This window comes from Oncorhynchus mykiss, chromosome 11 (assembly GCF_057628025.1).
Source record: "Oncorhynchus mykiss isolate SJ-2025 chromosome 11, ASM5762802v1, whole genome shotgun sequence".
Classification (NCBI taxonomy): domain Eukaryota; kingdom Metazoa; phylum Chordata; class Actinopteri; order Salmoniformes; family Salmonidae; genus Oncorhynchus; species Oncorhynchus mykiss.
Genome location: NC_143032.1, coordinates 41,230,018 through 41,365,517, shown reverse-complemented (window position 1 = coordinate 41,365,517; position 135,500 = coordinate 41,230,018). Strand labels below are relative to the sequence as shown.

Genomic DNA, 135,500 nt, shown 5'->3' with positions numbered 1-135,500 from the left:
TATCTCACATTATGACCTAGGTGAATAATAGTGAAAACTCTTTGTCCATCTGACATAACTCTTTGATGTCAAATGTCACATTATATTATGTTTCATGTCATGTCTGGAGGGGTATGAATGCCCAGCTGTACAGGTCACGGGATTCAAATGAGTATAACCCAGGGGAAGGCTCTGTGCTGGTACAAATTATGTTTAATAATACTATATGTGACTCATAACCTGGATTCTGGCTCTTTATATAGCAACATTTTAATATCTGTTTTTTTTACATTGGATAAAAGTATAGACTCAGAGCTACAAAATGGTATATCATACACTGCATTTGAGGAAACAAATGAATTATGTTTTGAAAGTTGATAAACTCATGTAAACTCATTTTTGAGAAAACCGTCTTTCAATGTTTTGGTACTACTATTAGAGAGCCCTTCTTTGTCTACACCCATTCAGCATTGTTCACACCCTCTTAACAGGCTGACCACACCGCTCGCATCACGTGCGTGAGCGTTGCAAAATATATTTAGAAATCTATGTTATTCAATTATTGCGCCAACGAGCGTATGCGTTGCCAAGGGCTAAAATAGAAGTCATACCTATTTCTGACGTAGATCGCGCTGCAAGTCCTGCCTCTCCCATCTCCTCATTGGTTTATAGAAGCAGGTACCCACATGCCATCTTCTCATTGGTTATACCCACATGGGTGATTGTAAGACGAACTGTTGCCGGTTGTCGTGGTAAAATTATGAAAGTTTAGATGCCAATCACTGTATAAGTTAAATGATGAAAAGGCCTGGAAGGAGGAGGGATGACTAGAAACGATTCGGTTGACCATTTTTATGTGTGGACTAATTGTTGGAGTAGAGGTCCTTGTGCATTTCAGGTAAAAAACAACCTAATGTTTATATCCCAGGACAAATTAACAAGCAACAGCAAGCTAGCTAAATAGGTCAAATTAGCTAGCAAGTGCAAGCTAACTAGTTAAATTGCCATAAATGTTTAATGCTTTTCAACCTGTCCCCAAATTAATGTAATTGGTTCAGAGTATGTTGTGATATTTTAACCTGCGTGTTGTGATCGCGTTTGGTGTGGGGGGACAAAAGATATATATGCAAGATGGCACACGAGCGCAGCTGGTTTGGGTTCCGTGTTAGCCCCACCCATCTCTTTAAGGGTTGATCCGTGCGTTCTGTACTAACTAACTTCTGTTGTCACGTTCTGACCTTAGTTCCTTTGTTTTGTCTTTTGTTTTAGTATGGTCAGGGCGTGAGTTGGGTGGGTTGACTATGTTAGTTTTTCTATGATTTTCTATTTCTGTGTTTGGCCTGTTATGGTTCTCAATCAGAGGCAGCTGTCAATCGTTGTCCCTGATTGAGAACCATTTTTAGGTAGCCTGTTTTCGATTGTGTTTTGTGGGTGGTTATTTTCAGTATTTGTGTGTCTGCACCAGACAGAACTGTTTCGGTTATTTCTTTGTTATTCAGTGTTCAGTTTTTTCATTAAATAAATCATGACCACTTACCACGCTGCACCTTGGTCCTCACCTTCTTCCCAAGACAGCCGTTACAGAACCACCCACCAAGAAAGGACCAAGCAGCGTGGTGACGAGAGGCAGGGATACCTGGAGAACTGGACTTGAGAGGAGATATTAGACAGCAAGGGACCCTGGGCACAGGCTGGGGAATATCGCCGCCCCAAGGCAGAGCCGGAGGAAGCTAAAGCTGCAGCGCGGTTGGAATTTATTGGGGGGGAGGCACACGGGAGTGTGGCTAAGTCAGGTAGGAGACCTGAGCCAACTCCCCGTGCTTACCGTGGAGAGAGAGGGACCGGGCAGGCACCGTGTTATTTGTTTGTTATTCAGTGTTCAGTTTTTTCATTAAATAAATCATGAACACTTACCACGCTGCACCTTGGTCCTCACCTTCTTTCCAAGACAGCCGTTACAGAACCACCCACCAAGAAAGGACCAAGCAGCGTGGTGACAAGAGGCAGGGATACCTGGAGAACTGGACTTGAGAGGAGATATTAGACAGCAAGGGATCCTGGGCACAGGCTGGGGAATATCGCCGCCCCAAGGCAGAGCTGGAGGAAGCTAAAGCTGCAGCGCGGTTGGAATTTATTGGGGGGGAGGCACACGGGAGTGTGGCTAAGTCAGGTAGGAGACCTGAGCCAACTCCCCGTGCTTACCGTGGAGAGAGAGGGACCGGGCAGGCACCGTGTTATTTGTTTGTTATTCAGTGTTCAGTTTTTTCATTAAATAAATCATGAACACTTACCACGCTGCACCTTGGTCCTCACCTTCTTTCCAAGACAGCCGTTACATCTGTACTAACTAACTCCCAGACATCTAGAGAGAACAGCTCACTGAATATTATTCGCCCTAGCAGAGCTGATTAAGCTGTTATGTTATCCAGAGCGTTGGTGACTGCAACTGTGCTGTCAGATTGTCCATTTGTCCATCGTCCATAAATGCAGAGTGTTTCGCATTCAGAGCGCACACTGGACACTCTGGCCAATAAATAGGGTTGTTCCGAAAGCTCTGACCTCACAACGACAGTCAAGCACCCAAGCTAACTGGCTAACATTGGCTAGCTACTTCCAGACACATAATGAGAGAACACCCCACTCTAAACCATTTTACTCCCCCTAGCAGAGCTGGTTAGGCAGTTTTTATGTTATCCATAGCGTTGGTGACTGTAACTGTGCTCATGGCAACAATTTAATTACACTTTGTTACTGACATTTACTGACCCCAGACATATACAACAGGTGTTGAGCATTTACAAATGAATCAGTTATTATGTGACCTGGCACACGAAGACGAGAGCCTTTTGCTAAGAAATGTAGCTAGATAGCTAGCTAGGTAAACAATGAATCCCAACGCATTAGCTAGCTAGCTAATGTTAGAGCCGCGTCAATTCGAATCTGGTATCAGGCTAAATATGACAATGAGTCACAGATTGTATACTATTTATTTTTTATTAGCTAAGCAATAAGTGGTAAATGCAATTTTCGTATATACGGGCTCTCTGTCCCACCTCGCAGGGCAAACAGAGAACTGACTTGTTCTTGACAAAGATATTATAAATATACCCTGACAGAAATAGTTCCTGCTTCCGAGCCGGCCTGTCAGAGTAGAGACTGGGCATGGTTTAAACTCACCCAGCCTATCGTTGATTGTTGGCGCAGAGGCTGGTCCCAGCCCCCTAAACGCTTCAGTTGATAGATGTAACTGTTGCTGTGAAGAATATCTATGCGTTCATGCTCGATAACGTTATCTCGCACCTGGCTCCTGTTATCTAACAAAAGACCGTTTGTTCTCGCAACACTACATTCTGAATGTGCCCCTCCAACTCATTGCACAGTTCCTGTCTTCATGTTATTCTGTATTTGTCCATCATGAGAAAGGACCATGGCCCTGAAACTATTAACATTGTTTCAAGTCAGCTATGTTGCAAAACACATACATACATCCACACAAGCCAACAGCAGATAATATTCAATCACATATATGGTAACGGGCTATAGTGCATAACACAGAATCCTCATACTAACAGTGCACTAACTTGAAATGAAAATACTTTGAGTGGAGTCTTTTAAGACATTTAGCTAGCTAGTTAAACAATGGACCATAATCACAACTCACGACGTTTCTACCCTGCATGAATCTGCATGTAGCTAACCAACCAGGTTCTATGGCTATAACTAGTCAAGCAAATGTGTCTGAGATACGAAGAATAAGATCATACACATAATGTTAGCTAGCAACCCAGCCTGCTAGGGTTGCCAACTGTCCCGTATTAGCTGGGATGTCCTTTATATTTAGAGTTGCCAACTGTCTCCTATTAGCCGGGATGTTCCTTATATTGGGCTAAATTGTCCCGTATATTCATCCAATCACAGTATAGCGTAAGTCATTTCTGTTGTTGTTCGGTCGGTTTGGCATAACAAGGAAATATTGATAAACCTGCAAAAAAAAAAAAGACTGCAGCTACACCAAATAATGGAAAGCAAAAAAAGACGTGGGTTAAGGCTGTCAGTGGTGACTCGAGGAAAGCTTTCTGTACTTTATGCAGTCGGGAATTCTCAATTGGCCATGGAGGGAAGAATGACCTAACTCAGCATGCATCCACAGACATAAACAAGAAGGCCACGCTAGCTAAAGCTGCTAGCAATATCGGTGCATTCTTCGTGACGTCTACTGCGGAAAATGACAAAATCTCAGCAAGTGAAGCCTCGTATGTGTACCATACAGTTAAACATGGACTCAACTACAACGGCACCGACTGTCTTGTTAAGCTCAAATGTGCTTTATTTCATGACTCAAATGTTGTGAAGAAGATGCACTTGGGAAGAACAAAAGCTGAGATGATTGCAAGGAATGTTTTAGGATCAAATACTGTGCGGGATATTTTGGATGATCTGTCCCCGACCAAAGGTGAGTATTTCTCAGTTGCCAGTGATGCCTCAAACGAGGGAAATCGAAAAATTTTTCCAGTGTGCGTGAGATAATTCTCAAATCAAATCAAATTTTATTTGTCACATACACATGGTTAGCAGATGTTAATGCGAGTGTAGCGAAATGCTTGTGCTTCTAGTTCCGACAATGCAGTAATAACCAACAAGTAATCTAACCTAACAATTCCACAACAACTACCTTATACACACAAGTGTAAAGGGATGAAGAATATGTCCATAAAAATATATGAATGAGTGATGGTACAGAACGGCATAGGCAAGATGCAGTAGATGGTATAGAGTACAGTGTATACATATCAGATGAGTAATGTAGGGTATGTAAACATAAAAGTGGCATTGTTTAAAGTGGCTAGTGACACATGTATTACATACAGATGGCAAGATGCAGTAGATGGTACAGGGTACTGTCACGTCCTGACCTTAGTTCCTTTTTTATGTCTCTATTTTAGTTTGGTCGAGTTGGGGCGGGCATTCTATGTTTTGTTCTGTGTTAGATTTCTATGTGTTTGGCCTGGTATGGTTCCCAATCAGAGGCAGCTGTCAATCGTTGTCTCTGATTGAGAACCATACTTAGGCAGCCTGTTTTCCCACTATGGGTTGTGGGTAGTTGTTTTCTGTGTCTTCACCATACAGAACCGTTTCGACTTTCGTTGTTTCACGTTTGTTATTTTGTGTTCAGTTTAAATAAATTTAACATGGACACGTACCACGCTGCATATTGGTCTGATCCTTCCTATTCCTGTTCCTCAGATGAAGAGGATTGTAACAAGTACAGTATATACATATGAGATAATATAATGTTTACATACCCTACATTACTTAAGTGGCATTGTTTAAAGTGGCTAGTGATACATTTTTACATACATTTTTCCATTATTAAAGTGGCTAGAGATTAGTCAGTATGTTGGCAGCAGCCACTCAATGTTAGTGGTGGCTGTTTAAAAGTCTGATGACCTTGAGATAGAAGCTGTTTTTCAGTCTCTTGGTCCCTGCTTTGATGCACCTGTACTGACCTCGCCTTCTGGATGATAGCGGGGTGAACAGGCAGTGGCACGGGTGGTTGTTGTCCTTGATGATCTTTATGGCCTTCCTGTGACATCGGGTGGTGTAGGTGTCCTGGAGGGCAGGTAGTTTGCCCCCGGTGATACGTTGTGCAGACCTCACTACTCTCTAGAGAGCCTTGCAGTTGTGGGCGGAGCAGTTGCTGTACCAGGCGGTGATACAGCCCGACAGGATGCTCTCGATTGTGCATCTGTAAAAGTTTGAGTGCTTTTGGTGACAAGCCGAATTTCTTCAGCCTCCTGAGGTTGAAGAGGCGCTGCTGCGCCTTCTTCACCACGCTGTCTGTGTGGGTTGACCAATTCAGTTTGTCCGTGATGTGTACGCTGAGGAACTTAACTTACTACCCTCTTGTAATGCTCCGGGTGTCGTGGGTGTGGAGTCAAACGCAGGAGACAGAGAGTGCATTGATGTGCTTCTTTAATAGCACCAACGCACCACAGGGTGCTCACAATAGTAACGGCCCCAAACACAGGGAATGAAAATGTACAACTGAAAATGCACGACCAGGCACTAACACGTACCTCTACAACAGAGCCGAAGGTTTACAATGAATAATCCCGCACAACAACCAGGCGGGCCGGCTGTCTAATAAAGACAAACTAATCATTCATAAACAGGTGCTACCAATAAACATACAAGGAGGGGGAGGAAAGACAATCAGTGGCAGCTAATAGGCCGCTGACGACGACCGCCGAGCGCCACCCGCCCGGGAAGGGAAACCACCCTCGGTCGGACTCGTGACACCTCTCCACTACTGTCCCGTCGATGTGGCTAGGGTGGTGCTCCCTCTGCTGTTTCCTGAAGTCCACGATCATCTCCTTTGTTTTGTTGACGTTGAGTGTGAGGTTATTTTTCTGACACCACACTCCGGGGGCCCTCACCTCCTCCCTGTAGGCCGTCTCGTCGTTGTTGGTAATCAAGCCTACCACTGTAGTGTTGTCTGCAAACTTGATGATTGAGTTGGAGGCGTGCATGGCCACGCAGTCGTGGGGGAATAGGGAGTACAGGAGAGGGCTCAGAACGCACCCTTGTGGGCCACCAGTGTTGAGGATTAGCAGGGTGGAGAGGATCAGCGGGGTGGAGATGGGTACTGGACTTCCTGCCCGTCAGGAAGTCCAGTACCCAGTTGCACAGGGCGTGGTCGAGACCCAGGGTCTCGAGCTTGATGATGAGTTTGGAGGGTACTATGGTGTTAAATGCTGAGCTGTAATCGATGAACAGCATTCTCACGTAGGTATTCCTCTTGTCCAAATGGGTTAGGGCAGTGTGCAGTGTGGTTGCGTTTGCGTCATCTGTGGACCTATTGGGGCAGTAAGCAAATTGGAGTCGGTCTAGGGTGTCAGGTAGGGTGGAGGTGGTATGCTCCTTGACTAGTCTCTCAAAGCACTTCATGATGACGGAAGTGAGTGCTACGGGGCGGTAGTCGTTTAGCTCAGTTACCTTAGCTTTCTTGGGAACAGGAACAATGGTGTCCCTCTTGAAGCATGTGGGAACAGCAGACTGGGGTAAGGATTCATTTAATATGTCATTAAAAACACCAGCCAGCTGGTCTGCGCATGCTCTGAGGACGCGGCTAGGGATGCCGCCTGGGCCTGCAGTGAAGGAGAGTCCACAGGTTTTGGTAGCGGGCCGTGTCAGTGGCACTGTATTTTCCTCAAAGCGAGCAAAGAAGATGTTTAGTCTGTCTGGGAGCAAGACATCCTGCTCGGGGAACTAGTTTTATTTTTGTAATCCGTGATTGACTGTAGACCATGCCATATACCCCTTATGTCTGAGCCGTTGAATTGTGACTCTACTTTGTCTCTATATTGACGCTTAGCTTGTTTGATTGCCTTGCGGAGGGAATAGCTACACTGTTTGTATTCGGTCATGTTTCCGGTCACCTTGCTCTGGTTAAAAGCAGTGGTTCACGCTTTCAGTTTCGTGCGAATGCTGCCATCAATCCACGGTTTCTGGTTTGGGAATGTCTTAATAGTTGCTGTGGGTACGACATCGCTGATGCACTTGCTAATAAACTCACTCACCGAATCAGCGTATTCGTCAATGTTGTTGTTTGACGCAGTGCGGAACATATTCCAATCCACATGATCGAAGCAATCTTGAAGCGTGGAATCAGATTGGTCGGACCAGCGTTGAACAGACCTGGGTGCGGGAGCTTCCTGTTTTAGTCTCTGTTTATAGGCTGGGAGCAACAAAATGGAGTCGTGGTCAGCTTTTCCAAAAGGAGTGCTGGGGAGGGTCTTATATGCATTGCGGAAGGTAGAATAACAATCATCCAGGGTTTTACCAGCCCTGGTAGCACAATCAATATGCTGATAGAATTTAGGGAGTCTTGTTTTCAGATTAGCCTTGTTAAAATCCCCAGCTACAATGAATGCAGCCTCAGGATATGTGGTTCCCATTTACATAGAGGCAAATAAAGTTTGTTCAGGGCCGTCGACGTGTCTGCTTGGGGAGGAATATATGCGGCTGTGATTATAATCAAAGAGAATTCTCTTGGTAGATAATGCGGTCGACATTTGATTGTGAGGAATTCTAATTCAGGTGAACAGAAGGACTTGAGTTCCTGTATGTTATGATCACACCACGTCTCGTTAATCATAAGGCATTCCCTCCGCCCCTCTTCTTACCAGAAAGATAATTGTTTCGATACGTGAAGAAACCAGCTGGCTGTACTGACTCCGATAGCGTGTCTCGAGTGATGGAGTACAGTGCAAGTTACTTGCCTTTTATGAAGACAATGATGAAACTGCAAATGGCATACATCAAGCTCTGATGAACTGTCTGGAAAAGCATGAACTGGATATTAGACACATCACAACCTATGCAGCAGATAATGCCAATGTCAACTTGGGAAAACACCTCTCCGTTTACCAGTTATTGAGCAGTGCCAACAATCACATTCTGAAAGCTAATTGTCCAGCTCACATAGCTCATAATGCCTGCAAGCACACCTGCTGTCAGTGGATATTGAGACATTTGTTTTAAAGAACTTCAGCCACTTCTCAGTATCTGCTTCCCGTAGAGAGGAACTGCGTGCATTTTTTTGGCTTTGTTGACATTGAATGGAGTGAAACTCTGCGACATGTTTGCACACGATGTCTCTCTCTCTCGTCGATCGTCTCCTGCAAAGCTGGCCAGCTCTTACTTTGTACTTCAGGTCCCTTGGGGAGACTTGTCCTGTGGCACTGAAGATATTTTTGAGTATGAAGAAAAAACGGATGCTGCTGAGATTTATCTGTGCTTTTTCCACAATGTGGGGTGTGTTTTTGACCAACTGGTAAAAAAGCTGGAGGAAACAACGCTCTGCATCAGAAGGTTACGAAGAAGTCCAGCGGAAACAGGACAGATTTTTTGGATACCAGACCAAGCAGCTGATGGACAAACACTTGTCAGCACAAAGGCCCAAGCAGCAACAGGACTTTGTGAAGTTCTATGACACTGTCATTACATACGTTGACATTACAAGTGTTTTGATTTCTCACCAGAAAATGTATTGGTGAAACTGAAACCGATCAGCCTCTATGAGGAGCTCTCCTTCACTGACTGGGAGCAGGTGGTCATTATGGAACAACTCTATGAAGAGTTTTGTGCTACCCGGGAGGAAATACAGAAAGCCAGACAGGATACCACAAAATCTACCAGTGAGAAGTGGGAGGCAGTTTTCCAAAACCTAGGGAAAGCCAACTTGATCAACATGTTCAGGATTGTCTCATTTGTCCTCAGTGTGCCAGGCTCAAATACCTTTTGTGTAGAGGATTTTCTCTCTGATGACCATTAAATGGTCAGACTCAAGAAACAGATGCAGCACAGAGGCTCTGTGACAGAGCTGATCAAAAATGAACTTCAAATATATGTGAACTGTGACTTCTCTCTGGCTAAGCAAAAGGACAAAGGACTGCTTGAATCAGTCAGAAGCAGCAAAAAATATCAATGGAAAAAGTAGACTTGGTGAGTGACTCATGCCCCTCTTCCTCTTTTGCATTTGAAATGTTTTTAGTTTTTTTTTGGAGTAAAGGTCCAAATTGTAATTTATTTGATCATTTATTTAGTTTTTTTCACATAAGTTTACATAATGATACAGTTTTAGTAAAGCTGTAGACTAAATGTGGTATAAAAATGTTTTGCCTTTCCAGTTGACTAAGAATATGATATACACTGTCTATTCATTCACACAACACGATACCCGCACCGAGTACTGGCACGCCACGTTTTGTCCTTTATTTGGTAGTGAGAAAGTTGGCAAATATACAGCCAGCTAACATTAGCTAGCTACCCAGCCAGCTAACGTTAGCTAGCTAACAGTACACTTGAAATTAAACCACTTTGTCAAAATTAGAAACGTGTAATATCTGAAAATGTAGCTAGCTAGACTATCTTACCAGTATACATCATGGTTGGACGTATCTCCTGCCCGATACCATGCATGGTTGCCCTTAGTTTGACGATGTAATCCAGACTGGTGTTTTCTCCATCTCTGTAGCTATCATACTCGAATTCCACTGGTTTCAAAACTCGGTCCTCCAGAAAGTGGAGAGCATACACATAACGTTAGCTAGCGAGCCAGCCAGCTAACGTTAGCTAGCTAACAGTACACTTTAATTTGACATTATGTTTACGCAGTTTTACTACAAAAGCCGTGTTTGACACAATTACCTAGACATACTGACCAGTTCCAATAGACAGACGCATGCTGTATGGCAGAGAAATCCAAACTCATCTCTCGGCATGTCCAGCCCACTCATTATCTCAGCCAATCATGGCTAGCGAGAAGGTTGTTCTTTTTTTCTGTGGCTAAACCAACTAGGCTCATGAATTTAACAATTGTATTCATATTTACAGATGGCATACAAGTCTGATATTAAGGCACATGAAAGTTCACATGTTCGAGAAAGGTGTTTCTGCCCCCAATTTTTTTAAATGTTCAAACAGCTCTCCTGTGAAGTCGTGACTTGCGACATACGCCTAGTTTCCTGAATCTGGTCACATATGGTAATTTTCGATTAAGAAAAATTGTGTGACTTGCTTCAGCTCATTGAAAGTACTTTTGTGTCAGTGTCTTCACTGTTGACCTTGAGACTGGTGTTTTGCTGGTACTATTTAATGAAGCTGCCAGTTGAGGACTTGTGAGGCATCTGTTTCTCAAACTAGACCCTCTAATGTACTTGTCCTCTTGCTCAGTTGTGCACCAGGGCCTCAATCTCCTCTTTCTATTATGGTTAGAGACAGTTTGCGCTGATCTGTGAAGGGAATAGTACACAGCATTGTACAAGACAATGTCTACACTGTATTTCTAATCAATTTGATGTTATTTTAATGGACATTCAAAAACATTCAAAAACAAGGACATTTCTAAGTGACCCCAAACTTTTGAATGGTACTGTATGTTTTTTTATACCAAAAGGGGCTCTAAAATTCAAAATCCAATAGCTAAATGATCCATAGTATGACCATAGTATGACCCACAGGGGCTAGCTAGTTTTTTAGCACAAACAGGTGTAACTTTTGATTGGTAGAAGATAATTCTGTTCTGATTGCAGATTTGAATAGCGGAGAAGTAGACCAAGATGTCATATCCTCTAACTTGTTGGGAAAGTGATCTAAGTAGCTGATTTATGTCAAAAGTTGGATTGTTGCATTCGTAGTGAATAGAATGTTGGAAGTCACAATGTTAGTTTTAGAAATTCTATGGAAGTAGATGAAGTTTAATAAAAGTTGTACTATTTAAAGGAACGTAGTTAGTCAAAGCTACATTTAGTAAAATAATGGGTCTGATTACTTTGATATACAACTACACTGAGTGAGCAAAACACTAAGGACTCCTTCCTAATATTGAGTTGCACACATACACAATCCATGTCTCAGTTGTCTCAAGGCTTAAAACTCCTTATTTAACCTGTCTCCCCCCTTCATCTACACTGATGAAATTTGATTTAACAAGTGACATCAACAAGGGATCATAGCTTTTTATATGGACACCAAGGAAATAGCAGGTGTCCTTAATGTTTTGTACACTCAGTGTACAGTATATCAACCGTATTACTTTGGATTATTTGGACAAAAAAAAAAACATTAGACAAAGGGATCTTCTGTCAGAAGATGGGAATAAAAGGCAGGATCATGTGGACAACACTCTTGGGAAAGCAAAGCAACTTAATAATTTATACTGTGGGTTTCACAATTTACTTTCAGTGTAAATTAAGTTGGATTTTAGTTGAATAATTATGCAACGTTTTAGGCTATTATTTGGGAAGAGAAATATGAAATATGAAATATGATGGCTCCAAATCCATAATCCCACCATCTCCTGGTCAGCGAGGATTACTGCCTGGGGACCAGTATGTCGGAGGACCTGCTTTCCCGCACCCCGTCGGTGGAGGGCCCTGTGAGTGTCTGCCAGCGCATCAATCGGTCCTCCTGTATAGTTGACCCAGTGTTTTGGGACATAGATGTGGACATCCGCCAGGCTCTGGAGAGGGAACCCGCTCCTGCTACCTGCCCTCCGGAGTGCATTTACTTCCTCACGGGGGTGAGAGATTGGTTGCATACCTGGGCACACACATCCCTCATTGCCGGACACCCAGTTATCACCCGCACCACTCAATCCCTTTCTGAGAAAATGGTGGCCCAATTCGGCGCAGGATATTGCACACTGTCAAATCATGTTCAGTATGTACTCAATCTAAATCACCCCGGCATGCTCCAGCCGGTGAACTCCTTCCCCTTCCCGTGCCTCAGCGTCCCTGGTCTCATCTATCCATTTTGTCACTGATCTCCCCTCTGATGGTTTCACCACAAGTTTGGTGGTTATTGACAGATTCTCAAAATCATGCTATTTCATCCCTCTCTCTTTGTCTCCCTACCATTCTCCAGGACTCTGAGGCACTGTCATGTCTACTCCCCCTCTCCTGCACCGGCCTACTAACACCAGTCCTGGCAACCCATTATTACGCACACCTGTCAACCCTCATTATGCACACCTGCACACCAACTCATGAGGCAATCCTGGACTCCATCACTACCCTGATAACTCCCTAGCATCACTTCAGGCAGTATTGGTTATGTTTCTTTGTCAGACGGTTTTCTTTTGTGCTATGTCATTTTACTTTTATTAAACTCACTAACTACACCTGCTTCCTGACACTACATTTTTACTCCTGAACTTATTTAGGACTGCCATAACAAATGGGTTGAATACTTATTGACTCAAGACATTTCATCTTTACATTTTTAATTTGTAAATAAAATCAAATACATAATTCAAAGGGGTTTTGCGTGACAAAACAAATATCAGTATTAATTCATTCAGGCTGTAACACAAAGTGTGGAAAATTCAGTGTTGGGAAGGGCCCACAATTCTACACATTTTGCCATGGGTTGGAGAGGAATGATGGTTTTAAAGCATTTCCTGGACTTCTACACATTTTGTAGTCATGTTAAGATCTGTGTGTGAATGGCAAAAAAAATCAATGGGGGCCCGTGGAGGTCAGGGCCCCTGGATCCATGCCCTGCATGCCCCGTCAGTATTCGGCAGTGGTGTAAAGCAATGAAGTAAAAATACTTTAAAGTACTACTTACGTCTTTACTATTTATATGTTTGACTTCACTACATTAAGAAAATATTGTACTTTTTACTCCATACATCTTCCTTGACACTCAAGTACTCGTAACATTTTGAATGCTGGGCACAACAGGAAAATTGTCCAATTCACGCACTTGTCAACAGAACATACTGTACTTACTGCCTCTGATCTGGAGAACTCACTAAACACACATGCTTCATTTATAAATTATGTCTGAATGTTGGAATTTTCCTCTGGCTATCCATATATTAAAAAAAGAAAATGGTGCTCTCTGGTTTGCTTAAGATAAGGAATTTGAAACATTTTATACTTTAGTAATTACATGTACTTTTGATACTCAAGTATATTTTAAAACAAATACTTTTAGACTTTTATTCATGTAGAATGTTATTGGGTGACTTTTACCTTAATAGAAAATGATTCAAAAGTATCTTTACTTTTACTCAAGTATGATATTTATGTACTTTTTTCTACCGCTGGTATTCAGCCATGATTACTACAAGTTTAGATAGCTGGCTAGACTAACTACCAATCTAGACATTTTTAGCTGACATGGAGTGAGTGACTGACATAAGAGAAACTGATGATGTACAATCACATTTGGAAATTGCACCTGGTGTATTACACTAATCTTAATCTCAATAATAAATTGAAGCCAGTACTGAGTGCCCAGAAAATAAAAAAAATGTATTTATTTTTTATTTTAGGGAGTGGGTTTGGGAGCCCGTTAGCGGCCCAGGGTCACTAAGCCGCTTATCCCTGGTCATGGGTGGCTGGAGGGAGATCCAGAGCCTTGGAGCAAACCTGGAGAGCATATGAAGTCCCACAGTTGACAGTGCATGTCAGAGCCAAAACCAAGCCATGAGGTTGAAAGAATTGTCCGTAGAGCTCCGAAAGAGGATTTTGTTGAGGCACAGATTTGGGGAAGGGTACCCAAACATTTCTGCCGCATTGAAGGTCCCCAATAACACAGTGCCCTCCATCATTCTTCAATGGAACAGTATGTAACCACCAAGACTCTTTCTAGAGCTGGCCGCCTGGCCAAACTTGGGAGAAGGGCCTTGGTCAGGGAGGTGACCAAGAATCTGATGGGTTCCTCTGCGGAGATGGGAGAACCTTCCAGAAGGACAACCATCTCTGTAGCACTCCACCAATCAGGCCTGGAAGGCAGATGGAAGGCACTCCTCAGTAAAAAGCACATGACAGCCAGCTTGGAGTTTGCCAAAAGGCACCTAAAGACTCTCAGACCATGAGAAACAAGATTATCTGGTCTGATGAAACCAAGATCGAACTCTGGCCTGAATGCTAAGCGTCACATCTGGAGCAAACATGGCACCAATTCCTACGATGAAGCATGGCAGTGGCAGCATCATACTGTGGGGATGTTTTTCAGCGGCAGGGACTGGGAGACTAGTCAGGGTTGAGGAAAAGATGAAAGGAACAAATTAGAGATCCTTTTAATTAATTAAAAAAAAATGTATGACCCTTTTTCTCCCAAATTGTATGGTATCCAATTGATAGTTAGTCTTGTCTCATCGCTGCAACTCCCTTACGGACTCGGGAGAGGCGAAGGTCAAGAGCTGTGCGTCCTCCAAAACTTCTTGACAAAGTGCCAGCTTAACCAAGAAGCCAACCTCACTAATGTGTCGGAGGAAACACAGTGCACCTGGCGACCGTGTCAGCGTGCTCTGCGCCCGGCCCACCACAGAAGTTGCTAGAGTACGATGGGACAAGGACACCCCTGGCGGCCAAACTCTCCCCTAACCCGGACGATGCTGGGCCAATTGTATGCCGCACCATGGGTCTCCCGGTCGATTCCGGCTGCGACAGAGCCTGGACTCGAACCTAGAATCTCTAATGGCACAGCTAGCACAGAAACTCCCTAGATATAGGTGTGCCATGGTTGTAGCGTTATACCCAAGAAGACTCGAGGCTGTAATCTGTGCGAAAGGTGCCTCAATCAAGTACTGAGTAAATGTCTGAATAGTTATGTAAATGTTTTATCCGGGAATTTTTGTATATAAATTTGCAAAGAATCTTAACCTGTTTTTGCTTTGTCATTATGGGTATTGTGTGTACATTGAAGAGGAAACAATACAATGTAATCAATTTTAGAAAAGGCTGTAACCTAACAAAATGTGGAAAAAGTGAAGGGGACTGAATAATTTCCGAATGCCCTGTATCAAATCTTTTGAAAAGCAATTTAAGGTCAGTCTGAACATCATCATTGGATTGGAGTTAGATAGTTTAAAACAGCGAAAAAGGAGATGGCCTTTTTTTGTCATTGAAATGCGTTGGTACCCATAGCAACAGCTTTGTTTTGGGCTGCTCAATGACATGAACGAGTTGTGACATGAAAGAGTTGTTAGCTGACTTTTTGTCACACACTGAACTTAGACAAACAGCTGTAAATGTTGATTGGTAGCAGATAACTCTGCTCTGATTCCCAGATTAAATAGCAAATAGGTAGACCAATCCGCAGTTTGAATGACATGTCTAGCTTAAACCATGTAAACCATGTAAGAGGAGTAGCATTGTAAAGAATAATAATAACCACTAGATGGTAACTCCTTCAAGACTGTTGGAAAAGCATTCCTCATGAAGCTGGTTGAGAGAATGAAAAAAGTGTGCAAAGCTTTCATTAAGGCAAAGTGTGGCTACTTTGAAGAATCTCAAATATAAAACATATTTAGATTTTTTTAAACACTTATTTGGTTACTACATGTTTCCATATGTGTTATCACATAGTTTTGATGTCTTCACTATTATTCAACAATGTAGAAAATCCCTTGAATGAGAGATGTGCCCAAACTTTTGACTGGTACTGTACGTGTCAGCAACCACAGCTAATGAGGTCTCTGAAACTCTTAACAAGGAGTTGCAGTCAGGTTTGGAATGGGTGGCCAGTAATAATCTGGTCATTAACATCTCTAAAACTAAGAGCATAGTTTTAGGTACAAATCATTCCATAAATTATATACCACAGCTGAATCTGGTAATGAATCGTGTGACTGTTGAACAATTTGACGAGACTAAATTACTTGGTGTTACCTTATATTGTAAACTGTCCATAATAAAGAGAGGTCTGTCCATAATAAAGAGATTCTCTGTTTTTTGACATCACACTCCAAAAAATCTTGATTATTGTCCAGTCCTGTGGTCAAGTGCTGCAAAGAAAGATCTAGTTAAGCTGCAGCTGGCCCAGAACAGAACGAAACGTCTTGCTCTTCGTTGTAATCAGAGGGCTAATATACATACTATGCATGCCAGTTTCTCTTTGCAAAGAGTTGAGGAGAGACTGACTGCATCACTTCTTCTTTTTATAAGAAACATTATTGTGTTGAAAATTCCAAATTGTTTGCATAGTCAACTTACACACAGCTCTGACACACACACACTTACCCCACCAGACATGCCACCAGGGGTCTTTTCACAGTCCCCAAATCCAGAACAAATTCAAGAAAGCATACAGTCACAGCCATTATTGCATGAAACACCCTTCCATCTCATATTGCTCAAATGAAAAGCAAACCTAGTTTCAAAGCAACACCTCACGGTAGATATTGTTGGTATATTTTGATATGTAAGCTATCTGTGCTGTTTTTAAATGTATGCAGTTCTGTCCTAGAGCTGTTATTTTCTATTAATATTTTGTATTATGTCCTGTTTCATGTTTTGTGTTGACCCCAGGATGAATAGCAACTGCTTTCGCAACAGCTAATGGGGATCCTAAGAAAATTCCCCAAAAATACCAAATACCAATAGGAAAAGAAGAGCAGTTTTTACATGGTTAAAGGAAAAGGATTACCACATTTATTGTTTACAGGAAACTCATGTGATATATTCTGATGAACTGGCCTGGGAGAAAGAGTGGGATGGTAAAATCTATTTCTGTCAGGAGCTAAGGAATTCAAAAAGTGTTATGACCCTATTCAAAAACAATCTAGATCTTGAGGTGAAATCCGTTAAAATAGATCCTCAAGGAAGATGGATTGCATTGAATATACTACTAAGACTCCTTTAGGTATCAAAAAATATATATATAAAAAATTATCAGATAAAATATTGATCTTGGCCTATACTACTATAGCCCAGAGAAACGCATTGAATAACACATTCATAAATGGCAAGAAAAGACAGCAAAAAAAACGAAGTTTGGAAGTGTTTGTCCTATATCTAGGAGCTATAACAAAGCTCAATAACCATTTTTTTTTTATTTTTTTATTTTTGGGGGGGTAGGCACAAACCTACCTTCATACAGTTCTTACATTCGTTTTTTTAAACCAATACCGGTTACCTTCAGACCAGTCCCATGACACTTGTGGGGGTCATAGAGCAAAACGAATAACACCATATTAGTTCAGTAGCCCAAACGGTTTGGAAGCTACAAACAGAAGTTGGCACATTGACGGTACCATTTTTAGACAAGTCCCCTGACACTTGTGGAGATTGTAGAGCAAAACCGAGGCCACCATCGTGTTCGAGAGAGTCTCCCCTTTCCATAGATAACTCCATGAGAGACATAACTATACCATTCCAATGTACAATGTAATTTAAGAACAAGATACCCTTTTCAAACATCTTTCCCATAAATACAGGTATTTTATCAACCAGCACATTTGAGTTCTGCTATAATATTTGTTATATCTTTTCAGGGGGATGAAATTGAAATTGTAGCCAGCTCTGCAATGTCTGTTTGAAAAAGAGAGATACTTTGAAAAAAGTATCATTTTCTATTTTTAAACAATGGATGAGCTTTTCTTAGTAATATACTTGAGAACCATTTAGGGTTCAAGTCCAACTTTTGAATAGGTGAAGCTTTTAGAGCAGTTTAGTGCTTTTATATTTAATAATCTCAACACACCCAATTCATATTCAATATATAGATAGACAGGCACACTTTATTTTGTCTGGTTCAGCATCCCAGATAAAGCAAAATAGTTTTTGTTCATATGATTTGAAAAATAAATCATCAGGAGTAGGCAGCGCCAAAAGTAAGTGAGTAAACTGAGATATGACTAAGGAGTTAATTACGGCTATTTTCCATAAATAGACATGTATTTACCTCTCCATAATTGCAGGATCTTGTCTATTTAAAAAAAAAGTTTTCTATTGAAATTCATTGTGGAGAGCTTATTTATATCCTTGTGATATGAATACCAAGTGGAATACAATGGGTCCCTTCACCGTCAGCCCATTTTATAGGTAAACTGCAGGGTAATGTTAAAGTTGTATTTTTAAAGATCCAATGCGTAATATTGTACACTTATGGGGCGGTGCACAATTGGTCCAGCGTTGTCTAGATTTGGGGTTGGTTTGGCCAGCAGGGATGATCTTGTCCCATCTTGCTCTAGCGACTCCTGTGGCGGGCCGGGTGCAATGCACGCAGACACGATCGCTAGGTGTATGGTATTTCCTCCGACACGCTGGTACGTCTGGCTTCCGGGTTAAGCGGGCATTGTGTCAAGAAGCAGTGCGGCGTGGCTGGGTTGTGTTTTGGAGGATGCACGGCTCTTGATCTTTGCTTCTCCCGAGTCCGTACGGGAGTTACAGCGATGGGACAAGACTGTAACTATCAATTGGATACCATGAAAAAGGGGAAGACATTTTTTTAAATAAATATATTGGTAATTATATTTATATATATTTAAATAAAAATATTGGTATTGCTCAAAGAATAAAAAAGGTCCTACCGAACATTATTCATCACGATCAGATGGGATTTCTTAAAAGGAAGACAACATTATAAACTAGAAATAATGGAAAACTATGAGAATGCTTGGAAACCAGGTGAAAGTCACGTACAACAATCCTTTATGTAAAATAATAAATAATGGTTACTTCGATGAGAACTTTGAATTGTCAAGAGGTGTAAAACACGGTTGCACTCTGTCACCATACCTATTTATTATGGCCATTGAGCTGTTTAAGGGACTAAAAATGTATGGATTAGAGACAAGTTGGCGAACTGTGAAGTCGATGTGATTGGTGTACATATCTCTGAAAAATTGAGTGATCTTGCAACTATTAACTTTGATAGAACATTTTGCAAAATAGATAGGATCTTGAAACCGTGGAGAGGGAAACACCTTTCCATTTACGGGAAGATTACTCTGATTGAATCTCTAGTGATATCACAGTTTACATATTTATTCATGGCTCTACCGACTCCAGGATAATCACTTTTCTAATCAAGTAAGAAAAAATATGTAACTTTTTTTGGAATAATAAACCATATAAAGTTTAACAAGCATATTTATATAACGAACATGCATTTAGAGGGGTAAAACTGCTAAATATTAAGGCATTAAACCTCTCTCTTAAAGCCTCTATTGTACCGAAATTGTTTCTAAATCCAAACAGGTCCATCCAAACTGGTTCATCCTATGTAACTCTGTGTTGTTGTATGTGTCGATCTGCTTTGCTTTATCTTGGTACGGTCGCAGTTGCAAATGAGAACTTGTTCTCAACTAGCCTACCTGGTTAAATAAAGGTGAAATAAAAATAAATAAATATAACTGTTTAAGAGTGGGCTCTTTGCCTTTTTGCAGATTAAAGCCTTACATTTTCGATGGGTTGACAATGGATCCCTGTTTAAAGTCATACAGAGTTGGCTACAATTTTTATTTAATCTTCCAGAAAAGGCAGATCTAATATTAAAACAAATAGTATGGCTAAACTCCAATGTACTGATAAAGAAAAAAACGATTGTTTTAAAAAAAATGAACAAGAAGGGTATCATATTTATGAAGGACATTGTAAACAAGGATGGTAAAATTATGTCACACAAGCAACTAAGAACAGTGTATGGAGGTGTAGGCACAAAACAAAATTATAACCAACTCATCGCGGCACTGCAACAAAATTGGAAGAGACAGTAACTTAAAGGAGAAATGAAAGAATTAATTAGAAATCATAAATGACTTAAAATGTTTAGTATGAATCGAAAAATGTATCAGTTTCACTTAAAGTCAAAAGGTTTGACAGCCATGCCTTCAATCTGTTTGTTTCTATTTTAGCTGTTATGTAAAATACTTATTACAAAAAGTATGGTCAATATATGTGCAGCCTTGTGCAGAGTCAATCGAGCACCTTTTCTGGTACTGTCCATCGGTGGCTCGCTTGAATGGTTGTTATGTCATAATATCAGGGTTCAGATGCATCTGCAAAAACTGCATTGTTACGGGATCTGAAAAGCAACGATCAGTCAATGGGAAATGTCATTATACTATTGGGTAAAGTGTTTATTTTTAGGGAAATATCTGTAGAAATGTTACAAATAGGGAGGCTCAGGATCCTCCTAATACATCACAGTAAAATGGAGGGATGTATTGCAAAAGGAAATAGCAAAATGGCATTATACGGGGAAAGATGGATTCATCTGTGGACCTCGGAGGGGTTCAAATCAGAATAAGAGGTGGATTGGCCACTGTGGGTGAAAATCCAGCATATTGTTGTGGGGAGGCATTTGTAAATATGAGATGTCCTTACCAATCAAACGTCCCGCAGTTGAAGGGAAGCAAAATACGTTTTCCATTCACTCCTCTCCAATTCATGTTTTTTGCTAGCGAGTTGGAAATTGAGCACCTCATTACAAGCCACATGGCATCTTTCACATCACATCCCCAATGATGCTCAAGTGGTTAATCTAAAGAAAAAACACATTTAAATAATGTATCAATTGACATCAATAAACTTATGCCACAAGTGACTGACGCTTTTCCCCAGGTGAGGGAAGCATATTCTGTCCTGAGGAACTCAATTTAACCTTGCGCAATACCCTAGATGCAATTGCACCCCTAAAAACTAAAAACATTTCTCATAAGAAATTAGCTCCCTGGTATACAGAAAATACCCAAGCTCTGAAGAAAGCTTCCAGAAAATTGGAATGGAAATGGCGCCACACCAAACTGGAAGTCTTCTGAAAAAAATCTGTTTTTCGCTATGTCATTGTGGGGTATTGTGTGTAGATTGATGAATAAAATGTTTAAGGCTTTAACATAACAAAATGTGGCAAAAGGGAAGTGGTCTGAATACTTTCCGAATGCACTGTACATTTGCGAAATTAGCATAAAATAACTCACCAACAGTAACTATTGAACCGTTCAAGTTAGAGACACCAAACGAACATTCACATGTTCAGGCTAACCTACCTTTTTTTAATCCACTATAACAGTATAAATGTGCATACATTTGCATAAAATAACCCACCAACAATAACTCTTGAACCGTTCAAGCTATAGTCATCAAACCAACATTCACATGTTTGGGCTATCCTAACTTCAAATTCTTAAAAACGTTTATTAACAATAACTATATAAATGTGCACACATTTGCATAAAATGACTCACCAACAGTAACTCTTGAACCATTCAAGCCAGAGACACTAAACCAAAGAGCTGAATCAAGTCACAGCATTATTATTCATGGAGTGTTACCATCTAGTAGTTATTGTTATTATTCTTTACAACGCTTTTAAACTGATAAAAATATTATTTTTGTTTTCCATCCACTTTTATGGTATTCTCTCAACACTCTAAAGGCCCCACCCATTGTGACACATCCACTTCCAACATTCTACTCTATTCACTGAAAACAATGCTTCTTTTGAGACAAACAACTTACACAAAAAGCTAGAGCATATGAAATATTCCACTACTTCTCTGTTATTCAAATCTGAAATTAGATAAAAAATATCACATACCAATCAAACAATACAGCAGCTTTACTAACCGCGTCAATTACATCAATTGCAAAAATGAAGAGTGTATGTCATCTTGGTCTATTTCGCTGCTATTTAAATCTGGAATCAGAGTACAATGATCTGTTTTAGTAACAGCATTAACAATTTCCCCCAAAAATGTTCTCGCAAACAACTGACATTTTTACCACTCTCCCAACAAAAAAATAAATAAAGGGTGGGACATCTTGGTCTACTTCTCTCCTAATCACATCTCAAATCAAATCAAATCCAATCAAACTTTATTTTCTACTTGCGCTGAATACAACAAGTGTAGACCTCACCATGAAATGCTTACTTACAAGCACTTAACCAACAGCGCAGATCAAGTTAAGAAAATATTTACCAAATAAGCTAAAGTAAAAAATAATAAAAAGTAACACAATAAAATAACAATAACGAGGCTATATACAGGGGCTACCAGTACCGAGTCTATGTGCGGGGGGTACAGGTTAGTCAAGGTAATTTGTACATGTAGGTAGGGGTGAAGTGACTACGCATAGCTAATACACAGCGAGTAGCAGCATTGTACAAAACAAATGGCGGGGCGGGGGTGTCAATGTAAATAGGCCGGTGGCCATTTTATTAATTATTCAGCAGTCTCATGGCTTAGGGGTAGAAGCTGTTAAGGAGCCTTTTGGTCCTAGACTTGGCACTCCGGTACTGCTTGCTGTGCAGTAGCAGAGAAAACAGTCAATGACTTGGGTGACTGGAGCCTCTGACAATTTTTGGGGCTTTCCTCTGACACCGCCTAGTACAGGCGAGGGAAAAGGTGTTGTCATGATTCTTCAAAATTGTCTTGGAGTGTTTGGACCATGATAGTTCATTGGTGATGTGGACACGGCTCTTCGATACTGCACGGTACTGTGGTAGGATAGCCTGAACATGTGAATGTTCGTTTGGTGTCTCTAACTTGAACGGTTCAATAGTTACTGTTGGTGAGTTATTTTATGCTAATTTCGCAAATGTACAGTGCATTCGGAAAGTATTCAGACCACTTCTCTTTTGCCACATTTTGTTATGTTAAAGCCTTAAACATTTTATTCATCAATCTACACACAATACCCCAAAATGACATAGCGAAAAACAGATTTAAAAAAAAAAAATTAAGTTAATAAAAATGTCAGTTTATAAAAAGTTAAAGGAAATGTAATTGACGTGGTTAGTAAAACAGCTGTATCATTTGATTGGTGTGAGATATTTTTTGTTCTGATTTCATATGCTCGAATGTTTTGTCTAACTTGTTGGGAAAGTGGTAAAAGTAGCTGATTTGTGTCAAAGTTGAATTTTTGCATTCACAGTGAATGGAATGTTGAAAGTCATGATACCACAATGAAAGCTTTAGAATGTTGAAGAAATCCCATAGAGTGGATGAAGTTTAATACATCTAGTTTAATAGTTTAAAAAGTATAAATCGTATCAAAAAGTTATGTGTTAGCACATTATTCCCAACCAGTCTGCACATTTTTTTTAAATGATGGCGTTTCAAGCTTACATGGTGGAAGAAGAGTAGCGTAGTAAATAATAGCTATAAGTGAGAAATAAATGGTATAATATTAATGTGGCTTCTTTCACAAGCCACACTAATAAGTATGTTGAATATTTTAAGTTGGGACTCTTGCTTCACAAGCCCTATTAACTACAATACTGAAATAAGTGGTTAAATATTTAAAGTTTGGCTGCTTTCACAATCCACATCAATAATAGCTAAAGTATATACGGTGCATTCTGAAAGTATTCAGACCCCTTGACTTTTTCCTCATTTTGTTACATTACAGAATAATTTAAAAATAATAATAATAATAATTCCACACACAATACCCCATAATGATAAAGCAAAAACTGTTTTTTTTTTATCAAAATAAAAAAACTGAAATATCACATTTATATAAGTATTCAGACCCTTTACTCAGTACTTTGTTGAAGCACCTTTGGCAGTGATTACAGACTCAAGTCTTCTTGGGTATCACGCTACAAGCTTAGCGCACCTGTACTTGGGGAGTTTCTCCCCTTCTTCTCTGCAGATCCTCTCAGCTTTCTCAGGCTGGATGGGAAGCGTTGCTGCTCAGCTATTTTCAGAACTCTCCAGAAATGTTAGATAGGGCTCTTGTATAGCTTTTAATCTTTTTAATGAATTTATCTTATTAACACTTTGTTCTAGCTAGCTATTTGTGTAGGTAGCTATCAAGTAAACCCAATGCTGGGCCACTCAAGTACATTCAGAGACATGTCCCGAAACCATTCCTGCGTTGTCTTTGCTGTGTGCTTAGGGTCGATGTCCTGTTAGAAGGTGAACCTTCGCCCCAGTCTTAGGTCCTGAGCGATCTGGAGCAGGTTCATCTTTCCCTCGATCCTGACAAGTCACCCAGTCCCTGCCACTGAAAAACATCCCCACAGTATGATGCTGCCACCACCATGATTCACCATAGGGATGGTGCAAGGTTTCCTCAAGACTTGACGCTTGGCATTTGAGGCCAAAGTGTCCTTTAGGTAACATTTGGCAAATTTCAAGTGGGCTGTCATGTGCCTTTTACTGAGGAGTTGCTTCTGTCTGGCCACTCTACCATAAATGCCTGAGTGTTGGAGTGCTGCAAAGATGGTTGTCCTTCCTAGAGCTGGCCGCCTGGCCAAACTGAGCAATAGAGGGAGAAGGGCCTTGGTCAGGGAGGTGACCAAGAACCTGATGATCACTCTGACAGCGCACCAGAGTTCCTCTGTGGAGATGGGATGTTTCCCAGGTTCTTGGTCACCTCCCTGACCAAGGCCCTTCTCCCTCTATTGCTCAGTTTGGCCAGGCGGCCAGCTCTAGGAAGAGTCTTGGTGATTCCAAACTTCTTCCATTTAAGAATGAGTGAAGCCACTGTGCTGCATAAATGTTTTGGTACTCTTACCCAGATCTGTACCTCGACACATTCCCATCTCAGAGTTCTACGGATTATATAGACAGGTGTGTGGATTTACCACAGGTGGACTCAAATCAAGTTGTATAAACATCTCAAGGATGATCAATGGAAACAGGATGCACCTGAGCTCAATTTAAAGTCTCATAACAAAGATTCTAAATACTTATGTAAATAAGGCATGTGCAACATTTTTTTTGTTAAAACATGTTTTCACTTTGTCATTATTGGGTATTGTGTGTAGATTGATGAAGAAAATGTTTTATTTAGTCAATTTTAGAATAAGGCTGTAATGTAACAAAACGTGGAAAAAATCAAGGGGTATGAATACTTTCCAAAGGCACTGTATACAGTATGTGGCTGATACGATGGGCTACTCCTGTCCTTGACATCAGAGGGCAGCACTGTCCTACAGTGTCATTCTCTGATCAGGCACGTTGAATGTAACTTGCTTTATCATAATATTTCAACGTTGAATGCATTTGCACATAAATTATATACTTTGCTGAATGGGTGTTTTTTGGTGATGTAAAGTTGTGCGATTGCATTATAACCATAACATGTGTCACTGGGCGGCAGGGCGGCAGGGTAGCCTAGTGGTTGGAGTGTTGGACTAGTAACCAAAAGGTTGCAAGTTCAAATCCCCGAGCTGACAAGGTACAAATCTGTCGTTCTGCCCCTGGACAGGCAGTTAACACACTGTTCCTAGGCCGTCATTGAAAATAAGAATTTGTTCTTAACTGACTTGCCTAGTTAAATAAAGGTCAAATTTAAAAAAAAACTGAGACAGATTAGTGTGGTTGACATCCAGGGTAGTGAGATTAAGGAAGTATCTGCGTATTTACATCCTGCTTAGTTCACTTCCTGGCACACTTACAAAACGCGTGTATGTGTGAGTGTGCGCAAATGCTTGTGCCTGTGTGTGTGATACTAACACTTTACTGTTTTTATACTTGTTCATTCACTCTTACTACCACTGATTTAGGAAATAGTGGATATTTGGAAGGTTTTACATGCTATGATCATGATATGTGGTGTTTTTACCGACTTATACTGCACTGATTGTAAGTCTAAGTCACTCTGGATACATATATTTTTTTTGGGGGGGGGGGGGGGCAGCAGGTAGCCTAGTGGTTAGAGGGTTGCTGGATCGAATCCCCCCTGACAAGGTAAAAATCTGTCGTTTATGCCCCTGAAGAAGGCAGTTAACCCATTGTTCTCTGGTAGACTGTCATTGTAAATATGAATTTGATATCAAATCAAATTGTTTTACTCACATGCACCAAATACAACACCTTACACCTTACAGTGAAGTGCTTACTTACGAGTCCCTAACCAACAATGCAGTTTAAAAAAAAGACAGATAAGAATAAGAGATAAAAGTAACAAGTAATTAAAGAGTAGCAGTAAAATAACATTATCGAGAAATTATACAGGTGGGGTACTGACACAGAGTCAATGTGCGTGGCACTGGTTAGTTGAGGTAGTATGTACATGTAGGTAGAGTTATTAAAGTGACTATGCATAGATGACAACAGAGAGTAGCAGTGGTGTAAAGAGGGGGTGAGAGGAAGGGGGCAATGCAAATAGTCTGGGTAGCCATTTAACTAGATGTTCAGGAGTCATATGGCTTGGAGGTAGAAGCTGTTTAGAATCCTCTTGGACCTAGACTTGGTGCTCCGGTACCACTTTCCATGTGCTAGCAGAGATAACAGGCTACTAGACTGGCTGGAGTCTTTGACAGTTTTCAGGGCCTTCCTCTGACACCACCTGGTATAGAGGTCCTGGATGGCAGGAAGGAAGGAAGTGTGGACCCAGTGATGTACTGGGCCGTTCGCACTACCCTCTGTAGTGCCTTGCGGTCGGAGGCCGAGCAGTTGCCATACCAGGCAGTGATGCGACCAGTGATCTCGATGGTGCAGCTGTAGAACTTTTTGAGGATCTGAGGACCCATACCAAATCTTTTCAGTCTCCTGAGAGGGAATAGGTTTTGTCGTGCCCTCTTTAAGACTGTCTTGGTGTGCTTGGAACATGTTGCTTTGTTGGTGATGTGGACACCAAGGAACTTGAAGCTCTCAACCTGCTCCACTGCAGCCCCGTCGATGAGAATGGGGGCGTGCTCGGTCCTCTTTTTCCTGTAGTCCACAATCATCTCTTTTGTCTTGATCACGTTGAGGGAGAGGTTGTTGTCCTGGCACCACACGGCCAGGTCTCTGACCTCCTCCCTATAGGCTGTCTCGTCATTGTCGGTGACCTGACCTACCACTGTTGTGTCATTGGCAAATTTAATGATGGTGTTGGAGTCGTGCCTGGCCATGCAGTCATGAGTGAACAGGGAGTACAGGAGGGGACTGAGCATGCACCACTGAGGGGCCCCTGTGTTGAGGATCAGCGTGGCGGATGTGTTGTACCCTTACCACCTGGGGGCGGCCCGTCAGGAAGTCCAGGATCCAGTTGCAGAAGGAAGTGTTTAGTCCCAGGGTCCTTAGCTTATTGATGAACTTTGAGGGCACTATGTTTAACGCTGAGCTGTCGTCAATGAATAGCATTCTCTTCTCTTCCAGGTGGGAAAGGGCAGTGTGGAATGCAATAGAGATTGTGTCATCTGTGGATCTGTTGGGGCGGTATGCAAATTGGAATGGGTCTAGAGTTTCTGGGATGATGGTGTTGATGTGAGCCATGACCAGACTTTCGAAGCACTTCATGGCTACAGACATGAGTGCTACGGGTCAGTAGTCATTTTGGCAGGTTACCTTAGTGTTCTTGGGCACAGGGATAGTCCCTGCTTGGTATTACAGACTCGGACAGGGAGAGGTTGAAAATGTCAGTGAAGACACTTACCACTTGGTCAGCGCATGCCCGCAGTACACGTCCTGGTAATCTGTCTGGCCCTGCGGCCTTCTGAATGTTGAGCTGTTTAAAGGTCTTACTCACATCGGCTGCGGAGAGCATGATCACACAGTCTTCCGGAACATCTGGTGCTCTCATGCAGGATTCAGTGTTATTTACCTCGTTGCGAGCATAGAAGTAGTTTAGCTCATCTGGTAGGCTTGTGTCACTGGGTAGTTCTTGGCTGTGCTTCCCTTTGTAGTCTGTAATGGTTTGCAAGCCCAGCAACATCTGACGAGTGTCAGAGCCGGTGTAGTATGATTCGATCTTAGTCCTGTATTGACGCTTTGCTTGTTTGATGGTTTGTTGGAGGGCATAGCGGGATTTCTTATACGCTTCCGGGTTAGAGACCCGCTCCTTGAAAGCGGCAGCTCTAGCCTTTAGCTCAGTGCGGATGTTGCCTGTAATCCATGACTTTTGGTTGGGGTATGTACATGCAGTCACGTAGGGGGGAAGACGTCATCGATGCACTTATTTATGAAGCCAATGACTGATGTGGTGTACTCCTCAATGCCATCGGAGGAATCACAGAACATATTCCAGTCTGTGCTAGCAAAACAGTCCTGTAGCTTAGCATCTGCTTCATCTGACCACTTTTTTATTGATCTAGTCACTGGTGCTTCCTGCTTTCACTTTTGCTTGTAAGAAAGAATCAGGAGGATAAAATGATGGTCAGATTTGCCAAATGGAGGGTGAGGGAGAGCTTTGTATGCATCTTTGTGTTGTCCGGACGTTGTCCGGAGTTCTTTTTCCTTTGGTTGCAGATTTAACATACTGATAGAAATTTGGTTAAACGGATTTAAGTTTCCCTGCATTATTAAAGTCCTGCTTGGAGTGCTGCCTCTGGGTGAGCATTTTCTTGTTTGCTTATGGCGGAATACAGCTCGTTCAATTCTGTCTTAGTGCCAGCCTCTGACTGTGGTGGTATGTAAAACTGCTACGAAGAATACAGATGAAAACTCTCTCAGTATGTAGTGTGGTCCACAGCTTATCGTGAGATACTCTACCTCAGGCGAGCAATAGCTCGAGACTTCCTTAGATTTCATGCACCAGCTGTTGTTTACAAAAATACATAGTCCGCCGCCCGTTGTCTTACCAGAAGCCGCTGTTCTATCCTGCCGGTATATCGTATAACCAGCCAGCTGGTTATAACCAGCCAGTATGTTGATATTGTCGTCGTTCAGCCACAACTCTGTGAAGCATAGGATGTTACCGTTTTTAATGTCCTGTTTGTAGTTTAATCTTCCTCGTAATCCGTCAATTTTATTCTCCAAAGTTTGCAAGTTTGCTAGCAGAATGGAGGGAAGTGGGGTTTTATTCGATTGCCTATGAATTCTCGGAAGGCCCGCCCTTCGGCCCCTTTCTCCGCCTCCTTTTCAGGCAGATCACGGGGATCGAGGCCTGTTCCCGAAGAAGCGATATATCCTTCGCGTCGGGCTCGTCAGAGTCGTGAAAGGAAAAAAATGATTCTACCACTCCATGGTGAGTAATCGCAGTCCTGATGTCTAGAAGTTATTTTCCGTCATAAATTATTTTCGGCAACATTATCTACTAAAATAAGTAAATAAATATTTGACAAACAACGCAAATAAACAAACAAAAAAACACATTCGGCTGGGGGCATGTAAAACGTCTGCCTTCTTCTCCGGCGCCATATTTACTAAACCCCTAAAATAAAGCAGCTTAATTGAATTTTAAACCCCAAATCTATTTAGCTTGCAGAAAAAACCTGTCATTAATCACAAACTTTGTGACTTGTCTAGTTAAATAAAGGTATGAATATATATATATATATATATATATATATATATGTATATATATATATATGTATATGTATATATATATATATATATATGTGTATATATATGTATATGTATATATGTATATATATGTATATATATATCTACATATATACATATACATATATACATACATATGTACATATACATATACATATACAGTGCCTTGCGGAAGTATTCGGCCCCCTTGAACTTTGCGACCTTTTGCCACATTTCAGGCTTCAAACATAAAGATATAAAACTGTATTTTTTTGTGAAGAATCAACAACAAGTGGGACACAATCATGAAGTGGAACGACATTTATTGGATATTTCAAACTTTTTTAACAAATCAAAAACTGAAAAATTGGGCGTGCAAAATTATTCAGCCCCTTTACTTTCAGTGCAGCAAACTCTCTCCAGAAGTTCAGTGAGGATCTCTGAATGATCCAATGTTGACCTAAATGACTAATGATGATAAATACAATCCACCTGTGTGTAATCAAGTCTCCGTATAAATGCACCTGCACTGTGATAGTCTCAGAGGTCCGTCAAAAGCGCAGAGAGCATCATGAAGAACAAGGAACACACCAGGCAGGTCCGAGATACTGTTGTGAAGAATTTTAAAGCCGGATTTGGATACAAAAAGATATCCCAAGCTTTAAACATCCCAAGGAGCACTGTGCAAGCGATAATATTGAAATGGAAGGAGTATCAGACCACTGCAAATCTACCAAGACCTGGCCGTCCCTCTAAACTTTCAGCTCATACAAGGAGAAGACTGATCAGAGATGCAGCCAAGAGGCCCATGATCACTCTGGATGAACTGCAGAGATCTACAGCTCAGGTGGGAGACTCTGTCCTTAGGACAACAATAAGTCGTATATTGCACAAATCTGGCCTTTATGGAAGAGTGGCAAGAAGAAAGCCATTTCTTAAAGATATCCATAAAAAGTGTCGTTTAAAATTTTCCACAAGCCACCTGGGAGACACACCAAACATGTGGAAGAAGGTGCTCTGGTCAGATGAAACCAACATTGAACTTTTTGGCAACTATGCAAAACGTTATGTTTGGCGTAAAAGCAACACAGCTCATCACCCTGAACACACCATCCCCACTGTCAAACATGGTGGTGGCAGCATCATGGTTTGGGCCTGCTTTTCTTCAGCAGGGACAGGGAAGATGGTTCAAATTGATGGGAAGATGGATGGAGCCAAATACAGGACCATTCTGGAAGAAAACCTGATGGAGTCTGCAAAAGACCTGAGACTGGGACGGAGATTTGTCTTCCAACAAGACAATGATCCAAAACATAAAGCAAAATCTACAATGGAATGGTTCAAAAATAAACATATCCAGGTGTTAGAATGGCCAAGTCAAAGTCCAGACCTGAATCCAATCGAGAATCTGTGGAAAGAACTGAAAACTGCTGTTCACAAATGCTCTCCATCCAACCTCACTGAGCTCGAGCTGTTTTGCAAGGAGGAATGGGAAAAAATGTCAGTCTCTCGATGTGCAAAACTGATAGAGACATACCCCAAGCGACTTACAGCTGTAATCGCAGCAAAAGGTGGCGCTACAAAGTATTAACTTAAGGGGGCTGAATAATTTTGCACGCCCAATTTTTCAGTTTTTGATTTGTTAAAAAAGTTTGAAATATCCAATAAATGTCGTTCCACTTCATGATTGTGTCCCACTTGTTGTTGATTCTTCACAAAAAAATACAGTTTTATATCTTTATGTTTGAAGCCTGAAATGTGGCAAAAGGTCGCAAAGTTCAAGGGGGCCGAATACTTTCGCAAGGCACTGTATATATATATACATAAACATATATACATACATACACATATATACATATACATATACATATATATATACACATATATATATATATATATATTTATACATATACATATACATGTATACACACACATATATATATATATATATATATATATATATATATATATATATATATATATATATATATATATATATATATATATATATATATATATATATATACATATACATATACAGTGGTTGACACTGTCCTCACCATACCATTACTTACCACTGAAGATTAGGCATCAGAGCCTTACCCCCAGACTTGTTTCCCATGCCTGATTACATGTATGATGAAGACGATGCTAATCAAGAGCATCAGAATGACAATGTTGAGCTGATGGCAAACCTGGTCTGTAGGCCATGCCCACAGCAAAGATTTTGTAAGTGGTGTTCTAAGGAGCTTCATGAGGGTTATTTTCACCATGCTGAACCTTACCAGCTTGGACAGTGTCAACGTGATGATTGTCCTCTTTGTACAGACAAAGCGCGTGCTCCTTGTAACTGTTTAAATTATTTGTAACTGTTTAAATGATTCCCTTAAGAATGTTTTATAATTCACTGTATCACAATTCCAGTGGGTCAGTAGTTGACATACACTAAACTGACTGTGCCTGTAAACAGCATGGAAAATTCCAGAAAATTATGTCATGGCTTTAGAAGATTCTGATAGGATAATTGGCATAATTTGAGGTAATTGTTGGTGTACCTGTGAATGTATTTCAAGGCCTACCTTCAAACTCATTGGCTCTTTGCTTGGCATCTTGGAAAAATCTAAGAAATCAGCCAAGACCTCAGACATTTTTTTACGGGGCAGCATCATGTTGTGGGGGAGCTTTGCTGCAGGAGGGACTGGTGCACTTCACAAAATAGATGGCATCATGAGGTAGGAAAATTATGTGGATATATTGAAGCAACATCTCAAGACATCAGTTAAAGTGTTAAAGCTTGCTCGCAAATGGCTCTTCCAAATGGACAATGACCCCAAGCATGCTTCCAAAGTTGTGGCAAAATGGCTTAAGGACAACAAAGTCAAGGTATTGGAGTGGCCATCACAAAGCCCTGACCTCAATCCTATAGAACATTTGTGGGCAGAACTGAAAAAGCGTGTGCGAGCAAGGAGGCCTACAAACCTGACAGTTACACCAGCTCTGTCAGGAGGAATGGGCCAAAATTCACCCAACTTATTGTGGGAAGGTTGTGGAAGACTACCCAAAACATTTGACCCAAGTTAAACAATTTAAAGGCAATGCTACCAAATACTAATTGAGTGTATGTAAACTTCTGACCCACTGGGAATCTGATGAAATAAATAAAAGCTGAAATAAATCATTCTCTCTACTATTATTCTGACATTTCACATTCTTAAAATAAAGTGGTGATCCTAACTGACCTAAGACAGGGCATTTTTATTAGGATTAAATGTCAGGAATTGTGAAAAACTGTGTTTAAATGTATTTTGCTAAGGTGTATTTAAACTTCCGACTTCAACTGTACATACTGTATTCTATTCTATACCATCTACGGCGTCTTGACTATGCCGCACAGCCATCGCTCATCCATATATTTATATGTGCATACTCTTATTCATCCCTTTACATTTGTCTGTATACGGTAGTTGTTGTAAATGTGTTAGATTACTTGTTAGATATTACTACATTGTCGGAACTAGAAGCACAAGCATTTCGCTACACTCGCATCTGCTAACCATGTGTACGTGACTGATAAAATACAATTAGATTTCATTTCATTTAGAAGCGCAGTGACTAGAAAAAAAACCCTAGAAAGGCAGGAACCTAGGAAGAAACCTAGCGAGGAAACAGGCTCTGAGGTGTGGCCAGTCTTCTTCTGTGCCGGGTTGCGATTATGACAGTACATGGCCAAGATGTTCAAACGCTCATAGATAACCAGCAGGGTCAAATAATAATAATGATAATCACAGTCGTTGTAGAGGGCGCAACAGGTCAGCACCTCAGGAGTAAATGTCAGTTGGCTTTTCATAGCTGAGCATTCAGAGTTAGAGACAGCAGGTGCGGTAGAGAGAGAGAGAGAAGAAAAAAGCAGGTCCGGGACAAGGTAGCACGTCCGGTGAACAGGTCAGGGTTCCATAGCCGCAGGCAGAACAGTTGAAACTGGAGCAGCAGCACGACCAGGTGGACTAGGGACAGCAAGGAGTCATCAGGCCTATATCAGGCCTATCAGATAGCCCTATTTGGTAAAAGACCAAGTCCATGTTATGGCGAGAAGAGCTCAAATAAGCATTGAGAAATGACAGTCCAACATTACTGTAGGATATGAAGGTCAGTCAATCCGGAACATTTCAAGAACTTTGAAAGTTTCAGTTGCAAAAAGTGCAGTTGCAAAAATCATGATGAAACTGGCTCTCATGAGAACTGCGACAGGAAGGAAGACCCAGAGTTACCTCTGTGGCAGTGGTTAATTTCATTAGAATTAGTTGCACCTCAGATTGCAGCCCAAATAAATGCTTCACAAAGTTCAAGTAACAGACTCGTCTCAACATCAACTGTTCAGAGTAGACTGCGTGAATCAGACCTTCATGGTTGAATTGCTGAAAAGAAACCACTACGAAACCAATAAGAAGAAGAGACTTCCTTGGGAAAAGGAACATAAGCAATGGGCATTAGACCGGTGTCCTTTAGCCTGATGAGTCCAAATTTTAGATTTTTGGTTCCAACCACGGTGTCTTTGTGAGACACAGAGCAGGTGAACAGATGATCTCCGCATGTGTGATTCTCACCGTGAAGCATGGAAGAGGAGGTGTGATGATGTGGGAGTGCTTTGCTGGTGACACTGTCTTTGATTTATTTAGAATTCAAGGTTAAATTAACCAGCATGGCTACCACAGCATTCTGCAACAATACGCCATCCCATCTGGTTTGCGCTTAGTGGGACTATAATTTGTTTTTCAACAGAACAATGACACAAAACACACCTCCAGGCTGTGTAATGGCTATTTGACAAAGGGTACTGATGGAGTGCTGCATTACATGACCTGGCCTCCACAATCACCCGACCTCAACCCAGTTGAGATAGTTGGAGAAGAGTTTGACTACAGAGTGAAGGAAAAGCAGAAAACAAGTGCTCAGCATATGTGGAAACTCCTTCAAGACTGTTGTAAAAGTATTCCTCATGAAGCTGGTTGAGAGAATGCCAAGTGTGTGCAAAGCTGTCATTAAGGAAATGGGATGCTATTTTAAAGAATGCCTGCCCGGTGTTATGCTGTGGAGCACACGGTGTCTCCAGTGCGGGTGCATAGCCCGGTGCGGTACATACCAGCTCCTCGCATCGGCCGGGCTAGAGTGGGCATCGAGCCAAGTGCCATGAAGCCGGCTCTACGCATCTGGTCTCCAGTGCGTCTCCTTGGGCCGGCGTACATGGCACCAGCCTTACGCATGGTGTCCCCGGTTCGCCTGGACAACCCAGTGCGGGCTATTCCACCTCGCCGCACTGGCAGGGCGACCGGGAGCATTCAACCAGGTAAGGTTGGGCAGGCTCGGTGCTCAAGAGCTCCAGTGCGCCTGCACGGTCCCTTCTATCCAGTGCCACCTACAGGCACCAGCCCTCCGGTGGCAGCCCCCCGCACCAGGCTTCCTGTGCGTGTCCAGAGCCCAGTACGCCATGTTCCTCCTCCACGTACTCGCCCTGAGGTGCGTGTCCTCGGCCCAGTACCACCAGCGCCGGCACCACGCACCAGGCCTACAGTGCGCCTCGCCTGTCCAGCGCTGCCAGAGCCTTCCTCCCCTCCAGCGCAGCTAGAGTCTCCCGTCTGTCCAGAGCCGCCAGAGTCTCCCATCTGTCCAGAGCCGCCAGAGTCTCCCGTCTGTCCAGAGCCGCCAGAGTCTCCCGTCTGTCCAGAGCCGCCAGAGTCTCCCGTCTGTCCAGAGCCACCAGAGTCTCCCGTCTGTCCAGAGCCACCAGAGTCTCCCGTCTGTCATGAGCTGCCAGAGTCTCCCGTCTATCATGAGCCGCCAGAGTCTCCCGTCTGTCATGAGCCGCCAGAGTCTCGTCTGTCATGAGCCGCCAGACCCGCCAGTCAGCCAGGATCTTCCAGAACCGCCAGTTAGCCAGGATCCTCCAGAGCCGCCAGTCAGCCAGGATCCGCCAGAGCCGCCATTTAGCCAGGATCTGCTAGAGCCGTCAACCTGCCTGAGCTACTGCTTAGTCCTGAGCTACCCCTCGGTCCTGAGCTTCCTCAGTTATGAGGCACCCCTCAGTCCAGGTGGGCCCTTTGTTAGGGTTACTTGGCCAAGGTCGGCGGCGAGGTACGCCACTCAAAGGACGCTAAGAAAGCGGACTAAGACTATGTTGGAGTGGGGTCCAGGTCCCGCGCCAGAGCCGCCACCGTGGATAGACGCCCACCCAGACCCTCCCCTATGGGTTTAGGTGTGCGGCCGGGAGTCCGCACCTTTGGGGGGGGGGGGGGGGGGGTACTGTCACGCCCTGGCCTTAGTTATCTGTGTTTTCTTTATTATTTTGGTTAGGCCAGGGTGTGACATGGGTGATTTATTGTGTTTTGTCTTGTCTAGGGGTTTTCTTAGATGAATGGGGTTGTGTTCAGTTTAGTTGTCCAGGTAAGTCTATGGTTGCCTAGAGTGGTTCTCAATCAGAGGCAGGTGTTTATCGTTGTCTCTGATTGGGAACCATATTTAGGCAGCCATGTTCTTTGGGTATTTTGTGGGTGATTGTTTCCTGTCTTTGTGTTTTATGCACCAGTTAGGACTGTTTCAGTTTTGACGTTTATTGTTTTGTATCCTGTTCATGTTTGAGTTACCTCATTAAATTTAACATGAACTCTAACCACGCTGCGTTTTGTGTCTCGCCTCTCGCCGTGACAGTTGCTGGATCAAATCCCTGAGCTTACAAGGCAAAGATCTGTCATTCTGCCCCTGAACAAGGCAGTTCCCTGGTAGGCTGTAATTGTAAATAATAATTTGTTCTTTACTGACTTGCCTACTTAAATAAAGGTATTGTCACCCCATGACTATAGAGAGCCCTTGTTTCTCTATGGTGTAGTAGGTCAGGGCCTGACTAGTGGGCATTCTAGCTTATAATTTCTATGTTGTGTTAAAGTTTATATTTTCTATGTTAGTGTTTTGTATGATTCCCAATTAGAGGCAGCTGGTAATCGTTGTCTCTAATTGGGGATCATATGTGAGTAGATATTTTTCCCACCTGTGTTTGTGGGATATTATTTTGTGTTTGTGCACCACGTAGTCACGTTCCGTTGTCCGTTTATTTGATTTATTGTTTTGGCTTAAGTTTCACTTTTGAAATAAATATGTGGAACTCAATATCCGCTGCGCCTTGGTCCCATTCTTACGACAACTGAGACAGGTATAATAATCAATTTCTATGTTTGTGCTTTTCAATTAATCAATTTCTGTGTACATGCAAGTGGCTGATTGAACGCGCTTGGAAGGAAAACTCACTATCAGTATCTGCAATTTGGCAGTATGTCCAGAACCTTGTTTTGAGAACAGAAAGGGATATCTCAGTTTTAAGGTCTCAGTTTAGAGAGAAGCCTTGTGAGGTATTGGTCAGTCATATGCATGAACCAAACATTAATGTTGAATTAATTATGAATGATGAAAAAGCTAAATCATGCAACTAACTTGTCTGAGTAAGTAGTATATAAGAGTACTAACTGGACTGCCCCGGCAGAGCTCCTGACTGACGTATACTATGGTGCATCAAGTGTGTTGGAACCTCTCCAGTTAACTGACTATAGAAAATGATTGATTTAAGTTTCACTTCGAGTGTCCCATGTGTATAATTTCCACGATAATTTAACATCAATGAACAGGATGATTGACTCCTGTCAATCTTTCCAGTGGGGATATGCGAGGAAAACCGGTGGCACATTTTATGAAGATGAGGGAAATTTCCGTCTGACCAAAAGACAACGAGGCCCCACCCAGACCAGACCCTTGCTGTGAGGTGCCCAGGAGGAGACACATCTTCTGCGAACAATTGAGGGAAATGGCGACTGAATTTCAGAAAGTCAATTTAAATGAATCTGTAAAAAATAATTAAATAATAATGAAACCAATAAAAAATGACCCATGGTTTTATGAGAAAGCTGTTCAATATTCTTAGAGGGGGTACTGGTACCGGGTCTATGTGCGGGGATACAGGTTAGTCAAGGTAATTTGTACGTGTAGGTAGGGGTGAAGTGACTATGCATTGATAATACACAGCGAGTAGCAGCATTGTACAAAACAAATGGAGGTAGGTGTCAGTGTACATAGTCTGGTGGCAATTTTATTAATTATTCAGCAGTCTCATGGCTTGGATGTAGAAGCTGTCAAGGAGCCTTTTGGTCCTAGACTTGGCGCTCCGGTACTGCTTGCTGTGCGGTAGCAGAGAGAATGGTCTATGACTTGGGTGACTGGAGTCTTTGACAATTTTTTGGGCTTTCCTCTGACATCGCCTAGTATATAGGTCCTGGATGGCAGAAAGCGTGGACCCAGTGATGTACTGGACCGTACGCACTACCCTCTGTAGAGCCTTACGGTCAGATGCTGAGCAGTTGCCATACCAGGCAGTGATGCAACCGGTCAGGATGCTCTCGATGGTGCAGCTGTAGAACTTTTTGAGGATCTGTGGACCCATACCAAATCTTTTCAGTCTCCTGAGGGGGATGACTAGGTGTGTTTGGACCATGATAGTTCGTTGGTGATGTGGACACCAAGTACTTGAAACTCTTGACCTGCTCCACTACATCCCGGTTGATGTTAAAGGCAGGCCGAACTCCTGTAGTCCATGATCAGCTTATTTGCCTTGCTCACATTGAGCGAGAGGTTGTTGTCCTGGCACCACACTGCCAGGTCTCTGACCTCCTCCCTATAGGCTGTCTCATCTTTGTCGGTGATCAGGCCTACCACTGTTGTGTCGTCAGCAAACTTAATGATGGTGTTGGAGTCGTATTTGACCAAGCAGTTGTGGATGGACAGGGAATAGAGGAGAGGACTAAGTACACACCCCTGAGGGAACCCAGTGTTGAGGACGTGTTGTTGCCTACTCCTACCACCTGGGGGCGGCCTGTAAGGTAGTCCAGGATCCAGTTGCAGGGGGAGGTGTTTTGTCCCAGGGTCCTTAGCTTGGTGATGAGCTTGGTGAGCACTATGGTGTTGAACACTGAGCTGTAGTCAATGAACCGCATTCATACATAGGTGTTCCTTTTGTCCAGGTGGGAAAGGAAAGTGTGCGAATGAGATTGTGTCATCTGTGGATCTGTTGGGGCAGTATGCGAATTGGAGTGGGTCTAGGATATTCAGGAGGATGCTGTTGATGTGAGCCATGACCAGCCTTTCAAAGTACTTCATGGCTACAGAGTGTGAGTGCTACGGGGCAGGAATGATTTTGGCAGGTTACCTTCACTTCCTTGGGCACAGGGACTATGGTGGTCTGCTTGAAACATGTAGGTTTTACAGACTCAGTTGAAAATGTCAGTGAAGACACTTGCCAGTTGGTCAGTGCATGCTTTGAGTACACGTCCTTGTAATCCGTTTGACCCAGCGGCATTGTGAATGTTGAGCTGTTTAAAGGTCTTGCTCACTTCGGCTATCGAGAGCGTTATCGCACAGTCGTCCAGAACAGCTGGTGCTCTCGTGCATGCGTCAGTGTTGCTTGCCTCGAAGCGAGCATAAAATGTTTTTAGCTTGTCTGGTAGGCTCGCGTCACTGGGCAGCTCGTGTCTGGGTTTTCCTTTGTAGTCCGTAATACACACTGCCACATCCAACGAGTGTCAGCTGGTGTAATAGGATTCAATCTTAATCCTGTATTGACACTTTGCTTGTTTGATGGGGGCATAGCAGGATTTCTTATAAGCGTCCCGATTAGTGTACCGATCCTTGAAAGCTGCAGCTCTAGCATTTAGCCCAATGCAGATGCTGCCTGTAATCCATGGCTTCTGGTTGGGATATGTATGTACAGTCGCTGTGGGGACAATGTTATTGATGCACTTATTGATGAAGCCAGTGACTGATGCCATCAGGAGAATCCAGGAACATATTCCAGTCTATGCTAGCTAAACAGTCCTGTGGCTTAGCATCTGATTCATCTGACCACTTTTTTATTGACCTAGTTACTGATACTTCCTGCTTTGGTTTTTGTTTGTAAGCCGAAATAAGGAGGATAGAATTATGGTCAGATTTTTCAAGTGGAGGGCGATTGGGAGCTTTGTACGCGTCTCTGTGTGCGGAGTAAAGGTGGTAAAGGTGATTGCCATGTCTCATTTTCAATTTATAGAAAATTATACTTTTTTCAAAGTATCTCTCTTTTTCAAACAGACATTACAGAGCTGGCTACAATTTCAATTTCATCCCCCTGAAAGATAGAACAAATATTATGGCAGAACTCAAATGTGCTGGTTGATAAAATTCCTGTATTTATGGGAAAGATGTTTGCAAAGGGTATTTTGTTCTTAAATTACATTGTAAATTGGAATGGTAGAGTTATGTCTCTCATGGAGTTATCTATGGAAAGGGGAAACTCTCTCAAACACGATGGTGGCCTCCGTTTTGCTCTACAATCTCCACAAGTGTCAGGGGACTTGTCTAAAATTGGTACCGTCAATGTGCCAACTTCTGTTTGCAGCTTCCAAACTGTTTGGCCTACTGAACTAATATGGTGTTCTTTGTTTTGCTCTATGACCCCCACAAGTGTCATGGGACTGGTCTGAAGGTAACCAGTATTGGTTTAAAAAAACAAATGTAAGAACTGTATGAAGGTAGTTGTGTGCATACCCCCCAAAATAAAATAAAAAGGAAAAAATGGTTATTGAGCTTTGTTATAGCTCCTAGATATAGGACAAACACTTCCAAACTTTGTTTTTTGCTGTCTTTTCTTGACATTTATGAATGTGTTATTCAATGTGTTTCTCTGGGCTATAGTAGTATAGGCCAAGTTCAATATTTTATCTAATAATTTCGTATATATATTTTTTTGATACCTAAAGGAGTCTTAGTAGTATATTCAATGCAATCCATCTTCCTTGAGGATCTATTTTAACGGATTTCACCTCAAGATCTAGATTGTTTTTGAATAGGGTCATAACACTTTTTGAATTCCTTAGCTCCTGATAGAAATAGATTTTACCATCCCACTCTTTTTCCAAGGCCAGTTCATCAGAATATATCACATGAGTTTCCTGTAAACAATAAATGTGGTAATCCTTTTCCTTTAACCATGTAAAAACTGCTCTTCTTTTCCTATTGGTATTTGGTATTTTTGGGGAATTTTATTAGGAACCCCATTAGCTGTTGCGAAAGCAGTTGCTATTCATCCTGGGGTCAACACAAAACATGAAACAGGACATAATACAAAATATTAATAGAAAATAACAGCTCTAGGACAGAACTGCATACATTTAAAAACAGCACAGATAGCTTACATATCAAAATATACCAACAATATCTACCGTGAGGTGTTGCTTTGAAACTAGGTTTGCTGTTCATTTGAGCAATATGAGATGGAAGGGTGTTCCATGCAATAATGGCTCTCTACTGTACACTTTCTTGAATATGTTCTGGATTTGGAGACTGTGAAAAGACGCCTGGTGGCATGTCTGGTGGGGTAAGTGTGTGTGTGTCAGAGGTGTGTGTAAATTGACTATTCAACCAATTTGGAATTTTCAACACAATCTTTCTTGTAAAAAGAAGTGATGCAGTCAGTCTCTCCTCAACTCTTACCCAAGAGAGACTGGCATGCATAGTATTTATATTAGCCCTCTGATTACAATGACGAGCAAGTCGTGTCGCTCTGTTCTGGGCCAGCTGCAGCTTAATAAATCCTCTTGAAACTAAGGGGCACTATTTTTATTTTTGGAAAAACAACGTTCCCAAAGTAAACCGCCTATTTCTCAGGACCAGATGCTAGAATATGCATATAATTGACAGCTTAGGATAGAAAACACTCTAAAGTTTCCAAAACTGTCAAAATATTGTCTGTGAGTATAACAGAACTGATATTGCAGGTGAAACCCTGAGGAAAATCCAATCAGGAAGTGCCTCTTATTTTGAAATCGTTGTGTTCCTATGCACCCCTATTGGCCATTGAAAGGGAAATCAACCAGATTCCCTTTTCTACGTATTCCCTAAGGTGTCTACAGCATTTTGTCGTAGTTTCACGCCTTTATGTTGAAGAATGAGCGTAAACGACTACATTGCGTAAGTGGCCAGCGGAGGGCTCTCAGAGTGATTCTTGCGTAAAAGACAGAGGTAGTAATTTTTCCTCTCGCTCCTACTGAAAAGCCAATTGTCCCGGTTGATATATTACCAAATAGATATTTGAAAAACACCTTGAGGATTGATTATAAAAAAACTTTGCCATGTTTCTGTCGATATTATGGATATCATTTGGAATGTTTTTCGGCTTTGTCGTGACCGCTATTTCCGGTGGATTTCTCAACATAACGTGACCAACAAACGGAGGTATTTTGGGTATAAAAATAATCTTTATGGAACAAAAGGAACATTTGCTGTCTAACTGGGAGTCTCGTGAGTGAAAACATCCGAAGATCATCAAAGGTAAACTATTATTTTGATTGCTTTTCTGATTTTCGTGACCAAGCTTCCTGCTGCTAGCTGGACATAATGCTATGCTAGGCTATCGATAAACTTACACAAATGCTTGTCTTGCTTTGGCTGTAAAGCATAATTTACAAATTTCAAAATTCAGCTGAGGTATAGAATTTATGGAATGATTTCGACCAAAAACAATGCTCTTAGTTTTAGAGATGTTCAGGACCAGATTATTTCTGGCCACCCATTCCAAACCTGACTGCAACTCCTTGTTAGGAGTTTCAGAGACCTCATTAGCTGTGGTTGCTGACATGTACAGTACCAGTCAACAGTTTGGGCACATCTCTCATTCAAGGGTTTTTCTTTGTTTTTACTATTTTCTACATTGTAGAATAATAGTGAAGACATCAAAACAATGAAATAACACATTTGGAATCATGTAGTAACCGTAAGTGTTAAACAAATCCAAATATATTTATATTTGAGATTCTTCAAAGTACCTACGCTAATGAAAGCTTTCCACATTTTTGGCATTCAACAGTCTTGAAGGTGTTACCATCTAGAAGTTATTATTATTCTTTACAACTCTACTCCTCTTACACTGTTTTAAGCTAGACATGTCATTCAAACTTTAACAAGTGTGGATTGGACTGGAAGATTGTGATTGCATACAGCTGTTTGATACCATTTTTTTTAACTATGAAACTTCAATAGTTTTTTTGTCCTACACCCACTTTCATGGGCTTTCCTCAACAAGGCCCCATTGTGACATATTCACTTCCAACTTTCTATTCTATTCACTGACAAACATCAGCATTGAAATCTTCCTCTACTTCTCTGCTTAGAGGGAATGACATCTTGGTCTACTTTCTCTGCAATTCATAACTGGAATCAGGACAGAATGATCTTCTACCAATCATAAGTATTTTATTTCACCTTTTATTTAACCTCTCTAGCGTCCCACCTGGCCAACATCCGGTGAAATTGCAGAGTGCCAAATTAAAAAACAGAAATACTCATAAAAATTCACATTTCCTTCAGTAATACAATGGCTCCAAGGCGGTCACAACAGGCAGACGAAAAATCCAAAAAGTATCAGTAAGTTTCGTATAAACATATCAAACGATGTTTATAATCAATCCTCAGGTTGTTTTTAGTCATAATAAATCAATAATATTTCAACCGGACAATAGCTGTCAATATAAAAGAAAAACAAGAAAGTCACACTCTCGGTCGTGAGCAGAAAACAGGTCTGGGGACTTTCCACTATCCACTCACTCAGAGTGGTCTTACTCTCTCATTTTTCAGAATACAAGCCTGAAACCATTTCTAAATACTATTGACATCTAGTGGAAGTGTAATCTGAGTCCTAAATCATTGGATACTGTAAAGGCAGTCAATGGGAAAACTGCAAACATAAAAAAATCCCACTTCCTGGATGGATTTTTCTCAGCTTTTCACTCACAGGGCCCTCCACCGACGTGGAATCACAGGGTGCAGGAAAACAGGTCCTCTGACATCCTGGTCCCCAGGCAGTAATTCTCGCTGATCAGGAGATGGTGGGATAATGGAGTTGGAGCTACGGGAGGCCAAGGATGATTTAGTGCAGAAGTGATGAGGAAGGGAAGGCTTTCCTGGTGCTTGTGTCCCACAGTGAGGGGAGCTGTGACATGCGTAATAACGCCGGATCCCATTGGTGGCATATCCAACACTTGGACCGGAAATGGAGAAGAGAATGGGTATGGGGTGAAGTGCAGAGAGGAGGCAAGGGTCTGATCAATAAAATTCCCCGCGGCACTAGAGCTGTAGAAACAATAGTTGAAGGACAGCCAGCTAGTGAAATCGATACTAAAAAAAGGTTTGTCAGAAAGTGATGATGGATTACTCATGCCTAACCCAGAAGATGGATGATCACGGGGCCATCCCTCTGCTCTTGTGGATTCGGAGTTGGGACATATTGGACACCGTTGAAGCTGGTTCCCTTCCTGGCCACAATAGGGACAGAGCCCCAACTGCCTCTGACAGCATCGCTCAGTCGTGGGGAGGTGTGTGGCCCCTACCTCCATGGGTAGGGGCCCCTACCTCCGACTCAATGGCCAATGGAGGAGGGAGAGAGGTGATGGGTGTCAACACTCACGAAGAAGGTAATGCAGACAGATGGCCATCACGATGAGCGTGTCCAAAGTTAGATTGTCATCTCAGCACGTCAACTCTGTCTAGATTTCTTTGGGATTTCTTTCTTTCTTCTGAGTAGGATGCAGAGTCCGGCTCATTCCATCCACTGGATGCTGCCACTGTCCGAAAGGTGAGCACGTACTCCACCATGGTCATCCTGCCGTAGTTGGAGTAGGCTCTCACACCCCTCTCTGCCATCCGGTGGATGGTCGAAGACCCCATGAAACAAAGCCATGAACCCTTATAGGAACTCAGCTCCTCCTCTCCTCTCAGATGGCTGTAGCCCACTCCAACGCTGTACGGTCAGCAGGAAAATAACCATGGCAACCTTGGACATCTCAGTGGTGGGGAATCAAATCTGATTAATAAAATAGAGGGATCATTGGCGTAGGAAGTCACAACATTTGGATGGAGACCCGTCATATTTGTCCAGGAGAGACAAATGACCTGGGCGGACTGTTGGATGGGCTGTCTCAACTTGTGGTGGAGAACCCTCCGCTTGTTGGAGGTGACGCCCCTCGGGGAATGTCGAGACATTGAAGAACACGGAAGACCTCATCCACAGCCGTCCCCAGTTGTGCCAGCTGGTCGTGGTGTTGGCAAAGTAGGTGTCCCTGGTCGCTGACCATCTGGGAGATGTCCTGATTAACTGCTGCTTCCATTTGTTGGGGAAGATTTCTGTAACACAATGCAGTTAGGAAGTTTAATAATGATGAACATAGCACAAAACAAGATAATCATCTGACAAGGAAACATAACCAACACTGCCTGAAGTGTGATGCTAGGGAGTGCTAGATAAAGGGGGAGTAATAAGGGTAGTGATGGAGTTCAGGTGTGCACCATGGTGGGGAGCAGGTGTGCGCATTGAGGGATTCCAGGTGTGCGTAATGATGGGTTGCCAGGACTGGTAGTTAGTAGACCTGTGACGTCGAGCGCCGGAGAGGGGGAGTGGGAGTAGAAGTAACGTGCTTAACAAGTCACATAATAAATTGCATGGACTCACTCTGTGTGCAATAATAGTGTTTAACATATTTTTTTTACTTCTTCGGGATCTGTTTCCCTTCAATGGGACTGTTGAGATGTTGCGATGAAATGCTGTTGAAGGAATATGGCTACAGATTCATCTGCCTCACCTAAAGCCCATTCTATGGGAAGCTGCTATAGACCACCAAGTGCTAACAGTCAGTATCTGGATAATATGTGTGAAATACTTGATAATGTATGTGATATCAACAGAGAAGTATATTTTCTGGCTGATTTAAATATTGACTGGCTATTATCAAGCTGCCCACTCAGGAAAAAATGTCAAACTGTAACCAGTGCCTGCAACTTGGATCAGGTTGTCAGTTAACCTACGAGGTTAATTACAAACAGCCCAGGAATTAAATCATGAACATTTATTGATCACATCTTTACTAACTCTGCAGAAATGTGCTTTAAAGCAGTATCCAAATCCATAGGATGTAGTGATCACAATATAACAACCATATCTACAAAAACCAAAGTTCCAAAGGCTGGGCCTAATATAGTGTATAAGAGGTCGTAACAGAAGTTTTGTTGTGATTCATATGTTGATGATGTAAAGAATATTTGCTGGTCTGTGGTGTGTAATGAGGAGCAACCAGATGCTGCAATTGGCGCATTCATGAAACTAATTATTCCAGTTACTAAGACTGGAATAAGTATTATTCCAGTTACAATCCCCTTGGATTGTTGAGGAAATGAAAATGATATGGTTGAGAGGGATGGAGCAAAAGGTATGGCAATTAAGTCTGGCAATTAACTGATTGGCAAACGTACTGCAAATTAAGAAATCATGTGACTAAACTAAAGAAAAAGAAACTACACTACGAAACAAAGATACATTTTATAAAGAATGATAGTAAAAAGCTTTGGGGCACCTTAAGTGTGACATTTTGGGGAAAAAAGCCAATTCGGCTCCCTCATTCATTGAATCAGATGGCTAATTCATCACAAAGCCCACTGAAATTGCTAACTATTATGACTTTTTCATTGCTTATCTTGCCAAACTTAGGAATGACATGCCAGCAACAAATGCTGACACTACACAACCTAGTATATCGAACCAAATTATGAAAGACAAGAATTGTACTTTTGAATTCCGTAAAGTTAGTGTGGAAGAGGTGAAAAAATTATTGTCTATCAACAATGACAAGCCACCAGGGTCTGACAATGTGGATGGAAAATGACTGAGGATAATAGCAGACGATATTCCCACTCCTATTTGCCACATCTTCAATTTAAGCCTACTAGAGAGCTTGTGCCCTCAGGCCTGGAGGGAAGCTAAAGTCATGCCGCTACCCAAGAATAGTAAATTCCCATTTACTGGCTCAATTAGCCGACCAATCAGCCTGTTTCCAACCCTTAGTGAACTTGTGGAAAAAATTGTGTTTGACCAGATACAATGCAATTTCACAGTTAACAAATTGACAACAGAATGTCAGCATGCTTATAGGGAAGGACACTTAACAAGCACATCACCTACACAAATGACTGACCGCCTGAGAGAAATTGATGATAAAATGATTGTGGGCGCTGTGGGGGCTTATTTAGACTTCAGTGCAGCTTTTGACAATATCGATCATAGTCCGCTGCTGGAAAAACGTATGTGTTATCGCTGTACACCCCCTGCTAAAATGTGGATAAAGAGTTACTCGTCTAACAGAACACAGAGGGTGTCCCTTATTGGAAGCCTCTCAAATATAATCCAGTAAGAATCAGGAATTCCCCAGGGCAGCTGTTTAGGCCCTTGCTTTTTGCCATTTTTACAAGTGACATGCCACTGACTTTGAGTAAAGCCAGAGTGTCTATGTATGCGGATGACTCAACACTATACACGGCAGCTACTACAGTGACTGAAAGGACTGCAACACACTCAACAAAGAGCTGCAGTTAGTTTCAGAGTGTGTGGCAAGGAATAAGTTAGCCCTAAATATTTCTGAAACTAAAAGCATTGTATTTGCAACAAAACACTCACTAAACCCTAAACATCAACTAAATCTTGTAATAAATAATGTTGAAAACGAGCAAGTTGAGATGACTAAACTGCCTGGAGTAACCCTAGATTGTAAACTGTCATGGTCAAAACATATTAATGCAGTTGTAGCTAAAATGGGGAGAAGTCTGTGTATAATAAAGGGATGCTCTGCCTTCTTAGCCACACTATCAACAACGCAGGTCCTACAGGCTTTGTTGCACCTTGATGACTGTTCAGTTGCGTGGTCAGGTGCCACAAAAAAAGGACTTTTGGAAAATTGTCATTGGATTAGAACAGGGCAGCACGTCTGGCCCTTGGAAGTACACAGAGAGCTAATATTAATAACATGCATGTCAATCTCTCCTGGCTGAAATTGGAGGAGAGATTGACTTCATCCCTACTTTAATTTACAGTGAAGTCAGAAGTTTACATACACCTTAGCCAAATAAAATGTTTCACAATTCCTGACATTTAATCCTAGTAAAATTCCCTGTCTTAGGTCAGTTAGGATCACCACTTTATTTTAAGAATGTGAAATGTCAGAATAATAGTAGAGTGATTTGTTTCAGCTTTTATTTCATACATCACATTCCCAGTCGGTCAGAAGTTTACAAACTCAAGTAGTAATTTGTAGCATTGCCTATAAATTGTTTAACTTGAGTCAAACGTTTCAGGTTGCCTTCCACAAGCGTCCAACAATAAGTTGGGTGAATTTTGGCCCATTCCTCCTGGCAGAGCTGGTGTAACTGAGTCAGGTTTGTAGACCTCGTTGCTCGCACATGCTTTTTCAGTTCTTCCCACAAATGTTCTATAGGATTATGGTCAGGGCTTTGTGATGGCCACTCCTTTGCTGTTGTTCTGGGATTGATTTGCACTTTCGCACCAAAGTACATTAATCTCTAGGAGACAGAACACATCTCTTTACTGAGCTGTATGATGGCTGCGTGGTCACATGGTGGTTATACTTGTGTACTATTGTTTGTACAGATAAACGTAGACCTCCTTGCTCGCGCACGCTTTTTCAGTTCTGCCCACAAATGTTCTATAGGATTGAGGTCGGGGCTTTAAGATTGCCACTCCAATACCTTGACTTTGTTGTGCTTAAGCCATTTTGCCACAACTTTGGAAGTATGCTTGGGGTCATTGTCCATTTGGAAGAGCCATTTGCGAGCAAGCTTTAACATCCTGCCTGATGTGTTGAGATGTTGCTTCAATATATCCACATAATTTTACTTCCTCATGTAGCCATCTATTTTGTGAAGTGCACCAGTACCTCCTGCAGCAAAGCACCCCCACAACATGATGCCGCCACCCCCGTGCTTCACGGTTGGGATGGTGTCCTTCGGCTTGCAAGCTTCCGCCTTTTTCCTCCAAACATAATGGTCATTATGGCCAAACAGTTCTATTTTTGTTTCATCAGACCAGAGGACATTTCTCCAAAAAGTATGATCTTTGTCCCCATGTGCAGTTTCAAACCGTAGGCTGGCTTTTTTATAGCGGGTTTGGAGCAGTTTTGGAGCTTGCTGAGCGGCCTTACAGGTTATGTCGATATAGGACTCGTTTTACTGTGGATATAGATACTGTTGTACCCGTTTCCTCCAGCATCTTCACAAGGTCCTTTGCTGTTGTTCTGGGATAGATTTGCACTTTCGCACCAAAGTACATTAATCTCTAGGAGACAGAACACATCTCCTTCCTGTGCGGTATGACGTCTGCGTGGTCACATGGTGGTTATACTTGCGTACTATTGTTTGTACAGATGAACGTGGTGCCTTCAGGCGTTTGGAAATTGCTCCCAAGGATGAACCAGACTTGTGGAGGTCTACAGTTGTTTTTCTGGGGTCTTGGCTGATTTATTTTGATTTTCCCATGATATCAAGCAAAGAGGCAATGAGTTTGAAGGTAGGCCTTGAAATACATCCACAGGTACACCTCCAATTGACTCAAATTATGTCAATTAGCCTATCAGAAGCTTATAAAGCCCTGACATCATTTTCTGGAACTTTCCAAGCTGTTTAAAGGCACAGTCAACTTAGTGCATATATATTCTGACCCACTGGAATTGTGATACAGTGAATTATAAGTGAAATAATCTGTCTGTTAACAATTGTTTGAAAAATGACTTGTGTCATGCACAAAGTAGATGTCTTAACTGACTTGCCAAAACTATATTTTGTTTCTCCTCTTAAAGAGGAGCCTCTTAAAGAAGTAGTTACAGGTCTGTGAGAGCCAGAAATCTTGCTTGTTTGTAGGTGACCAAATACTTATTTTCCACCATAATTAGCAAATACTGTGCATTCATTAAAAATCCTACAATGTGATTTTCTGGATTTTTTTCCCTCATTTTGTCTGTCATAGTTGAAGTGTACGTATGATGAAAATTACAGGCCTCATCTTTTTAAGTGGGAGACCTTGCACAATTGGTGGCTGACTAAATGCTTTTTTGCCCCACTGTAACTGTGAGGTCCCTCAGTCAAGTAGTGCATTTCAAGCACAGATTCAACCACAAAGAACAGGGAGGTTTTCCAATGCCTCGCAAAGAAGGACACCTATTGGTAGATGGGTAAAAAAAAGCTGACACTGAATATCCCTTTGAGCAAGGTGATGTTGTTAATTACTCTTTGGATAGTGTGTCAATACACCCAGTCACTACAAAGATACAGGCATCCTTGCTTACTTAGTTGCTGGAGAGGAAGGAAACCGCTCAGGGATTTCACCATGAGGCCAATTGTGATTTTAAAACAGTTACAGAGATGAACGCCTCTGATAGGAGAAAACTGAGGATGGATCAACAACATTGTAGTTACTCCACAACACTAACCTAAATGACAGAGTGAAAAGAAGGAACTCTGTATATGATACAAATATTCCAAAATATGCAAGCTGTTTGCAAGGTACTAAAGTAATACTGAAAAAAATGTGGCAAAGAAATAAACTTTTTGTCCTGAATACAAAGCATTATGTTTGGGGCAAATCCAACACAACTGTACCATCCACTTTTCATATCTTCAAGCATGGTGGTGGCTCCATCATGTTATGGACATGCTCGTCATAGGCAAGGGCTAGGGAGTTTTTGGGGGCGAGGGATAAAAATAAATGGAATAGAGCTAAGCACAGGCACAATTCTAGAGGAAAACCTGTTTCAGTCTGCTTTCCAACAGACACTGGGAGACAAATTCACCTTTCAGCAAGACAATAACCTAAAACACAAATATACACAAGAGTTGCTGACCAAAACAACATTGAATTTTCCTGAGTGGCCTAGTTACAGTTTTGACTTAAATTGGCTTGAAAATCTATGGCAAGACTTGAAAATGGCTGTCTAGCAATGATCAACAACCAATTTAACAGAGTTTGAACACTTTAAAAAAGAATAATGGACAAATATTGTACAATCCAGGTGTGCAAAGCTCCTAGAGACTTACCGAAAGAAAATACTTATTATAACACATATTGACTAAGGGGGTTGAATACGTATCTAATCAAGATATACTAGTGTTTTATTTTTCATAAAAACATACGAATGTCTTTCCACTTTGATTTTAAAGAGTATTTTGTGTAGACCATTGAAAGAAAATACAGTTAATCAATTTTAATCCCAATTTGTAACACAACAAAATGTGGAATAAGTCAAGGTGTGTGAATACTTTTTGAAGGCACTGTACATAAATAGATGGAAAAGCATTTAAAAAAGCCTGTGTGTGTCTGTATCCCAATGGTGATTGCAGTTATACTGCAACACCCCCTTGTCTCTGACATCCGTCTGGCTCTGCTCAAAAGCAACTAGTCTGTGTTACCATGGAGATGATTAACTGTACATCATCATAATGAGGTCACGTGTGTGAGTGATAGATGTTGTTGTCTTGCTTATCCGAAACAAGACGGGGTCAGGATGATGCTAATGGATGTGATCTGGACAACAACCGCCTCTCTCTCTTTCTCTCTCTAAAATATACAAAACACAAACACACATACGCTTGTCTTGTCAGCCCTCCACAGTGAGCGTGGCTAGATGAGGGTAATCACAGTTAATTAGACAATGTGTGAGTGATAAAGTAAGAGTTACAGGGCTGATCCCATGAGAGACCATCAGGCCATGGTTGGCTCTTCTCTAGCCGTACGACATCACAGAGCTGGGCAGAGCAGCCAGCCAGGGCTGTAATGACAGCCAATTAGGAAGCAGTGCTGGCTGCCACCGTGAGGACAGCTGGTTACCATCACACAGCTCTAACTGCAGATTGAACACTATACACTGATCTGCTAACTAATTAGCTCTGTGACTTGCGGCGGGTGACACACACACACACACACACACACACACACACACGCATGCATGCACACATACACAAACATACACACATATACAGTTGAAGTCGGAAGTTTACATACAACTTATTATCTTATTAACTTATTAAATTATCATCTTACGATCACTGATGACATTTTTTTATATTCATTGTGCAACAAATTCAAAATCAACACACCAATTCCTATTATCCTACAATAAAGCAGATTTGGGCCCCTGAGGACAACAGTTGGGTATTCCTGGGGAACATTTCAACTCAGTTTTTCACAATATCTGACATTTAATCCTAGTAAAGATTCCCTCTCTTAGGCCAGTTAGGATCACCACATTATTTTAAGAATGTGAAATGTCAGAATAGAGGTAGAGAATTTATTTCAGCTTTTATTTCTTTCATCACATTCCCAGTGGGTCAGAAGTTTACATACACTCAACTAGTATTTGGTAGCATTGCAAATTAAATTGTATAACTTGGGTCAAACGTTTCTGTCACAACTTCCGCCGAAGTTGGTGCTTCTCCTTGTTCAGGCGGCGTTCGGCGGTCGTCGTCATCGGCTTTCTAGCTGCCACGATCTACGTTTCTTTTCTATTTGTTTTGTCATGATTGCACACACCTGGTTCCCATTACGTTATAATTATTTTCCCTATTTAACCCTCTGGTTTTCAATATGTTTTGTGCGTGATTGTTCCTTGTTGAGTGTTATTAGACTGCTGTGTTATGGTGTGTTTTCCCTGCGTGGAATTTTATGGTTGTTTCTTTTTGAGTAAAGTACGTTATTTTACTCAGTTCTGTGTCCTGCGCCTGACTCCGTCCTCACCGCTGCACACTGACACTTGACAGGGTGCCAGGGGTTCCTGCTCCAGTTGGAGCTCTACCTGGCAACAGTCCACCCGGCTCCCTTGGGATACGAAAGCGTGTCTGCCCTCATCTGTCTGTCGGGGAAAGCGCTTGAGTGGGCCAACGAATGGGGGCCAACAAATTTTCAGGGACCTGCACGGGCAGGGTGTAGTGGTGTATATAGATGACATTCTAATATACTCCACTGCACGCGCCGAGCATGTGTCTCTGGTGCGCAAGGTGCTTGGTCGACTGTTGGAGCATGACCTGTACTTTAAGGCTGAGAAATGCCTGTTCTTCCAACAGTCTGTCTCCTTCCTAGGGTACCACCTGTCCGAGTCAGGGGTGGAAATGGCCAATTACGTACAGCTGAAATGCGGTCATTCTCCGACTCCAACCATAGTAAAGGAGGTGCAGCGGTTCTTAGGCTCCCATTACCTCTTTGCTGAAGGGGGGACCGGTGCGTCTGCAGTGGTCAGCTGGGGCGGACAGGGCTTTTGATCACGTGAAGGCTTTGTTAAACCCCGGCTCCAGTGTTGGCTCATCCTGATCCCTCCTTAGCGTTCATAGTAGAGGTGGACGCGTCCGAGGCTGGGATAGGAGCTGTGCTGTCTCATCGCTCGGGTACGCCACCAAAGCTCCACCCCTGTGAGTTCTTTTCGAAGAAGCTCAGCCCGACGGAGCGAAACTATGATATGGGGGACCGGGAGCTGTTGGCTGTTGTCAAGGCTCTGAAAACATGAAGGCATTGGCTTGAGGGGGCTAAACACCCTTTTCTCATTTGGACTGACCACCGCAATCTGGAGTACATCCAGGCGGCGAGGAGAATGAATCCTCGCCAGGCAAGGTGGGCCATGTTTTTCACCCGTTTTGTGTTTACTCTATCCTACAGACCAGGTTCCCAGAACGCTAAGGTAGACGCACTGTCCCGGATGTATGACACAGAGGAGCGGTCCACGGATCCCACTCCCATACTTCCGGCTTCTTGCATGGTGGCACCGGTGGTATGGAAGGTTGACGCGGATATCGAGAGGGCGTTACGTGAAGAGCCCACTCCCACCCAGTGTCCAGTGGGCCACCAGTACTTCCCACTAAGACAGCGCACTGTCCGACCAATGCCAGGATGACCAGAGGAGGGTGACGTGTGACGTCACACGTCACCCTCCTCTGGTCATCCTGGCATTGGTCAGACAGTGCGCTGTCTTAGTGGGAAGTACTGGTGGCCCACCTTAGCTAAGGACGTGAGGGTGTATGTTTCCTCCTGCTCGGTGTGCACCCAGTGCAAGGCACCTAGACACCTGCCCAGAGGGAAATTACAACCCCTACCCGTTCCACAACGGCCGTGGTCACACCTACCGGTGGATTTCGTGACGGATCTTCCTCCGTCACAAGGAAACACCACAATTCTGGTTGTTGTGGATCGGTTTTCTAAGTCCTGCCGTCTCATTCCTTTGCCCTTGTCTCCCTACGGCCCTACAGACTACGGAGGCCCTGTTTACACACGTCTTCCAGCACTACGGGGTGCCTGAGAATATAGTGTCTGATTGGGGTCCCCAGTTCACATCAAGGGTCTGGAGGGCGTTTATGGAACGTCTAGGGGTCTCGGTCAGCCTGACTTCAGGGTTTCACCCCGAAAGTAATGTGCAGGTGGAGAGAGTTAACCAGGATGTGGGTAGATTTCTGCAGTCTTATTGCCAGGACCGGCCGGGGGAGTGGGCAGCTTTCATCCACTGGGCAGAGATGGCCCAAAACTCCCTCCGCCACTCCTCCACTAACCTGTCTCCGTTGCACCTGCAGTGGATGAATGGTTTCGGTGCTCGGAGGAGACGTGGGACGCTGCCCCTGCAACGGGTCATCAGGCGACAGAAGGCAGGCGCCGACCGCCACCGCAGTGAGGCTCCGGTGTATGCACCGGGAGACCGGGTCTGGCTCTCGACCCGAAACCTGCCCCTTCGCCTGCCCTGCCGGAAGCTGGGTCAGCGATTTGTGGGGCCATTTAAAGTCCTGAGGAGACTGAACGAGGTATGTTATAGGTTACAGCTTCCCACTGATTATCATATTAACCCCTCGTTCCATGTGTCTCTCCTCAGGCCGGTGGTGACTGGTCCGCTCCAGCAGTCTGAGGTGCGGGAGGTTCCTCCATCCCCTCTGGACATCGAGGGGGCCCCGGCGTATGCTGTGCGAGCCATCATGGACTCAAGGCGTCGGGCCTTCAGTACCTCGTGGAGTGGGAGGGGTATGGTCCGGAGGAGAGATGCTGGTGGAGGACAACCTGGACACTTCCTTACTGCAGGAATTTCACCGTCTCCACCCAGATCGCCCTGCGCCTCATCCTCTGGGTCGTCCCGAAGGCCGGTGTTGGCGCGCTGCTGGAGCCACACATCAGGAGGGGGTTACTGTCATGACTTCCACCGAAGTTGGTGCCTCTCCTTGTTCAGGCGGCGTTCGGCGGTCATCGTCACCGGCTTTCGGGCTGCCACGATTTACGTTTCTTTTTCTATTTGTTTTGTCTTGATTGTACACACCTGGTTCCAATTATGTTATAATTATTTTCCCTATTTAACCCTCTGGTTCCCAATATGTTTTGTGCGTGATTGTTCCTTGTTGAGTGTTATTAGACTAATGTAATGGTGTGTTTTCCCTGTGTGGAATTTTATGGTTGTTTCTTTTCGAGTAAAGTACGTTATTTTAATCAGTTCTGTGTCCTGTGCCTGACTTCGTCCTCACAGCTGCACACTGACACTTGACAGTTTCAGGCAGCCTTCCACAAGCTTCCCACAATAAGTTGGGTGAATTTTGGCCCATTTCTCTTGACAGAGCTGGTGTAACTGAGTCAGGTTTGTATGCCTCCTTGTTCGCACACGCTTTTTCAGTTCTGCCCACACATTTTCTATAGGATTGAGGTCAGGGCTTTGTGATGGCCACTCCAATACCTTGACTTTGTTGTCCTTAAGCCATTTTGCTACAACATTGCAAGTATGCTTGGGGTCATTGTCCATTTGGAAGACCCATTTGCGAGCAAGTTTTAACTTCCTGACTGACGTCTTGAGTTGTTGCTTCAATATATCCACATAATTTTCCTGCCTCATGATGCCATCTATTTTGTGAAGTGCACCAGTCCCTCCTGCAGCAAAGCACCCCCACGACATGATGCTGCCACCCTCGTGCTTCACGGTTTGGATGGTGTTCTTTGACTTGCAAGCCTCCCCCTTTTCCCTCCTAACATAACGATGGTCATTATGGCCAAACAGTTCTATTTTTGTTTCATCAGACCAGAGAACATTTCTCCAAAAGTACAGTCTTTGTCCCTATGTGCAGTTTCAAACCGTAGTTTGGCTTTTTATGGTGGTTTTGGAGCAGTGGCTTCTTCCTTGCTGAGCGGCCTTACAGGTTATGTACCCGTTTGTACCCGTTTCCTCCAGCATCTTCACAAGATTCTTTGCTGTTGTTTTGGGATCGATTTGCACTTTTCGCACCAAAGTACGTTCATCTCTAGGAGACAGAAGACGTCTCCTTCCTGAGCGGTATGATGGCTGCTTGGTCCCATGATATTTATACTTGCGTACTATTGTTTGTTTGTACAGATGAACGTGGTACCTTCAGGCGTTTGGAAATTGCTCCCAAGGATGAAGCAGACTTGTGGAGCTCTAAAATTATTTTCTGAGGTCTTGGCTGATTTCTTTTGATTTTCCCATGATTTCAAGCAAAGAGGCACTGCGTTTGAAGGTAGGCCTTGAAATGCATCCAGAGGTACACCTCCAATTGACTCAGGCTAATTGACATCATTTATCAGAAGCCATGACATCATTTTCTGGAATTTTCCAAGCATTTCAAAGACAAAGATAAATTAGTGTATGTAAACTTCTTACACACTGGAATTGTGATACAGTGAAATTTGTGGAGTGGTTGAAAAACTAGTTTTAATGACTCCAACCTATGTAAACTTCTGACTTCAACTGTACACTCTCTCTCTTTTCCTATTTCTTGAACACAGGACACTGTCCTTCATCTGGTCTCCTTGTTTGTGTGTGTGTGTGTGTGTGTGTGTGTGTGTGTGTGTGTGTGTGTGTGTGTGTGTGTGTGTGTGTGTGTGTGTGTGTGTGTGTGTGTGTGTGTGTGTCTGTGTGTGTGTGTGTGTGTGTGTGTGTTTGTGTGTGTGTGTGTAAAAGAGAGTGGGGAAATAGTGATGCAGCACAGTCACACAATGACCTTTGAAGAACTAGCTTGAAATTGAAGGACCACTTCAAAAGAGATGCATGAAAAATAGAACACAAAACTATTTTAAACAAACATGACGGTTTCTCTCTTCTTGTACCTTCGTTCCTTCAACCCTCTGCTTCCCTCCCTCTCTCACTACATCTATCCCCCAATATTCTGCCCACCTACCTCTCCCATCACATTCTCTCTCTCCTTCTTTGCCTCTCTCTCCCCTGGGGTGGATTGGTATGTGTATTGTGATACAAAATGCTTGTGTGTGTGTCCCTGTGATCAGTCTGTTCCCTCCTGATCTGTAGAGGGGTTGGTATAGATGTTGTCTAGATTACAGTATGTGGTGCACATTGTCACGACACAGTCCTCAAGACTTCAACAAGCCGTAGCGTAAAGATTGTGTGTTAAGATAAAGTAGACAGTAGATTGCTTTGGTTAGAGGACTAGTTCTCAAGCTTTTACACGTGGAAGTACACGCACACAAAAGCAAGCACGCACCGACACACACACAAACGTACAGTGTGTGATGTGATCTGATCTGACCTCCTCATGCATTGTGCATCACCCCCCCCCCCCCCCCCTCTCTCCAGCGGGAGTACATGATGACCAGACAGCATCTATCTAACATCAACAGACCTGCTCAGTCTCTCCATCCCTCCCTCCGCTCTTCCACCATCCCCCATCCCTGAATCCCTCCATCCCCAACCCACCACAACCTATTAATGTTACCCTCTCTTTGAAAAGTAGCACAGAGAATAAATGTATTAAATCTGAAATCTTTGCACTTCAATGAGAATCAGGAAATCGTCTGCCCTGTGGGGCGTTGATGGGTGGAAAAGGAGTTGTGTCTGTGCAGATAAATCAGAGAGGCAGCGGGCCGATAAAAGGCCACGCCTGATTGGCTGCGGCTGGGCGATTCTGCTCGGAGTGGCAGAGCAGTGGATGTTGGGAGGTTTGGATATTAAAGCAGTCATCCGTGCAGACATGAACGAGGTCACTCTTCCCCTCGCCCCCCAGATCCTCTCTCTCTCGCTTTCCTTTTTCACACTCACTCCGTCTTTCAGACTTAACCAAAACCACCACTCGCACATACACATCTGCCCCGATCTCTCTCCTTGTCTCATTCTCCCTTTCCTCCCTCCCTTCTCTCTCCTCCTTTTCAGTCAACCTCTCTTTCACACAAACGTGACACCTTTTCTCTCATTGTTACTCGAATCCTCCATCTCTCATTCTTTCACTCTCCCTCTCCCTCTCTCTCTGTACATTGTATGTTTTATGTGGACCCCAGGAAGAGTAGCTGCTGGATGTGCAGTAGCTAATGGTATGCTAATCAAGGGTTGGAACCAGTTCACGAAACAGAATCAGAAACCATTAAAGAACAAAATTATTTGAGGAACAGAACCGGCACAGAAAACGAAAGGGGGCTATACTGTTCTGGAACAGAACTATTATTTTTAAAGCAGGGGAACCGGTTAATAATGTTATTTTAATGTTCCGGGCAATTTTGTCCAACAAAAATAGCAATAAACCGCCTCTTTCCAGCGTCTGTCTGCCAGATAGAAATCTTTGTAAGGCTGCACAGAAATTCACAGAAATTCACACAACTATCTGCCCCTCCCCTCTGAAGCACGTCTCTATAGCCTGATGACAACGTAACCTTCTAAAGGGTAATTCAGAAATTAGTGAGAGATGGTTAATTAGAGAAGAATGGATTTACTTTTTCAATGCTAGTTAAAGATACTATAGTTAACACATTTCACAATGGATTTATTAACTACAAAAAGGTCAAATGTGTTTTTAATTCAAGTGCTGCTCTGCACACACAAGCTTGTTAGCTAGCTAGCTGCCTAGCAAACGTTTGCTTTGGTCCAACGTTAAACCAATTCGGAAGTTCAAAATCATTCAAAGTTCCTCCATAGAAGCGGCTTCTTTGTAGATATCATTCTGTGGGCCTAATTCAGATAATGCATGTCATAACAAGATGCCCAGCACTTCAAGGCAATCTTGCTTATCCTCTCCCTCAAAATATCAGTTGCATCTCATGCCCTACACTGTGTCTGGCAAGCACGGTGTGAGGGTTTGACTTTCATCATAATTAAACTATGCTGTTAGCAAAATACAATTTGATTTTAATTACTTTTCTATACATATTAAATCGCAAGCTGCTCTATCTGGAATGATTGAAGTAATTTAAAGTTGAGCTAAAGATTTAAAAAGGAACCGAAAGGAACAATATAAACCAGTACTTTTGTTTTGGTTCGAACCGGTTTAGAACTTTATTTTGCTGGTTAGAACAAAAACAATAGTTATTTTCAGAACAAAACAATTAGAAACTAATATTGGGTCCACCTCGCCATGCTAATAAACTAAACTAAACTGTCTCTCGCTCCCCCTGCCTAGTGCTTGGCCCGCTAAATAAATTATATCTGACAATCCCACAAATGGCTGCCACATGCCTCCCTAATCAGCCAGAGACCCAGAGAAGAACCTCAGCAGCCAACACACACATGCACACACTCTCTCTCTCACACACACACACACACACTTAAAATTATACACACACAAAAAAATACATGAACAGGTTGGGTGATTGTGGAGGCCAGGTCATCTGATACAGCACTCCATCACTCTCCTTCTTGGTCAAATATCCCTTACACAGCCTGGAGGTGTGTTGGGTCATTGTCCTGTTGAAAAACAAATGATTGTCCCACTAAGCGCAAACCAGATGGGATGGCGTATCGCTGCAGAATGCTGCGGTAGCCATGCTGGTTAGGTGTGCCTTGAATTTTAAATAAATCACAGACAGTGGCACAAAGCAAAGCACCCCCACACCATCACACATCCTCCTCCATGCTTCACGGTGGGAACCACACATTCAGAGATCATCCGTTCACCTACTCTGCATCTCAAACAAAGACATGCCGGTTGAAAACAGAAATCTCAAATTTGGACAGATGACCAAAGGACAGATGACCAAAGGACACAAGCAATGGAGCCTAATGTCCATTGCTTGTGTTTCTTGGCTCAAGCAAGTTTCTTCTTATTATTGGTGTCCTTTAGTAGTGGTTTCTTTGCAACAATTTGACCATGAAGCCCTGATTCAAGCAGCCTCCTCTGAACAGTGGATGTTGAGATGTGTCTGTTACTTGAACTCTGTGAAGAATTTATTTGGGCAGCAAATTCTGAGGCTGGTAACTCTAACTCATCCTCTGCAGCAGAGGTAACTCTGGGTCTTCCTTTCCTGTGGAGGTTCTCGTGAGAACTTTAAAAGTTCTTGAAATGTTCCAGATTGACTGATGTTCATGTCTTAAAGTAATGATGGACTGTCATTTCTCTTTGCTTATTTGAGCTATTCTTTCCATAATATGGACTTGGTATTTTACCAAATAGGGCTATCGTCAATATACCACTCGCCCCTTGTCACAGCACAATTGATTGACTCAAATCCATTAAGAAGGAAAGAAATTCCACAAATTAGCATTTAACAAGGTACACCTGTTAATTTAAATGCGTTCCAGGTGACTATCTCATGAAGCTGGTTGAGGGAATGCCAAGAGTGGGCAAAGCTGTCATCAAGGCAAAGGGTGGCTATTTGAAGAATCTCAAATAGAAAATATATTTTGATTTGTTTAACACTTTTTTGATTACTACATGATTCTTTGTGTTATTTCATCGTTTTGATGTCTTCACTATTATTCTACAATGTGGAAAATAGTAAAAATAAAGAAAACCCTTGAATGTGTAGGTGTCCACATTTTTGAATGGTACTATATATTTTTTATTAATCTTTAGAAATAAATATGTATACACAAATGGAATCATGTAGTAACCAAAGAATATGTAGTAACCAAATATATGTGATATTTGAGACTCTTCAAAGTATCCAACCTTTGCCTTGATGAGAGCTTTGCACACTCTTGACATTCAAAATCAAATCAAATCAAATTTTATTTTATTTTATGTTAATGTAAGTGTAGCGAAATGCTTGTGCTTCTAGTTTCGACCATGCAGTAATATCTAACAAGTTGTCTAACCTAACAATTTCACAACAACTACCTTATACACACAAGTGTAAAGGAATGGATAAGAATATGTACATAAAAATATATGAATGAGCGATGGCCGAACGGCATAGGCAAGATGCAGTAGATGGTATAGAGTACAGTACATAAATATGAGATGAGTAATGTAGGGTATGTAAACATTATATAAAGTGGCATTGTTTAAAGTGGCTAGTGATATATTTATTACATCAATTTTTCATTATTAAAGTGGCTAGAGATGAGTCAGTATGTTGGTAGCAGCCACTCAATGTTAGTGAGACTGTTTAACCGTCTGATGGCCTTGAGATAGAAGCTGTTGTTTAGTCTCTCAGTCCCCGCTTTGATGCACCTGTACTGACCTCGCCTTCTGGATGATAGAGGGGTGAACAGGCAGTGGCTCGGGTAGTTGTTGTCCTTGATGATCTTTTTGGCCTTCCTGTGACATCGGGTGGTGTAGGTGTCCTGGAGGGCAGGTAGTTTGCCCCCGGTGATACGTTGTGCAGACCTCACTACCCTCTGTGGAGAGTCTTATGGTTGTGGGCGGAGCAGTTGCCATAGCAGGCAACATACCAGGCCATACCAGGCGGTGATACTCTCGATTTTACAGATGCTCTCGATTGTGCATCTGTAAAATTTTGAGTGTTTTTGGTGACAAGCCGAATTTCTTCAGCCTCCTGAGGTTGAAGAGGCGCTGCTGTGCCTTCTTCACCATGCTGTCTGTTGTGGGTGGACCATTTCAGTTTGTCCATGATGTGTACGCTGAGGAACTTAAAGCTTTCCACCCTATCCACTACTGTCCCGTCGATGTGGATAGGGGGCTGCTCCCTCTGCTGTTTCCTGAATCCACAATCATCTCCTTTGTTTTGTTGACATTGAGTGTAAAGTTATTTTCCTGACACCACACTCCGAGGGCCCTCACCTCCTCCCTGTAGGCTGTCTCGTTGTTGTTGGTAATCAAGCCTACCACTCTAGTGTCGTCTGCAAACTTGATGATTGAGCTGGAGGCGTGCATGGCCACGCAGTCATGGGTGAACAGGGAGTACAGGAAGGGCTGAGAACGCACCCTTGTGGGGCTCCAGTGTTGAGGATCAGCGGGGTGGAGATGTTGTTACATACCCTCACCACCTGGGGGCGGCCCGTCAGGAAGTCCAGGACCCAGTTGCACAGGGCGGAGTCGAGACCCAGGGTCTCGAGCTTAATGATGAGTTTGGAGGGTACTATGGTGTTAAATGCTGAGCTGTAGTCGATGAACAGCATTCTTACATAGGTATTCCTCTTGTACAGATGGGTTAGGGCAGTGTGCAGTGTGATTGCGATTGCGTCGTCTGTGGACCTATTGGGGCGGTAAGCAAATTGGAGTGTGTCTAGGGTGTCAGGTAGGGTGGAGGTGATATGGTTCTTGACTAGTCTCTCAAAGCACTTCATGATGATGAAAGTCATTTAGCTCAGATACCTTTCTTGGGAACAGGAACAATTGTGGCCCTCTTGAAGCATGTGGGAACAGCAGACTGGGATTGATTGAATCCGTAAACACACCAGCCAACTGGTCTGCGAATGCTCTGAGGATGCGGCTGGCGATGCCGTCTGGGCCGGCAGCCTTGCGAGGATTAACACGTTTAAATGTTTAGCTGCAGTGAAGGAGAGCCCCCATGCTTTGGTAGCGGGCTGTGTCAGTGGCACTGTATTGTCCTCAAAGCGAGCAAAGAAGTTGTTTGTCTGGGAGCAAGACATCGTGGTCCGCGACGGGGCTGGTTTTCCTTTTGTAGTCCGTGAGTGACTGTAGACCCTGCCACATACCTCTCGTGTTTCTACTTTGTCTCTATACTGACGCTAATAGCTTGTTTGATTGCCTTGCGGAGGGAATAGCTACACTGTTTTGTATTCGGTCATGTTTCCGGTCACCTTGTCCTGATTAAAAGCAGTGGTTCGCGCTTTCATCAATCCACGGTTTCTGGTTGGGGAATGATTTAATAGATGCTGTGGGTACAACATCACCGATGCACTTGCTAATAAACTCGCTCACCGAATCAGCATATTCATCAATGTTTTTGTCAGACGCTCTGCGGAACATATCTCTGTCCACGTGATCGAAGCAATCTTGAAGAGTGGAATCCGATTGGTCAGACCAGCGCTGAACAGACCTGAGCACAGGCGCTTCCTGTTTTAGTTTCTGTCTATAGGCTGGGAGCAACAAAATGGAATCATGGTCAGATTTTCCGAAAGGAGGGCGGGGGAGGGCTTTATATGTGTCGCATTCGATATTCTGATACAATTTAGGGAGTCTTGTTTTCAGATTAGCCTTGTTAAAATCCCCAGCTACAATAAATGCAGCCTCAGGATATGTGGTTTCCAGTTTACATAGAGTCAAATGAAGTTCTTTTAGGGCCGTCGATGTGTCTGCTTGGGGGGGGATATACACAACTGTGATTATGATCGAAGAGAATTCTCTTGGTAGATAATGCGGTCGGCATTTGATTGCAAGCAATTCTAGGTCAGGTGAACAAAAGGACTTGAGTTGCTGTATGTTGTTATGATCACACCACGTCTTGTTAATCGTAAGGCATACACCCCCGCCCTTCTTCTTACCAAAGAGATGTTTGTTTCTGTCGGCGGGATGCGTGAAGAAGCCAGGTGGCTGTACCAACTCTGATAACATATCCCGAGTGAGCCATGTTTCCTTGAAACAAAGAACGTTACAATCTCCGATGTCTCTCTGGAAGGAAACCCTTGCTCGGATTTCATCTACCTTGTTGTCAAGAAACTGGACATTGGCAAGTAGTATGCTTGGGAGCGGTGCGCGATGTGCCCGTCTACGGAGCCTGACCAGAAGACTGCTCCGTTTGCCCCTTCTGCAGCGCCGTTGTTTTGGGTTGCCGGCTGGTATCCGATCCATTGTCCTGGGTGGTGGACCAAACAGAAGATCCGCTTCGGGAAATTCGTATTCCTGGTCGTAATGTTAGTGAGTTGACGTTGCTCTTATATCCAATAGTTCCTCCCGTCTGTATGTAATAAAACTTAAGATTTCCTGGGGTACCAATGTAAGAAATAACACATAAAAAAACTAATGTGAGCGGACCAAGTAATTGGGCGTCACTCTAAAGCGGGAAGGTGGAATAAACGAGTCAGGAGTAAGTTTTCTTGATTGAACACAGTTCTCTATTGAGGGCATTGGGTCAACACAAACACTCCAACATAATCAATGAAAATCTTCCAAGGAAAAACATACATCTTCTTCTCCAGATGAAACAAGAACATAATAGGATTATCTTTAAACTACAACAAAAAGTCACGGGCTTGTCACCGTCTTAGTGGTTCTTCCTGGATAGCTCCTCTCTCTCGGTGGCCATCTTCCAGAGATAGTTTCCCCCTTCTCTGCTGGTTCCATTCTCTCTCTTATAGGGGAAGGAGAGTATGTCATTAGTACCGTCAGCTGTGCTTAATTGCCTCTGGTTACCTTGTCTCCCATGCCTTGTTGGGCTACTATCTATGAGCCCAGCCTGCCCTCTGGTGGTCCTTCCACATACCCTCCCCACCAGGACCGAACCGGAGGGTCGGGCGCCAGACGCACCGTCTTGGTCGCGTCGGGACAGCGCGTCTGCATTCCCGTTCCTCGATCCGGCCCTGTGGATGACATGGAAAGAGAACGGTTGTAAAGACAAAATCCATCTGGCTATTCTGTTGTTATTGTTTCTCTTACCAGCCATCCACGTGAGGGGCGCATGGTCAGTAACTAATGCAAACCTCCGACCCAGTAGGTAGTACCGGAGATAATCGAGGGCCCACTTGATGGCTAAGGCCTCTTTCTCTACGGTCGCATACCTCTGTTCCCGATCGCTGAGCTTCCTACTAATGAAGAGAATCGGCTTCTCTTCTTCACCTTTATCCTGAGCTAGTACGGCCCCGAGCCCTGTATCCGAGGCGTCGACCTGCACAATGAACTCTTGTGAGAAGTCCGGAGCCTGTAGAACGGGATCAGAACACAGGCCATCTTTTAGCAATTGAAAGGCCTCTTCCGTCTCGTCTTTCCACTCTACCTGTTTTGGCAGGTTTTTCCTGATGAGGTTTGTGAGGGGGTTGGCAATGGTTGCATATCCCGGGATAAAACGGCGATAATATCCTGTTATCCCTAAGAAGGCCCGAACGTCTCGCTTGGTCCGGGGTCGAGGCCAGTCACGAATGGCCCTTGTCTTCTCTGCCTGTGGGCGTATTTTCCCATTCCCCACGGTGTACCCCAGGTATTCCGCTTCGGACAGGCCCAGGCAGCATTTATTTGGATTGGCTGTCAACCCTGTGGCTTCCAAACTCACGAGCACCGCCCGTAATCGCAGGAGGTGACTATCCCAGTCCTCGCTGTGGATGACCACATCGTCTATGTACGCCGCTGCATACTCTTGATGGGGCCGTAGAATGGCATCCATGAGGCGTTGGAAAGTTGCAGCGGCACCGTGCAGTCCGAAGGGCATCCTCACATACTGGAAAAGCCCCTCTGGGGTGGCGAAGGCAGTCTTTGGGCGATCCTCCGGAGCCACCGGCACTTGCCAATATCCCTTCGTCAAATCCAGGGTAGTGATGAACTTGGCCTTTCCTAAGCGCTCCAAGAGTTCATCCACGCGGGGCATGGGATACGCATCGAATGTAGAGATGGCATTCACGCCCCTAAAGTCGTTGCAGAGTCTCATACTACCATCGGATTTGGGGACCAGGACTATGGGACTGGACCACTCACTCGTCGAGGGCTCGATCACGCCCATCCTCAACATTTCCCTCACCTCTTTCTTAGCGATGACTCGGCGAGCCTCAGGAATCCTGTAAGGGCGGATATGCACCTTGCCGGGTTCAGTGTGGATATGGTGGAACAGGACATCTGTTTGTCCTGGGAATGGAGAGAATATTCGACCGAAGTTCATGATCAGCTTGTCTAGCTGTCTTGACTGCTCCGGTAGGAGAGTTTGACCACGGCGCACCTGTGGTAGAGCCTCCTCTTTTCCTTTGCCCTCCAGGGCCATCAAAGCCACCTCCTCCTCTCGTCCATGGTACGTCTTCAGCAGGTTTATGTGATAGAGTTGGACCTTCTTCCTCCTGTCAGGTTGCTTGATGAGGTAATTGACCGGTGAGACCCTTTTCATTACCTCGTAGGGCCCCCTCCACTGCGCCAGCAAGCGATGTTCGGCCGTGGGCACAAGCACCATCACTTTCTCTCCCACGGTGAACTCACGGGGGGTCGCAGACTTATCATAGGCCCGGCCTTGGGTCCTTTGGGCCTTCTCCATATGCTCCTTGACTATGGGCCACACTGCTGACAGGCGGTCTCTCATCAGGGTAACGCGCTCTATTGTGGATCGAAAGGGGCATGGTTGGGTCTCCCAGGTCTCCTTGGCTAAGTTGAGGATTCCTCGACAGGGTCTGCCATAGAGCAATTCAAACGGAGAGAATCCAGTGGATGCCTGGGGTACTTCTCGCAGGGCAAACATTAAGTGTGGGAGAAGCATGTCCCAGTTTTTCCCGTCTCGGGACACCACTCTTCTCAACATGCTTTTAATCGTTTTGTTCAAGCGTTCACACAACCCGTCTGTTTGAGGGTGGAATATGCTTGTACGTATCTGTTGAATCTGATATAACCGACACAAGTCCTTCATCAACCGGGACATGAACGGGGTTCCTTGATCGGTTAAGATAGTCTTGGGGAGGCCCACACGAGAGAACATCAGGAATAACTCCTTGGCAATTCCCTTTGACGACATGTTACGCAGGGGTATGGCCTCCGGGAACTTGGTAGCGTAATCTATAACCACTAGGATTCAGATTCACAGTGGGGTAATAGTGGGTGTCTCCATGGATACAGGATACGGCTACTTTGTCTGGTAGCAGTGCTGCGGAGGTCACCATCCGCTCCTCTACTAACGTAACCATACTTCCCGAGTCGAGAATAGCTACCACATCTTGTCCTTCGACTCGCACCGGAATCTCTGAGGCTGGGGCTCTCTGCTAACCAACAGTGTTGATCCTGCCCCCTCAAAACGGGATGTGTGGGGATAGGCAGTGATGACTCCGTGACCATGGGCTCATCCTTGCTAGGACATTGTGGGGCATAATGGTTGGGAGACTGACATTTATAACACCGACCCTGCTGTGTGGTGGCTGACTTCTCCCACCTCCGGGGGGGGGTTTGGACGTTTCGGCGGCGGGCGCGCCGGGATGAGTCGTGGTACGGGATTGGAAGACTCCTTCCGTTCCTCCTTGTCACTTTTTAACAACTCCCCTGTAGACCGATATGTTTCTACCGCCTGGGCTATGTCGTCGGCTGACAACGGGTTGGCTTGCCTCACAACCCTTTTTAAGTCACTGGGTAATTCTCTCAATATCTTGTCCACTACGAGAGTCTCTATCACATGTCCTACTCCCTTTCCAGGTTCTAGCCACTGTTTCGTCAGTCGTATTAATGCGAAGATCTGGGCACGGACGGGTTGATCAGCTGTATAGGTCCATTGATGGAATTTTACAGCCCTATCTCTGGCAGTCAGTTGGTACCGGGACAGGATCTCGGTTTTTAGTCGCCCATAGTCCGCAGCTTCGCGGGAATCCAGGTCAAAATAGGCTTCCTGAGCCACCCCGGTCAAAAGAGGGGCTAATGCGCTCGCCCATTCTGTGGGCGGCCACTCTTCCAAGGTGGCCGTCCTTTCGAAGGTCATGAGAAAGGCCTCAATATCATCCTCCTTGGAGAGACGAGGTAAGATGGCGTGAGCAGCCGCTCTTGGCTTAACTCTAGGTTCTTCTCGTCGGCTCAGCTGTTGTTGCAGGAGTTCTATGGTTGTCTGCTGTGCCGTGATCAATTGTTGTAGTAGGGCGTTATCCATCGTTCTTGAATGGTTCCTCCGGGTCTACTGGAAGAATCTTGATTTACTCACTTATCCTTGTGTCACTCGTCCACCTAGTACCTGCATTCTCCACCAATGTGAGCGGACCAAGTAATTGGGAGTCACTCTAAAGCGGGAAGGTGGAATAAACGAGTCAGGAGTAAGTTTTCTTGATTGAACACAGTTCTCTATTGAGGGCATTGGGTCAACACAAACACTCCAACATAATCAATGAAAATCTTCCAAGGAAAAACATACATCTTCTTCTCCAGATGAAACAAGAACATAATAGGATTATCTTTAAACTACAACAAAAAGTCACGGGCTTGTCACCGTCTTAGTGGTTCTTCCTGGATAGCTCCTCTCTCTCGGTGGCCATCTTCCAGAGATAGTTTCCCCCTTCTCTGCTGGTTCCATTCTCTCTCTTATAGGGGAAGGAGAGTATGTCATTAGTACCGTCAGCTGTGCTTAATTGCCTCTGGTTACCTTGTCTCCCATGCCTTGTTGGGCTACTATCCATGAGCCCAGCTTGCCCTCTGGTGGTCCTTCCACACTAAATACTGCATAGTTTCCTAAGAACGCGAAGCGAGGAGGCCATCTCTGTCAGTGCCGGAACCAGCAACATGAGGTAGTCAGCTGAAATGCATTTGAATTAACAGGTGTATTTGTATTTATTATGGATCCCCATAATCCTGCCAAAGCAGCAGCTACTCTACCTGGGGTCCAGCAACATTAATAAAGGCAGTTTTTACCATTTTAAATACACTGCTCAAAAAAATAAAGGGAACACTAAAATAACACATCCTAGATCTGAATGAATTACATATTCTTATTAAATACTTTTTTCATCTACAAAATAGCTTCTCAGCAAAACTGGATGCATTTATCACAGTGCCATCCGTTTTGTTACTAAAGCACGTTATACCACCCACCCCTGCGACCTGTCTGCTCTAGTCGGCTGGCCCTCGCTACATATTCGTCGCCAGACCCACTGGCTCCAGGTCATCTATAAGTCTATGCTAGGTAAAGCTCCTCCTTATCTCAGCTCACTGGTCACGATAACAACACCCACCCGTAGCACGTGCTCCAGCAGCTATATCTCACTGGTCATTCCCAAAGCCAACACCTCCTTTGGCCGCCTTTCCTTCCAGTTCTCTGCTGCTAGTGACTGGAACGAATTGCAAAAATCGCTGAAGGTGGAGACTTATATTTCCATCACTAACTTTAAGCATCAGCTATCTGAGCAGCTAACCGATCGCTGCAGCTGTACATAGTCTATCTGTAAATAGCCCACTCAATCTACCTACCTCATCCCAATATTGTTTTTATTTACTTGTCTGCTCTTTTACACACCAGTATCTTTACTTGCACATCATCATCTGCTCATCTATCACTTCAGTGTTAATCTGCTAAACTGTGAATAATGTCGCTACTATGGCCTATTTATTGCCTACCTCCTCACCTCGCTATTTGCACACACTGTATACAGACTTTCTTTTTTCTGTACGCTTGTTTATTCCATGTGTAACTCTGTGTTGTTGTTTGTGTCGCACTGCTTTGCTTTATCTTGGCCAGGTCGCAGTTGTAAATGAGAACTCATTCTCAACTAGCCTACCTGGTTAAATAAAGGTGAAATAAAAAATTTAAAAAAGGAAGAAAAAAAAAGAAAAAGAAAAACCCTTGAATGAGTAGGTGTGTCCAAACTTTTGACTGATACTGTATATTAGTTTGTGTTGTTGCTGTGCTGTTTTCAGTGCAACTCTGTTCGTAGATAATCCTGTAATAATGTGACCACACACACCATAAACCCCAGTGGGAGAGAGAGAGTGAGACAGAGATCAAACACATGCGGTCACATGGTTTAAATTAGGGTCAGTCTTTTTCATCATAAAATACAATAAAGCAACTCTTACACAACACACACTTAACACTGCTTGTCCACCACACACTCAGCCAAGTCAGTATTAAACGTCCATCCATGTCCGATGACATTGGGAGATGAAGTGGAAACCGGCCACTAGGGGGCAACCGTGAGCGCTGTTACCTTCAAGTAGGTTTCAGTTTTGCTAGGGTGTTGTACACAGGGATTGTGGATAGGCAACAGCATCTGCCTCTGATTCCTAAGGTAGCAATAGGAGTTGTTTTCAATATGTTTGTTTTAAGCCTATCCCAAACGTTAACCATTCGGATTTAATGCATCATCTTAAGAATTTGGAGGTAATGCCTGACCTTAACACACAGACGAGACGTGTCGATGTGGTCACAGTTTGGAAAAATAATTCCCTGTGGGTTCTTTGTTAGGGGCAAATAGGCCCACCCACAAAAAATAAATGAAACATGCACGCACACACACACACACACACACACACACACAAACAAACAAACATGCACAAAATGTATTACAGCTCTCACAACGTCCCATTATAAGAAGCTTTAATGAGCCTTAACATCCTGTAAGAGAGCATGTGTCAGCAGCCTGACTTGCTGATATGTTAATATATTGTTTCCAGTGACTATACAGAATGGGACATATTCCCTCTTATCCAAATCCACACAACTACATCACACCTGAAGGATGAAGCAATCTTATTGTGTCTTGGTCCAGCTGAAGTAAAAGGGAGGAAACCGAGTTGTCATGCTCTTAGGGTGACTTTATGGTTTCATTAGAGCCCAAAATCCCCCAGAGTCCACCCACTCACACACAAACACACACACAAACACACACTGAGCCCCCTGTGTAAAGCTGTTTCAGATTACTCCAGTCACACACAGCATTTAATGTGTAAACAGCAGGAGCAGCCATCCTCTCAGCAACTGAGCTGCTTTGTTCTCTAACGTAAAATCTCGTTTTAACTACCCTAAAGGTGATAGAGATCAATACAGTGCACACACACACACTAATATTTATCTAATATTTGATTGATTGATTTATAAACGTTATGCTACAAAAAAATAAATAACATACAGTTTGGATTAGCTTATAAATCTGTTAGTAATTGTATTTATTTCTAAGAATGCACTGCAACTCGCTGTTGACTGGGCTCGCCGCTTGTGCCATCAAACCCCTGCAACTTATCCAGAAATCCGCATCCCATCTGGTTTTCAACCTTCCCAGGTTCTCCCATGTCAACCCGCTCCTCCGCACATGCCAATGGGTTCCAGACGAAGCTAGCATCCACTACAAGACCATTGTACTTACCTATGGAGCAGGAAGAGGAACTGCCCTTCCCTACCTTCAGGCTTTGCTCAAACCCTACACCCCAACCCGAGTACTTCGTTCTGCCACAAACATTGTTCTGATGCTTTCAACATTTCACCCCTCCATCAGATTTGGGGTGTATTCACTAGGAACCAAACAGAATCAGAGGGCCGAAACATGGAGGGACCTATACCTAAACTTGTCCAATAAGAAACTCTCGTTTTGTGTTCCAAAACGTTTTACTATGGTTTGCTACGGTGTGCACTAAAGAATGCACCAGATAACTTGCCCCCAGTTACCCTGGACACACAGGGTTATGGTCAAGATTAGGATAGGGGTTGAAGGGGGGCATTAGGTGGTTCAAGGTGCCTTGAAAACCTATTTTGCCCAAGACTGATAACCGCTGATCATCAATTCACAGCCAATGCTCTCCTCTGGCATAGTAGGCTGTAATTCGATTTCACAAATCCTCAGCACAGAGGGTTTATTGAGTGGAGATCAGTCTTAGCATGCGCTGACATGCACATGACTGCATTTCAATTCAGAGCCAAAGAGACAGGCTAATCAGAACTAGATCATCATAGTCATGATCTGTCATGATTGATAATTGAAGTCAAACTGAGACGTTTCTTAGAAAGGCTTGTTTATCTTAAACTTGTTATGTCACGTGTGCTCCCTCTCCGGCCTCTAGGTCACCAGGCGCACACCTATCACCAGCGTTACGCGCATAATGACACTCACGCGGACTCCATCACCTCCTTGATTATCTACCCTTTATATGTCACTCCCTTTGGTTTCTTCCCCAGTCATCATTGTTCCTGTTTCATGTCGGTGTGCTGTTTGTTTTCTTGTTTTGTTCATTTATTTATTAAATGTATTCACTCCCTGAACTTGCTTCCCGACTCTGAGTATGTTATCTGGGAAAAGAGCTCGGAATTCCTGCGAGACGATAGTAGTATTTGAATCATGAGTCTATTAATGTATCTTCTGTAAAAATGCATACCACAGTTCCACCTCAAGGAATGTGTGTGTGTGCACATTGTGTTTGTCTCACTTCTATGAGCATATGTTTGTTATAACACCACCAGATGCATCTCTTTACTGATTGGCTCATTTTATCCAGTTGGGACCAGGGAACAACCCCTTTCTGAGACGAGCCCAAGTGCCAGCCCCAAACCAGAACAACCATTTAGCATAAGCTGAATATTAGTTAAAGGCCAGTAGCATAAGATGAATGACACAAGTAGTCATATGTGCACGACTGGTAGTTTGAATAAGTAAAACATAAGGGCAAATTAGAATGAGCTACTGTAAATAGTGGATCTAAACAACATGACCTAGAGAGTCATGTCATATACTGTAGTAAACACAATGCATGAAGTGTGTGTGTGTGATCCCTCTTGCAAGCTAAGGTCACACAGACATTCATATGTAAACAAACATATACACTAAACAAATATATAAATGCAACATGCAAGAGTTCAATTTCACTTAAGGTAATCAGTCAATTTAAATAAATTCATTAGGCCCTAATCTATGGATTTCATCTGACTAGGAATACAAATATGCATCTGTTGGTCACAGATACCTTAAAAAAAACCAGTGCGTGACCACCATATGCCTCATGCAGCGCGACACATCTCCTTCGCAAAGAGTTGATCAGGCTGTTGATTGTGGCCTGTGGAATGGAAGGAATTGGGCCCATTCTCCCTGCCGGTCCTAACAGTGACTCCTCAGGAACCTCCCCAGCTCCTGGTTCATCCTCTCCACCTGCCCGTTGGACTGAGGCCTATACCCGGAAGTGAGGCTGACAGTGACCCCGAGCTTCTCCATAAAGGCTCTCCATACCCATGATGTGAATTGGGGGCCACGGTCAGAGACGATGTCCTCCGGAAGGCCATAATGCCAGAAGACCTGCTGGAATAGTGCCTCTGTGACCTAGAGAACAGTAGGGAGTCCAGAGAGGGATACAACAACGGAATTTGGAAAATCTATCCACAACAACCAAAATGGTGGTGAAACCGTCAGAGGTGGGGAGATCAGTAACAAAGTCAGTGGATAGATGAGACCAGGGATGAGGAGGCACAGGAAGGGGAAGGAGTTTCCCTGCTGGAGCGTTATAGGGGGATTTGGTTTGGGCACATATGGAACAGGAGTTAATGGGTGCGGGCTCCAAATAAAACATAGTAACCCCTTTATTGTGGTTGGGACCGGCCGCATCCACTTTCTTGACGTCCATCCTCACTCCCTGCGCACTGATTTGGTAGCCTAGGAAGGAGACAGCCTTCTGATAAAACTGGAACTTCTCAGCATTGACGAACAGGTGATTAACCACAAGGCATTCCAGGACTGCTCAAATGTGAGCGATGTGATCCTCCAAATTCCGGGAAAACTGATGGAGCATTGGCTAAGCCAAATGGCATCACCAAGTATTCGTAGTGACCAGACATCGTGCTAAAAGCTGTCTTCCATTCATCCCCCTCCCGGATGCGGATGATTTGAATGCACTCCGCAGGTCCAGTTTGGTAAAGAACCGGGCCCCGTGGAGCTGTTAGATGGCTGCCGGCACCAACGAGGGAAGGTAACGGTACTTAGTGGTGATTTCATTTACTCTTCTGTAATCAATACATGGTCGTGGAAGTAACCCTCCATCCTTCTTAGGCACGAAGAAGAAACCAGCCGACGCAGGAGAAGTGGACGTGCGGATGAAACCTTGTTGGAGTGCCTCTTGGATGTGCTCCTCCATGGCCTGGGTCCTAGTGGCCGATTATCGAGGGCTTGAATCGGGAAAGGAGAGGAGAGAGGGTATGATATGATGTTAAGATATTCAAGGATCTGGTCAATAAAGTTCCCTGCAGCACCACTAACACTGTATACACAGTATATGAGGGACAGTCAACTGGTGTGATGGACACTAAAAAGAGTTTAGCAGAAAGTGATGAAGAGGGAATACTCACTCCTGCCCCAGGAGGTGGAAGATCACTTGACCATCCCTCTGCTCTCGTGGATCCCGGGTTGGGAAGTACTGGACAATGCTGGAGCTGGTGCCCTCCTTGACCACAATAAAGACAGAGCCCCAGCTGTCTCCATCTGTGTCTCTCTGCCGCGGGAAAGCGTGTGACCCTTACCTCCATGGGTTTAGGCTCTGATCCAGAGTGTTCACTGAGGAAGGGAGAGAAGTGATGAGAGTACTGACTCTCCCGAAGTAGGTTATCCAGGCAGATGGCCATCGCAATGAATGCGTCCATGGACAGGTTGTTGTCACGACAGACCAGTTCCGTCTAGACCTCCTCTCGCAGACCTCTTCTGAATAGAGTACGTAGCTCCGGCTCATTCCATCCACTGGATGCTGTTACTGTCCGGAAGGTGACTGCGTAATGGTCGACAGCCGTTTGGTCCCCCTGCCGTAATTGGAGTAGGCGCTCACCCCCTTCTCTGCCCTCCGGTGGATGATCAAAAATACATTTGAACAGAGCCATGAACACTTCATATGAATCTAGCTCCTCCTCTCCTCTCACCCAGGTGGCCGTGGCCCATTCCAACACCCACCCACCCATTCAGCAGAGAAATAACCATGGCAACCTTGTATTTGTATTTATTATGGATCCCCATTGCATCATCAGGGTGATGGCGGCGGATGAATGGCACGACTATTGGCCTCAGGATTTTATCACGGGATATCTGAGCATTCACAACAATGACATCAGCGAACCGCTCGCCCATACGACACCATACACACTCTCTGCCATTTGCCATGTACAGTTGAAAGCGGGTTTCATCCGTGAAGAGCACACTTCTCCAGCATACTAGTGGCCATCGAAGGTGAGCATTTTCCCACTGAAGTGGGTTACGAAGCCGAACTGCAGTCAGGTCAAAACCCTGGTGAGGACGACGAGCAAGCAGATTAGATTCCCTGAGACAGTTTCTGACAGTTTGTGCAGAAATTCTTCGGTTGAGCAAACCCACAGTTTTATCAGCTGTCTGGGTAGCTGGTCTCAGACGATCCGCAGGTGAAGAAGCCAGATGTGGAGGTCTTCGGCTGGCCTGGTTACACGTGGTCTGCGATTGTGAGGCCATTTGGACGTACTGCCACATTCTCTAAAACAACATTGTAGGTGGCTTACGGCAGAGAAATTAACATTCAATTCTCTGGCAACAATTCTGGTGGACATTCCTGCAGTCAGCATGCCAATTGCACGCTCCCTCAACTTGAGCCATCTGTGGCATTGTAGTGTGTGACAAAACTGCACATTTTAGAGTGGCCTTTTATTGTCCCCAGCACAAGGTGCACTTGTGTAATGATCATTCTGTTTAATCAGCTTCTTGATATGCCACACTTGTCAGGTTGATGGATTATCTTGGCAAAGGAGAAATGCTCACTAACAGGGATGTAAACAAATGTGTGCACAAAAAGTTGAGAGAAATAAGCTTTTAGTGCTTATGGAACATTTAATGTTCGTTCAGTATAATAGCCTTAAAACATTTGTGGTGGTATTATAACACCAGTCACTGTAAGGATCAACACTGAAGACGAGAAGCAGGTACAGCTTCATCTCTCTCTGTTTCGGTCTCTCTCACACACACACTCTCTCACACACTAACAGTGGCGTCATGTCCATAGGGGACACAAAGGCATGTGCCCCGTCAGATTTATACATTTAAATTGTTTTCAGATGTAAACTTAATTACTTAACTGAATTTTTAAGCCCACGTTTTATCATCATTATTTATAAAAGAACTGTCAGCTGTATTTTGTGGAGGGGGCACACTGACTGAACCAAGCAAAGAGTACCCCCGCCCCCTAGTAAGTGGTTCTTTCCAAGGTGCACAGAGCAAAGAGATGCCTAGACAGGTGGAGGAGGAGAGAGCCTGTGAAGTGACACATGCAGTATTTTATTTGATTTTAGCTGCAGGTGATATGCAGGAGGCATGTTTGTAAATTAATTTTATCATCTAATTAAGATTACATTTGAAAAGGTACTACAGATGACAATTTGCTATCTAGTTAAATCTGGTGCGTTGACATCTTGGTCCCTGACAATTAAAACAATTAAAAATACAAAATCAAGCTATGTAGCCGATTGATCCCTTCTTGATGAATTAATCAAACTAAAATGGTTTGTTGTTTCTCTGTAATATTATCCACCTAGCAATTTTATGAAGTTGGCTTTAACTAGCCAGCTAGATATAGGTTCCCAATCTCCCAATCTCATAACTACATATCAAGGCATTTCAGGCCATCAATCAAGTTACCGTAGCTTGTCTAACTAAATATGCCTACTGTTGCTAGACTTTAGGGTAATACCCTGACTACAACATCCACGTCGCGTGCGCGAGCATTGCAAAATAAATTTAGGAATCTATGTTATTCAATTATTGCACCCACACTGCTCGCACGCGAGCCTACAAGCGTCTGCGTTTCCAAGGGCTAAAAAAATTTAAAAAATAAGTAATTCCTATTTCTGACACAGATCGCGCTGCAAGTCCTGCCTCTCCCATCTCCTCATTGGTTTATAGAAGCAGGTACCCACGTGCCATCTCCTCATTGGTTATACCCACGTGGGTGATTGAAAGATGAACTGTTTTGCCGGTTGTCGTGGTAATACTATGAAAGTGTAGATGCCAATCACCATATAAATTCAAAGATGAAAAGGCCTGGAAGGAGGAGAGATGACTAGAAACGATTCAGTTGGCCGTTTTATGTGTGGATTAATTGTCAGAGAAGAGGACCTTGTGCATTTCAGGTAAAATAACAACTCAATGTTTCTATCCGAGGACAAATTAGCTAGCAACAGCAGATAGCTAAATAGGACAAATTAGCTAGAAAGTGCAAGCTAACTAGCTAAATTGCCATACATGTTTAATGCTTTTCGACCTGTCCCCAAATTAATGTCATTGGTTCAGAGTTTGTTTTGATATTTTATCCTGTGCGTCGTGATCGCGTTTGTTGTAGGGGGACAAAATAAATGTATGCAAGATGGCGCACGCTCGCAGCCGGTATGGTTCCGTGTTAGGGATTGACAGATATTTAGATTGTTATTTTCAAAACTCATATGACAATAAATAGATACAAAATTGACAAAAATGACTAACTATTGGGTTATGATACTATATACCAGTGTGGCAGTTGTACTAAATTCACAAGGCATAAAAGTTATTACAATTCAATGTGCATCATGAATTAAAATGCTAATTGAACAGGTAAAGAGGTATGCTTAAATAACCTATGTAGAAAAATAAACATGAATTGGGCATAATTATTATGGCTCTAGATTGCAGGAAAAAGCTGTTTCAGTTATTTGAAAAATGCAAAATTGCATGATGCCCCTGCACACACACACACACACACACACACACACACACACACCCCCTCTGGGTGAGCCATTTTGAAAGAGGCCTTGATTAGTGTTAATCCTGGATCAGATTGGGTTAACAAGAGCTGCTCAGTCTTGGGCCTGCAGTGCACACTGTTGTTGGATAACAGGCTCTTTTGAACTACTTTTGGAGTACGTAGTGCAGACCTGCTGTACTTTATTTGTACTACCCCTGCTGAGACTGAGGCTGTCCAAATATGGACACTGTACTTATGGATCACACAGTGGCTTCATTGTGATTCATCCCAGTCTCCTTTACTTCTACTGGACAAGTCATCATGGGTCAGTGTTTTATCATACATCCATGTGGGTCATCATGTACTGTTCTGAAAAAGCTGCAAAACCTGGACCCATATAAATCAGCTGGGCTAGACAATCGGAATCCTCTTTCTAAAATGATCAGCCGCCATTGTTGCAATCCCTATTACCAGTCTGTTTGGAAAGCTGCCGTGGTCATCCCCCTCTTCAAAGGGGGGTAACACTCTAGACCCAAACTGTTATAGACCTATATCCATCCTTCCCTGCCTTTCTAAAGTCTTTAAAAGGCAAGTTAATAAACAGATCACTGACCATTTCGAATCCCACCATACCTTCCCCGCCGTGCAATCCGGTTTCCAAGCTGGTCATGGGTGCACCTCAACCACGCTCAAGGTACTAAACAATATCATAACCACCATCAATAAAAGACAGTACTGTGCAGCCATCTTCATCGACCTGGCCAAGGCTTTTGTGTCAATCACCACATTCTTATCGACATCCTTGTGTTCTCAAATGACTGCCTCACCAACTACTTCTCAGACAGAGTTCAGTGTGTCAAATCGGAGGGCCTGTTGTCCGGACCTCTGGCAGTCTCTATGGGGGTACCACAGGGTTCAATTCTCGGGCCGACTCTTTTCTCTGTATATATCAACGATGTTTTGTCTTGCTGCGGATGATTCCCTGATCTACCTCTACGCAGACTACACCATTCTGTATACATCTAGCCCTTCTTTGGACATGTGTTAACTAACCTCCAAACAAGCTTCAATGCCATACAACACTATTTCCGTGGCCTCCAACTGCTCTTAAACGCTAGTAAAACCAAATGCATGCTTTTCAACCATTCGCTGCCCACACCCTAAACTGTAATTACTTCGCTACTATGGCCTATTTATTGCCTACCTCCTCACGCCATTTGCACACACTGTATATAGAGTTTCTTTTTTTTTCTATTGTGTTACTGACTGTACGCTTGTTTATTCCATGTGTAACTAACTCTGTGTTGTTGTTTGTGTCGCACTGCTTTGCTTTATCTTGGCCAGGTCGCAGTTGTAAATGAGAACTTGTTCTGAACTTGCTTACCTGGTTAAATAAAGGTGAAATATAAAATAATAATAATAAAATAAATGTACAAACCTACATGGACAACCGTTGTAGTCGGTCAACCTCAGCTGTAGTACAGTGACCTCCTGGGTTTTTGCTTTGTTGTGTGACAACTTTCTTCATTTCAGTGAAGAATTTGTGTTTACAAAGAGTAGAGTAGAGTAGAGTAAGTGAGTAAGTAAGTAAGTGAGGCAGGCAGTGAGCACCCTTCCACACCAACACACACACACTCCCACCCTCACGGAATAATCATGTGTTTTGAAACAGACAGACAGACAGACAGACAGACGGGCGGGCGGGCGGGCGGGCGGGCGGGCGGGCGGGCGGGCAGGCAGGCAGGCAGGCAGGCAGGCAGGCAGGCAGGCAGGCAGGCAGGCAGGCAGGCAGGCAGGCAGGCAGGCAGGCAGGCAGGCAGGCAGGCACTTTTAATATGAAAACCAGTGCTGTTTTGTGGAATGCAGGATCAGTCATGGGACGTGTTTGATGGCTCTAATAAACACCATGGATCATTGTAGAACATTAGATTAGGGCAAGAATGTGTCACAGTGGCTAGTTGCCATGATGACGGAGGAGCTTTATTGCCAAGGAGGTGATGTGGAGATCAGAGGATCAGAGAGAAGCCTTGTTCCTAGAGGAAGTAAACAAGAAAATGGATTCCGCACCATAACACATTACACAATAGCTCATTGTGTCCTCAGAAACATCAAACCCTGAAAAATCCCTGAATGTCTGGTCTATGGCCTTTCTCCTTGTCAGGCAGGCAGAGAAAGGGCACCCCTCCATCCCTCCAGTGTAGGCTGTATATCCTGTGTTCTTCCTGTGTTCTTTGTAAATTTCATTTAGTAGGGATTCATCAAGCAAACAGTGGATCTGTGCCCCTGTCTGCATCAGGGCTAAGGGGGGTGGGGGAGTAAAGGAGTAAATCTGATTTGTTTTTTTCATATTGTTTCACATATTTCCCTGGGTGTAATCTGCTGTTGTGTGTGCCACCCCCCGGGCTCTGTGACCTCGTCTGATCTGCTGTGATCCGATTGCCTGGCAGGCAATGTGGGATGCAGGGCTAAGCCTCTTTAGCACAAGTGTTTAATAACTCAGCTAAATCTGCTTACGTACCCCTCTTGTCCCCCCCCCCATACAGTCACTGCTCACCGGGATAGTCAGGATTTTGCACCCTTCCACACCAACACACACACACTCCCACCCTCACGGAATAATCATGTGTTTTGAAACCAAGGTTATCATATTAAACTAAACTATTATCTTTGACACCAAAACTAACATCATAAATTATGTTCCACTTTAGTTTTTTCTCTTCTAAACTTTGGGCAAAAATCCAATAAGGTTTTTGTGCTTTTTTCAAGCAGGTAAATGATGCCAGGAGATGGTGATGCAGTTTCTCTAGACAGACGGATTGTCTCCCGCAATGTACCAATGTTCCAGCATATACAGTGGGGCAAAAAAGTATTTAGTCATCCACCAATTGTGCAAGTTCTCCCACTTAAAAAGATGAGAGAGGCCTGTAATTTTCATTATAGGTACACTTCAACTATGACAGACAAAATGAGAAAAAAAATCCAGAAAATCACATTGTAGGATTTTTTATGAATTTATTTGCAAATTATGGTGGAAAATAAGTATTTGGTCACCTACAAACAAGCAAGATTTTTGTCTCTCACAGACCTGTAACTTCTTCTTTAAGAGGCTCCTCTGTCCTCCACTTGTTACCTGTATTAATGGCACCTGTTTGAACTTGTTATCAGTATAAAAGACACCTGTCCACAACCTCAAACAGTCACACTCCAAACTCCACTATGGCCAAGACCAAAGAGCTGTCAAAAGACAACAGAAACAAAATTGTAGAACTGCACCAGGCTGGGAAGTCTGAATCTGCAATAGGTAAGCAGCTTGGTTTGAAGAAATCAACTGTGGCAGCAATTATTAGGAAATGGAAGACATACAAGACCACTGATAATCTCCCTCGATCTGGGGCTCCACGCAAGATCTCACCCCGTGGGGTCAAAATGATCACAAGAACGGTGAGCAAAAATTCCAGAACCACACGGGGGGGCCTAGTGAATGACCTGCAGAGAGCTGGGACCAAAGTAACAAAGCCTACTATCAGTAACACACTACTCCGCCAGGGACTCAAATCCTGCAGTGCCAGACATGTCCCCCTGCTTAAACCAGTACATGTCCAGGCCCGTCTGAAGTTTGGGAGAATGTCATATGGTCAGATGAAACCAAAATATAACTTTTTGGTAAAATCTCAACTCGTCGTGTTTGGAGGACAAAGAATGCTGAGTTGCATCCAAAGAACACCATACCTACTGTGAAGCATGGGGGTGGAAACATCATGTTTTGGGGCTGTTTTTCTGCAAAGGGACCAGGACGACTGATCCGTGTAAAGGAAAGAATGAATGGGGCCATGTATCGTGAGATTTTGAGTGAAAACCTCCTTCCATCAGCAAGGGCATTGAAGATGAAACGTGGCTGGGTCTTTCAGTATGACAATGATCCCAAACACACCGCCCGGGCAACGAAGGAGTGGCTTCGTAAGAAGCATTTCAAGGTCCTGGAGTGGCCTAGCCAGTCTGGCTGACTAAATAATTTTTTGCCCCACTGTACGTCTGTAAAAGTACCTGCGTCATTCAAGGCAGAAAGGAGTCAGAACAGGGAAGACAGTCATTGCCTTTTCCGGTGACGTCACCCCCTTATCCGCTTGCTGCCCTAGCATAAGCATCCCTTCCGGACACAAAGTAGTAGCTAGCTAGCGAGATGGAGAATGCAGAGGTTATTTGTAATGAGTGAATTTCGGTAGTTTGCACCATCTACTACTAAAACCGCGGCAAAGGTTTTGCCTCCAAACTTTGGTTTCAAATCGCAACGTTCTGAAATGTCTGCCTACAGACTACGGAAAGAGTTCAATTTTTCAGGATTGGCCGGAGAGTCTGGAGACTTATCTGTCTGAAGAGGACCCTCCCAGGAATTTTTTCCCTCCGAAATGTCCAAGAGTATCTGACATCCTCCCCAGACCTAGTGCTGTTGCTCTAGGTCTGGGATTTCCAAGACAACTAGCTATCACTAGCTAACAGGAAATAAAAACAACCTACAACACACACATGGCTACTAGCCTTCCACGCATAGGCTACTTTCTGTTCCTAACACTTAAACTAAAACTGAAACTTAATAATATAAAAACGAAATTGATAAAAAATGTCTAAATAAAACTGAATAAAAACGAGTAAATTCAGTCAGAAAACAAAATGAAAATAGAAATAGAAAAACACAAAACTATAATAACCTTGTCTGAAACAAATCACTTTGAATTTAGCCACATACAACAATAAACAAGCTGAGTCGTTGAGTTTAGGTGACATGAATAGAGTGGGAGAAACAGAGGGATTTAGACCAGCTTAAAGAGAGAGAGCAAGAGAGAAAGAGAGAAAGAGAGAAAGAGGGAGGGAGGGTAGGTCAGTAAATCAGGCATAAGCAATTGAAACGCGAGGTTTGGATACAGGAGGTTGAGAGGTTGTAAGGCATGTGTTTTTCCTGATGTTGCTTCTTACTTTATCCCATTTCTCAGTGTGTGTTTTAGTTTTGTTTAATTGTACTAGAGGTTACTCATAGGGTTGAGAGTCTCAGTGTCTAAGCCTGTCTACTGGCTTAGAAAATCAGCGGAGGAGATTTCACACACATAAACACACACCATCCACACTCACCACATTCAAATTATACACACACAAATGCAGACATGCAAAGTCTACAAACATATGAACCTCCCACAAACAAACAAGAATATACAAGAACTATGCTATTTGCGCACACACACATGCATGCACACACATACACACAGGGCCATTAGTGTGAGTATAGGCCTATATAGGGGCACATGACCACAGCAAGTTGCCATTATTAGCCTGAGTTAGGGTATTTCCCAAAGCGTGTTTTCATTAGTGTTAAACAAATGTTGTTTATCCAACTATGGAGCCATCTTTGTTCCCCTTGAGCTTTACAGTGACCCATGTCGCTCAGATCACTGGTTCATTATAACTGAGCTCTCTGTAAAAACACAAAGTGAATGCCTTTTACAGAGAAACGTTTCAATGTACAGAGACACATCAAAAGTTGATTGAGCTACATTCATTATTTTATTTTACAGACATAAAATAATTTTATGCTGTTGAGTGAATTGACAAGTACAGCCCAGAAAAATATTGCTTTCTTTGTTATGTCGTCAGAAAGAAAATGTTTCAAAGAGAATGGGGAGATCAAGCAGAATGCCCTAACATACATTAGCACTGTCATGGTGTTTGCTTGAAAGAAAATGTACTTCTCGTGTGTGTGTGTGTGTGTGTGTGTGTGTGTACTTATCCCCCATCCCTCTGCAGGGAAAACATGACCAGTGCAGTTCAAACATAGCCAAACTACAATAAGTCAAAATAACAAAAAGCACAATACAAACACACACTGGTGCTGGTACTCTGTCCTAACTGCACATAAGTACTTCTATGTTTCATTGATGAAATTAAGCATCTGTCTTTATGCTTTTGATAAACATCATGCACTCCACCGGTTAGAGAGCCGTGAGCAGAACAGGGTTGCAGTATGGTGTGTTGTTGGGTGGTGTTAAGCATTTCTAATCGGAGGGCAAAGCCCCATCTCTTCGCAGAGAGTTTTATGAGTCACTCAGGTGTTGGACACCTGATTTGCATTATGAGTTCCACAGCTACACGTGTAAGGAAACACAGACAGAGCAACCACCACCCCCTCCTTCTCATCACATACACAAGCATGCATGCAACCATGTCACACACGCACACACACACACACACACACACACACACACACACACACACACACACACACACACACACACACACACACACACACACACACACACACACACACACACACAGTGTTATATTCACAAATACCCTACTGAAAGTAACTAATCTGTGCAGGATACCCATCAGAACGGCTGTCGCCTATCTGGGCCCAATATCCCAGTCTGAACCAAAGCAGCTCCACATGTTGCCTTTGAAGTGTCTCTGAGCCCAGCTGAGGCTAATAAACCAGGGGGTTTATGTTGGTTCAGAGGTCGGCCTGGAGGGGGGAGGGAGTGGGGAGGTGGGGGTGCACAGCGTGTCATTTCCATACTGTCTGGTACTCGCCCCCCACGTTTTCCGTTTTTTTTTCTTCTTCAGCCCTCCTGTGAAATCTCATAGCCCTTCTTGGGGTGGGGCTGCTGTGGCTGCTATATCACTGTGTGATCATGGGGTCCATCTGCTAGTGTCTCTGGTGGATTCACTCACCCCTCTGTGCTGTTCCTAAGTCAGTGCTAGACAAACACACAGACATAGTTTATTTTTGTCAAATTATGCCCTTGGATATTAAGACAAGACAGACAGGAATTGTGCCCCCTTTTTCTTTTCAGTTTCAACGCAATCAAACACAATGCATTCAGGGGCTATAAGGGAAATTAGTGCAATATAATGTGGTACCATCTATCAAAAATAAATATCTTACTTAGTCTTCACAATTGAATAACACCATCGTTTGGAGCGTCCACCGCTATGCCTGAATTACTGCACCATGAAGCCGAGTGAAACAAATGACTGGCTCCATAGAACAGCTCAACTGAAAACCTCAAGACAATGTCCATTGCTGACACACCTCAGGACCATGACTCCTGCGTGGCAGCCCTCCCCTCTTCTATTGTGGTGAGTGACTAGAGTGGGATCACTCCATTTAGCCTCCCACACGAAGTTGCTTGTTCAGCCCTTATCTGTGAGAGTTTCTCATCACTACAGCAGGACTGACACGGTCACTGCTGAAATAGCCACTTCTCCTGGCTGTCTCTCTTGTTCTTTATAAAAGCACAGTCATTTGTTTAGCTACCAAATCAGAAATGAATGAACATTTGCAAACCAAATGGAGGCTTGCTTTGCTGGTTATATTTGTCCTTCAAAGCAGGCGATAATGGTGTGCGTCTCCACTCTAAACAAATGTAGGTGGGGGGAACAGAGAAACAGGCCAGAGAGTGGTTTGCGAGGGAAATGAAGTGACACTGATCATGTCATGTCAATATCTCCCTTGTCTGTCAAAATACAAAAAGACCAAACATTGTTGAAAATGTCAGGCAAACCTTTGGGGTTTGCCTGGAATACACCTTCTTGTTTACTCTAAACTGGATAGCACAGATGGAATCAACATATAGGATTGGATTGTAGGGTTAGCAAGTCATGCACTTACATCACTTACTAATTTCGACAAGCATAAGTACTTAGATGTAGCTATGGATAAGGTGTACGTATCTAGACGTATATTTGTGGCAGAAAGCGTATATACTAGTATACTAGTATACTTCACAGCTTGTTAAAGTCTACCCAGAACTCCCAACCCCCTTATCTACTCACTCAATACTATAGTTTCCAAATCTTGCCACAGGACAAACATCAATGAGAAAACCATCACAAATTCTAAGGTTGAATACATATTGTAAGGCTAATCCCACCGGTTTTATGACAAGTACCGCATTGGGTAAAGACATGCTAGATTCAATCATAATGTCTATCTATTATCTATACATGTCTATTATGGTTGGGAGAGGCTATTCGGACACGCCTGCTGCCCAAATTGATGACGTTTGAGAGTCGAGTGGATACGAACGAATTCGGTTTAGGCAGTGGCTACACTATCTAGCTACTTCCCTCTCCTTACTGCAGCAAGTGGGAGCGAAGGACACTGTGCCCGGTGTTGTTGTATTGTAGACTTGCAGCACAAATTCTCCCCATTGAGCAGTGTAGACTGTTTCCCTGTGCCATTTTTATTTTATTTTATCTTTATTTAACTAGGCAAGTCAGTTAAGAACAAATTCTTATTTTCAATGACGGCCTAGGAACAGTGGGTTAACTGCCTGTTCAGGGGCAGAACGACATCAGATAGTTTGTATCAATATTACAAGTTATTAGTCATGTAGGCTGCTATCCTACTCAAAATAAAAAGAGGGATGGAACAAATTGGAGATGGTGGCCAAATCCAAATGGTGACCAATACTACAAGTTCTTTCTCCCACGCCCATCAAAATAGGCATCACTTTATTTGACAGGTTTTAACTAGCTGCTGTTGTTGCCATCTAAGCAGGCATAAACTAGCAAGCTGCGATGGGCTTATCAGGACAACCGACTGAACCAAATCCATTTGTCGCCCCGCTCAACTGTTGTCATGTGTTGTGTTGTTGCCTTGGGTTTCTCTTTATGTAGTGTTGTGGTGTCTCTCTTGTCATGTGTGTTTTGTCCTTTTTTATTTATCCCAGCCCCGTCCCCACAGGATGCCTTTACCTGTTGGTAGGCTGTCATTGTAAATAAGAATTTGTTCTTAATTGACTTGCCTGGTTAAATAAAGATGAAATAAATAAAACGTTTAATTCTTCTTCTTCTTCTTCGGTATTATGGCGGTCCGCAAACAAATGTTATAGGTGCATGCCGCCACCTACTGTATTGGTTGTGTATCAGCCTACTATTCTATAGTATGAATTTATTACACTTTGTGAGAAAAAAAAGTGCACTACCAACTAACCCTACACCAATTAAAACCTCACCCCTATTCCATTACATTGTCCCCATCTAATCCTACAGCAGGCCAGCAGACTGGGAGGACAAGACATTATCGTTCAAAACACCTTGTAACGCTTCTGCAGTAAAATCTCGTACACCCAAGTACTTATCTGCTGCTGCCACCGCAACATCTAACATCTGTGATCTATGTTCCTTTCCTGATGTACAGTTGACAACCATGGCCATTAACGCCCCCCCCCCCAAAAAAAAAAAAGAAATACTGGAGCACGTTATTCCTATCACTCTTTATTGGCCTCGGCCAACTCACTGGGATCCTTTTAGGATTCCTCACCCTGGACCCATCTTCCTCTACTACTCTCTTCACTGCCTCAGCATACAACACCTTCTGGACTACTCTGGTACTATTCTGATCCTGGCAACCTCAAACTGCCTTTCTCTCACCAACCTCCTCTGATCTCCAGCACCATGGGCATCCCTACAGTTTACACATACACATTTTCCCACCGATACTTACTACACATTCCTTTGTCTCATGTCCTCCTGCACACTTCTCACATCTAGGAATCTCCCTCCTACACACTACTGCCACATGACCATCAGCTTGACACCTAAGATACTGTAATGGGTTCGGGGAAAAATCTCTCACAGGATAACTGACACATTCTAACTTGACTTTGTCTGGTAAAGTCTATGCATCAAACCTCAGTAGTATAGACAGTGTCTTCACTGTTTCACCACCCTCTCCACTGGGTCTGCGTTGCACCAAACGGCGGGCGTCACAGACACCGGGAATCTTCAACTTCAGTTGACCCTCCTCAACATTTAACGCCACTCCAGTACTGACTCTTTTCAACGGCGCCCTGAGAGGAACGCTAGTCACGGTTCTTGTCCCCAGTTACGTGGGGCAGAGCACAAGCTCCCCTCTGGATGACAGAAACCCAACAACATCTACACAATTCCACTTTGAGTCACTGTCACCGACCCAACATTCCCCAACCTCTTCTCCACCCAACCTGACACCACATATGGATCCGCCAGAAGGCAAGGATCCATTCATCAAAAATCTTACTCCAACTGGGCTCAAACTCGGCGGTCTTCACCGCACCTGCCAGAGCAGTTAATTCATCCTCACTCTCGTCATGTTCAATTTCCTTCTGCAGCACTCTATACTTACTCTTAATATGTTCCACTTTCTTCATTTTTCCCTTTCAACCTTCTTACCAACCTCTATGGGTTCCTCTGACTCCATTCGGGGGTACTTGCCATCTTCCCTATTCCTCAAAACTGCGGGGAAAACTTGAGACCACAACTTGTTCTTCTATACTATTGTTGTGTTTATCCCCACCAAGTAAATTATGTTTATTTTCACTTCCCTCATGGAACCCAGCCCTGTCAAAGAATTCACTTTGTCAACCGGGCTACAGGAAGGGGTCATCACTGGTTACCACCAAGTCCCCAAACATGACTCTCAGCTGCGTGACATACGTCATCCATTTGGGAACCAGGCGTGTCTGTATAGCCTCCCATTATGGCTACAGTATATTCACCTGGTGAAGACACAACTACAAACTTCAAATTGCAGGGCGTTCAAGGAATTGGTCTGATGGCGTATTCGAGATGTCATCGCGCATTTAAGGACCTTTAACGGCACCACGTTACTTTGATTGATAGCTGAGATCTGTCACTCTTCAGTAGCTAGCTGCTTTGTGCGCCATTCCTTGCTAAACCTATCTGTCATTCGGGATTGGCTAGTGTCTGTGTTGCTCAAACTAATCGCCAGGCTTGAATACATTTATAGAAAATCTATTGGTGGATTCTACAAATCGCATCATTTTGCCACGTGAAAAGACCTGTGGCTATTGGCCTGTGCAATTTTCGGGGGCGGTTCCTTTTCTGGTTAGCTGGGGGGGGGGGGGGGGGGGGGGGGGGTTCGATTATCTGGCACTGGCTTTCCCATGAGGGGAGATGAACCTGGGTGAAAAGGGATTGCATTCGTTATGGAACTGGGCTACCTCCGGGCGTGTGCCAGGTTCCCCATCCAAAACCCATGGCTAAATAGGTTCAAAACAAAAGTGAAGTAGCCTAGGCTAGATTAAGCACTTGTAGTAAAGATTTGCTTGATAAAAACGCTATATCTACCTCCCTAATGAAAATTCGTTTAAAAAAATCGAACATATATTTTATGGACGATCGTTCTATGCTGACAATTTGACCAAGCGGTACAGATTGCGGTTCGATTTGAGATAGGCGCTCCTCGCTGCTTTTGCCCGTTCACCATAGAGCGGTGCACCGCGGCTCAGGTTAATAGAACTCCCTCCCTCCGTCTGAAACCGCGTGAGAAAGTTGCCTTTGAGGCAAGCTAACATTATATTTTGTTGTTCTGGTATAGTGGGGGTTGTTATTATCAAAACATTTACGAAACCTTTCTTGCACAACACCCCCATTTACTCGAATACAGGTTATTCTTCGGATAATAACTATTAATTTATACCGAGCATTCACCACAAGCTATTGCGGCAAGTCAAAGTGCAATTAACTTCGGTGGATTTGTTTCCGTAGCCTACGCTTCTCATGACCGCGTTGTGGGTTTGGCTTGTTGACTAACTGGAGTTTCGGGCTATTCGGATATTGCTGGGTGGACAGGATTACACGGTCTACATGAAAAGGAGGACTAGTATGATACTTTTTTTTGTCCTCACCTGTTCTTTTTCTCCTTTCTATGGTTAAATACATGATCGTATGCCGGAGTAGCCTACAGCGAGAGAAAAGGAGATTCTTACATGCATCATTCACCTGAGCACCGCTGATAGAGAGTTGACCGGAGATCTATGAGGACAAATTGTCGGACGTGTTTGTGGCATTTAACGGACAGTCTCGGAAGGAGCTAGGATGAATTTATCGTAACCTGGAGCATCCTCGCGCCTGTCCCTATTTTGTTAGCAGACGGGCTTATCAGGAACCGGGCATCTGCCGAGGTAGAACGATGTATCCCCAGGGTCGACACCCGGTAATGTTGGACAGTGAAACGCATTCCCCATCCGCAGATTCTCTGCACTCATTTGTCATGTTGAACCATTTTAGCATTTGTATAGCTCTGTATGCCCACGATGGCGGGTCGGTCGAAGTTCCTTTGTTTGTCATTGCCTTAGCGGCTGTCGGCATGTAACATTTCTGTAATGAGTTTATCATGATGCACTCCCAGTAATTCTCCCAGTAATTAAGGCAAGACGTATATCGCACATGGCAGCGAATGCCGTATAGCTTTTGTCTAATTCACTACTAATTAGCCTACAGCTAAAGTATTTGAAATGCTTCATCAGATGCAGAAACACAGGTTTTGAATGATGTGTTCTCTTATTTAATGTTCTTATTTTTACAGACACCCCACCAGGCCCCAGGCCAACCTTTCAAATTCACCATCCCAGAGTCACTGGACCGCATCAAAGAGGAGTTCCAGTTTCTCCAAGCTCAGTACCACAGGTGAGTGGCTGTTCAACACACACATACTCTGAGGCCAAGATGTCACTGTTTGTGTGCTCAGACTATATAGGTCTAAGACATGCAGATGTGGTTGTTGAGCCAGAGGGGTGGCGTCTGAGGTCAGATTATTATAAATCCCCTCTTATTCCCCATGTGTGCAACTGCATGTTGCTGTCTTTGGGACTAGTGAGAGGTAAAGCAGTGAGCTGGAATGCCCTGCATTATCACAGTATCAGGCAGTAGGCTATATTGCTGCTACTATAGCCCTAGACCTATAACTTCTGTTACTGGAAAAGGGTAAACAAATATTTATTTTCCATGATTCCAAGATGTTTAGATGACCATGTTTATCTGAACTGAATTTTGAATGTTTTCTGGTTGTGTTCAGGATTGGTGATGGTATCTGAGGCCTCTTGCTATGTTTTGATTTTGTCCCTGTCTTCGGCAGTTTGAAATTGGAGTGTGAGAAGCTGGCCAGTGAGAAGACAGAGATGCAGAGGCACTATGTTATGGTGAGTCCAATCAGCACAATCTATGTTCAACTCTCAACCAGTCAACTCGTAGATGTTAACACTGTCAATGTGTGGCTAGACATAATTTCCACATTGTACATGCAAGCTTACGGTTAACTCTTATTGTTGCTCACACACACATGAACAGGACTACACACACACTCATCATTTACAAACACACATTGTCTCTCACATGCTGTGCTCAATGATTTCCAGTACATTATTGAGTTGGAGTGAATACCACATTTTGAGGTTGTTTTGTCCTTTTCAAACACCAGTAGTATTATTCACATATCTCTCTTATGGCCAAGAAGCAGTCTACATTGAGATGTAGGAAATTGGAATTTACTGTAATCCTAGTAACTCCAACTCTGTCATCCACAGTACTATGAAATGTCTTACGGGCTGAACATTGAAATGCACAAACAGGTAAGCCTCACACACTCTTCTCTATCTCTCCTCTATAGTGTGTGTGTGGGTTCGCCCAGGGAATGAGCTTTTAGCCTGCCAGGGAACTGGAGTGTGTTTTTATCAGAGTTTATCAATGATAGATGGTGCTCTGTTTCTCTCTAGTTAGACCCGGTGATACGAGCCCATAGGCAGGATGAATTACTCTGATTGATTGGTATTGTCTGGGGGAGTAGCCTGTTTTATTGCATTGAAGAGGCTGGGCTGGGGAAGGCATAGGAATCAATCACGGAACTCCCTGATCCAGGAAATGCAAAGGAGCACTCCCATATATCACACACACAAGTTTGCCCCACAGGACCAGAGCACTCTGGCTCATAGCGTTTACCAGTAATTACCACAGAAATCGATTGGTCAGGACAGAGGAAATTGGAGGTGGATTGGCCTGGGTGGTTTGCTGAGGGAGGATTTATGTGGGTTCTATGTCTCACCCCCTCTCACTTTCTGATACTAATGCATGCCTCCTATTGTGAGGGAGATGCCGTTTCTGCTCATTGTCTCCAGAGTGGGGCGTATTGTGAGTGACGTATCCGTACTGCCTCCTCACTGTAGCCTGTTGCTCTGGCCACTCCAGCCCCAGGCTAATGTGGCCTCTCCTTGGAGCAGTGGAAGCTGCTGAGGGGAGGACGGCTCATAATAATGGCCGGAACAGAGCAAATGGAATGGCATCAAACGCATGGAAACTATTTAAACTATGACATTTTTGTCCGATAGCTGATATTTTCCTTTGCCAAAAAAAAACAATATTGATATTTAGAATTTTAGCAGCCTTTTTAAGCATAATAGTACAGTTAAATAGTTAACACACACATGGACGCAGCGGTCCAAGGCACTGCATCTCAGTACAAGAGGCGTCACTACAGTCCCCGGTTCGAATCCCCGTGGGACTCCCGTGATTGGGAGTCCCATAGGGCGGCGCGCAATTGGCCCAGCGTCATCCAGGTTTGGCCAGAGTAGGCCGTCATTAAGTCCCCATTACCAGTAAAACATAATCAAAACCTATTTCTTTCACTTACTTGCTGTGCTGTTTCGTTGTTCCGTCGTTTCATTCTGAACTGGGATTTCATCATGCATGTCAAGCAGTGAAGTTTCAGCTGTGTCTGTCCATGGCCTCGCTTCCTCAGTGCGCACTGTGTCGGTTTCCATCTTGTTCCGCTGTGTATGTAGCATTTCACATAAACCCTGTTTTTTTTTGTCTGCATTGAAGTAGCGGTTCTTGTACATAGCATTGAGCATGGTGGCGACACAGTAAAGCGAGTGCCACCGAATCGCTTGTTCACAGCCTGCGTGCAGTTTTGTTGCGCAGTCGTTTCAATGCCATGACAGTGGGTATCACATCTGCTGCAGGCACAGGTGATGAGCTTATTTCTCGAGTCAGTTGTTCGAATCGAGCTAGTGAGTGTGTTCATGTTCTTAAATTCCATTGAAATGGCAGCAGCGGTATGACTACCATCACATTCATGAGCATGCAATACGACTTTTCTCAGTACGAAATCCTCAGCGACCCTCTGTGCTGTCAGATTCCAAATGCTCATGGGGCTGATATCGCTGGTCCAAATATCAGTCGTGAAGCTAATAGCAGTGACGCAATTGTATTAAAATGTTTATTCTTTAAATTTTTTATTTTTTTGCAGTGATGCTATTACTGTGTAACTCCGGTAGGGCAACATCTGAAAAATAGCGCTCTTGGTAGTGTGTACTGGTGCTCGACCAGTCTGCGAAAGCCAGCATCACCCACGACAGAGAATTGTTGATTGTCAAGGGCAATGAATTCCACTATCTTGGCATTTTAATTAAATTTAGCTTTTGAGTTGTCTAGATGAAATTTTCTTACTCTTTCAAATGACTGCTCAACTTGTTGACTGCTCGATCCACACAGCAGATATTGTGGGCTAGGTTAGGAATGCTTTGTTGCACGTGTAGCGCTAAATTTTACATTGCGTCATTACGCCATTACATTATACATTATACAGGTATGCACATCAGCTTTGATATCGGTTTTGCACATCAGCGTTAAACCAGACATCGGGCTGATGCCGACGTTGGCATTTTTTGGCTAATATCGGCCGATTCCGATAAGTTCACCGATTTATATTGTGCATCCCTAATGGCAACTAGAGATCGACAGATTAATCGTAATGTTTTCAAGTTCAAGTTTTCATAACAATCTGTATTTTTGGACACCGATTTGGCTGATTTATTTTTTTTTAAATTGTTAATTATTATTATTATAATTTTTTGTACACCTTGATTTAATCTTTATTTAACTAAGTCAGTTAACACATTCTTATTTTCAATGACGGCCTAGGAACGGTGGGTTAACTGCCTTGTTCAGGGGCAGAACGGCAGATTTTTACCTTGTCAGCTGGGAATTCAATCTTGCAACCTTACAGTTAACTAGTCCAATGCTCTAACCACCTGATTACATTGCACTCCACGAGGAAGCCTGTCTGTTACGCGAATGCAGTAAGCCAAGGTAAGTTGCTAGCTAGCACTAAACTTATCTTATAAAAAAAACAATCAATCAAATCAATCATAATCACTAGTTAACTACACATGGTTGATGATATTACTAGTTTATCTAGCGTGTCCTGCGTTGCATGTAATCGATGCGGTGCGTATTCATGAAAAAGGACTGTAGTTGCTCCAATGTGTTTATGGTTAGGTATAACCATAAACATCAATGCCTTTCTTAAAATCAATACACAGAAGTATATATTTTTAAACCTGCATATTTAGCTAAAAGAAATCCAGGTTAGCAGGCAATATTAACCAGGTGAAATTGTGTCACTTCTCTTGCGTTCATTGCACGCAGAGTCAGTGTATATGCAACAGTTTGGGCCGCCTAATTTGCCAGAATTGTACGTAATTATGACAGAACATTGAAGGTTGTGCAATGTAACAGGAATATTTAGACTTATGGATGCCACCCGTTAGATAAAATACCGAACAGTTCCGTATTTCACTGAAAGAATTAACGTCTTGTTTTCGAGATGATAGTTTCTGGATTCGACCATATTAATGACCTAAGGCTCGTATTTCTGTGTGTTATTATATCATAATTAAGCCTATGATTTGATAGAGCAGTCTGACTGAGCAGTGGTAGGCAGCAGTAGGATCGTAAGCATTCATTCAAACAGCACTTTACTGCGTTTGCCAGCAGCTCTTCGCAATGCTTCAAGCATTGCGCTGTTTATGACTTCAAGCCTATCAACTCTCGAGATTAGGCTGGTGTAACCGATGTGAAATGGCTAGCTAGTTAGCGGGGTGTGCGCTAATAGCGTTTCAAACGTCAACCGCTCTGAGACTTGGAGTGGTTGTTCCCCTTGCTCTGCATGGGTAACGCTGCTTCGAGGGTGGCTGTTGTCGATGTGTTCCTGGTTCGAGCCCAGGTAGGAGCGAGGAGTGGGACGGAGCTATACTGTAACACTGGCAGTACTAAAGTGCCTATAAGAACATCCAATAGTCAAAGGTTAATGAAATACAAATGGTATAGAGAGAAATAGTCCTATAATTCTTATAATAACTACAACCTAAAACTTCTTACCTGGGAATATTGAAGACTCATGTTAAAAGGAACCACCAGCTTCCATATGTTCTCATGTTCTGAGCAAGGAACTTAAACTTTAGCTTTCTTACATGGCACATATTGCACTTTTACTTTCTTCTCCAACACTTTGTTTTTGCGTTATTTAAACCAACTTGAACATGTTTCATTATTTATTTGAGGCTAAATTGATTTTATTGATGTATTATATTAAGTTAAGTGTTCATTCAGTATTGTTTTAATTGTCATTATTACAAATAAAAAAATAAAGAAATCGGCCGATTTAATCGGTATCAGCTTTTTTTGGTCCTCAATAATCGGTATCAGCGTTGAAAAATCATAATCGGTCGACCTCTAATGGAAACCATGATGTATTTGATACCATTCCACCTATTCCGCGCCAGCCATTACCACAAGCCCGTCCTCCCCAATGAAGCTGCCACCAACCTCCTGTGGCTTGGAGCTCCTGTCTCTGCTGCCTGGGTGTTTTGAGTTTCAGGAGAATGGAGAGCAGGCCCGTTTTCCTGCTCAAATAAAGGTATTGGGGCTGAATTCTAAACTCACTCCTAGGGACTTTACGTAGATCCTAACGGAATTTAATGGAGCTCCATTAACTGGTATGGTATTAGGTCTAGCTCCATCTTGCCCTCTGATAGGTTGAAATTTAGCCTATCCAGTCCTCAGGTGAACTACAAAACCAGCAGTACCTGAGAGTTAAAGGGCGACTGCACTTCCTGATTTGGCCTTGTTTTTCAGCACTGCTTATTAAGAAATGGTAGCGGCCATGACTGAAGGTAAACAAGAGTTTGATTTGGGAGTCTTTGACATTCAATCAAAGCAAACTGTAGCTAGTCAATTTGAGTTACAACATTATTGAAAGCAAGCTGGCAACATGCATCAAACGTCATCAGGTTTGCTTGATGATGAGCTAGCTAGCTTCCTCTCACATTACATGTTAAGGAGAGGCTATGTAAACTCCTCTCACTGTCAACAGCAAACTTAACATGTGTAAATATTTGTATGAACATAAGATTCAACAACTGAGACAAACTGAACAAGTTCCACAGACATGTGACTAACAAATTGAATAATGTGTCAATGAACAAAAGTAACAGTCAGTATCTGGTGTGGCCACCAGCTACATTAAGTACTGCAGTGCATCTCCTCCTCATGGACTTTGCCAGTTCTTGCTGTGAGATGTTACCCCACTCTTCCACCAAGGCACCTGTAAGTTCCTGGACATTTCTGGGGGGAATGGCCCTAGCCCTCACCCTCCGATCCAACAGGTCCCAGACGTGCTCAATGGGAATGAGATCCGGGCTCTTCGCTGGCCATGGCAGAATACTGTCATTCATGTCGTGCAGGAAATCACGCACAGACCGAGCAGTATGGCTGGTGCCATTGTCATGCTGGAGGGTCATGTCATGATGAGCCTGCAGGAAGGGTACCATATGTGGGAGGAGGATGTCTTCCCTGTAACGCACAGCGTTGAGATTGCCTGCAATGACAACAAACTAAGTCCGATGATGCTGTGACACACCGCCCCAGACCATGACTGACCCTCCACCTCCAAATCGATCCTGCTCCAGAGTACAGGCCTCAGTGTAATGCTCATTCCTTCGACGATAAACCCGAAACAGACCATTACCCCTGGTGAGACACAACCGCAACTCAAGCAATTTTTGCCAGTCCTGTTTGGTCCAGTGATGGTGAGTTTGTATCCATAGGTGATGTTGTTGCCGGTGATGTCTGGTGAGGACCTGCCTTACAACAGGCCTACAATCCCTCAGTCCAGCCTCTCTCAGCCTATTGCGGACAGGCTGAGCATTGATGGAGGGATTGTGTGTTCCTGGTGTAACTCGGGCAGTTGTTGTTGCCATCCTGTACCTGTCCCGCAGGTGTGATGTACCGATCCTGTGCAGGTGTTGTTACATGTGGTCTATCACTGCGAGGATGATCAGCTGTCCGTCCTGTCTACCTGTAGCGCTGTCTTAGTTGCAATTTATTGCCCTGGCCACATCTGCAGTCCTCAAGCCTCCTTGCAGTATGCCTAAGGCACATTCAAGCAGATGAGCAGGGACCCTGGGCATCTTTTATTTTTGGTGTTTTTCAGCGTCAGTAGAAAGGCCTCTTTAGTGTCCTAAGTTTTCATAACTGTAACCTTAATTGCCTACTGTCTGTAAGCTATTAGTGTCTTAACGACCGTTCCATATGTGCATGTTCATTAATTGTTTGTTTCATTGATCAAGCATGGGAAACAGTGTTTAACCCTTTACAATGAAGATCTGTGAAGTAATTTGGATTTTTACGAGTTATCTTTGAAAGACATGGCCCTGAAAAGATGATACTAAGCTATCAAATAATGGCCTGTAGCTGTTAATGAACAATCAACAAAACTTAGCTACTTACCAACACACCAGTCTCATGTTTGACAGTTGACAGTCCAAGTAGAAACTAGTCGGATGTAATCCATATCCTGGACATATGCCCATGATTGTTGATCAACTTTACGGAATCCCATTTTCTATAGAGTAGCTATTTCCTGAGAAAGGGCAAGTACTAACCACACGTTTTGTCTGGTGAAGAGGTTCCAGTCGACAGGTTCGTTTTGCGTGACCGGGTGCCCTTGGTGAGCAGGACTTGCTCATTTTCAACCATTCCATTGGTCCTCCACCCGCACAGGGCACCAGGCCATGTAAAGGCAGCTCGCCCAGTCTTTTCACAGAAAACACTGGGTCACAATAGGCAAAAGGGGGAATGAATTGTTGACGTACAGTGCATTCAGAAATTATTCAGACCCCTTCACTTTTGATATTTTGTTACGTTACAGCCTTATTCTAAAATAGATTAAATTGTTTTTCCCCCTCAATCTCACACTACCCCATAATGACAAAGCAAAAACAGGATTTTTGTTTTCTCAAATGTGTGTGTATGTTTGTTTTACATAAGTATTCAGACCTTTTACTCAGTACTTTGTTGAAGCACCTTTGGCAGCGATCATAGCCTCGAGTCTTCTTTGGTATGACCTTATAAGCTTGGCACACCTGTATTTAGGGAGTTTCTCCCATTCTTCTCTGCAGATCCTCTCAAGCTCTGTCAGGTTGGATGGACTACTAAAGGACATTCAGACACTTGTTCCGAATCCACTCCTGCGTTGTCTTGGCTGTGTGCTTAGGGTCGTTGTCCTGTTGGAAGGTGAACCTTCGCCCCAGTCTGAGGTCCTGAGTGCTCTGGAGCAGGTTTTCATCATGTATCTCACTCTACTTTTGCTCAGTTCATCTTTCCCTCCATCCTAACTGGTCTCCTGGTCTCTGCCGCTGAAAAACTTCCCCATGCTGCCCCCATGTTTCATCCCGTAGGGATGGTTCCAGGTTTTCTCCAGACGTGACACTTGGCATTCAGGCCAAAGAGTTTAATCTTGGTTTCATCAGACCAGAGAATCTCCTTTAGGTGCCTTTTAGCAAACTCCAAGCGTGCTGTCATGTGCCTTTTACTGAGTGGCTTCTGTCTGGCCTCTCAACCATAAAGGCCTGATTTGGGGGAGTGCTGCAGAGATGGTTGTCCTTTTAGAAGGTTCTCCCATCTCCACAGAGGAGCTCTGGCAGAATCACCATCGGGTTCTTGTATAGACAGGTGTGTGCCTTTTCTAAATCTTCTCCAATCAATTGAATTTACCACAGGTGGACTCCAATCAAGTTGTAGAAACATCTCAAGGATGGTCAATGGAAACAACAGGATACACCGGAGCTGAATTTCGAGTCTCATAGCAAAGAGTCTGAATACTTATGTAAATACGGTATTTCACAGGTGGACTCCAATCAAGTTGTAGAAACATCTCAAGGATGGTCAATGGAAACAACAGGATACACCGGAGCTGAATTTCGAGTCTCATAGCAAAGAGTCTGAATACTTATGTAAATACGGTATTTCTGTTTTTTTTTTTTATATATATAAATGTGCACAAATTTTTAAGCCCGTGTTCACTTTGAAATGATGGGGTATTGTGTGTAGATTGAGGATTGTTTTTTTTATTTAATCCAATTTAGAATAAAGCTGTAACGAAATGTGGAAAAAGTCAAGGGGTCTGAATACTTCCTGAATGCACTCAAGTAAGCCAAACCAACCCCTTAAGTCATGACACAGTCACTTACCAAACTCTGTTTATGACTCATATTATCCTATTTACACTTTAGTCAATTTTGACACTGGAATTCATGTTTCTGACCCGTATCGATGCCATAGGCCATTTCAAACCAGAGAAGTTGGTTATAAAGGGCAGTTGATCTTTAAGAGAGTGGGGTGGTTCTGAAATTCAACATATGTCCTCCTAGTCCCTGTAGGGCTCACTTTCTCTGCCACCTGGCAGGCCCTGTTGCTCAGGTCACACCCTCTGACCTATGACCTGAAGGCCTCCAATCATATGCTAGGTGATGACTTGAGAACTCATCATGATTGGGATGTGTGGTTTGTTTTGTCACCTACTACCCTAGTTGAATGCTCTGCATAAGAGTGTCAGTCTACTCAATGACGACAGGCGATCCTTTCAATGTAACCCTCTGGCATGTGTGATAACCACCATACTGTCTGACTTTTGGAGTGTGGTTGGGTAAGACACAGGCAGGTAAATCACACTTACCCACTTTGGCCCAAAGCTCTGGGTCACATGATTATTTCCTTAACCGTCCCTTAATTAATCCCGTTAGCTCCCTCTAGTGATGTTACGTTTGATGCCAGTGATCCGATTCATGCATTGAAATCGCTAAGCAGTTTACTTCGAAGCAGTGGGCAGATACTTGTCACTTTATCAGAAGCATGTAATCACTGACAATTGAAGCGTTGTTTTGTCGAACAGCCACCTGATTGGTTTGGTAGAAGGCAAAAAGGCTACCCTGGTGAGACGTCATCTATAATAATTTGGCTGCTCTAAATTATTTTGACCAGCAGGTACAACTACTGTACACTGTGTTGATCAAAGCCTCAAGTAATGAACCTATTTTTGACACAATTGACTGGAAATGCTCAATGCTTCAGGAAGCTTATTTTCCCTGTAACTAGCTCCCTCCCGCATGTTTAGCTTAGCGGGAGTGTACTGGACACAGCCTATTCATGGCCTGCAGTACCTATCTGCTGGCTAAGAATACCCCTTAGACATTCTGGGAAAGCACAGTGGGAGAGGCAGGTATTTTATTGCCTAGCCAGGTATTATAGGTTATCTGGTGTGTTTCTAGGAGCTTGCCTGCAGCAGGTGTAGGTGTGTGTGTGTGTGTGTGTGTGTGTGTGTGTGTGTGTGTGTGTGTGTGTGTGTGTGTGCTAATGATAAACCTGTCAGGCCGGGCTTCTGAGGGCGTGTCACATGAGGACATGGCCTATAGCTGGGCTGCTAGAAGACTGGCTGGAGGAACTCAATTCATCAAATGTATTTTATAAAGTCCTTTTTACATCAACAGTTGTCACAGTGCTTTACAGATACCTAGCATAAAACCCCAAAGAGCAAGCAATGCAGAAGCACAGTGGCTAGAAAAAACTCCCTAGACGGCAGGAACCTAGGAAGAAACCGATAGGAACCAGGCTCAGGGATGGCAAGTCCTCTTCTGGTGCAGCCGTGTTTTTATTTTATGGAGATTTGAGGCTGTATGTATCAAGCGTCCTAGAGAAGGAATGCTGATTTTAGGCTCAGTTTAGCCTTTTAGATCACAATGAATACAATTACATGGACGGGGGGACCTGATCCTAGGTCGTCACTTCTGCAATGAGAAACTTGATACATAACTCAATTTTTCTCACCAGCTTTTCAAAGGAAAATGGTCTGCGTCGTGAGTGTCTGTGCGAGTGTGTGCATGTGTCTGAGTAATATCCCATTACTGCATTCGGAGGCTCCTCTAGTTCCCCCTGTACCCTGGCCCGCCTCGTATCAATCGGTTTGACCGATATGTAATTTCAGCTGGATCATCTGATTTGCCCCCTCCGTGGGGATATAGGGTATCCAGCCAATCGCAATCACCTCCGGGGGCCGGATGCCCGGCCATGGTTATGAGTGGGACCAAATTAAATTAGTAGTGATGAGATTATTTTAAGCGCCGATGGGAGTGGAAGAATAGAAGAGTGAGACACTGTGAAACCTAATCTAAGGCTGACATGATAGCAAGGCTGGGGCCTGTCTTTGATTCACTGCTTTGTGTGTCTGTGTCTGCACCAGAGTATGTGAGCAAAGCTGGAGTGGTGCTAGGAGCAGAGCGTGTCCATTTTAAATGGAGTGCTGGAGCATCGTCCTTCTCGCCTGCTCCAGTAGAGCTCAGGGCATACCCGTCCCAGCATGCATTTGTAGGCTACTTGTGTGCTGCAATAGCCCCTAGCTTTTGCTGCTGTCATGGAATTCACAAAATATTTTCATAAGGAAACTGATAACACTTGGGTGCAAAATCATGGTGACTTACAAAGATGCACCAAGAGCACCAAGAGGAAGAGCGGGAGTGCAGTGATGTAGTGTTCACTACAAAAGAGTCATTGTGAATCTGAAAATACATGGTGTACTTACGTGCACTTGTTAACAGAAAGGAATGAGGTGGGTAGCTAGTGTGTATAAATTAAAAATCTGATCTCTTAAGTTGATTTCATTTTCGTTCTATTATCTATTCAATAGGCTATTGTTGATTTTGGCCCAATAGGCCTGACATATATTACCTGTTTCATGGAGCATTCTGTTTTGCTAGGGTTATTTTGGCTAAAAACCTTTGGGCCTACCTAATAGAATTTTAAAAAATGTATCCCTGCCGAGCCTGGCAAGAGTGTGTTCTCCGCTGCTGGCCTGCTTTCCAGGCACCATTGCATGAGCCTGAAGCTTGACGTTCATGCAAAACTAGTATGTCACACATGCAAATGCTTCACAATTGTATTTACAGTGGGGCAAAAAAGTATTTAGTCAGCCACCAATTGTGCAAGTTCTCCCACTTAAAGATAAGAGAGGCCTGTAATTTTCATCATAGGTACACTTCAACTATGACAGACAAAATGAAAGAAAAATAATCCAGAAAATCATATTGTAGGATTTTAAATGAATTTATTTGCAAATTATGGTGGAAAATAAGTATTTGGTCACCTACAAACATGCAAGATTTCTGGCTCTCACAGACCTATAACTTCTTCTTTAAGAGGCTCCTCTGTTCTCCATTCTTTACCTGTATTAATGGCACCTGTTTGAACTTGTTATCAGTATAAAAGACACCTGTCCACAACCTCAAACAGTCACACTCCAAACTCCACTATGGCCAAGACCAAAGAGCTGTCAAAGGACACCAGAAACAAAATTGTAGACCTGCACCAGGCTGGGAAGACTGAATCTGCAATAGGTAAGCAGCTTGGTTTGAAGAAATCAACTGTGGGAGCAATTATTAGGAAATGGAAGACATACAAGACCACTGATAATCTCCCTCGATCTGGGGCTCCACACAAGATCTCACCCCGTGGGGTCAAAATGATCACAAGAACGGTGAGCAAAAATCCCAGAACCACACGGGGGGACCTAGTGAATTACCTGTAGAGAGCTGGGACCAAAGTAACAAAGCCTACCATCAGTAACACACTACGCCACTAGGGACTCCTGCACTAGGGACTCCTGCACTCCTGCAAATCCTGCAGTGCCAGACGTGTCCCCCTGCTTAAGCCAGTACATGTCCAGGCCCGTCTGAAGTTTGCTAGAGAGCATTTGGATGATCCAGAAGAAGATTGGGAGAATGTCATATGGTCATGTGAAACCAAAATATAACTTTTTGGTAAAAACTCAACTTGTCGTGTTTGGAGGACAAAGAATGCTGAGTTGCATCCAAAGAACACCATACCTACTGTGAAGCACGGGGGTGGAAACATCATGCTTTTGGGCTGTTTTTCTGCAAAGGGACCAGGACGACAGATCCGTGTAAAGGAAAGAATGAATGGGGCCATGTATCGTGAGATTTTGAGTGAAAACCTTCTTCCATCAGCAAGGGCATTGAAGATGAAACGTGGCTGGGTCTTTCAGTATGACAATGATCCCAAACACACCGCCCGGGCGAAGGAGTGGCTTCGTAAGAAGCATTTCAAGGTCCTGGAGTGGCCTAGCCAGTCTCCAGATCTCACCCCCATAGAAAATCTTTGGAGGGAGTTGAAAGTCCGTGTTGCCCAGCAACAGCCCCAAAACATCACACTCTCCAGAGGAGATCTGCATGGAGGAATGGGCTGAAATACCAGCAACAGTGTGTGAAAACCTTGTGAAGACTTACAGAAAACATTTGACCTCTGTCATTGCAAACAAAGGGTATATAACAAAGTATTGAGAAACTTTTGTTATTGACCAAATACTTATTTTCCACCATAATTTGCAAACAAATTCATAAAAAATCCTACAATGTGATTTTCTGATTTTCTTTTTCTCATTTTGTCTGTCATAGTTGAAGTGTACCTATGACGATAATTAGACCTCATCTTTTTAAGTGGGAGAACTTGCACAATTGGTGGCTGACTAAATACTTTTTTGCCCCACTGTATTTGTAGGCTACAGCCTTGAAATAATTTTAAAAGGCTAATCATACTATATCCTAAATAAACTGAAATATAAATGCAACAATTTCAATTTCATGTTACAGTTCATATAAGCTGTCTGGGTGGCTGGTCTCAGACGATCCCGGAGGTGAATAAGCAGGATGTGGAGTAAAGGTTGACCGATTATGAATTTTCAACGCCGATACCGATTGGAGGACCAAAAATTGTAATAATGACAATTACAACAATACTGAATTAACACTTATTTTAACTAATATAATACATCAATAAAAATCAATTTAGCCTCAAATAAATAATGAAACATTTTCAATTTGGTTTAAATAATGCAAAAACAAAGTGTTGGAGAAGTAAAAGTGCAATATGTGCCATGTAAAAAAATGCTAACGTTTGAGTTCATTGCTCGGAACATATAAATATGAAAGTTGGTGGTTCCTTTTAACATGAGACTTCAATATTCTAAGGTAAGAGGTTTTAGGTTGTAGTTAATACAGTATTTATAGGACTATTTCTCTCTATTCCATTTGTATTTCATATACCTTTGACTATTGGATGTTCTTATAGGCACTATAGTATTGCCAGTGTAACAGTATAGCTTCCGTCCCTCTCCTCGCTCCTACCTGGGCTCGAACCAGGAACACATCGACAACAGCCACACTCGAAGCAGCGTTACCCATCGCTCCACAAAAGCCGCGGCCCATTAGGCTGATTGGCTTGAAATCATAAACAGCGCTGTGCTTGCAAAGAGCTGGTGGCAAAACGCACGGAAATGCTGTTTCAATGAATGCTTACGAGCCTGCTGCTGCCTACCATCGCTCAGTCCGACTGCTCTATCAAATCAGACTTAATTATATCATAATAACAGACAGAAATATGAGCCTTTGGTCATTAATATGGCCGAATCCGGAAACTATCATTTCGAAAACAAAACGTTTATTCTTTCAGTGAAATACGGAACTGTTCGGTATTTTATCTAACGGGTGGCATCCCTAAGTCTAAATATTCTTGTTACATTGCACAACCTTCAATGTTATGTCATAATTACGTACAATTCTGGCAAATTAGTTTGCAATGAGCCAGGCGGCCCAAACTGTTGCATATACCCTGACTCTGCGTGCAATGAACGCAAGAGAAATGACACAATTTCACCTGGTTAATATTGCCTGCTGACCTGGATTTCTTTTAGCTAAATATGCAGGTTTAAAAATAGATATTTCTGTGTATTGAATTTAAGAAAGGCATTGGTGCTTATGGTTAGGTACAGTCGTCCAACGTTTGTGCTTTTTTCGCAAATGCGCGTTTGTTAAATCATCCCCCAGCGTTGCATCGATTATGTGCAACGCAGGACATGCTATAACTAGTAATTATGATTGATAGTTTTTTATAAGATAAGTTTAATGCTAGCTAGCAACTTACCTTGGCTTCTACTGCATTCGCGTAACAGGCAGGCTCCTCGTGGAGTGCAATGAGAGGCAGGTGGTTAGAGCGTTGGACTAGTAAACTGTAAGGGTTGCAAGATTGGATCCCCCGAGCTGACAAGGTAAAAATCTGTCGTTCTGCCCCTGAACAAGGCAGTTAACCCACCGTTCCTAGGCCGTCATTGAAAATAAGAATGTGTTCTTAACTGACTTGCCTAGTTAAATAAAGGTATAAATAAAATAAATCGGCAAAATCGGCGCCCAAAAATACAGATTTCCGATTGTTATGAAAACTTGAAATCGGCCCTAATTAATCTTCCATTCCGATTGATTCGGTCGACCTCTAATGTGGAGGTCCTGGGCTGGCGTGGTTACACATGGTTTGCGGGTGTGAGGCCAGTTGGACGTACTGCCAAATTCTCTAAAACAACGTTGAAGGTGGCTTGTATTATAAAAATGAACATTATTAAGTGCTCTGGCAACAGCTCTGCAGCACATTGCTGCAGTCACAGCATGCCAATTGCATGCTCCCTCAACTTGAGACCTCTGTGGCATTGATTTGTTTGACAAAACTGCACAATTTAGTGGCCTTTTATTGTCCCCAGTAGGGTTGCATAATTTGGGGAATATTCAGAGGTGGGAATATATGGGAATTAATGGAAATATATGCAAATTAATACCATTTAAATGTAGATGTTTTTTTGCATTGGTTATATTTGCCATATCATATGGAGACAAACATAAACCATTTACCTTATAATATGTAGAGATTGCAAATGATTAAATCCCTCCAATAGAAATAAAAAAACAATTTAGTTACGAATTGAACTTTAATTAAATGAGTTGACTCTTCACATGGGATGATTTCACCGAACAACAAAAGAAAGGGAATATTGAATGATCCATCGCATCTCCCTAAAATATTTTCAACATAATGATAGTCTAGACACTAACGCTTTGGTTGTCTTCCTTTCAGGCTTCCATGTCTTCTCCCTGGACCTCCTCATTGTCCACCTCTTGAACATCAGACTCTGAGGCCTCATCTTCACTCTCACTTTCCAACCTTGTTGAGGATAGCTCGTTGTCAGGCTCAAAAAGCCTAAAATTTGTCCGGATAGCGACCAATTTCTCAACTCTTGTATTGGTCAGCCTGTTGTGTGCTTTGGTGTGTGTGTTCCCAAACAAGGACCAATTGCACTCTGAGGCGGCTGATGTTGGTGGGATTTGGACGATGATGGAGGCAACAGTCCCCTCAGATCCACAGTCCCTTCCACCAGGTGGCTGATGAGATGTTGGCATGACTGCCATATTGCATCTCCATCCCAAAGCCCTTGCTTGGAAGTGTACTTCACCAGACTGCCGAGAACCTTGCCGTCATCCAGGCCAAGGTGGCGAGACACGGTAGTGATGACACCATAGGCCTTGTTGATCTCTGCAACCGACAGGATGCTCTTGCCAGCATACTTGGGGTCCAACATGTATGCTGCTGCGTGTATCGGCTTCAAGCAGATGTCTTCACGCTTTTTGATGTATTTCAGAACTGCAGTTTCCTCTGCTTGGAGCACAGTGAAATGGGCAGGGCAGTACGGATTTCTTCTCTTACATCTGCAAGCAGAGTCTGAACATCAGACAGGATGGCATTGTCTCCCTCAATCCGCGCAATTGTTATTGCTATAGGTTTTAGGCTGCTTACCACTCTCTCCCAAAATACATCATCCAGTAGGATCCTATTGCTGGGGCTGTCCATATCAGCAGACTGTGATATGGCCATTTCTTGGAGAGACTCCTTCCCCTCCAGGAGACTGTCAAACATGATGACAATACCACCCCAACGGTTGTTGCTGGACATCTTCAATGTGGTGCGCTTATTCTTTTCACTTTGCTTGTTGAGGTAGATTGCTGCTATTACTTGATGACCCTTCACATACCTAACCATTTCCTTGGCTCTCTTGTAGAGTGTATCCCTTGTTTTAGGTGCCAGAATGTCCTTTTGGAGCAGATTCAATGCATAAGCAGCACAGACAATGGGTGTGATGTGAGGGTAGGACTCCTCCACTTTAGGCCAAGCAGCCTTCATGTTCACAGCATTGTCTGTCACCAGTGCAAATATCTTCTGTGGTCCAAGGTCATTGATGACTGCCTTCAGCTCATCTGCAATGAGACCGGTGTGTCTGTTGTCCCTTGTCTGTGCTCTTGTAGAGGTAAGAAGCTTTAGGTTGTAGTTATAAGAATTATAAGACTATTTCCCTCTATACCATTTGTATTTCATTAACATTTGACTATTGGATGTTCTTATAGGCACTTTAGTATTGCCAGTGTAACAGTATAGCTTCCGTCCCTCTCCTCGCGTGCAACTTACCTTGGCTTACTACATTCGCGTAACAGGCTCCTTGTGGAGTGCAATGAGAGAGAGGCAGGTCGTTATTGCGTTGGACTAGTTAACTGTAAGGTTGCAAGATTGGATCCCCCGAGCTGACAAGGTGAAAATCTGTCGTTCTGCCCCAGAACAAGGCAGTTAATCCAACGTTCCTAGGCCATCATTGAAAATAAGAATGTGTTCTTAACTGATTTGCCTAGTTAAATAAAGGTATTTAAAAAAATAAATAAACATTTAAATAAAATAATTCGGAAAATCTGAGCCCAAATATACCAATTTCCGATTATGAAAACTTGAAATCGGCCATTACGATTTAATTTGTCGACCTCCTTCCAATACACATTGACTGTGGGCATCAGAGGTGAACCAGTTGCATACACAGCTCAAACAAGACATTCATCACCATTTCTCTGACTACGTTCCTCCATTAAGTCAAAAAAACTTCTGAATCCAGGAGAACCATGAACTGTTGCTATCGATAAGGTGTCTGATTTCATAATTTTCACCTTGAATAGAAGTAGAGGGACTTTTGTCAGAGGTTGTTTGCTGTGAGTGCTGATGGAACTTTATACACTTGGCTAGATGATTCTGCTTCTTTGTTGCATTCTTTGCATATGATTTGGCACAGCTTTTGCAAATGTACACAGCTTTTCCTTCTACATTAGCTGCAGTGAAATGTCGCCAATCAGATAGTGCCCATGGCATTTTCCTGTAAAGATTAGAAAAAACGAGTAGAAAAAAAATACAATTCCATGTACAGATAAATAGTTAAGCAGTTAGAGTAAACAACTCCTTTGTAAGATACATGTTTTAAAATGAAACATGTATGGAAACAGGTGATTTTACTAATTAACAAAAAAAATGTTTGCATAGTCAACTTACACACACGCTTATCCCACCAGACATGCCACCAGACGTCTTTTCATAGTCCCCAAATCCAGAACAAATTCCATAAACGTACAGTATTATATAGAGTCCTTATTGCATGGAACTTGCTATCAAATATTGCTCAAATAAACAGCAAACCTGATATCAAAAAACAGATAAAGCAACACCTCGTGGCACAACGCCTATTTGATCTAGATAGTGTGTGTATGCATTGATATGTAGGCTACTTGTGCCTTTTTAAAAATGTATGTAGTTCTGTCCTTGAGCTGTTCTTGTCTAATGATGTTCTGTATTATGTTTTGTGTGGACCCCAGGAAGAGTAGCTGCTGCTTTTGCAACAGCTAATTGGGATCCTAATAAAATACCAATTACCAAAAATCTCATTAATGTACAAGATCTTGAAAATCAGCTGTACATGTGATGGAGGAGTGCACTGCACATGTGGTGGAAGATGCAGAGAGTTGCAATTCTGTTGAATTGGGGATAGTTTAACCAAAATATGTTAAGACCTAGAATTGTCTTGTGTATCCCACAAAAATGGTTCACTGTTATAAGCTAACTTTTTTTGATGAATTTTAAGCAAAATTCCTCAAATTCCAGGGCTTAACTTCCCATGGAATATTTCAGGCTAAATTTCATGTAGCCTATTTGAAATGATGAGCGCTTCTTACTGTCACATTTTCATGTTTATTAAAGTACTTTTCATTAAAATCATATGGTTTTGTTTCAATACTTCAAAGCCAAATGGTAGGTCCAGGTAGTCACAAAAATAGATTGTTGGTTAAATTGTGATTTTTAATTTTGAAATGGATGGAGCGAATTTTGGAGTAGCAGCTTTTCCTCACTGCTCGGATTTCCAACAGCTAAACTCCACTCACATGCTCTGGTTTGCACACGTATGTCTGTGGTGCACTCGGACATATGTATGCGCACAACTGCATGTGCCCCCCCAAGTTAATTGTGTGTATGGAGTCATTCATACCCATATTGACTAATATGTGTTGTGTGCATTGAGCCCATGTCGTGACCGATAGCAGCAGTTGCTCCTATGAGCAGTTAGATGTCTTCCTTCTCCTTCAGTAACTCTCCAGTATCACACATACATGGGGATATCAGGTGGAGTTGACCTATGGTGTACTTGAAAGCAATCAAGCCGAAATGGGGAGGGACATGCCTGAACTTGTCCTCTAATTTTCATTGCACAACCTTCTTGTTGCAAAACGTTTTGCTATGGTGTGCACTAATGCTTACACCCCAGGTGGAGTTGACCTGAACATACTAGCTGTGAATACAATCGGGAATCCCTTTGGATCTCAGTGCACGGCTGATTGTAGTTGTGCGGCTATTCCAGGTTTTTGTTGACATTGCCCATACTTATCCATCCATCCTCTACTCTATCCAACAGACCGAGATTGCCAAGAGGCTCAATACCATCTGTGCACAAGTCATCCCCTTCCTCTCACAGGAGGTAAGTGTGTGTGTGTGTGTTCACAGTACTATGAAAGGTATTACGTGCTGAACATTGAAAGGCACAAACAGGTAAGCCTCTTGCAATCTTCTTTCGCTCCCCTGTATTGTGTGTATGTGTGTGCCCATGCAGCACCAACAGCAGGTGATCCAGGCAGTGGAGAGGGCCAAGCAGGTCACCATGGGCGAACTGAATTCTGTCATCGGGGTACGTGTCCTTCCCGGTCTACCACCCACAGTAAATGCACTCTACTACAACTTCCTGTGTTTGTGTGTACTGTGATGGTGTGTGTATGTGACATTTTATTACTGAAATATTACGGAGTCATTTACCCAAGGATATGGTACTACTGTGTTTGGCAACCATAAGATCTGCTGTGTGTAGGCTGCTGTTTTGGATTTTCTCAACGGTTCTGGGCTTTGGAGGGGGTGGGGGCTTTGCTCGATGGCTGTGGCAGGGGGTGGCAGTTGCCATTTGTGTCTTAATTGCAGGATTCTAGTGTGTGTATGAAGAGGGTTTGAGCGTCTGGTCCTCTCACCAAGCTGTCAGTCACCCTGTTTATGTGTGTTAAATGAGTGTAATGAAGCGTGGCCACCCTCTCACCCCCCCGCGGCTTACCCTAAAGGCGTCAGCATTCTTCAGTTCGGCTGGCACATACTCCCTTAAGACCTTTGCTTGAAAAACAAGAAAAAATGGCAAGAGTGTACTGTCTCTCTATTTGGAGACGTTGTAGAATTAATCTAAGATGACTCAATTTACATCTAACTATGTAAGATGTTTTGTGCAGTGTTTCTCAATAAAAAAAATGCTTGAGAAATGATTTGTCTCATTGAAGAATCCCTACTGTTAACCAATCCCCAATGAAGGGGCGTAGATAATATATGCACAAACTCTTCCAAACTGTTTTGGCTGGGAAGCATGTGGACACCTTAACACCCCCTAACACACAGGGCTCCCCTTGCCTCCACCAATACCTCCCCTCCATTGACTCTCACTGTGTGTGTGAGAGAGCGTCCTTTGCTGTGCTGTTTTGGCACAGCGAACAAGGGCTTGGATGGTGCGTGTGTGTTTTGGAGGGCAAGCCCAGGGATTAGCGCTGTGAATGAGTAGGCATGGAGATGGGGATAGAGTGCTGTGGCGTCTCTCCTGTGGTTCTCTGAAGGGGGGGTTGCTTAGTCAATTAGGTGAGATAAAGAGGGTTGACCTTCACCACCACCCCTCCCCCACTCTACTGCTGAAATCTCCCTCCCCCCGTGGCAAACCTCAGGGGTTTGATTCCCGTGGCTACTGTCTGAAGACGCAATAATTTATGTTTTGGAACACAAAAGCATTTCACGCTCAGACGAGCACCTGATTTGGTGTGAAAGACACCGAGACCTGACAGCTAAACGCCCCCAATCCAGCAGAGCCCCCACCCTCCCTGGCCTGCAGGCAGCAGCTGTAGCTCTCTATAACACCCTCCTCTCGTATCCTCCCTCAGGCTCTGGGCTGTGATCCCAGCTGTCACCATTGTTTATTGTTTGACCCCAGAGGGAGGTGTGTGTGTGAGAAACTGTGTGTGTGTGTGTTAAAGGGGAGGTTTACTGCCTCTGACATTATTTGTAAGCATGCCATGTCGTTGAAAGCTGCTCTTGATGGAAAAACTGAAGGGTCATGAATTCCTCTATATTTTCACATTGATCACTCGGCTCCGTTTGTGTATTAATGCCTTGTCGTATTGATTGACACACTTTCCAGTGGTAGGCCATATTGATTATGGATTAGTAATTGATTGCCTCTCCCTCTCTCTCCTGTAGCATCAGCATCTGTCCCACGCGCACGGCCCCCATGTCCCCCTCACCCCCCACCCGGCTGGGCTCAACCCAGCCCACTTGGGGGGAGGGGCCAGCCTGCTCGCCCTGTCCAGTGCCCTGGGGGCGCCACCGCACCACCTGGTGGGCAAAGAGGACAAGAAACACACGGCGGAGGCCGAGCAGCTAAGAGGTGAGCAGCAGCCACACCCACTGTTGCTGGGCCTGCACCTAAGGAGGAGTCTGTCTAGCCCGCCCACATAGACAGACCAAACTGACAAGACTGTATCATCATTGGGTTTGTTTTATAATAAATATACTGAACACCACAAGTGCAGGGCTCAGGATTAGAATTTCTTTCTTTTTGTGTGTTTTGTCGTGCCTCCCTCGTGTGCGCCCTGATGACCTTATCACCTTGATGCTGTGTCATCGTTGCTATGGGAACAGAGCAAGAGCCGGGCACAGTAAGTACTTCCTGTTACCTCTGGCTGCATCCTCCTCCTCATACCCTCCCCTACTCATTCCAACGTTCACACCTGTATATATATATGTATATTGTCTGTCTCTGTCTGTCTGTCGGAAGTTTACATTCACCTATATATTTAAACTCAGTTTTTCACAATTCCTGACACTTAATCCTAGTAAAAATTCCCTGTCTTAGATCAGTTAGGATCACCACTTTATTAGAAGAATGTCAGAACAATAGTAGAGAGAGTTATTTATTTCAGCTTTTATTTCTTTCATCACATTCCCAGTGGGTCAGAAGTTTACATACACTCAATTAGTATTTGGTAGCATTGCCTTTAAACTGTTTAACTTGGGTCAAACGTTTTGGATAGCCTTCTACAAGCTTCCCACAATAAGTTGGGTGAATTTTGTCCCATTCCTCCTGACAGAGCTGGTGTAACTGAGTCAGGTTTGTAGGCCTCCTTGTTCGCACACGCTTTTTCAGTTCTGCCCACAAATGTTCTATAGGATTGAGGTCAGGGCTTTGTGATGGCCACTCCAATAAGGAGTGTTGTCCTTAAGCCATTTTGCCACAACTTTGGAAGTATGCTTGGGGTCATTGTCCATTTGGAAGACCCATTTGCGACCAAGCTTTAACTTCCTGATGTCTTGAGATGTTGCTTCAATATATCCACATAATTTCCCTGTCTCATGATGCCATCTATTTTGTGAAGTGCACAATTCCCCCTTGCAGCAAAGCACCGCCACAACATGATGCTGCCACCCTCGTGCTTTACGGTTGGGATGGGGTTCTTTGGCTTGCAGGGCTCCCCCTTTATCCTCCAAACATAACGATGGTCATTATGGCCAAACAGTTCTAGTTTTGTTTCATCAGACCAGAGGACATTTCTCCAAAAAGTACAATCTTTGTCCCCATGTGCAGTTGCAAACCGTAGTCTGGCTTTTTTATGGCGGTTTTGGAGCAGTGGCTTGTTCCTTGCTGAGCTGCCTTTCAGGATATGTCTATATAGGACTCATTTAACTGTGGATATAAATACTTTTGTACCTGTTTCCTCCAGCATCTACACGTGTTCTGGGATTGATTTGCACTTTTTGCACCAAAGTACGTTCATCTCTAGGAGACAGAACACGTCTCCTTCCTGTGCGGTATGACGGCTGCTTGGTCCCATGGTGTTTATACTTGCGTACTATTGTTTGTACAGTTGAACGTGGTACCTTCAGGTGTTTGGAAATTGCTCCCAAGGATGAACTGGACTTGTGGAGGTCTCCAATTGTATTTCTGAGGGAGGTCTTGGCTGATTTCTTTAGATTTCCCATGATGTCAAGCAAAGAGACACTGAGTTTGAAAGTAGGCCTTGAAATGCATCCACAGGTACACCTCCAATTGACTCAGGCTAATTTACATAATTTATCAGAAGCTTCTAAAGCCATGACATTTTCTCCAATTTTCCAAGCTGTCACAGGCACAGTCAACTTAGTCCATGTAAACTTCTGACCCACTGGAATTGTGATACATTGATTTACAAATGAAATAATCTGTCTGTAAACAATTATTGGAAAAATAACTTGTCATGCACAAAGTAGATGTCCCAACTGACTATAGTTTGTTCCCAAAACTATAGCTTGTTCACAAGAAATTTGTGGAGTGGTTTAAAAATGAGTTTTAATGACTCCAACCTAAGTGTATGTAAACTTCTGACTTCATGTGTGTATGTATATCACACACACACCAGTCAAAAGTCTGGACACACCTACTCTTTCAAAGGTTTTTCTTTATTTTTACTATTTTCTACATTGTATAATAATAGTGAAGACCTCAAAAGTATGAATTAACACACATTGAATCATGTAGTAACCAAAAAAGTGTTAAACAAATCAAAATATATTTGAGATTCTTTAAAGTAGACACCCTTTGCCTTGATGACCGCTTTGCCAACTCTTGGCATTCTCTCAACCAGATTCACCTGGAATGCTTTTCCAACAGTGTTGAAGGGTTTCCCAGATATACTGAGCACTTGTTGGTATGCAGTTGCCATACGAAGCGGTGATGCAGCCAGTCAAGATGCTCTGACCTTGTAGGCTGTGTCATTGTCGATCAAGATTACCACAGTGATGTGGTCTTCAAACATAATGATGGTTTTGGAGTCATGCGCGGCAGCGGATGAACAGGGAGTACAGGAGGTGACTAAGCATGCCATGACCAGCCCTTCAAAGCACCCTTCACTGCCCCTGAATTGTGAGCAGATTGCTCCTCCCACTCTCCTAATCCCACGCTTAAAGGGTCTCATTGTGTTTAATACAGCCACTGACAGGGGGGAGCATTGTATGACCTCAGAACGGCGGGAAATTGCTTGTGTTTGTGGGTCAGCAATCTGCTTTCTAAAGCCTTTAAATAATGTTCCCCCTGAGAGGGAGGGTGTGTAGGAGCCTTTGGCTGGGGACAAGGAGAGGGGAGGCATGGGGAGAAAGAGGGGGGGGGCTCCCTCCCCCACGGCCTGTCTGTTGGGGCTGTGTGTAGCTCCTGGAGGCACATTTTGAATGACAGATTTAGGCCTAAATGGACTCCAACATGATGGGCTAATCCACAGAGTCAGGAACTGGGGGAGGGGATGGTGGAAGTGAATCACACACACAAGTACACACTGCCCTTTAGCTGCCGCTGTAAAAGCTGGACAGAGCTAGGAGAGGGAGGACTGATAGAGCGGCAGAACAACTCGTACTAATCAGGGCCTTCTCGCTGTGTTGCTCCAATGTGCCCGAAATGAATATGTATGTGTAACCCCACCACTATCCAAATGGTGTAGTTGTGGGGACTGCATGACACAAGGGCTTTGACTGAAGACTGGCAGACAGCCCCACCTTGGCCTATAGCACATACAGTGGGGAGAACAAGTATTTGATACACTGCCGATGCTGTAGGTTTTCCTACTTACAAAGCATGTAGAGGTCTGTAATTTTTTTAATCATAGGTACACTTCAACTGTGAGAGATGGAATCTAAAACAAAATTCCAGAAAATCACATCGTATGATTTTTAAGTAATTAATTTGCATTTTATTGCATGACATAAGTATTTGCTCATCTACCAACCAGTAAGAATTCTGGCTCTCACAGACCTGTTTGTTTTTCTTTAAGAGGCTCCCCTGTTCTCCACTCATTACCTGTATTAACTGCACCTGTCCACACACTCAATCAAACAGACTCCAACCTCTCCACAATGGCCAAGACCAGGGAGCTGTGTAAGGACATCAGGGATAAAATTGTAGACCTGCACAAGGCTGGGATGGGCTACAGGACAATAGGCAAGCAGCTTGGTGAGAAGGCAACAACTGTTGGCGCAATTATTAGAAAATGGAAGAAGTTCAATCCCAATAGAAAATCTTTGGAGGGAGCTGAAAGTACATATTGCCCAGCGACAGCCCCGAAACCTGAAGGATCTGGAGAAGGTCTGTATGGAGGAGTGGGCCAAAATCCCTGCTGCAGTGTGTGCAAACCTGGTCAAGAACTACAGGAAACGTATGATCTCTGTATTGCAAACACAGGTTTCTGTACCAAATATTAAGTTCTGCTTTTCTGATGTATCAAATACTTACGTTGTGCAATAAAATGCAAATGAATTACTTAAAAATCATACAATCTGATTTTCTGGAATTTTGTTTTAGATTCCGTCTCTCACAGTTGAAGTGTACCTATGATAAAAAATTACAGACCTCTACATGCTTTGTAAGTAGGAAAACCTGCAAAATAGGCAGTGTATCAAATACTTGTTCTCCCCACTGTATCTGCTATTTCCTTATTTCTTTCCACCTTGCCCATTCTTCACATCCTCTCTTCCTGTCTTTGGCAGAGTAATACCCTGCTGGTTGCTGACAGTTTGAGGAACTCAGACAAGCGACGCAACGGACCTGAATTCCCCAACGACACCAAGAAGAGGAAAGTAGAGGACAAGGACTCTAGTCATTATGTAAGCAGCAGCAGTGAGGTTGATAACTGTGTGTGTGAACGGTGAATGACATTGACAAACCTTTTGTCCCCACAGGATAGTGATGGAGAGAAGAGTGATGACAACCTGGTGGTGGATGTCTCCAATGAGGTATGTGTGTGTGTCAAATAAAATCTAATTTTATTTGTCACATGAATTTAGCAGGTGTAGTGAAATGCTTATGTTCCTAGCTCCAACAGTGCAGTGGTATCTAACAATACACACATCTCAAAGTAAAAGAATGGAATTAAGAAATATATTAATATTAGGATGAGAAATGTCGGAGTGGTATTGACTAAAATACAGTACATTACAATATATACATATGAAATGAGTAGAACGATATGTAAACATTATTAAAGTGACCAGTGTTCTATTATTGAAGTGACCACTGATTCCATGTCTATGTACAGTGGGGCAAAAAAGTATTTAGTCAGCCACCAATTGTGCAAGTTCTCCCACTTAAAAAGATGAGAGAGGCCTGTAATTTTCATCATAGGTACACTTCAACTATGACAGACAAAATGAGAAAAAGAAATCCAGAAAATCACATTGTAGGATTTTTTTATTAATTTATTTGCAAATTATGGTGGAAAATAAGTATTTGGTCACCTACAAACAAGCAAGATTTCTGGCTCTCACAGACCTATAACTTCTTCTTTAAGAAGAAAACCTCCTTCCATCAGCAAGGGCATTGAAGATGAAACGTGGCTGGGTCTTTCAGCATGACAATGATCCCAAACACACCGCCCGGGCAACGAAGGAGTGGCTTCGTAAGAAGCATTTCAAGGTTCTGGAGTGGCCTAGCCAGTCTCCAGATCTCAACCCCATAGAAAATCTTTGGAGGGAGTTGAAAGTCTGTGTTGCCCAGCAACAGCCCCAAAACTCTAGAGGAGTTTAGAGGAGATCTGCATAGAGGAATGGGCCAAAATACCAGCAACAGTGTGTGAAAACCTTGTGAAGACTTACAGAAAACGTTTGACCTCTGTCATTGCCAACAAAGGGTATATAACAAAGTATTGAGAAACTTTTGTTATTGACCAAATATTTCTTTTCCACCATAATTTGCAAACAAATTCATTAAATCCTACAATATGATTTTCTGGATTTTTTTCCCCTCATTTTGTCTGTCATGGTTGAAGTGTACCTATGATGAAAATTTCAGGCCTCATCTTTTTAAGTGGGAGAACTTGCACAATTGGTGGCTAAATACTTTTTTGCCCCACTATACATAGGGCAGCAGCCTCTTACGGTGCAGAGTTGAGTAACCAGGTGGAGGCTGGTTATTGATGGCTATGCTGTCTGATGGCCTTGAGATAGAAGCTGTTTTTCAGTCTCTCTGTCCCAGCTTTGATGCACCTGTACTGACCTCACCTTCTGGATGATAGCGGGGTGAGCAGGCAGTGACTCGGGTGGTTGTCCTTTGGCCATCCTGTGACTCTTTCTAACGTATACATGCCGGTCTTTTAGGGAAAGGAAAAGGAGGATACCTAGTCAGTTGCACACCTGAATGCATTCAACTGAAATGTGTCTTCCAGATTTAACCCAACCCCTCTGAATCAGGCCTCGCTATATGGCTCAAAGCAACTCTATGGATGCCGTATGGGCCCTGGTCAAAAGTAGTGCACTATATAAGAAATAGAGTGCCATTTGGGACGCATATGATAATTTCACATCAGGGGAAGTAGGGCGCTGAGTGTGAGTCAGTGTGTGTGTGTGTGTGTATGACCCCCCCCTCTCCAGGATCCTGCCTCCCCTCATGGTACACCCCTGCCCTCCCCCAGAGAGAACGGGCTGGACAAGACACGCCTCCTGAAGAAGGACCCATCCTGTAGCCCCGCCTCCACAGCCTCCTCTGCAAGCTCCTCTTCCCTCAAGTCCAAAGAGATGGGAATGGTGTGTGTGGCCAAAGCTCTCCATACACTAATACTTTTCGCTGTCTGAAGAAGTCTTTAATGCTGGGTCACAGAAACACACTTTTTAATGGACCTTCCCATTTCCCTCTAAAGAGTGGTGGAATATCTTATCTCTTTCCACCTTTCTCAATCCATCCCTTGATTTCTCTCTCCTTTAATGGTGTGATATCTGGGTAAAGACAGCCTATATGTTTCCATGGCAGCGTGACAAGCCAGGTACGCCTCAACCGAAGTCGAGCACTCCCACTCACCGAGGAGACTCCACACCCGGACCCAGTGCCACACCCACTCTCCGCCCCAGCCTATCCAAGCCCCCCTCCATGGAGCTACCTCACCCACCTAGTAAGATAAACTTCACCCCATTTTAATTTACCTCAGTACCTTTTCCAATCATACCTAACAGCCTATAGTACAGGCTACCTACTAATATGCATTTGTTTAGTTTAATTAAAGGCATACTACACTCAAACTATATTTTTATATTTTGTTCATTAGTCCACTGTTAATACAATCCCAAAAATGTTTTGCATGTCAGCAGTCAAGTTTTGAAGATGGAGCACTTTCAGTAAAGAGTTCAAACTTGCCTTTATGATGCGTTTTGTGTCATATGGTTATGAATATGCTGCACACTGACTGCACTGCAGATACATTAAACCCATCTGAAAACAGCTCTTGTCTACTCCCTAGCCGCTGGACTGCGGACTCCGCTGGCGGTGTCAGGGCCGTACCCCGGGCCGTTTGGCATGCTGCCTCACGCCGCCATGAATGGGGAGCTGGCAAGTGCCGGCGCAGGCTACGCCGGCCTCCACAACATGTCCCCTCAGATGAGCGCTGCGGCGGCCGCCGCTGTGGCTGCCTACGGACGCTCCCCTATGGTGGGTGTGTGTGCTAGTGTGTCTCTTATTCCATATTGTGCGATCATTGCGTGTCTAAACGGCTAAATGTTGGTATGTTTATGTAGGTTCCGTTGCTGTATCTACTGACCTCATTTCTCTGGTGTGTGTGTGTGTGCCCGTGGCTGTTTGAGCATGTACTCCTCATCATCACTCTGTGTGTACTCATCATCCCTCTGTGTGTTCTCCCTCAGGCCGGCTTTGACCCTCATCCTCACATGAGAGTCCCTGGAATGCCCCCAAGCTTATCAGGCATCCCTGGAGGCAAACCGTGAGTTGCGTGTGTTCCGTATATAAACTGTAGGAGAGTGTCTTTTAGCACTGTGTTCTCCGTAGTAGCAAGACAAATATCCCCTCAATTCCACCTTTCCCCTTACTAAACCTTCTCCTCTCAGAGCCTACTCCTTCCATGTTAGCGCCGATGGACAGATGCAGCCGGTACCGTTCCCTCCAGATGCCCTGGTGGGCCCTGGCATCCCGCGCCATGCACGCCAGATCAACACACTGAACCATGGTGAGGTGGTCTGTGCTGTCACCATCAGCAACCCCACGCGCCATGTCTACACAGGCGGCAAGGGCTGCGTCAAGGTCTGGGACATCAGTCACCCTGGCAACAAGAGTCCTGTGTCCCAACTGGACTGCCTGGTGAGTGCTAGACCTAATATACACACTGTTACCCAAAATTACACAGTTGAAGCATGTATTCAGTAGCATTGTTCTTCAACCAACATCACAGGATGTGTGTTTGTGGGCAGGGCACATGCTTTAAATATACACCTACAGTACCTGTCAAGTTTGGACAAATCTACTTTTTCTTTATTTTTACTATTTTTAACATTGTAGAATAATAGTTAGGACATCAAAACTGTGAAATAACACATATGGAATCATGAAGTAACCAAAAAAGTGTTAAACAAATCAAAATATATATTGGCATTCTCTCAGCCAGCTTCAGGAGGTACATTAGTCACCCGGAAAACATTTCAATTAACAGGTGTGCCTTGGTAAGTTAATTTATGGAATTTCTTTCCTCCTTAATGCATTTGAGCAAATCGGCTGTGTTGTGACAAGGTAGGGGTGGTATACAGAAGAGAGCCCTATTTGGTAAAAGACAAAGTCCATATGGCAAGAACAGCTCAAATAAACGAGAAAGAGAAACGACAGCCCATTACTCTAAGAGATGGTCAGTCAATGCAGAAAATTACGGATTTTGAAAGTTTCTTCGTGCAGTCACAAAAACCATCGAGCGCTATGATGGAACTGTCTCTCATGAGGACCTCCCACAGGAAAGGAAGACCCAGAGTTACCTCCGCTGCAGAGGATAAGTTCATTAGAGTTACCAGCCTCAGAAATTGGAGCCCCAAAAAAATGCTTCACAGAGTTCAAGTAACAAACGCATCTCAACATCAACTGTTCAGAATAGACTGTGTGAATCAGGCCTTCATGGTCAAATTGCTGCAAAGAAACCATTACTAAAGGACACCGATAAGAAGAAGAGGCTTGCTTGGGGTCAAGAAACACAAGCAATGGACATTAGACCGGTGGAAATCTGTCCTTTTGGTCTGATGAGTCCAAATTTGAGATTTTTGGTTTGAACCGCCGTGTCTTTGTGAGACGCAGAGTAGGTGAACGGATGATCTCTGCATGTGTGGTTCCCACCGTGAAGCATGGAGGAGGTGGTGTTGGTGTGCTTTGCTGGTGAAACTGTTGGTGATTTATTTAAAATTCAAAGCACACTTAACCAGCATGGCTACCTCAGCATTCTGCAGCGATACACCATCCCATGTTGTTTGCTCGTAGTGGGACTATCATTTTGTTTTTCAACAGGACAATGACCCAACACACCTCCAGGCTGTGTAAGGGCTATTTGACCAAGAAGGAGAGTGATGGAGTGCTACATCAGATGACCTGGCCTCCAAAAGCACCTGACCTCAACCCAATTGAGATGGTTTGGGATGAGATGGACCGCAGAGTGAAGAAAGCAGCCCCCAAGTGCTCAGCATATGTAGGAACTCATTCAAGACTGTTGGAAAAGCATTCCAGGTGAAGTTGGTTGAGAGCATGCCAAGAATGTGCAAAGCTGTCAAGGCAAAGGGTGGATACTTTGAAGAATCTCAAATATAAAATATATTTTGATTTGTTTAACACTTTTTTTGGTTACTACATAATTCCATATGTGTTATTTCGTAGTTTGGATGTCTTCACTATATACAATGTAGAAAAGAGTAAAAATAAAGAAAAACCCTTGAATGAGTAGGTGTCCAAACTTTTGACTGGTTCTGTACCACTTTGTGTGCATAGTTTGTGTATTAGAGACAAAAAATAACTTTGCACGCGCTTGTCAGAACCGAGACAACTATATCCGCTCGTGCCGGCTGCTCCCCGACGGCCGGACGCTCATCGTGGGGGGCGAGGCCAGCACACTGTCAATCTGGGACCTAGCCACGCCCACTCCACGCATTAAGGCGGAGCTGACCTCCTCAGCCCCGGCCTGCTATGCCCTGGCCATCTCCCCTGACTCCAAGGTGTGCTTCTCCTGCTGCAGCGATGGGAACATCGCCGTCTGGGACCTGCACAACCAGACCCTGGTCAGGTAAGGACCACATGGGAGAGAATACATTGCCAATAGGTAGCAGGTAGAAATTTGTAGCCTCTAACCACTGGTCCAGTGTCAGATATTGTTTCATCCCCCTAATGGTCAGTCATGTGTGCATACATTTTCATATGGGTGGCTCCATATGAATTGAACCCACAGCCCTTGGCATTGCAAGGGCTGTGCTCTACCAACTGAGCCACACAGGACCACGTATTTTTGATAACATCTGTTAATTGTGTGTGTGTGTGTGTGTGTTTATCACAGACAGTTCCAGGGCCACACAGACGGAGCCAGCTGTATTGACATCTCCAACGATGGGACCAAGCTGTGGACGGGGGGGCTGGACAACACCGTACGCTCCTGGGACCTAAGAGAGGGACGCCAGCTGCAGCAGCACGACTTCACCTCACAGGTACATGCACGCATACACACATCCCTGAAAGACACACAACCGCTCCAGCTGCACGACTTGAACCACAGGTACACACACACCCCGCAAACACACAGGAAGGGCTCTAAAGTGCGATCAATTTGGGCGAATGTACAACCAAATATTTTTGCTGTGTGACCAGGGGTTTTATTTTAGGAGCACAGTGCGACTACGATAAAAGTATCCCAGATAATAATTGTTGTAATGATAAGGCTTCGCTGTACCGTTGTTTTTGAGTGCCATGAAGGGTAAAGCGAGTGCAAATTCGTTAGCGTCATGGTTGCACCATAACTACAGCGAAAATGGCTTGCTTCTAGCCCTACCAGGTCAAGAGATCTAACCTATTTTACCGCCACAACATTTTTATCTACCTATAGTGGATCGCCGGGACCTTCTACATTCATAAATCACGCTGTGGGCTGTTCTAAAACTACTCGTGTGTCGACGTTATTAACCATTTTGATGACATTTTGTTCAGTCCTATTACCTCATTGGCAAGCTAACAACCTGGTAACTTTATTAGGGCCCTATGAAATCTGTTTTTTTTCTCCCAAATTCTGTTTCTATCTTTCTGAATTTATTTCCGATTTACGTTAATTTTATCATCAAGATTGTCTAATAATACAACTGAATAAAAAGTCAATTTAATAAGATATAACAGTACATTTGTAATGATGCAACACACTTTTGCACTTTTTTTTATCAAGGAAAGTGCTTCAATACAGAGTTCTACTAAGTGTTTCATTATAAATGGAAAATAAATCATGCAAGAATCTAGGCAACAATGCAGCAACCTTCTCTATTTCCAGCTGGCTGAGGATGTTTGTGATTGCTTGGGAGGATGACTTTTTTGCCACCAAAAACTCTCTGTACAGATGAACATGCTCTGCATGGTACTTCACTATCTCAAACCAGCTATTCCATCTGGAGCTCACTGCTTCAGGAGCCTTGACCTACACAAACTCTTCAAAATGAGGAAGCTCACCTATCTTCTCTTTCTGGCAGGCTTCTTGAAGAAGATGGATCTCATCCATGTCACAAGTGATGCAACTTCAGATAAATATTTGTAGTGCTGTCATGTGTTAGGGAATGATCAGAATTAGTTGGGTAACATAGATAAGATGTTTTATTTTCATGATATGCTTATGAGTTATTTCTCATAAGAATGTATTTTGTTGTACTATAGTGGTGGCCATTGGCAGTTATCTGTTCTATGTCAAGACTAAGTTGCATGGGCCGCAGAGAGGGGAGAGGTCAAGGGGTCATCATGTGTAAACATATATTTTGTGCCAGTCACTCCCTACTTTTCCCATCGGGGAAAGGAGGATGGCAGTGTCTGGAATCATTCTATCCTCTCCGTGAGTTTGTCCAGGATTGGTTGTATTTAGAATTGGTTCTATCTAAATGACAATTTGATATATATCATAGGGTGGGGGTAATGTCTTGGTACCATTTTGTACCTAGGACGAGATAAGAGCTTTGTTTAGGAGACCAAACTGAACGATAATTTATAGCCAACTCTGTCTTCTTTGGGGATACTCCTCTGAAGTAAAGTATTTTCTTTGTAAGTTCCTAAGACCTGTGTTTTGTCATGTCGTCTTGAGAGGGGGTGGATCTTTGCTATAAAGGAACCCATTTGCCATTATGTTGGGCACTCTCAACTTTTCATTAGAGATACTGAACTGTTGAAAGTCAAAATGCTATTGCAAAAGCTTAATTATTATTAAAGGTGAAGATTAAGCATAACTCTGACTCGTGTGTGATTTGCTCTCTCATCATTTGGTAATTAAGGAAATTTCCACGACACATGTCTCACCCACCAGATTGATGACATGGCAGAGTTCCTTTCAGAACCTCCTTGAATGCCTTCAGGCATTAGGAGGCATTATCTGTGACCGCTGCCCAGGCATCATTCAGGTTCAGATCGTTGCTGTGGAGGGAGGCTAGTATAGCTTGGGAAAACGTTGAGTCTGTCTGTCCACGAAAATGACATCCACCAGAAAGCACTGGTTTTCAACACCTACAATGAAAGATAAGGAAAAACTTGAATTATGTTTTTACCTAAAATAATATTGTGAAACTAAGTGTTATTTAAATTTCAAGGTTAAACACAATATAGATACAGCGATCGTTAGCTAGATGGAGGCAGACGGCTGCTGACATTATGCATCGCTGTATTTCACCACGATAGATCATCGTTTGGAATATCACAATTTCCATGCGTACAATTCACACTGCAGAATGTAAATGTAGGCTATTGCAATGGTATATTAATAGGCTAAGTTAACTCACCAATGACGATGTTTAGAATGCTGCAATCCCTTGGATCTGTTGTCTTGTCAACAACCACCACAAACTTCTTCCCATGGTCCTTTTTGTAGAACGGCAGTCATATGTTGGTCGAACACACTGGGCAGGTGCGTTTGACGGAGGCTGCTCTCATTTTCTCAAAGTCCTGAATAAATTATTGTCTTGAATCTGCTGATGCGCTTGCACTAGTAATGGTTGTTTGAAGAGGCATGCTCTGGATAACACGGTGCTTTTCCTTGTTCTTCACATGGGCTTTAGACTTTAAGTGGCCATCACATGTATTTTTATGGGTCCAATCAATAGTATGTTGACAGAATTTGCAAAACAGCTTATCGCCTTACTCATAATAGTCCTTTGGGTATTGCTCTGCTCTGAATTTAGGGGTTAGGGTCGACTTTGCCCTCTGACAGCCTCTTCGTCATGTTTCTCAAAGTGACAGCCAAGTTGTGAGGTGACAGCCAAGGGGTAGGTTACTACAATAATTAGACCTACTTTAGATTTTTTTTAACGGAATTTCAGCCAAATTATGGAATATTCTGCAAAATTCCACGTTTTACAGTTGATTCCATTTTATTACCAAATTTCGCGATTCCACATAGGAAATCATAGGGCCTGGCCCTACTTAACCAGGATATCCACACATTTGGAGGCACAGATAAAGGAAAAGGCATAGCTTCTTCAGGACATCAATGATCATAGAAATACATTCATGATCTCTGCATGTCTTTTAAAGTGACAGTGTAAAATATTCAATGTTATACACCTCAATGGGAAAATAGTGCTTTTATACAATGTAGAAACCTAATATTCCACATATTACTTTGTAATTTCAATGACCGGTATTTGTATATACATTTTTAGCTTTTATAATAAACATATGTTTTTCCATGTTTACATATTAGTTTCTAGGGCACAAAATGGCTAGAATTCATAGGCTGCGTTTAGACACAGGCCAATTCTGATATTTTTTCCACTAATTGGTCTTTTGACCAATCAGAGCTGATCTGATTGAGATGAAGCCAATATTGGGCTTTTATTTATTTATAAAATCTTATTTTCTGTTGCTTTTCGGTTGCTACCAATGAAAAATAATCATTTGGAGCCCGGGCATCTAAAATCACTGTTGAGGAATGATCTCATACCATTTGGTCGCTGCTCGTTTTCTCCTCGCAACGGTGTATTCTTTACAGCCTGCTAGTGCAATAGGCGTATCCAGAGTAATACACTATGTATCTGTTATGTGAAAATAGGGAGCACAATAGTGTAATACACAATAGTGTAATACACAATAGTGTAATACGCAATAGCACCGGAGGGGATGGCTGCTGTTTTGTGTTATTTTGTGGGTTTTTTCCCCCGCATTGTTTTACTTATTTTGTTGATGCTACCGTCTCTTATGACCGAAAAGAGCTTCTGGATATCAGAACAGCGATTACTCACCTCGAACTGTATGAAGATTTTTTTCTTTAACAGCTTCTACCCCCAAGCCATAAGACTCCTGAACCATTAATCAAATGGCCACCTGGACTATTACATTGACACCCCCATTTGTTTTTACACTGCTGCGACTCGTGGTTTATTATCTATGCATAGTCACTTTATCCCTACCTACATGTATACATTTCCTCGACTATCCTGTACCTCCGCACATTGACTCGGTGACGGTACTCCCTGTATATAGCCTCCATTGTTATTTTATTGTGATTTATTTTTAAAATATTTTTTTTACTTAAGTTAATTTAGTAAATCTTAACTCTATTTTTGAAACTGCATTGTTGGTTAAGGGCTTGTGTTAAGTAACCAGTGTTGGGTTGTTTTCGGTGCAAATATTATTATTTTTTAACACGTTTAGCCCTCTAGCAGGATGATATTAGCTTAACACCTAAGGAGTGAATTGTGAAGGGGAGAAAGGCAGGGTTGTTTATTGTGGCAGCTGTGTCTGTCTGTGTCGATTTCTCATGCCCCTGAACACACACACGCTGATCAGAGACCGGTTTCCCAATAGCGATGGAACATTTTTCCTACAATGGCCGAAGATGCAACATGCATTTCCCCCAAATACCACGCAGAGAGATTGGTTGCTAAGTTGGAGTATATGTCGATACTGATAGGATTGAAAGAAAGGAAGTGCTGCTCTCGGATCAGCTTTCTCCATTCACATTTTTCCTTAACATTATAATTATTTCACAATTCTGATGAGGGATCAGCTTGAGGCACCTTATTCTGTTTACCCAATAAAAATGTACAAATTCACCATGTTAGGCTACACATCATTAAATGTATTGAGACAAATTAGACAGTAGACTACAAGTAGTGAAATGGAGCTCAATTGATTGAACGTTAAATGTATTTCAATTGGATTGAAATAGGCCTGTAGCCTACAGTTTTATGTTTTAATGCAGTCATCTAATTTTTCATTTGAATCGTATTTATATTGCTTGTTTATATCAATTGCAAACACATTGGTAACTTTGTATTTGTTGTGAACTTTGTTCGGAAGTCACAAGGAGACAGAAACATATGATTTATCAATGTTCTTCTCTGTATAAAGTGACACGGGAGGGCAAAAAAAGCATCTAATGACACACTTAGCTGTTCTACCAGTGGTCTGAGGCAGGTGTTTAAATTACGAGCGTTTTCAAGTGCAACGTTAATAACGATGCTTTTGGGAAACCGGGCCCTGGTTGTCCCCTGCCCTTTCTGTAAATCTTCTCTCTGGGTTACTACTGTATGTATCTGTCTATCTCTCACATGAACACACACACACTGACCATGTTGTCCCTCTGCCCCCTCTCCAGATATTTTCTCTGGGGTATTGTCCGACGGGAGAGTGGCTGGCGGTGGGGATGGAGAGTAGTAATGTGGAGGTGCTCCACGTCACCAAGCCAGACAAGTACCAGCTCCACCTCCACGAGAGCTGTGTGCTTTCCCTCCAGTTTGCTTCCTGTGGTAAGGCCATGTCACCAGAGCTCTGGCTGACGTGCTCAAGATTTGTGTATGGTGCGTCTCAAATGGCACCCTATTCCCTATGTAGTGCACTACTTTTGACCATGCTCAACAGAGCATTGGGGGCCATTTGGGACGCATACTATGTCTTTGTTAGCTGTGTACTGTATTGTACTTGATTTACAGTATCAGTCAAAAGTTTGGACACTTACCCATTCAAGGGTTTCTTTATTTTTACTATTTTCTACATTGTAGAATAATAGTGAAGACATCAACACTATGAAATGGCACAAGGAATCATGTAGTAACCAAGAGTGTGCAAAGCTGTCATCAAGGCAAAGGATGGCTACTTTGAAGATTCTGTATGGTCGATGCATCTTAAAAACAACGATGTTACCGGCTTTTGTCTCCATGTTATGTTGGCATTTTCTAACTGATGGAACTAGCCCCCAAATGAGTCGCCTTTCCCTGGTTCATTTTCCACTTTGAACCGAGATGTATTAAACTCCCTGTTTTAATACAGGTATTCAGTTCAACTTTTTTTGTTGACCTAGTAGACAGCCTTATTCTGTTTTCATTGGAGAATCTCAATTGTATTTTGTATTTAGTTGTGTCCTCTCTCCTCAAAATCCATTGGAGGAGAAGGTCAGAGGGGAGGGACTTCTGACTTTATCATCCAGTGGGTTTTGAGGAGGCAGGAGGTGAGTCAAGAAAATGCAATTGGCTCTCTCCTTGTCTCTTCATATACAGTAGCTCTAATCCTAATGTGATGTGATTTGATTGTTTTTTTAATTCATTTTATTTATACTCTGGGTTCTCTTGGATTTGGCCCCTGCATCCACAGTAGTATATGTCCTAGCTCTACTGTATGTCTATGTGATTCCTAAAGCTCTGTCTCCTATTTCTCTGCCTGCCCAGGAAAATGGTTTGTGAGCACAGGGAAGGATAACCTGCTGAATGCGTGGAGGACACCGTACGGAGCCAGTATATTCCAGGTACACACACACACCTGTCCACTTGGACAACCGTCTGTTCACTCCGACGGCCTTCCTACCAACATGTTTTTTATTTATCTTGTATCAAGGCTGGGTGTTGAGCTTGCTCTAATCTTTCTCGCTCTCTCTCGCTCTCTTTCCTATCTAACTCTAGTCGAAGGAGTCTTCGTCAGTGCTAAGCTGTGACATCTCAGTGGATGATAAGTACATAGTTACAGGTTCTGGAGATAAGAAGGCCACTGTCTATGAAGTCATCTACTAGACTGCACTGGTGAACACTAGGATCAGAAACTGACCACCCAAAGTAGCTTTCACTGTCCTAAAACCAACCCTGGGTCAGGGGATACTGCAGAAAGTTCTACACCCTTTGACTTTTTCCACATTTTGTGTTACAGCCTGAATTTAGATTTATTTTTGGTCACTGGCCTACACAAAATACCCCATAATGTCAAATGGGTTTTGAGTCAATAAGTATTCAACCCCTTTGTTATGGCAAGCCGAAATAGGAGTAAAAATGTGCTTAACATGTCACACGAAAAGTTGCATGGAATCTGTGTGCATGGACTCTGTTTTAACATGATTTATGAATGACTACCTCATCTCTGCACCCCACACAGTGCAATTATCTATAAGGTCCCTTAGTTGAGCAGTGAAAAGAAGCATTGGTAGATGGATAAAATTAAAAAAACAGACATTGAATATCCCTTTTTAAATAACTTCCCATAGTGAAGTTATTAGTTACACTTCGGGTGGTGTATCAATACACCCAGTCACTAAGATACAGGCATCCTTGCTAACTCAGTTGCCGGAGAGGAAGGAAACCGCTCAGGGATTTCACCATGATGCCAATGGTGACTTTAAAATAGTTTAATGGCTGTGTTAGGAGAAATCTGATGATGGATAGCATTGTAGTTACTCCACAATGCTAACCCAATTGACAGTGTGAAAAGAAGGAAGCCTGTACAGAATACAAATATTCCAAAACATGCATCCTGTTTGCAACAAGGCACTAAAGTAATACTTCAAAAAATGTGGCTAAGCAATTAACATTTTGTCCGGAATACAAACGGTGATGTTTGGGACAAATACCACTCTCCATATTTTCAAGCATAGTGATGGCTGCATCATGTTATCGGTATGCTATTAATTGTTAAGGACTGGGCATAAAAAAAATACATAAGGAATGGAGCTAAGCACAGGCAAAATCCTAAAGGATAACCTGGTTCAGTCTGCTTTCCGCTAGACACTGGGAGATTAATTCACCTTCAGCAGGACAATAACCTAAAACACAAGGCCACTGGAGTTGCTTACCAAGAAGACAGTGAATGTTCCTGAGTGGCCGAGTTACATTTTTAACTTAAATCTATGACGACCTGGAAATGGTTGTCTAGCAATGACCATAACCAATTTGACAGAGCTTGAATAATTTTGAAAATAATAATGGGCAAATGTTGCCCAATCCAGGTGTGGAAAGCTCTTAGAGATTTACCCATAAAGACTCATAGCTGTAGTCCCTGCCAAAGGTGCTTCTACAAAGTATCGACTCGGGGGTGAATACTTATGTAAATGAGATACCTGTATTTTATTTTCAAGAAATTAACAAACATTTCTAAAAACATGTTTTTACTTTGTCATTATAGGATGTTTGGTGGGTGCCTTTAAACAGTTTGGAAAATTCCATAAAATGTCATGGCTTTAGAAGATTCTGATAGGCTAATTGACATCATTTGAGTCAAAAGAGGTGTTCCTGTGGATGTATTTCAAGGCTTCCCTTCAAACTCCGTGCCTCTTTGCTTGACATCATGGGAAAATCAAAAGAAATCAGCCAAGACCTCAGAAAAAAATTGTAGACCTCCACAAGTCTGGTTCATCCTTGTGAGCAATTTCCAAATGCCTGAAGTTACCACATTCATCTGTACAAACAATACTACGTAAGTATAAACACCATGGGACCACGCAGCCATCATACTGCTCAGGAAGGAGACGCGTTCTGTCTCCTAGAGATGAACATACTTTGGTGCGAAAAGTGCAAATCAATCACAGAACAACAGCAAAGGACCTTGTGAAGATGCTGGAGGAAACGGGTACAAAAGTATCTATTAGAGGTGGACCGATTATGATTTTACAATGCCGATACCGATTTATTGGACGACCAAAAAAAGCGGATTCCGATTAATGGGCCAATTTTATACATATATTTGTAAAAATGACAATTACAACAATACTGAATGAACAATGAACACTTTTATTTTACCTTAATATAATACATCAATAAAACCAATTTAGTCATAAATAAATAAATAATGAAACATGTTAAATTTGGTTTAAATAATGCAAAAACAAAGTGTTGGAGAAGAAAGTAAAAGTGCAATATGTGCCATGTAAACAAGCTAACGTTTAAGTTCCTTGCTCAGAACATGAGAACATATGAAAGCTGGTGGTTCCTTTTAACATGAGTCTTCAATATTCCCATGTAAGAAGTTTTATGTTGTAGTTATTATATGACCATTTCTCTCTATACCATTTGTATTACATATACCTTTGACTATTGGATGTTCTAATAGGTACTTTAGCCGAATCTCGGAAGTTGATAGGCTTGAAGTCATAAACAGCGTAATGCTTGAAGCATTGCGAAGAGCTGCTGGCAAACGCAGGACAGTGTGTTTGAATGAATGCTTACGAGCCTGCTGCTGCTGCCTACCACCACTCAGACTGCTCTATCAAATCATAGACTTAATTATAACATAATAACACACAGAAATATGAGCCTTAGGTCATTAATATGGTCAAATCCAGAAACTATAATTTTGAAAACAAGATGTTTATTTTTTCAGTGAAATATGGAACCGTTCTGTATTTTATCTAACGGGTGGCATCCATAAGTCTAAATATTGCTGTTACATTGCACAACCTTCGATGTTATATCATAATTACGCAAATTAGTTCGCAACGAGCCAAGCGGCCCAAACTGTTGCATATACCCTGACTCTTGCAATGAACGCAAGAGAAGTGACACAATTTCCCTAGTTTAATATTTCCTACTATCATGAATTTATTTTAACTAAATATGCAGGTTTAAAAAATATACTTCTGTGTATTGATTTTAAGAAAGGCATTGATGTTTATGGTTAGGTACATTCGTGCAACGATTGTGTTTCTTTTGCAAATGTGCTTTTGTTAAATCATCCCGTTTGGTGAAGTTGGCTGTCTTTGTTTGGAAGAAATGGTCTTCACACAGTTCGCAATGAGCCAGTTGGCCCAAAATGCTGCATATACCCTGACTCTGTTGCACAGAACGCAAGAGAAGTGACACAATTTCCCTATTTAAAGGAAATTCATGTTAGCAGGCAATATTAACTAAATATGCAGGTTTAAAAATATACACTTGTGTATTGATTTTAAGAAAGGCATTGATGTTTATGGTTACGACAGTGCTTTTTTCACGAATGCGCTTGTTAAATCACCCATTTGGCAAAGAAGGCTGTGATTCAATGATAAATTAACAGGCACCGCATCGATTATATGCAACGCAGGACAAGCTAGATAAACTAGAAATATCATCAACCATGTGTAGTTAACTAGTGATTAAGTTAAGATTGATTGTTTTTAATAAGATACATTTAATGCACTTTACCTTGGCTCCTTTTTGCTCTCGCACAACAGGTTGTCAGCCTGCCACGCAGTCTCCTCGTGGAGTGCAATGTAATCGGCCATGATCGGTGTCCAAAAATGCAGATTACCGATTATGGAAACTTGTAATCAGCCATTCCGATTAATCGGTCGACGTCTAGCATCTATATCCACAGTAAAACAAGTCCTATATCTAAACCTGAAAAGCCGCTCTGCAAGGAAGAAGCCACTGCTCCAAAACCTCCATAAAAAAGCCAGATTACGGTTTGCAACTGCACATAGGGACAAAGCTCAAACTTTTTGGAGAAATGTCCTCTGTTCTGATGAAACAAAAATAGAATTGTTTGGCCAGATTGACCATCGTTATGTTTGGAGGAAAAAGGGGGACGCTTGCAAGCCGAAGAACCCCATCCCAACCATGAAGCACAGGGGTGGCAGCATCATTTTGTGTGGGGGCTTTGCTACAGGATGGACTGGTGCGCTTCACAAAATAGATGGCAACATGAGGTAAGAAAATTATGTGGATATATTGAAGCAACATCTCAGGACATCAGGAAGTTAAAGCTTGGTCGCAAATGGGTCTTCCAAATGGACAATGACCCCAAAGTTGAGACAAAATGGCATTGGAGTGACCATCACAAAGCCCTGACCTCAATCATATAGAAAACTTGTGGGCAGAACATAAAAAGTATGTGCTAACAAGGAGGCCTACAAACCTGACTCTGTTGCACCAGCTCTGTCAGGAGGAATGGGCCAAAATTCACCCAACTTATTGTGGGAAGCTTGTGGAAGGCTATCTGAAACGTTTGACCCAAGTTAAACAATTTAATGGCAATGCTACCCAATACTAATTGAGTGTATGTAAACTTCTGACCCACTGGGAATGTGATGAAAGAAATAAAAGCTGAAATAAATTATTCTCTCTACTATTATTCTGACATTTCACATTCTTAAAATTAAGTGGTGATCCTAACTGAGCTAAAACAGGATTTTTACTAGGATTAAATGTCAGGAATTTTGAAACTGAGGTTAAATGTATTTGGCTAAGGTGTATGTAAACTTCCGACTTAAACTGTATATTTAATCAAATTTTGAATTCAGGCTGTAACGCAACAAAATGTGGAATAAGTCAAGGGGTATGAAAACTTTCTGAAGGCACTACTGTATATACGTGACCTTTTAACTGTACAACTGACCCTGGGTTATGGGATCCTACAGAACATTCTCTATACATGACCATTCATGGGCAGAGCTTCCAGAACAATTGATGATGGACAGACAGTCGGATGGATTCATGGATATAGAGAGATGGATCGAAACCTCATTATAGACAGATGGACAGAAAGGCAGACCGAAACCTCAGAGGTGCCAAATTAATGGCATTGTAGTTTATTTTTACAGACAAAGAATGTGAATGTCCTGGTGACCTCTACCATTTGTGACCTCTGACCTCAGCTTGCTCTTCTTTCAGACATGACTTTCCACTCAGACCTTTCACACCCTAGTACTGTGTCCCTTCCTACATGTCTGCTATTGCTATCATGTAATTCGTTTTCTTTTCTTTGTATTTTATCGGTCGAGTACTTGTAATAAGTGTATATATTTGTTTTCTTACAGTAATTGCTTTAGAAATAACAAATGTTTGGTATGTCTTTTACATGGAAAATATCTAACCAGTTAAAAACACTAAATGGTCTTACTGCTAGCTAATATAAATCAATTGAAATGTCTAGATAATAAATGTTCTTTTTATTCTAACAAACGTCTTTTCTCTGGCTTCCAAAGTGAATTGTGACATTCTTGTTCTTGGGCATGGTCTTTCATCCAAGAAGGCCTATATTTAAAGACTACATGGGTTAACTCGTATGTAGAGACTAATCAGATCTGGGTGAGAATGTCAAATGGCACTCATTGCTATAGTCATAATCTTGATTTTCATCTTAAAGCTCATCAATGGCAGACGTGTTGAGGTTAACGTTGAGAACATAGACGTCTGAATGGTTCCTCTGGGAGGTTCATTAGCTGAGCACAGCAGAGCAGGCGGTTACAAGTGTTGAGCAGGTCCATTCACACAGTCATTGTGGGTTAATGCTAACGCAATTATCATTAACGTGCGGTGTGGAGGTTCATTTGCAGGCTAATGACCATTAGAGGAGGGCTTCCAGGGGGAAGTGGAGGAGGTGCTACTGAATAATGAGCTGCTCTTCAGAGAGCAATGAAACTGGCTACATCTGCAATTGGAGACTATGTGCAGTTGCGTCAACATTTATTTGTCATCTGCACAGGATACAGCAAAGTGTACACAGTACAATTAAATGCTTGTGTGCATGTTTGTGCATGCAGGACTGTGGAGCACTGCTTAGTGCTCTTGACTATGGGCCTTTGTGCTAGTGTTGCATGGTATACTGACATTTTTAGATGAAAAAACAAATAACACTTCGGTATAATTATTTTTAAACATTCGTTAGGCTACTTCTGTCAAATGTCTCACATGATTGAGAGGATCAACTCTATCAGTGCAGCCCCTTTTATAGTGAGAAGAGCAAAGTGCCAGGTCCACTTATTTTGGGGCCGGCAAGTAGCCTTGTGGTTAGACCGTTGGTTTACAAACCTATTCATTGACGTCTAAACAAACTGGTTCCAGAGTGGTTTTTACTAAAAATGTTTTGGTATAACTTGAAGTAGCAGAATGAATAGTGTCAAAGCAGCCAGTGAGGATGATATACATGTGGAAGATTTTATCTTCAACCATGCTGGAATGATATCTGCACGGATCCAGTACTGAATTACACGGAAGTTGGCAGCCCAATAAGCAAACTGGAAATTAGGTAGGGCCATGCCCCCCTAAGGGTTTAGGCCTTTTAAAGGAACACCTTGCGGATCCTTAGATTTTAAAAAATCCAGAAAGTGAGATAATACCATCAAGTTTGCGTAAAAAAGATTTGGGAATAAAAATAGGTATACATTTAAAGAGTTAGAAGTTAGGGAGGGTATTCATTTTAACCACATTAATTCAACCAGCTAATGATAGGGGGAGTAGTGAACAATGTCACAAATAATTGAACACACAAAATTCTTAAAACGCTGAGAAGGATAATATGAGCTGATCTGCATTTTAAACTGACATTCTTATTGCTATATCCCACACGTTACTCTGTCTTTCGATTCTCACCCTCTCACTCTCACACGCTGGCTTGACATCTGAATGCTCAGCTATGACAAGCAAACTGGCATTTACTCTTAAGGTGCTGACCAGTTGCACCCTCTATAACCACTGTTTTATATTATTTGACCATGCTGGGTTTGAACAGCTTAAAAAATGATCTAGCCTTTATGGCCATGTACTCTTATCTCCAACCTGTTCGGATTTAAGTTTTAACTTTAATATGACTGACACCTTTAGAGAGGGGTCTAATACTTTAATATTTTCTGCCCTCCGATTTCATATTCATTATATAAATAGGCCAAACCGCAACATTGTCGGCTAAAACTATTTAATTCATGAATGCATTTGAACGTTTTTAATATTATGATAGTGATCTGTTATCCATCGATTTATTATTAGCCCTTTAGATATTTTGTTTTTCCTCAAGCTTAGCAAGCTGTGAATTCTGCAAACAAGCCAAACTAAGAAATACATTTTGTTGGTTGCCATGGTGAATAATCCATTCTTACTCATTTGCTAGAGAACCAGTTTGGATTTAAGTATAACTTTTGTAGGACTGATGCCTTTAGTGAGAGGTCTAATGCTTTAATATTTAATCATTTCTACCCTCTGAATTCATATTCATTATATAAACAGACCCATGTGCACCTTGATATTGGAGACAGAGGTGGGAAGACCTGGTTCACCAGCAACCCAAATCCCCTTCGGAAAGGGGGGATGGAGCCGGTCGGGTGCGACCCAAGCGACATGTAGATGCAAGGAACCGAGCTTGGGCGAGAGACGAAGCCAACCTTCCGGCCTAGAACTCAGCACCGAGGGAAGGGAGAAGCGGAGAGCGTTGGCCCACTACCCAGTCCTCAGAGTCATGGACACTCCAGCCGTTTACCCGTGCCTCATTGGTCTTTCGCTTGGTGGCCCTCCGATCTGCACTCGTTAGATGGCCCTCCGACCTGCAACTGTTTTCTACGGTTGTATTAACTCAGCAAAAAAAGAAACGTTCCTTTTTCAGGACCCTGTCTTTCAAAGATAATTCGTAGAAATCCAAATAACTTCACAGATCTTCATTGTAAAGGGTTTAAACACTGTTTCCCATGCTTGTTCAATGAACCATGAGCAATTAATGAACATGCACCTGTGGAACGGTTAAGACGCTTGCAGACGGTGGTAGGCAATTAAGGTCACAGTTATGAAAACTTAGGACACTAAAGAGGCCTTTCTACTGCGTGAACGTGCCTTAGGCGTGCTGCAAGGAGGCATGAGGACTGCAGATAAGGCCAAGGCAATAAATTGCAATGTCCGTACTGCGAGACGCCTAAGACAGCGCTACAGGGAGACGAGATGGACAGCTGATAGTCCTCGCAGTGGCAGACCACGTGTAACAACACCTGCACAGGATCGGTATATCCGAACATCACACTTGCGGGACAGGAAGGCGGCAAAAACAACTGCCCGAGTTACACCAGGAATGCACAATCCCTCCATCAGTGCTCAGACTGTTCACAATAGGCTTAGAGAGGCTGGACTGAGGGCTTGTAGGCCTGTTGTAAGGCAGTTCCTCACCAAACATCACTGGCAACAACGTCGCCTATGGGCACAAACCCACTGTCGCTGGACCAGACAGTACTGGCAAAAAATGCTCTTCACTGACGAGTCTCAGTTTTGTCTCACCAGTGGTGATGGTTGGATTCGCATTTATCGTAGAAGGAATGAGCGTGACTCCGAGGCCTGTACTCTGGAGCGGGATCGATTTGGAGGTGGAGGGTCCGTCATGGTCTGGGGCGTCACAGCATCATCAGACTGAGCTTGTCATTGCAGGCAATCTCAATGCTGTGCTTTACAGTGAAGACATCCTCCTCCCTCATGTGGTACCCTTCCTGCAGGCTGACATGACCCTCCAGCATGACAATGCCACGAGCCATACTGCTCGTTCTGTGCGTGATTT

The 135,500-nt window shown here is 43.1% G+C and overlaps 1 protein-coding gene and 1 long non-coding RNA gene across 14 annotated transcripts; one reads left to right on the top strand and one right to left on the bottom strand.

Annotated features, from left to right (window-relative positions):
- Positions 1-69,659: 69,659 nt before the first annotated feature.
- Positions 69,660-73,851, bottom strand: LOC149979583 (uncharacterized). Its single transcript, XR_016484277.1, has 2 exons — positions 73,392-73,851; positions 69,660-73,211 (listed from the first exon to the last, which is right to left on the bottom strand). It is a non-coding gene; the product is annotated as an uncharacterized LOC149979583 (long non-coding RNA).
- Positions 73,852-87,706: 13,855 nt separating this feature from the next.
- LOC110535683 (transducin-like enhancer protein 1) lies at positions 87,707-127,301 on the top strand. 13 transcript variants are annotated; one of them, XM_021620849.3, is made up of 20 exons: positions 87,707-88,754; positions 89,127-89,227; positions 89,676-89,739; positions 90,124-90,168; positions 108,375-108,437; positions 108,570-108,674; positions 110,234-110,420; positions 110,675-110,691; positions 114,542-114,658; positions 114,734-114,787; positions 116,420-116,572; positions 116,796-116,934; positions 117,280-117,467; positions 117,680-117,756; positions 117,881-118,130; positions 119,831-120,078; positions 120,346-120,493; positions 125,620-125,770; positions 126,686-126,762; positions 126,917-127,301. In XM_021620849.3, exons 1-20 carry the CDS (start codon positions 88,731-88,733, stop codon positions 127,022-127,024), a joined length of 2,316 nt encoding a protein of 771 aa, XP_021476524.2. In that variant the 5' UTR covers positions 87,707-88,730; the 3' UTR covers positions 127,025-127,301. The 13 variants fall into 13 exon arrangements, with proteins under 13 accessions (XP_021476524.2, XP_021476523.2, XP_090046228.1 ...); XM_021620848.3 differs by having other exon boundaries at positions 117,262-117,467; XM_021620850.3 differs by having other exon boundaries at positions 87,708-88,754; positions 108,570-108,644; positions 117,262-117,467.
- Positions 127,302-135,500: the final 8,199 nt, after the last annotated feature.

Bases quoted from the DNA above. Each gene is read 5' to 3' on its own strand.
- LOC110535683 (XM_021620848.3), top strand. From the start codon at position 88,731: ATGTATCCCCAGGGTCGACACCCG. The intron at 116,573-116,795 runs GTGTGTGTGGCC...TTTCCATGGCAG, and splicing joins AGTCCAAAGAGATGGGAATG to CGTGACAAGCCAGGTACGCC. The intron at 117,468-117,679 runs GTGGGTGTGTGT...GTTCTCCCTCAG, and splicing joins CCTACGGACGCTCCCCTATG to GCCGGCTTTGACCCTCATCC.